Source organism: Rana temporaria, chromosome 6, assembly GCF_905171775.1.
Source record: "Rana temporaria chromosome 6, aRanTem1.1, whole genome shotgun sequence".
Classification (NCBI taxonomy): Eukaryota; Metazoa; Chordata; class Amphibia; order Anura; family Ranidae; genus Rana; species Rana temporaria.
Window position 1 is genome coordinate 175016228 of NC_053494.1, and position 144179 is coordinate 175160406.

At 42.0% G+C, this 144179-nt stretch overlaps 1 protein-coding gene across 3 annotated transcripts; it reads left to right on the top strand.

Moving 5' to 3' along the window:
* Positions 1-10000: 10000 nt before the first annotated feature.
* Positions 10001-107662, top strand: GRB14 (growth factor receptor bound protein 14). Of its 3 annotated transcripts, XM_040357849.1 has the most exons (13): positions 10003-10218; positions 41959-42115; positions 44127-44248; positions 45268-45342; positions 58414-58551; positions 79066-79176; positions 79358-79453; positions 84686-84763; positions 87866-87982; positions 92202-92271; positions 94534-94621; positions 98956-99049; positions 106597-107662. In XM_040357849.1, exons 1-13 carry the CDS (start codon positions 10156-10158, stop codon positions 106741-106743), a joined length of 1356 nt encoding a protein of 451 aa, XP_040213783.1. In that variant the 5' UTR covers positions 10003-10155; the 3' UTR covers positions 106744-107662. The 3 variants fall into 3 exon arrangements, with proteins under 3 accessions (XP_040213785.1, XP_040213784.1, XP_040213783.1); XM_040357851.1 differs by lacking the exon at positions 98956-99049 and having other exon boundaries at positions 10001-10218; positions 106597-106682; XM_040357850.1 differs by lacking the exon at positions 84686-84763 and having other exon boundaries at positions 10002-10218.
* Positions 107663-144179: the final 36517 nt, after the last annotated feature.

The window sequence follows — 144179 nt, forward strand, 5'->3', positions numbered from 1 at the left end:
AAATTTGACTGCCCTTTATTTGGGGCATAATACGAGACAAAGGAATAGAGTTGGTCGTCAATAAGCCCCTTTACCAGCAACAATCTGCCCTCCGGGTCCTTAAATTCAGAAACCAGGGAGAACCAAGTTTTGTGAGAGAAAAACAAGCCCACTCCTTTGGTCTTGTTGTCTGAGTTTGCTAGGTAAAAACTGGGGAATTTTGCGTGAATAAAGGAAGGAGAATAGGACTTAGGGAAGTGCGTTTCCTGCAGGAAGAGTATATCTATTTGTAGGTCATGGTAATGTTGTAAAATTTTCCGGCGTTTCACCGGGGAGTTGAGGCCTTGTACGTTGTGAGATACAATGCGAAGAGCGGGTCTATGTGTGGAGGGATCAGCCATGGAGCAGAGCTGAGGTAAACGCCGGCGACACCCGACCACCTACCTTCATAGCCGCAGTCAGTTCCAGGGCTCGAGCTGCAAAAAGGATTACTGTGACATCCAACCGGATCCTACAAAGGAGCGAAACCACATCCGTCACTGAAAGAAAAATTAGAGAGGTGAAATATAGGAAAGAAAGAAAGGACAGTGAAAAGAAATGGTAGAAGGGGTGAGGAGGAATCAGATCCGCCTCAGTCGGAGAAACAATCATGGTGTCCCCCATCAAGTGGGGGAGTTCCGAACTGGGAGCGGAAAAAACGAAACGGTTAAGGGCTCAGAGTACGGAAGGAGGTGCATTGGACCCGCTCCGTCCTCCGCACCCCTAAATTATAACTTCAAAGAAATTTAAAAGCATAAACAATCCGTAAAAACTGCCCCGTAAAAACTCAAACAGATAATTCAGAAACCAAAGGCAAATCAGGGTGTGAGCAAGGAATTTGTGGTGTGCGAGAGGAAAAGTAACATATAACATGTGACTGTGATCTGTGAAGCTGGTTGCGAACCATCAATGGGAAACCGGGTGGGAAAATCGAACAGAAAACAGGGGAAGGGGATGAGGGAAGCCCAAAGGGTAGTTACTGTTCTGCACTAATACGTGCATTGATGAGATGGGGCTATGAAAGTTCCCTCCAGGTGCTCGGTGACAGGGTCCTGGGTCAAAAAATAAATAAAAAATTATAAAAAAATATATATATATGGGGGAAAGTCAGTCTGAAGACATGTTCCTCCGGCTTAGCTGAAGTTCACTTCGTATGATATACTGGAAACACCCTGTCGGTTTAACCTGGGTTACATGTAGGGAGCCCAGGGCTCCTCCGGATGTGTCATGGCCAGAGAAAGGAGGGTCTTCATGAAATCTGCGAAAGTCAAGATGAACATTAACATGGTGGAGAAAGCTATAGAGGAGAGGGGCCCGGGTAGCCGAAGAGGCAATAAGGCTTTAAAGCAAACCAGTGTAAAAATCCAGTAGGGCATTAAATGTCTGGGAGTCAAGGTGGGACCCTACTCAGAGAAAAGTGTGTTTAGAAAGAGGGAAGGGAGCTCCTCTAAATCATGGGGGTAGTCCTTCCTTAGCTTTCTTGGTCTTGGGCTTCATCCAGAGGGAGGTAAGGGGGCTAGATGGTGGCAGACGTTTGGTCAGGCTGGACGTAGAGGTCTGCATTGGAGAGAGTGGGTCCTTGTGAAGTAATCCCATTTTCTGCAGAAATTGTTCCCCTTCCTGAAAAGTGGAGAATCTAAAGGGCTTGCCCTGGTATTCAAACTTCAGGCTGAAGGGGAAAAGCCACCAATATTTAACACTCTTCTGTGTCAAAACCGTCAAAAGGGGTTTACGTGCCCGCCTTTTCTGAATGGTGAGGGGAGAAATGTCCGCATACATTTGGATTGAATGCCCCATAAGTTGCATGTGTGGGGTGGCTTTTCTCATTACCTCTTTCTTGACATCATAATAGTGTGGTTTGACCACAATGTCACGCGGGAGGCCATCCTGGCGGGGAGGTCCCAGGGCACTATGAGCTCGGTCAAGCTCTAATTTGTAAGCACGGATGTCAGGAAGGAGGTTCTTGATAAGTGAGTGTACTGCTTCAGGGACATCCGTGACAGACTCAGGCAGTCCTCTTATTCTAAAATGAAGTCTCCTGGACCTATTTTCAAGGTCATCGATTTTTGCCATGGCTCCCTCTAGTTGTTCGTGCAATTCTTGAAAACGATCGGTATTTTGGTTCACTCGATCGATCGTGGCATCCACTTTATGTTCAATGCTTTCAATGCGAGAGCCAATAAGTTGTAAGTCTGCTTTAATGTCAGAGGTGGTTGGCTGCGGTCAGTGTTAAGCCCCTGTCCAGCATCTCAGCAAATTTTGAGAAAAGCACAGTAATGTCCTGGGGCTCTGAGGAGATCTGATCTGCCCCCTGAAAGTATGGGACCTGTTAGTAGGTGCTCCTGAGGAGGGCAGGAGCCCATGTATATCATCTAGTGTTTGGTCCAAGAGTGACACGGTGGTGGCAAACGGTCGGATTATACGACAACATCCTGCCATCACACAATTCCTGTCGGAAAATCCAATCGTGTGTACAAGGCTTTAGGCAGTGATGGTGAACCTTGGCACCCCAGATGTTTTGGAACGACATTCTCCATGATGCTCCTGCACTCTGCAGTGTAGCTAAGCATCATGGGAAATGCAGTTCCAAAACATCTGGGATGCCAAGGATTGCCATCACTGCATTGCATATTATTACAAACATACCTATGTCCAACGCAACATTTTTTGGAAGTTTGAAAGGATCTGGAAAAAATATATTAATGCACTGTGTTGTAATTTAAATCCCTGATAAATACTAGGGGTGTGTTATGGTTGTTCCTCCATTTTTTTTTGGAGGAGACCCACAAAAGATGTATAACTTACCTGCCCAGCAGTATTTTTGGCTATCTCTGAACACTTCGGATTATTCCTGAAAGTCTCTGAATATTTTTGATTATAGCTCTTTGAGTTTCTGTGCATATTATGGGAAAACTAGATGTGGTTGTTGAGAATGTTGATTCCACCCTGATTTTTGTTGTTGTTTGTTAATTTGATATAAAACTTTAAAAAATAAAATCTGATTAAAAAAAAAAGATACTCTAAGATACATGTGTCAAACACAAGTCCCACTGGCTGAATCCGGCCCACCAGGCCATTTCATGTGGCCCTTGCACCCAGGGCTTTTGTCAGCCAGAACGTGGTGGAAACCCGGGCCACCACCTCCGGCTCTCACCCTGTGTACCTAGAACCCCTAATTACACAGTCCAGCTGCAGCAGCTTTCAGTTTTTTTGTAGAGTTTTACAGGTTGTGGCGCCTGCACCAAAACACCAGGATTTACCGGGGCTAAAAGAGTTCTAAGGCCCCCTGAAATAGCCATTTAATCTTAATTAAGTTATTTTCTCTATTGAATAAATATTGTTTCATTATGGGCAGTAGTAAAATACCACATTATGGCCAATAGATGAAGCTGAGGAGCTAAAGAAATACATACAGTACATCTTTTTAACAAGAGATGCAATGCAACAATTCAATTGAACGCTGGAGGGATTAAGCAAATAAATGTAGCAAATTAAACGCTATAGTGAATTAGCAAATAAATGTAACCAATGGTTAACTCCTACAAACGTTCTCTAAATTTGTTATCTCTTGCCACAAGGATGTATCTATTTCATATACTCTTCTATTGGACATAATGAGGCATTTTACTACTCATAATAGACCAACATTTATTCAGAAGAGAGTATAGCTTAAAGAACAATTGTTTTTTTCAGATTCACACATGAGTACATACAGAATGGCTGAACGAATGCCCATGCAATTTTTTTTTTATAATTGAAGTCCTTAGTAAGCTGTAAGTGTAACTTTGCATCCTCAATTTCTCATGAGAAATCTACATGGAAACTTTCCAGTGAAATGCGCAAATAAGAAAAATGTCAACACATTTACTCAGTAGATAAGTTAGAACATTTGTAGGCTGTGCTTGTTCATTTTCATATTGACCATTTGCATTTGCATTGTGCTAATTATGTATATTTATGTATATTATACTGAATTTCTGTCTTTAAAAAAAAGGTGCATTATTGAATATAAGACAGCAGTGATAAAACATGTCATTTCAATAATTGTCTTTTTCTCTCATAAATATCATGATTAAAGATTAATAAAACTTGTCCCCAAAGTGTTTGTAAAAAATTGGAAATTTCATAAAAATGTCTCCATTTTGGTAAAATGCATCAGAATAAAAAAATTAAGGTAATTTTTGTTGCTTTTTAAAGCTGAACTCCAGACAGGGATACATATACTAAGCTATAATATTAGCTATACTAGCTCTGTAATTATAAATACTTCATAAAATATGTTTTTGTTTTAAATGCAAGCAGTATAAGCATCTGGTCATTTATGGGGGAGACTCCAATATAGCCTTTCATTCGGGAATTGATAAAACTCGTCCGGTAAAGACCGTATTCGTCCTACCAGGCAGAGTCTTAATGTGGCTAGACAACTTTACCACCACGGGCTGGTAGATATCTGGAGGGAAATGAATCCAAAAGCGAGGGACTAGACGCATTACTCCAACCCCCATGATACTTTTTCCAGAATAGATTATTTCTTTATGATGCAAAAACATATACCGTTGGTGCATGGGTCTGCCATTAGAGATTCGGCCTTGTCGGACCATTCCCTTCTCCTTTTGACACTTAACAAGAGGTCAATACAGCATTCAGGATTTAACTGGAGACTTAATGCCTCCATCTTCAGCAACCCAACTCATGTGAGCGAAATCAAAAGAGATATTCAGGAATATTTGTGGACTGCATCTCCCCGTCCACCTTGTGGGCAGCACATAAAGCAGCAATCAGGGGTAAACTAATCCAAATTTCTTCTAGGCTACACAAAGCTCGCAAGATAGACATTGACAGGCTACAGAAGGAATTTTCTTCCTTGAGCAAAATACATAAACACAAACCTTCCTCGAATTCTGCTGCAAGACTGGATTCGGCATGCCCCGGCCCTAAACTTGGCTCTTATTGCCATAGCGGAGAAAAGCCTTAGATGGGACGGCGAACGGTTCTATCACCAAAAAGACAAACTAGGGACTCTGTTGGCACAGAGATTAACCCCTAAAACTAGATCCTACACTTTACCCAAAATAAAACTGAACAATGGCCTACTCACACAGAACCCCAAAAAGATCATGGAAGCCTTTCATGACTTTTATTGCAAACTGTACGGCAAGGAAGGGAAGGAACCCTCCCCTGACTTCATTGACACCTTCTTAGGATCAGTGAACATTCCTAAGATCAGTGCACAGCACAGGAATGAATTAGAGGCACCAATCTCAACAGAGGAAGTAGCGCAGGTCATTAAAAACCTTAAACCTAACTCAGCCCCGGGCCCTGACGGCTTCTTTGTACCGTATTATAAGCATTTCTCCACAATACTCTCTCCATACTTGGCCTGATTCTTTAATCATCTCCGATCTGGAGGCCCCCTCGATAAGGCATTGAACACGGCATTTATAACAGTACTCCCCAAACCAGGAAAAGACCCCAGTTGCAGATCCAATTACTGTCCCATTTCTTTGATCAACAATGATCTCAAAATCCTCACTAAAATATTAGCTGACAGGATTTCCAACTTTATTAGTCTTTACATCCACAAGGATCAAGTGGGTTTTATACCAGGGCCGCAGGGCCCAGATCAGATCAGGAGAGCAATCAACGTGGTTTTGCTCTTGCGCTCTGGATGGGACAGGGGTCCCAAGCAACAGGGGTTCCTGCTCTCACTAGATTTCACAAAGGCGTTTGATTCCGTCTCCTGGTTTTTTATGGTATCTGCATTACAAAACTGGGGTTTTGGACAGTTTTTCATGAACATAATAGGTGCTCTTTATTCCACTCCAGAAGCTAAAATTAAAATGCAGGGCTTTCAATCGAATTCCTTCCCGATTCTACGGGATACAAGACAGGGATGTCCCTTGTCCCCCCTGATCTTTGCCATAGTCTTTGAGACTCTAGCCATCTCTATCAGAGATAACCCTGATATACAGGGGGTGAAATGTGGACCACAGACTCACAAATGTGCTCAGTTCGCTGATGATCTCTTGCTCTTTGTCTCCTCTCCAGTTACTTCCTTACCTAATATTTGCAGGGTACTCGATGACTTTGGCAGAGCTTCGGGATTACGGGTTAACTACGCAAAATCCTTGTCCCTTAATGTTAATTTACCAGCACACACGATTTCACAACTTAAAAACAACTTTAGGTTTGGGTGGAACGAAACTGCTATCCCATTCTTGGGGATTAATCTGACTGCCAATATAGACAAATTGTACTCTGCTAAATACCCATTGATCTTTTGCAAACTGGAGAAAGATCTCTTATCGTGGGGCAAACTGGGCCTCTCGTGGCTGGGCAGGGTGAATTCTGTGAAAATGACCCTTTTACCTCGCATTCTTTATCTTTTCCAATCACTACCTATCCCCATCCCCAGGGACCATCTCAGGAACTTCCAATCAAAGATTATAAAGTTTATATGGGGATCAAAGGGGCACAGAATTGCCAAAGGGACACTGTATCGCAGTAAAGATCAGGGCGGAGTGGGTGTCCCCAAGGCCAGACCGGCTATCATGGCTCCCACACTTTCCCACTCCTTAACATTATGGGACTCCGTCAAAAATACTCCACACTTGGTTTCTTACTGGTGCCCGCTCTCCCACATTTTCAGAAATCCATTTTTACCTCCTGGTCTGGACATCACAGCCTTCCAGTGGTGGCTAGATAAAGGACTATACAGGATTGGACACTTTGTCACCCCGGCAGGCCCTCTCACCTTGGCTCACTGTACCAACAAACTGGATTTGCCAAGGGCGGAAAGGTTTAGATTTCAGCAAATCTCCCATTTCATTCGCTCTCTAGGGCCCTCCAAACACTCTCCTCGTTCTATCACGGACTATGAATGGTGGTGTGGTCAGGTCATGGAGCAGAGGGGGAGGATAACAGTGATTTACAGAGCACTGGCTAGGGCGGACTCCAAAACACTCTTTATGCTAGCATGGGAGACTGACCTACAACAAATTTGGAGTTTAGCAGAGTGGCATAATGTTGCTGAAGCTGCCTCCAAAGGCGTTCTCAACATAGCACTGGTGGAAGCCAATATGAAAATCCTAATGAGATGGTATATGGTCCCCATTGAGAATATCTAAAATTTACCCAAACGCATCCCCCTTGTGCTTTCGCAATTGCGGTCATATTGGCTCCATTTTGCACATTTGGTGGGATTGCCCCAAAATCAGGGGCCTATGGAACAAAATCTTCCATATTATTAGGAAAATTACAGGTTTACCCATCCCAAAAACACCTCAGTATGCTCTACTAAACTTCTCTATCCCTAGTATTCTGAAATTGGCCCACAACCTTATCAAGTACATACTTCTAGGAACCAAATTAACGATCGCCCGTGCTTGGAAACAGTCCACGGTCTCATTTTGGTTAGTTAAAAGAAAGATCTCTTGGATTATGGCACAGGAGAAAACAGTCAGCATTCTCTTGGACACTGTTGACAGAACCAATGCTGTCTGGGAACCCTGGGCCAAATACATATCCTGTTCCTTGGCCCTTGCAGACTCCTCTGGTTGATTGTGAAGGAGCGAGCGCCACACCTTCACCCAATGCTTTGTTATCGTCTTTCTTTCTCTTCCTCTTTTTCTTCTTATAATCTTTCCTATCTTCTCTATCTTTCTATTGGCTACATTGGATCTACAGGTACAGCCATAGACTTAGCTTAGCCACAAGCTTTAGGAGCTATAGAGCTCCGAAAAAGACACCCTGAGGTTTGGCCTTCCCTACGCTACCGCTTCTTGCTGGCCAACCAGAACTCAAATGTTTTAGAAACTATCTACTATGGGAGGGGTGGCGTCCCTCATTTCCTAGCACAGTTTGATCCCATTAGGGGAGCTGGGATTGAGGAGACCTCACCTCCCTCTGATACTGGCAAAGGTCGCTATGCTATCAATCATATTCCTCAGGATTCTGTAAGCTGTATATGTGTTACTCATGTTGCATGTAATGTCGTTTCAACAGAGTTGTAAACATTTGTTCATGCTGCACCTGTTATACTGTTTCCATATATACCTCAATAAAAATCTATTGAAAAGAAAAAAACATGTAGCTTTGTGTTTGTTGGACGACAATTCTTTGCCTTTTGTATGCAATAAAAGTTCACGGCCAACACCCTTTGGACAAAAGTCCTACGCTTTGTCCAACGGAAATCTGATCATGTGTACGATGCTTTAGAGTATCTAATCTGCCCCTGGACACACAGGGGGGGTGGATTTACTAAAGGCAAATAGATTGTGCACTTTGCAAGTGCAGTTGCACTAATTTTCCCCAAAGCCTAAAAGGGGTTGTAAAGGTTTGTTTTTTTATTTTCTAAATAGGTTCCTTTAAGCGAGTGCATTGTTGGTTCACTTACCTTTTCCTTCGATTTCCCTTCTAAATGTTTTTTTTTCTTTGTTTTCTTCGTCTGAATTTCTCACTTTCTGTTTTTCCTCAGTAAGCTGTTCAGTAAGCTCGGATGATGGTGTGAAATTTACTGAGGAAAAAAAGGAAGTGAGAAATTCAAACAAAGAAAATAAACATTTAGGGGCAGATTCACAGAGCAAGTACGCCAGTAGATACGCCGGTGTACTTTCAAATTTCCCACGTCGTATCTTTAGTTTGAATCCTCAAACCAAGATACAACGGCATTTGGGTAAGATCCGACAGGCGTACGGCTTCGTACGCCTTCAGATCTTAGATGCAATACTTTGGTGCCCGCTGGGTGGAGTTTGCGTTGTTTTCAGCGTCAAGTATGCAAATGAGCTTTTTCCGACGATCCACAAACGTACACGCGGTCGTCGCATTCTCTAGTCGGCTTTTTCCAGCGTAACGTTAAAGCTGCTATTTTGTGGCGTATAGATAGACTTGCCATGTTAAAGTATGGCCGTCGTTCCCGTGTCGAAATTTGATTTTTTTTTTTGCGTAAGTCGTCCGTGAATAGGGATGGACGTAAGTCACGTCGACGTTCAAAAAGTGACGTCGTTGCGACATAATTTCGCGCAAAGCACGGCGGGAAATTTCGATACGGAGCATGCGCAGTTCAATCGGCGTGGGGACGCGCTTCATTTAAAAGAATCACGCCCCCTGCCCGCCGATTTGAATTACGCGCCGAGAGAGACACTACGCCGCCATAACTTACGGCGCAAAATCTTCCTGGATTAGAGCCAGGTAAGATACTGTGGCGTAGCGTATCTCTGATACGCTGCGCCTGGGCATTTCTATGTAAATCTGGCCCTTAGAAGGGAAATCAAAGGAAAAGGTAAGTGAACCAACAATGCACTAGCTTAAAGGAACCTATTTAGAAAATAAAAAACAAACCTTTACAACCCCTTTAATAAATAGAGTGAAGCTAATTTCCATCATCCAATCATGTGCAAGCAAGTATGCTGTTTTTTTTTTTTTAATTTTCCCTGCACCTGATTGGGCATTCTTTGCAAATTTAAGCTTTACCACCTTCACTAAGCTCTGAGGAAAATGATGCAACTGCACTTGCAAAGTACACAGTCTATTTAGTAAATCAACCCCACATAATTGTATTTTTGCTAAATGCAGCTAAACTGAATGCAGGTAAATGTTCAGTGAACATTTTTTATGCTTTTAGAAATGTCCTATAAATCCATATAAATTGATATAATAGCAGGTTTGTTAATGGCAGAGTACGAGGCCTCGTAAATGAGGCCCGAGATCCTCCCTCACTTAGCTCCTTGCTGAATTTCCCCAAATCAGCAAAAAGTTGAATTCCTTCGAAAAAGTTAAACATTCACGAACGTGTCTAAGCCTTCTTCAGTTGCCTAAACACAGCACGCTCTGTGTTAATCTGACAATAGTGGCTTTGAAATTAAAGATTTTTTTTTTTTCAGTGAACGTTGTCTGCTTTTCTTAAGTATTAAAAACAAATGTATCAGAATGTGCTTCCAAGGACAAAAGGGAAGCCTTGAAAAACCTGTGATTGGCTGCGTGTTTGTGCTCTCCCACGGTTAGTTTTAATTGGCTTTGAGTGAAGTTAGGATCACATTTTTTTTCCCTCAGTCTGTGCTGTACAACTCGGCACTATCTGACGTGACGGCATATCCTGGACTATTATTCCCCGTGTAAACTGCTGTATGCAGCGCAAACATGAGCCTGTATGCGAGGAGAGTGACCCTGCCTGCTATCACCCCACTGCTGCTACAGAAAAGGGTAGGGCACTGCGTGTGATTTGTTCTGTTAATGACTGTGAGCCAGAATAGAATGCAGGAACTGAAAAGCTTGTATGAAGAGCTGCATGACAGTATGTGTGTGTGCTATACTGTATGCTTGTAACATTGAAACAACTCTTTACGATAGCTACTGGTATTTTTATTTATTTTTTGTTAAGTTTGCAGAGCTATCCGAATAGATTAGATAGTTTGATATCGTTTTCGGATCTGATCACCAAGTTATTGGGCTTGATTTACTAAAAGGACAGAGTATTATCTTAGCAAAGTGAAGCTTCAACGAGTTAAGTAAAATAGATGAAGCTGAGTTCACTTCAATTAACCAATCATGTGCTAACAAAAATTCTGCCTTTTCTTTTAAACATGATTGGGTAAATGAACATACTTAAAACCTCTTTTATTTTTTTATGCAAACAACGTTAAAACAATACAAACAAATTATCCAAACAAAATTACATAAACCTCTTTTACTTGGCTAGGTAAACAGTTGGTAATGAGTTAGTCAATCCCAAAGGAGTTGATTTGCTAATTGCAAGTAGGCTATTCATTTTGCAAGGGAATTCTCCCTAAGCTTAGAGAAAAAAGTGGAACTTCACTTTGCAAAGAATTCCTAATCCGAGCAAGGGAGGTAAAAAATGTTAACTGTATTTATGCTTGCACATGATTGGATGATGGAAGTCAGCAAAGCTTCATCATATTCACTAAGCTCAGAGAAAATTCCCCTGCAAAGCAAACAGCTTATTTGCATTTAGTAATTCATCCCCAATGTATTATTTTTTTTTTGTTTAGAAAAAAAGGACATTTTAATATTATACATGTAAAGTAATTATAATCTTTAAATATTCAAAATGAGCATGCAGAAAAAAGTGACAGTGTACCTTGCTTGACTGATATCTAAAGTAGGCATCTCAGAGAGACACCTTTATGGCCCATACACACAATCTGAAAACCGTACGAAAAATACCAGATTCACTTCAAATACCCTCTTTCTTACCTACTGGTTTGGGCTTAACCCATTTATTTGATGTTCATTATCAGTTGCTTGAAACCTACAGCCTCCTTGACTTTGGGCACTGGTAGCCCCTAGGCAGGCAAACTGGTGTACCTTTTCTTCAATTATGTATAATCAGAGTGTACTATATGTATTTTATCTACACTTTTTAAAAAATGCTCCAACCATGTTGTATAATTTACTGTAATGTTGAAACCTAGTAAAGATTTTAATTTCAATATTATCCAACTACTTCTATTTATCCAGAACATCATGCCGCTAAAAAACCCCACTGGGGGACCTTCCCATTTTTGTTTATGCATTTTCGGGGTGCGCGGTCCATGGACACCACATATGCGTTTTTCCCTGTTTCAACTGGTGTACCTGTTACCTTTATCCAACTGAATGTTGCAATAAATTGAATGTATACAGCTATGCTTGATTTAGGTTTATTTACTAAAGGTTTATTTACTAAAGGCAAATCCACTTTCCACTACAAGTGCAAACTACAAGTGCAAAGTGCACTTGAAATTGCACAAAAAACTCCACTTGGAAATGCAGTCGCTGTAGATCTGAGGGGGACATGCAAGGACAATAAAAAACAGCATTTTAGCTTGCACACGATTGGATAATAAAATCAGCAGAGCTTCTCCTCGTTTCAGATCTACCGTTCAGATTTACAGCGACTGCACTTCCAAGTGCACTTTCAGTGCAATTTTAAGTGCACTTTGCACTTGTAGCTTGCACTTGTAGTGCAAAGTGGATTTGCCTTTTCGTAAATAACCCCCTGTATGTTAAAAAAAAACGTTTTTAATAAATCTTGTTTGGAAAAATACCACTTTCGAAGCGATCGTACTATAATCTGACGGTTAGTACACAGCTTTCAATAGCCAATCATAACAGTTCATCCAATATTATCCAATGGGACACGCAAGAAAAAAAATTCGTACCAAATTGTACAATTTTCGGATAATCAGTACAGTTGTTGTCCGAAAATACAAGACAAATACACTACAACACATTACATCACTTCTACATTTTTATTCTGTCGTACAAGAACTTTCGTAACTTTAGTAACCTCTTCAATTTCTACTTGCGACTAGCAAGTGAAAAAAAGTCGGAAGATCTGACGTCTGATTTTCGGATTGTGTGTACAGGGCATTAGTCTAATCATGGGGCAATAATTGCAATAAGCCAGTACAATTTAATTTTACCCTTTGACTCTTCCATATGACTAGAGCTACCATAGGACAGAAAGATGGAACTCCAGGATACATAATATTATTACTATTATTATTTAGGATTTATTTAGTGTCAATAATTTGTGCAGCTCTTTACAAAATGGAGGGTGACAGTACAGTTACAATACAATTCAATACAAGAGGAATCAGAGAGCCCTGCTCATTAGAGCTTAAAATCTAAAAGGAAGGGTCAAGTGTTTCAAAGGTAAGGCTCCATTCACACCTGAGCATAGTGCAGCATTTTTTTTTAGCTTTTTTGTGTTTTTTAGTGGAGTGTTTTTAAAGATTCATTTGAATGGGACTCCCTCTACCCCAAAAATGCTCCAAAGAAGCTCATGTAGTGAATCTTGGCACAGAGCCAGGAGCGTTTGGTGTTGCGATTTTTGTCCCTCGCAAAATCAATCAATCGCACCATGTTTGGGGTGCCATTAAGAAATGATGGCATCGCAAACGCGTCCCGCATTTTGCCATGATTCTGGAATCGTGGGCAGAATTGTGGTGAATTGTGGCTACCAAGCACAGCTGTGCCCGATTTTTCACTCTCCAGTTTTAGTAAAATCAACCCCATCATTTTGTTATTACTTGGCACCATAGCATGCATATTTTTAAGGGAAGATCACATTTTTGGAGAGATCAAATTGTTCCTGTTTATCCAACAAAAGCATGAACTACTGTTCACACGTCAGGCTATCATCATTGCATTGTAGATAGTCAGGCACTCAGAATACATAGCCGTTGGTGAATTTAGAGGAGATTATGCAGTCAGGTTTGTGTGACCATTTAGGACACTAATATTTACGGCCAAGTTTTTGTCTAAAGGTAGCCCAAAATCATCTAGGGGCGTTATATTGCTGCACAAAAGATGTACTAAAGAACGTATAAAAATCTTACCAAGCAATAACTAACTAAAACCAGCAATTATACCTAAATATAAAGACAACCATACCCAGTTATTTCAATATGATTTTGTAGGTCATGAGCACACACAGAGGTAACATACATCAAGTAAGGAGATGTATTTGCTAAGTGTTGACATCTTAAGCTGTCACTAGCTGTGGAGCTGAGGCTAATAGGGCTCACCGCAGCTTATAGAAATGCACTAACCACTATAGAAGAGAACAATGAATAAGCTGACTTTACTGTGAGATGCCAGCACAATCACACTATTTTATTTAATAAGCCTGTTACTGGTCTTTACATGATCCACTTGTCAAAGGCAACATTATGGGAACTGTATTTCTGTAATGTAACATTTGCAGAGGTATACAATGTTAACATTGTCGATCTTGACATTGAAATACTATGCAGTGGAGCTGATTTACTAAAGCAGTACAGGATGTTCACTTAGAAAAATGTATGTTCATTCAGCTTAGTATATATAAGACGAAGACGTGTTCAGTTAAAATACCAAATTACGTGCAAAGGTAAATAAAAACACACATAGTGCATATGATTTGGAAGGTTGTAGTGAACATGGTTTCTTTTGCTAAGCTTTACCTCATTATACAAACGTTCTCTATTCCTTTAGTAACAGAGTGGATTCACTAGGGCCTCTAGCACGCAAATGGAAAAAAATATGCTGTATTTGTAGCCGTGTAGTGTTTTTTTAAGCATCTGAACACAGGTGCATTGTTGTGTATGGTACAATGCACACAGCTGTGGAATGCCTTGTACACACGATCGGAATTTCCGATGAAAAAAGTCAGACGGAATTTTTTTATCGGATTTTCCGACCGTGTTTCGGACCCATCACACTTTTTTCCGTCGGAGTTTAGAAATAGAACATGTTTTATTTTTTTCCGATGGAAAAAAATCCTATCCGAAATTCTGATCGTCTGTGTGGAACTCCGACGGAGAAAAAAATCATGCATGCTCAGAATCAAGTCAACGCATGCTCGGAAGCATTGAACTTCATTTTTCTCGGCTCTTCGTAGTGTTTTACGTCACCGCATTTTGGGCGGTTGGAATTTGGTCTGACAATGTGTATGCAAGACAGCTTGAACGGAATTGTGACGGAAAATGCCATCGGATTTTATCCCATCGGAAATTCAGATTGTGTGTACAGGGCATAAGGAACCATAATGCAGCGGTGCATTCAAAGCCATAAAAAAAAAAAAAAAGAGACAATTTAACATTTGAATGCAGTAATTTGCAATCATCTGCATTTATACACACGTATATACAAATGCATTTGTGTAAATTGCAACACTGGTAGCGAGAAAAAGATGAAGAATTTTACGTGTGTATACGCTAATGCACGCTTACGCATCTGTACGGGCATATGACTAGAAAATGTGATTTCAAAATTTGTGTTGTATATAAAGATGTGATTATTTAGTGTTCATGTAAAGAAAGATGTGTCCATGGCTTATGCAATCTACTGTATATGTATTTGACGAAAAGAATGGATAGCTTTGTCTGTATACAACTGATTGTGATATAATCACATGCAAACACACACATACAAAATTGAGTCTGTGCCTCTTTGGTACACTACACAAACTCCTTCAAACTTCTTTCATAAACTATATATAGGGCCGAAGCATACTTCAGTAATTTATTTAATAATAAAAAAAGAAAGTCTATTTCGATACTCGGATTGCAGGTCTACAGTCATGGCCCATAATATTGTCACACCTACTGACAATGTGTCAAATTTGGCTTTTTGTCTCTCTACTTTTTTGTGTCATACCAATACAAACAAAACAAATAAACACGAGAATGCCTAAACATTTGTAATTGCAACAATTTTCTGGGCAAAGTGGTGCATTATCTGATTAAAATGCAGGGTGCTAATATTCTTGGCCATGACTGTATGTACTGTAGTTTAACCTACTTGCTAGAAAATGGCATTGGGATGTATATCCTTATTTAGAGACTAGATATCTTTTTAAGAACTTAGATCTACACTGAATACTCTTGATGCGGTTAAATTGTGTGCTTAAGTGAAGCTTGAAACATTAGCATGGAATACATACAGTGCATGCCAAGGTTCATTTTTCATTCTGGCAATGCTTGAGTACACTGGGCCTCACTATTGTGTAAAGCCCTTTGGTTGCTGGTTAGAGTTAGGCCCAACACCCCCCAGTTCGGTTCACACTAGGACTCTGGGACATGTAAAAAGTTCGGACCCGAGACACAAACTCTATTAAAGTATATGGGACCCAAACGTGAAACATTTGAAAGGCTTATATGCAAATTATTGGCCATAAAAAGGGTATGGGGGCCTGGGTACTGCCCTGGGGGACATTTTCCAATGAATTTTTTTCTTAAAAAAATATCATTTTAGATGAGTATTGATTTATGATGCATAAAGTGAAACAATAAAAACTGCTTTAAATATAGTGCCTGGGGGTCCCCTAATGCCGCGTACACATGATCAGTCCATCCGATGAGAACGGACCGATGGACCGTTTTCATCGGTTAACCGATGAAGCTGACTGATGATCCGTCACGCCTACACACCATTGGTTAAAAAAACGATCATGTCAGAACGCGGTGACGTAAAACACAACGACGTGCTGAAAAAAACGAAGTTCAATGCTTCCAAGCATGCGTCGACTTGATTCTGAGCATGCATGGATTTTTAACCGATGGTTGTGCCTACTAACGATCGGTTTTGACCTATTGGTTAGGAATCAACAGGTTAAACATTAAAGCAATTTTCTTTTTTTAAACCGATGGTTAAATAACCGATGGCGCCCACACACGATCGGTTTTGACCGACGAAAACGGTCCATCAGACCATTCTCATCGGTTTAACCTATCGTGTGTACGAGGCATAAGTCTGTCTGTAAAGTGGTGCATCTGTACTGTGTATAGAAGCTGCTGCAGCAAAACTGACATATATAAAGAAAAAAAAATGAAATTTACCCTCCCTGGCAGTATGATTGTTTTGCATGGAAATTTGGTGTTTTATATTGTAGGTCTGTAATTCTTAGGAATAACTGACCTAAATCTGTCCAAACAAGAGTCTAGTAGACATCCCGGGTATGATAACGTTTGAAACACAAAATCATAAATTATAATATAATAAATAACTATAAATAATTATAAAAAATAATAATATAATACATTTTATTCAATAATGTAATCAAATAAAAAAAACACTGATATTTGCTCAGTCGCAGAATCGTTGATGACGTTACTTTCAGTGTCTTAAGTTGAATTTCCCCACGAATCACTATCGCTCAATTCTGCAAGTGATTCTAATTCACTATTGCTGATTTCTAGCTAATCTAAAACCGCTTTTCAAGTTTCCAGGCCGAAAGAACAGTATATATAATATAAAAGTGCAGGCAGGGCACTGGACAAAGCATAATGCCGCGTACACACCATCACTTTATGTGATGGAAAAAAACGACATTTTCTGTGAAGTAAAAAACAACGTTTTTGAAACTTACATTTTCAAAAACGACATTGCCTTCTCACCATCATTTTTTCACAATGCTCTAGCAAAGCGAGGTTACGTTCTCTACTTTTTTCCATTGAAGCTCGCTCCATAACTAGCTTCTGGGCATGCGCGGGTTTAAAAACATTGTTTTAAACGTTGTTTTTACTACACACGGTCAATTTTTGTGAAACAAAAAACAACGTTTTGAAAAACGACACAAAAAATTGAAGCATGCTTCAATTTTTTTTTGTTGTTTTTCACAAGACATAAAACAACGTTTTCCTCCACACACGGTCATTTAAATTGACGTTTTTAAAAATGTCGTTTTTTTTCATCACATAAAGTGATGGTGTGTACGCGGCATTAGGGACAAAAGGGAGTGAAATGATTTGATACAGTAATGTAATCTTACAGATTACAGGGTATTGTATGTGTATCGTGACGCTCGCAGGGAACGGAACCCGGGACATTGATGAATTGGGTGGAGGATCTGGTGGAGGACGCAGTGGGGGGGACGTCACAGGATCCTGGGGACAAGGTAAGTAACCTTTACCAGGATACTGCAGTGTAATCCCGAGTGTGGTCCCCCCCCCCTCTTTCCATACCAGCGGTCAGATGCATTGCTTCAGCCAATCAGGGCTTATTATGCACTGTGCAGCACACAGTGAATTGTGGGGCACACTGCAGGGGCGGCAAACATCCCACTGAGCGCCCCTCAAATTGGGGAGTTTGCCGATTGGGCGATGTTCAGGCTAAATTTATGCTTGGTCAAGAACCGCTTGCCCAACACTATTGCTGGTATCTTGGAATTCATGAATAACTTTGAGCTTGTGATTCTCCAACCCAAAGATTTCATGCTGCACCATTCACATTTTCTTTGTAGTCCAATTATACAATCCTCTGTTGTGGTCTCAGTATGCACAGCATTAATATCTTGAAAAATATACATTCATGTTCATCTACCCCTCAATCTATAGGAACCATTGCATCAGAGGAAGGTAGGTTGTAGAACTAGTACGAAGCAGCAGTACAGTGCAAAGGCCTTCTGAGAGCCCTGCTAATCCTGGCAACTTGAAAAATGATAACCCCAAAACTATAGTAGTCTTTCTGATTTGTGCATATGGTATCCTGTGATAGCATGACATTGCATGATCCTACTTACTCTTTGAAATTGCTGTTTAAAAATAGACCGGCATACATTTCATTACACTATCCATGTTTCTACAGGTGTTTTCTTTCCTAATAAAATCTATTGTATGATGGAAGCTAAAAATAACTATGTGGTTTGTTTATAGTGATTGAATTGAGGCCAGGCAGATCAGGTTGAGAGTTCCCTGCGCTGCATTGTGCCCGTATTATTGTACTCATTAAACAAACAGAGCTAAATTTTGATTGCACATGTCAGCACCGGTGTTTGTTGTCTAATACTCACATAATGACATTTGATGTAATATGTCACAGAGACATGGAAGTTTATGGATGGAAAAATACCTAATCTATAAATATTATAGAATGTATAAATGTGTACCAATGTATTTTATAATTCTTTTTATGTATTTTTTACATTTGTGGTATTCTTACCCTTAAAGTGGTTGTAAAGCCTAAATATTTTTAACCTTAACGTATAACTAAAGGCAATTATTTTTTTATTTTTTTGGATAGAGTGGAGAAGGATTAGAACGCCTGTCAGTTTTTATTACTGTCTGTGCCCCAGTTTTGGAGATACACTTTCTCTATTATTCCTGTTCACCATTATCATAGAAAGATAAAGTAAAAGAAAATCCCAAATTTTGGGTTGTCCCCAGAAAAATAATAGAGGGGAAATCATCCAATGGGGACACTAATTCTGGTGACCTGGGGGTCCCCAATGAATGCAATTAATTTGCAGGCTATGGGACAGGGAGTGAAGGGAAATCTCCAGTGGGACAATGATGGCGATTTTTAAGTTTTAATCCAAAATGAGAAGCAATGCCTATAGTTGCCTTTAGTTCTTCTTTACTGCATTCCTTGCATTAAGGTAAAAAATGTTTAGGTGTCAGCATTCCTCCCTCATCACCCCTGTTACTTACCTGAGCCCTTGTTCGATCCAGCGCTGTGCACGTCTGTGGCTCTTCTCTCCCCTCACTTATGGGTCTTGCTGGCTTTGCTGAGGCACCAGAAGCCATTGACTCCCATTGCTGTCAATCAAAGCCAGTGACAAGGGAGTGGGGGGTTGGGCCGAGTCCCGCTGTCTGTGTCAATAGGCGTAGCAGCGAGGATAGAGGGGAGGGACCAGGAGCGCCGGCGGGAGACTCGAAAGGGAATAGGTTCGCACCCGCTTTGTGTGATTCTATTGCACAGAGCAGGTAAATATAGACGTGTTTGTTATTTCTTTTTTATTTACCTTTACAATCTCTTTAAGTAATTGATACCTCCAGGTATATTTCTTAGTGTCTCTGTTTACTGTAGAAATTAAAGATGATTTCATGTCTATGAGTGAATGTTGGTGCACTGAATCAACCGATGGTGTCTTACTTTCTCTTGGGGACATAATCAGCTCTGCTTGCCTTTGCATCTATACCCATGGTGTCACAAGACTCCTGCCTGCTCCTATAATGTCCATAATTATACCCTCAAAAATAGTAAATGATACCCTTCCGTCGAGGCCCGTGTCATTTTGTTGAAACTAGGAATTCTGTTGCAGGAATCTGCTGAGTTTCCAGAGAAATTTCACCATCCAGTAAATTATTTTTGAATTGTGACATTTCAGAGTCGGTACAGGCTCTGAAATGATCCTGCCCATGTGGTCAGGATCCGCCTGAATACCCAGATCAACAGCTGGCTCAGGGTCTCAGACCCTGAGCCAGACTCTCTCACCCCCTCCACAGCTCAGCACTCCAGTGAGCGCTCGAGGGGCAGAGCAGAGAGCTGGTGACTGACAGTCACAGGCTGCCAGCTCACTGAAGACTGAGAACTGAGTGATCAGCAGCATTTGATCATTTGGTTCCCAGTCTTAGCCAGCGGGGGACAGATGCAGCATCGGATTGATGCTACATCCGCCTAGATGAGTATAAATGTTTGTTTTTTTAACAAGCCCATACTTCTTTTTTTAAAGAGTATGTAAACCCAACATTTCAAATTGTTGATATGTGCCTGCTGAACCATGTACTTGTAGGAACAAGTCTTCTGTTCTCTATATAGTTACTTCCATTATGGGAAATCCCTGGTGATTCTGACAGTCCTGCTGCTTTCCTATTAAAAACTGATCACATTAAGCATAGGAGCACAGCGTGGTCAGTTGCCCCCCCCCCCCCCCCTGCACAGCCTTTCACTGGGAAGATCAATGTTCTGCTGTTTCTCCTCCCCCCAGCTCTTATGCAGCTGAAAACACTTATAAAAAGGGAAACAAGGGATTTATAATGTTTTTTAAGAATATGAAAATATATATATATATTTTTCATTATCAACAAGACGGTCTGCCAAAACAGTTTGTTCTCTATTTCCATCCTAATCCAAACATTTTAGCTCCACTATTTAGACTTTACATAAAACACATCAGAAAATATATATTTTGAAGGTAAAAGAAAACTTGCTTTACAAAAAAGTGCCATATCTGCACTCTGTACAATACTTTTGACCCCTGCACTTGGTATGTTACACACCTCTGACCCCTACCCTCTTTACGGTGTTATACCAATTGGACATGTACATTGGGTGCACACATCGGGCTTTGGTACAACAAATGGGTATGTACATCACAGAGGAGGGGGTGCACTTTTGGCATCTTTGCCCCAGGCACTGGATGACCTTGTCCCAGCACAGCCCACTGCATGTGTGGCAGGTTTTAACATGCTAGTCTTGTACAGGCAGTCCCCGAGTTACCGACACCCGAGTTACGAATGACTCCTACTTACGAACGGCCTCAAATGCCAGCCACTTGTGCCCCACGCTGGTCCTGGATACCTCCGAGCATCTCCGGACACACCCCACACTGCAGTACTACATGTATTGCATGGCCAGAAGAGCCCCAGCTAACATAACAAGTGCCTGGAACATCCCACATTCATGCACAGGCTGACGTTACACTTACAAATGCAGTGTTCCGACCGGAAGTTACACTTACAAATGCAGTGTTACGATTTACGAACAACTTCGACTTACGAACAAACCTACAGTCCTTATTGTGTTAGTAACTCGGGGGCTCCCTGTAGTGCAGACTTAAAGTGGTTCTAAAGATTCCTTATCCACTATATGCATAAAGGTAAAAAACCTTCTGTGTGCAGCAGCCCCACTGCCCTCCCCCACAAATATTTTCCTGAGCCCCATTGCAATCCAGCGATGTGCACAACAGCCCTGGCTCTCTGGGAACTCTCCCTCCTCATTGGCTGAGACAGCAGTGAAAGCCAATGAGAAGAGAGAGGGGGTGGGGGCGATCTGCGTCTCTGTATCTGAATGGACACGCAGACCAGCGGCTCTGCTCGGGTGCCACTACAGCAAGCTGTTTGCTCTTGGAGTGCTCGGCAGGAGGGAGGGGACAGGAGCAAGAGAAGATGAGGATCAGGGCTGCTCTATGCAAAACCATTGCAAAAAGCAGGTAAGTATGACATGTTTGTTAAACAAAGAAAGTGGGTATCTAAAGCGCTAGCCAACAGTGAAAATGATAAGTGACCAGTGAAAAAAAATCAAAATGCTGCTCAAATCTAAATTGTGCTAACAACAAATAAAATGTATAAAGTGGGAGTGATGAGCACAAACTGAAAATCTAAAAGTGAATATAAAGACAGTCAACAGACTGATAACATCTATAGGTGAACTAAAAAAATGGCAAAAACTGTGAACCATAAATTAAAGTCCAAAACATAAAACAAATGCAACTAATGCATCAAAACATGTGAATAAAGTCCAAAGTGTATAAATCAAATGAATCAACTTGTGTAAAAGCTTCTGCCCTTGGACATCAATGTAGACAATCTAGATGAGACTTCACAATGATTGAGCTCACAGAGCGCTTACCTCCAGTTAGAGGATAATGCGTGTCAACGAAATCCTCCAAATGCTGGGATGGTATCCAGGAACGTTCCCTCCAGTCAATGGATAATGCGTGTCCACGAAATCCTCCTAGTGCTGGAGTGGAATCCAGGGGCGTTCTCTGTGTACAATAGCAGTGCAGGGACAGGCACAGTGGAGTCAGCTCACAAGCGGCCACAAATGTTACCAGGAACAAAAATGAAGATAAAAAACTCTCATCGTGAAGTATGTAAGCACTTTAAGAAATTTAATGAAGATAAAATGTGCTTACATCAAAGAAACGATTAAAAACGCCAAACAGCGGCACTTCCGGTGGACGGTCAGGGTATCGCGTCACTTCCGGTCACGTCTACCTTACGCGTTGCGTCATGTCACGTGACTTCATCAGAGGTTCTCTGAGGAACCTCTGATGAAGTCACGTGATGTGACGAAACGCGGTGACGTCATCGCATACGACGAGCATGCGCTCGTCACATTCGATGCCGTCGCTGCCATCTTGCTTCATCCTACCTATGACGCGGAAGCTACCACGCATGCGTCAAAGTCATTTCGAGCATGCGCGGGTTTCCATGGCAACAGGTAAGTATACCTGTCGTCGGGAAACAGGCCGACAAGAATCTTGACGAGAAAAAAGAGAGCAGGTTTTTTTTTTTTCTCGTCGAGATTCTGGCCAGATTTCCTGACAAGAAACCTGAATGCCTCGTACACACGAACGGTAATCTTGGCAAGAAGCAGTTCTCTTGCTGGTTTTTGCCGAGAAAAACGGTCGTGTGTACGAGGCTTTACACTTCTACACTGGTGGTTTTTGATGAACCTTGGAAAAACAGTGGAACTTTTACTGTGCACATCATTTGTGGAGGTGCCCAATTTACTTAGGGAAAGGCGATAACACAAATACAATGGCATTGTGATGCAGCTCTTACTATAATCCCAGATGGATTAAATATTCTTCTGTGCTCAAAGTAACTTGCATTTGGTTCTCACAAATAGGAAACCAAATAATAGGGATAATAATTCTGCCCAATTTACTAGGCTACATCAATCATTATTTGACATACTGTAATTATTATTTTCAGCAATGGGAGCCAATAGGAGCTGGAAATAACAATCACATGGATGAAAATAAGGATCAGTATGGCAAATAATACATGTCTTATAATTTAGTCATCTGAGCCTATTGCCTAAAGCAGTGGTCATCAACCCTATCCTCAGGGCCCACTAACAGGCCAGATTTTATGTATTACCTTGGGGAGTTGCAGACAACAATACTGCAATCACTGACCAGCAAATTATATCACCTGTGATGTATTTCAGTTAGCTTTCAAACCTGGCCTGTTAGCTGGCTCTGAGGACAGGGTTCATGACCACTGGCCTAAAGTGTTACTAAACCCACAACAGTAAAATCAGTCTGTATATGCAGTAAAGCATGCTTGTTATGCTCACTGTGGAATGGGGTTAATCACCTGCATTTTGTAGAAAGGCTGTGTGTTCCTGCATCTCTGATTCTCCTTTTCTTTAACTGACTCCAACCCATCTACTGGTAGAACAAAGCCCTAGGAGTCAGGCTGCACATGCTCAGTTTGGTGTGTATTGCTAGAAAATTTGTTTTTTTTCTTGGGAGAGTGCATGTGATCAGCACAGGGCCAATCGGCACTGTCCAGACAGAGGATCAGGGGAGAATGAAAACTCCTCCTACAAGCTTTAATCAATTACTGAAAAAAGTCACAAGACTGCTCTAACTGCCGATGAAAAAAGGTATTTTGCAGTTTATATTTTCTAAAACTATTGCAGTCCCACGTTCTGTGTACTGTGGGAGACCAGATATAGTGAATGCAGGGTCCTGGGTTTAGTAAAATTGTAATATCAGAAAGAAAGATCATTTCAACAAGTTAGCTTGTGCTAAGGCCATGACACTGGCTACAAATAACTCTTTTTGTGACAGCGTATACAGTACACTTGCCCTAAAGTACAGCAGTTGGTGGTTAAATAGTTAATTAGACTTTTCATTTTCTAATTCATGATCTCGGCTGATGTATATTAAAGTAGAGATTAACTGTATTTGGCAGGGATAAAATAAACCTGATCAAAGGGCAGAAATGACTGAAATGTCCTTTAATTTTTGCACACGCACACCAAAGCATAAATCCAGCCGTTCTTGGTGGTACACAATAATGGTGCAGAGTCAAGACATGGGAATTTAATGAGGACTTGTATAACAGTGTTCAAAACAGAGGTCAACATTTTTATAATTACTAGCATTAACATTTTGAATTTAAATTGGCCAGTACAATGATTTAAACATAACTTTTTCTGCATTTGTTGTTTGTGTGTTGCATTAGGCTCTTAAAGGGAATCTGACATAATCCATAAAAGATCACAGAACAGTAATGTGAAATAAACAATGTGGAATTTAGTTTTACTGTTTCAAGAGGGAATCATTTTTTTATTTATTATGCAGAGCTTTATATACTGTACAATCACATCAGTCCCTGCCATTAGGGAGCTTACAATCTAAGTTCCCTATCTCACATGCACATACTAAGACCAATATTAGACAGGAGCCAATTAACCTACCAACATGCCTTTGTAGTGTAGGAGGAAAGCAGAGTACCTGGAGAAAATCCACATAAGCATAGGGAGAACTTGCAAACTCCATGGATATAGCGTCCTGGCTGGGATTTGAACCAGGGGCCTCAGTGCTGCAAGGCAAATGTGTTACTATTCTTCACAATATGTTTCTATTTTCCATATTTGCCACCCTAGATCCATTCAAAGGGTATATCCAGGTGTGGCCCAAATATTCACCCTAAATCTTCCTCTCTCTAGAGCATGTCCCAGCATTGTTTTTTTCTTTCACATTGTTCCACTCAGGACAGGTTCCACTCAGAATAGGCCACATCATGATTGACCAAAGAAGTTCAGTGCACGTGCTCAGCGTCATATCCAGAGGTTGTCTTTGGGAAATAGACATATGAGTGCTGACAGCATTGCTGCAGAGGTTGAAGGGGTGGGGTGTCAGCCTGTCAGTGCTCAGACCATACACTGCACGCTGCATCAAATGGGTCTGCATGACTGTCATCCCAGAAGGAAGCCACTTATAAAAATGATGCACAAGAAAGCCTGCAAACGGTTTGCTGAAAACAAGCAGACTAAGGACACGTATTACTGGAACCATGTCCTGTGGTCTGCTGAGACCAAGATAAACTCATTTAGTTCAGATGGTGTCCAGCGTGTGTGGCAACAACCAGGTTGAGGAGTACAAAGACAAGTGTGTCTTGCCTACATTCAAGCATGGTGGTGGGAGTGTCACAGTCTGGGACTGTGTGAGTGCTTCCAGACCCATGAATGCCAACATGTACTGTGACATACTGAAGCAGAGCATGATCAACAAAAGAAGGAAAAGCGGCGCCTTCTAAGCGTTGCAGATGAAAATGTATTTTAAATAGCAATGATTTAAAAAAGACATACTCACAAAACGAGTATTAAATAAGGCATGAAGACATAAAGGTTGTCATCCGCGGAAGTCCCGGTAGGAGCAGTCGTCACTCATGCTGAAATGTAGCTGTATCCTTGCCACAAGCGGCAGTGGCGGCGGGGACCGAACACTCTCGGAACCAAAGAGAAGGGAGCTGGTTTCCACGGTGTGCTGCAGTTCTGACGTCACTTCCGCGCGAGGGAGGAATGCGCGCGTTCAAGACATGCGTGTCTCTTCATCAGGCATTGTCGTGGCCATTTTGGTGAAGGGCAATATAGCCACTGATCGGCCCGCCCATTACACTCCTATTGGCAGGATCATTGTAATGGAAAAACGAATGCCACCCACAGCAAATACATAAAGTAATGACCCAAAATAATTAGATCCCATAAGCGGCCAGACTAATAGTAAGGAAAAAACAAATATTTACATAAACTCATGGTAAGGGGTAAAGATTATCCTGGCAAACATAGATGGGAACACACAATATCGCTCAATACAAGGCGCGCATGGACAGAGCCACAGGCGCATATACAGATGTCATATTGTTGCAAATCTGCAACACAAACCTCATACATAATTATGACATGATACAGATAATATAGTTTGTATTCATAACTAGCCTGTGGCTCTGTCCATGCGTGCCTCGTATTGAGCGATATTGTGTGTTCCCATCTATGTTTGCCAGGATAATCTTTACCCCTTACCATGGGTTTATGTAAATATTTGTTTTTTCCTTACTATTAGTCTGGCCGCTTATGGGATCTAATTATTTTGGGTCATTACTTTATGTATTTGCTGTGGGTGGCATTCGTTTTTCCATTACAATGATCCTGCCAATAGGAGTGTAATGGGCGGGCCGATCAGTGGCTATATTGCCCTTCACCAAAATGGCCACGACAATGCCTGATGAAGAGACACGCATGTCTTGAACGCGCGCATCCTCCCGCGCCCGGAAGTGACGTAAGAACTGCAGCACACCGTGGAAACCAGCTCCCTTCTCTTTGGTTCCGAGAGTGTTCGGTCCCCGCTGTCGCTGCCACTTGTGGCAAGGATACAGCTACGTTTCAGCACGAGTGACGACTGCTCCTACCGGGACTTCCGCAGATGACAACCTTTATGTCTTCATGCCTTATTTAATACTCGTTTTGTGAGTATGTCTTTTTTAAATCATTGCTATTTAAAATAAATTTTCATCTGCTACGCTTAGAAGGCGCCGCTTTTCCTTCTTTTTTTTGCTATACAGACCACTTCTCACAGCTGGCTGCCATCTAGCAAAGTTTTACCATCACAGTGTTATGGACTAATGTACATCCATCAACCTTTTTCCTGGACTCTAGTCATTTCATTTTCACTCCTCCTCCCCCCCCCAGTATTTATCATGTATAGGTACACATTGGGAGTGCGCTCAATTATTTTGTTTTTTTAAGCAGAGCATGATCCCCTCCCTTCGGAGACTGAGCCGCAGGGCAGTATTCCAATATGATAGCGACCCCAAACACACCTCCAAGATGACCACTGCCTTGCTAAAGAAGCTGAGGGTAAAGGTGATGGACTGACCAAGCATGTCTCCAAACGGAAGGTGGAGGAGCGCAAGGTCTCCAACATCTACCAGTTCCATGATGTCATCATGGAGGAGTGGAAGAGGACTCCAGTGGCAACCTGTGAAGCTCTAGTGAACTTCATGTCCAAGAGGGTTAAGGCAGTGCTGGAAAATAATGGTAACCACAGAAAATATTGTCACTTTGGGCCCTGAATATTTTCACTTAGGGGTGTACTTACTTTTGTTGCCAGTGGTTTAGACATAAATGGCTGCGTGTTGCGTTATTTTGAGGGGACAGCAAACTGACACTGTTATACAAGCTGTACACTCACTACTTTACACTGTAGCACAGTGTAATTTCTTCAGCGTTGTTACATGAAAATATATAATAAATCATACAGATCTGACTGTGACTTCTGGACCGACCCGGTGGACCCCTCCCCACTACTTCTTCTTTACTCTTCTTCACTTTTCTTCACTTTTCTTTTCTACTCTGTCTCTCCTTATACCTTATAATTTTGAAGTTCCATAGTTTACGAATATAGTATCAGTTTTGAAAGGAAATCCATTGACCCAAGTTTGCTCAGGAAATCTTTATTCAGTTTCTCATAGCTATTAGAATCATTTACTGTTTGGATTTTTACATCTCCTTAGGGTGAACACATAATTCGAGATTTTCCTAGCTTGTGACGGAAAATATTGATTATATGAAGACAGGAGGCGAGTATCTTATGCATTATCTTTCTTTAATAATGCCCATAGCAGAAATACAGTAAACATTTATTGTAACTTAAAAAATTCAAAGAACTACCCTTCCCAGCAGTCCCTGGGCCAGTGTAGCCCCTCCCAGACAGTAGCCTATATAAGGGACTGTCTGAGGTAACCTATTCCTCTTTCTTCATGCGAATTAGTGTAAACAGGAACCGAAAGTCCAATTAGACATCTCCGCGGCTGCTGGGAACCTTCCGACCGGAACACAACATCCGAATCTGGAGGAAACGAAAGGACAAGGCCAACACGGACCAACTTCATCCGGACCAACTTCATCCCAACGGGGACTATAGGAAACCCAAACCATTCGGAGCCGACCGGTCAGTTGTCCTCAGGAACATGGACCAACGGATTCAGTCAACGGCATCCCGACTCCGGATCTGGAACGCAGTAGGAACCTCCATCTGCGGTGAACTAAACCCATGGATCGAAACGGACAGCAATCCCAACGGGGATAGTGAAAACGAACTCCCGGGGCGTACCAGCCTCCGACTTGCAGGGTGCGTGGTTCATCAGTCTAGAACGAGAGAGAGACAACCTCGTGACAGGGTTGGGTCGGGAGGGAAGATACTCGCCTCCTGTCTTCATATAATCAATATTTTCCGTCACAAGCTAGGAAAATCTCGAATTATACCTCAGACAGGAGGCTCATATCTTATGCAAGTTCAAAGCTATAACAATGCATATGACCAATAACAATCAAAATAATCCACAACACTGACATAGATATGTGTACCTCCTGTTCAAAGCGGGATTGGCGGAAAAGCGGTCGCTGACAACAGTCCGCCGCTATAGTAAGTCACAGAGGAAACCGGGAAGAGAGGATTAACGTAGGAAACGAGGAGTTGAAAGACTTGCGAAGATCGCAGCGAGGCTGTCAAGGACATATAAGTCTGTAGACAGCGGACCACATACAGTTGTGGATGTGTTGGGAAGAACGGGTAGAAAACCGATCGAAGTACCGTCTGGTCCAACACACGACGGAAAAAGACTTGAGTCTCTGAGGCGAGGAATGACGCCTGGATATGTCCAAAGCCTTGTGTCTGACCCACGATGATGGAAATCAGACACAAAAAGACAGTAAGCTCGAAAGACAGTAACCTCAAAACAGAGTGTCAACGTCCCCCAGCCCGAGAACATGATCATGACCTTGGAAAAATCCCAAGTGTGCTTGTACATTGGGCGATTTAAACTTAACGCCTTCAAAATTGACACACCAACGGATCCAAAGAGTCTGCCAGATAATTGGCTATTACAGACCCTGGCGCTTGAACGGGGTCGACCCGTCGTTGATCACACCAAGTAACCCAGAGTCCCCAGGTAGATCGAGATGCCGATCTAGTCCCGGGGCCCAGTCCAAGGCAGGGAATCCCTAGCTGTTCCAGAAAGGTGGTAGTCTGCGACCGGAACCCCGATACTAACCATGTGAGGAGAGGTAGGATGTGCTTCGTGAGTAGAGGGTGCAGATCCCCGTTCGGACCAGCGAGGAGGTGGGGGGAATGAGGAAACAACCTGGGGAGTTCCACCGTCATCCTCAGAAGGAGGGGAAACCATGGCTGCGTCGGCCACCACGGAGTGAACCGCACGACTGATGCCCTCCGGCTCGCTAAGTGAAGGAGGACCCTGAGGGTCACCGGGAACAGGGGAACGCGTAATGTGTCCCCTGTGACCACGTTTGGTGGAGGGCGTCCACATGGTGCGCCTCCGGATCCGGCCTCCGGTTGTAAGAGCGCGGAAACTGGTGGTTGATATGGGAAACGAACAGGTCCATAGAGAAGGATCCGCGAAGTGAGCGAGGATCAGGGACCCTGACCGGTGCGGTCGCCAATCGTTGGAATTGGTCAGGTAACGAGAATCCAATCTGCCACCCTATAGGGATAGTCTGTGGCATATCCCGCAATCGGGACGATGTTGCATTCCAGGCAGAAGTGCCCGAAGTCTTACTAGATCCGCTAGGATTCAGGATCAGGGGCCCACCAAGCGATCGACGTACCGGACTGCGGGTACGTTGTCCGAACGCAATAGCACACAGCAGATGGACGTGCGTGGCAACAGACTTCCGATGGCAAAAAAGGCCGTCAGGGGTGTACGTGTTGATGTGCAGCCGAGGGTTTTCTGCGGACCACGTCCTACCGGAGGACGAGGGACTGCACTGAGCACCCCAGCCGAGGCGGCTGGTATCCGACCCTATGACAAAATCCGGTGAGGAGTTGAAAATGTCTCGCCGTTCCGTTTGACGGCATGACGTAACCACTACCGTAGGTCCACCATGGCTTCACTTAGTTTGTATAGCGAAGCCCCTAGCGAAGATGTAGAGTCTCGAGTCTCTGGAGGGTTTGACAGTGAAGAGGGGCTGGAGAGTGGCCTGGATTGACACCGGGAACAGGCCGACTAAGCGAGTCAGTCCGCGTAAGGACACCCGCTGCTGCCCAGCATGATACTGATGTCTTTGCGGATGGCGGCTAATTGGGTATGGGTAGCCGAAGGATCGCTCGGTTGGTGTCCACCAAGAACCCCAAAAACTCTATCTCCTGAAATGGAGAGATAATAGGTGTTCGTGATCTATGAGGAGTCCCAGATCGCGAAGCGATCCGACCATCCAGGAGGCGTGTTCGCTCGCTAGGCGAGGGGAACCAGCCATTAGAAGTAGGTCGTTCAAGTAGATGTTCAACCTCACCCTTGTTCCACAGGGCAGTAAGTTGGTGAGATTTCTCAAGCTCCCACCGGACGAAAAACCGCCTTTCTTCTTCCTGATCGGGAAGATGTTGTTGAGGAAGTTCAAAGAGAGCGGGTCCATCTCTACTATCGGCTGTTTGGTCCAAGGTCTAGCAACCTGTTGTCCATTAGGACGGTGTTTAGGTTTGAAAAACCGAATGGGATGGTGAACCAGGTATACGCCTGGTAATATAACTCCATTTGTCCTACCGTCTTAAAGATATCATCAATTAGCGTGATCCCATTGTGCTAGGTCAACCGGCTTACAGAGGCGGTAGCCTGCTCACTAAGGCGTAGGGTTAGGTGATAGGTCCAGAGATCTAAGACCCAGTACTGTGAGGTCCCAAAGGCCCTCTCTATTCCCTTCCTGGAATACTGAATGATTATGGGATCCACCTCTGGAGTGAGCACCACCGTATTTGGTAATGGAAGGGTGAGTATTCCACCCTCAACTTGTCCGGTTAGCGTACCGATCGATCTCCGGGTCCAGCATTCGATCTATTGGATCACCTCAGGTAGAGGTGCCCAGTCACCGGAGTGTGGGTGGCCAATCACCTCCTGATCGAAAAATGGTACTCCACAAGAGTCCAATAAGGTTTTACCCTGGGACCTAGGGTTGGCGTCGTCATGGAGCGCCATGTGCCCACTGCTCACATAATCATCATCATTATCATCATCATTTTCATCCTCAGACTTAAAGGTGTTAGCCGCCTCGTACTCCGCGGACGACTCTGGAAGAGTCCACGAGGAGTCTGGCTCAGTCCGTCTAGCGGATCGCTGCCTCTGCATGTGCATCTCCCCGAGGCTCGGGGGTCGATTGGAGTCTGGGAAGGCAGTGGGTCGGCAGGCCCGGGAGGGTACTGCCTGGGGCATGTTATTTACTTCCCCTGCCGGGGAGTCCGTGGGTCGGCAGTCCTGGGAAGGTACTGCCTGGGGCATGTTATGTACTTCCCCTGCCGGGGAGTCAATGGGTCGGCAGTCCTGGGAGGGTACTGCCTGGGGCATGTTAATTACTTCCCCTGCCGGGGAGACGGAGGCCACATTAATGTGACGGCGCATACGGGACGCCATGCCCTACTCAGGGGCGTTATATCCTTGCCGGGAGATCCGGACATAGGGGTGCATGTGGGTTGGAGCAACCGATGCCCTGGTAGTCTGGACGGACCTACCGACCAGCTCAGGAACCAGTGCAGCCCTGAGGTAGGTAGGGCCTTCCAGGGCTGCGTCCACCACTTCAGTGGCACCAGTAGGGAGTAAAGGATCTGTCGCCAGCCACAGGAGAGGAGTCAGCTGTCTGCGGACAGCACGGCCGTGCAGCCCAGGAAGATACGGAAGTTATGTACTATAACTTGTATAGTAAATTTCTATAATTCATTCAATTATTGTTATAATTTGTTTATTTATTTATATATATATATATATATATATATATATATATATATATATATATATATATATATATATATGTATTTATTTATTCAATTATATATAAAGTATAGTTTAATAGTTTATATTTAAAATTTGTTTATTATATATATTTATATATTTATTTATTTATTCAATCATATAGATTGTATAAATTATTTATTTATAGACATTTATGTTCATTGATTTATTTATATTTATTTAATAAGTCAATAATTTATTCATTCGTATAATTATTTAAATTTATTATTTATTTACATCTATTAATATATTCATTATATGTAGAATAGACTACAGGGGAATAAATTCCCAGAACAAGAACTGATGTTTAATGTGACTGAAGGTGAAGGAGTGACAGAAGCAGGGGAGGGGAGGAATTCCCCACCAGCTAGGTGTGAGTGACAGAAGTTAGATGAGGGGAGATATTCCCCACCACAAGGGGAGCTAGACGTGAGGCTCGGGACCGTAGTCTCGCGAGACTACGGCCTAACGTGATTCGCATAGATCAGTGAGATCTACACAGAGTTCCAACCATACAGCCGCCCGCACCCTGGCCTGGCGGCGATGGGGAGAGACGGCCTAGCACACGGAGGATGGGGTCCCCAGGACAGGTCCGCAGCAATGGCGCCGTCGATTCGCGACAATAGCGCGATTGGTGCAGGGAGATCCTCACCGCCACGCCCCCCTCAGAGATGAGACGCTCTGAGGAGAAGAAGGGAGGTAGGAAAAAAGGCGCCGAGATGTTAAAATGGCTCCGTCCTACCTCCAGTCAGAAAACGAGCAGTGTGCAGAGCGCACCGGGGGGAAACAAAAGAAGCAAAGCAGCGGTATATTGTAAAATAAACAAATAAAGAAGCCCAATGACTGTAAGATGTACACATAAGAGGAAACCGCGTTCTCTACAAAACGGGTGGCACAGATAGCAAAGTGGGAAAAACATACAGCAAAAACTAAACGTTTATCATATTTAGAAATATCAGTTGTGCTTCATAAGACAGAAGGTTGATAGAACAACACACAGATGAAGGTCTGAGGGGATCAGAGGGTATATACAGATACAGGTGGAAGTTGAAGGGAATAGCGGAGGAGGGAAAAACCTCCGTAGCTGTAATAAAATCCGGGGTGGGAGGGGGGGGGATCCCCAGCACCCTGTGGAAAGACGATGTGACATTAGGATCTACACAAATTAAAAAAAAAAGGCTGCTGATAACCAAATAACAAGCAAGCCTACATAAAAATTATAAACATAGAGTAATGTACTTATCTGAGTTCTGGCTATGAGCAGAAAGAAAGAGGAATAGGTTACCTCAGACAGTCCCTTATATAGGCTACGGTCTGGGAGGGGCTACACTGGCCCAGGGACTGCTGGGAAGGGTAGTTCTTTGAATTTTTTAAGTTACAATAAATGTTTACTGTATTTCTGCTATGGGCATTATTAAAGAAAGATAATGCATAAGATATGAGCCTCCTGTCTGAGGTATAATTATGAATTAATTGCTTTAACTTTTAACACTTCCTTATATCCTAATCAACACATAGGGCCAGATTCACATAGAGATACGACGGTGTATCTCCTGATACACCGTCGTATCTCTGAGTTGTGCCGGTCGTATCTATGCGACTGATTCATAGAATCAGGTTACGCATAGATATCCCTAAGATCCGACAGGTGTAACTGTGTTACACCGTCGGATCTTAGGCTGAAATTCCAGGCCGGCCGCTAGGTGGCGCTTCCCTATCTTTTACGCAATGATTATGCAAATGAGCACTTACGCCGATTCCGAAACGAACGACCGCCCGGCGCTTTTTTTTTTACGTCGTTTGTGTTCGGCTTTTTCCGGCGTATAGTTACCCCTGGGTCTATGAGGCGCAGCCAATGTTAAGTATGGCCGTCGTTCCCGCGTCAAATTTTGAAATTTTACGTCGTTTGCGTAAGTCGATTCACAAAAGGGCTGGACGCAAGTTACGCTCACGCCGAAACCAATGACGTCCTAGCGACGTCATTGGGAGCAATGCACGCTGGGAAAATTCGCGGATGGCGCATGCGCAGTTAAATCGGCGCGGGGACGCGCCTGATTTAAATACTACACTCCCCCAGCCGCGGAATTTGAATTCCGCCAGGGGATTTACGATACGCCGCCGCAAGTTTTGAGGTAAGTGCTTTGTGAATTAACCACTTGCCTCAAAAACTTGCGGCGGTGGATCTTAAATCACATAGGTTACGCAGATCTAAAGATCCGCTAACCTATGTGAATCTGGCCCTATATTTCTAACCACATATGAATATTATATAATAATTCTGAATTGTATAATGTACAGTACTTAATTTATTGTATTTAACTTATTGTATTTAATAAAATATTTTTGACAAGGAAAAGATATCATAAAATAGTTAAAATAAATGTGAGGGGTGTACTTACTTTTGTGAGATATTGTATTTATAGAAAATTAAAGTGTATGTAAACCCCAACAATGAATTACAATTATGTGGCTCATATTGGTCTGGTGAATATACCATTAAGGGTATTTTGTTATGTTGGTTTGATGAGCGTAAGGGCCCTTTCCCACGTATGGATCCTGTGAGGATCCGTACCGTTCTTATGCGCTTGCTCAGCGGGGATCGCTCCGTTGATCCCCGCTAAGCCGGCAGATGACAGGGCGGTCCCTGCACACTGTGCAGGGACCGCCCTGTCAGATCTCCGCTCTCCCCTATGGGGGGATCGGATGAACACGGACCGTCTGTCCATGTTCACCCGATCCACTCTGCAGACGGATGGGAAAATAGGATTTTCCTCCGTCTACAGAATCAGACGATAGCAGGAACCGATGACATCGGGTGTCATCCGCTGACACCCGTTATCCCATAGGGATACATCCAAAAACGGATGGATGAAATACGGACATACTGTCCGTACGTGTGAAAGGCCATTAAGGTCCTCATTTATCCTGCCCAAAATTTCTATGCTTGAAAAAAGAAAATCAAAAGCAGCCACCACATTGTAGGACTGGTAATTTGCAGTATATTTTACATTTTTGCTCTTAGTCAAACCCTTCACAGGAATTCATTGACTAAGCTAAGGTAGATAGGCAGAGAGAATTCAGGAGCAGGTTTTTTTATATCTTATAAAGGGGGTCATATTGGAGAGTCCGGCACCAGTTGACTCATAGATCTACACTCAGACTAAGGTTGGTATCCAGGGGCGGACTGACAACTCATGGGGCTCCCTGGGCAATAGAAGATTATGGGGCCCCTGGGCTTACAGATGGCCACCACGCCAGGAGGCAGTGCAGTGGCGGGGCAGCTAAAATCTCGTGATTTTCACATCAAAAGCATGTCGGTTTCGGACATATCACGGACAGATGTAAAAAAAAACATAGATTTTTACATACTATCCCTGGTTTTACTGAGCCTGGCAACCCTGATGGGGCCCCCTAGTGGCATGGGGCCCTTGGGGGGTGCCCGAGTGACTCAATGGTCAGTCCGCCCCTGTTGGTATCTGATAAAAGGCTGTTTTTTTCCTTTTGTATAGTTGACAACCCTGATCTAACCTAGTGACAATTCCAAGGCCCCTTTTTTTTCTTTTAGGAAACCCATTTAACAGCTTAGGCTACACTGGCCATATTGTCTCTCCTGGGAGGACCCTATTTATTATTTTAATGTGCCTTCCACTTTAGTTTAATGCGTGTATTATACAGTACTTATGGTCCAGTTTTTATATGTGTTTACCTAGCTTAGCTGACATATCTATCTAGTATTTCCATCTTATGATGTAGGGCTTACATTACTTTACTTAGTAAAACTAGGAAAAACAAACAGAAAGACTAACAAAACAGTTTTATACAGATTTCTAATCAGTAAAATTAAACAAGGTGAGACAAGGAAAGAAAAGATTGATCTGGAAGGGTGGGGGGAGCCTAGCAATAAAAAGCTTATATTGTGTTTGGATATGACTAAATTCCCTGCTTGACACATGTCACCCGGAACTAGGACAAAGCAAGTACTGTATTGTGGTGCTCTGAGAAGATATCTGGCAATGACAGGGGTAGAGTAATGAGAACGTCAAGGTCAGAAGAAAAAAAATAATGAAAACTGAACACATATTTGAACCAAATAAATAATCTGCTTTGTTGGGACTTGAGGGAATGAAAAGTTATCTGGGGCTTATGAACAACACCTGTGCAAGTCCATGAGTTAGTTCAGTATGAGATGCCTTTTTATGCTTATTGCTAGCAAAAATACACAGTTCATGTTACAATATGCCTGGAAGAACCATTGTTTTTCATGCAGCACTCACTTGTGTACTTAGCGCTCTTGTATATCAGGTTCAAAGCCCAATGCAGGGAATCAATAGCTCCGAAGGATAACACGGTCAGTACTCTTTGACACTCTTCTGATAACTGTTCTTGGACATTTATATAATCATATAATCATAAATGATTTATGTAATCATTAATGGAAGATGTTCAGGTGAGTTATCAAAGCTTGATTTACTCTCATGCAGGAGAATTTGACTTTAATAGTCTACCGCCAGGTAGAATGACAATCTAATGGACATTGTATCTGAAAATCTCCTCCCCATGAGCACCCAGGGCCCGTGCTACCATTAGGCAAACTAGGCAGCCTCCTAGGGCGTACTGCTGCCTAGGGCGCCCGGCCACCGGTGTTTCTACTCTCTTCTCTCTGCTGCAAGCAACTAAGTTGCTTGCCACCTCTCCGTTGGCACATAGTGTCAGAGGCGCAGCGGCCGTGGAGGACTGTGTTGGTCCCGACTCCCAAATGAATGAAAGCAAGCAAGCAAACCTTCATTGATGGGCGCTGGTAGGCTGCATTGATGGGCGCTGGTAGTCTGCATTGATGGGCACTGGTAGGCTGTATTCGATGGGCGCTGGTAGGCTGCATTTGAAGGGCGCTGGTGAGGCTGCATTTGATGGGTGCTTCATTAAAAAGGTGTGGTATACATGGGCAGGGCAAAGGGGGTATGGCCAAGGGGGGCAGTAAAATGAGGTTTCGCCAAGGGTGTCAAAAATCCTTGCACCAGCCCTGTAAGCACCTATGAAATAAAAAGGGTCGATGGAAGCTGACTGACCTTGCAAGCCTCCCGACACCTCTGACACCCTTGGTTCTGACATAATTCAAAGATAGAGTACACTTCAAAAAGACACCAATAGATGGGTATTTTACTAGATGTTCTTGAGTCAAACAAAAAAAGAAGAATGTAAATGTAAATATTCCTCAAATTGCAAACTTTAGCTTTAAACAGAAATACAGAGAATATACAATAAAAAATGGCAGTCACAATGAATCAGAAAGCAATGACCAACAGGCTCTAAGGCCTCGTACAAACGATAGGCTAGCCAGAGGACAACAGTCTGAAGGACCGTTGTCTTAGGTTAACCGATGAAGCTGACTGATGGTCCGTCACGCCTACACACCATAGATTAAATAACCAATCATGTCAGAACGCGGTGACGTAAAACACAACGACGTGCTGAAAAAAACGAAGTTCAATGCTTCCAACCATGCGTCGACTTGATTCTGAGCATGCGCAGGTTTTTAACCGATGCTTTTGCATACTAATGATCGGTTTTGACCTATCGTTTAGGCGTCCATCGGTTACATTTTAAAGCAAGTTCCTATTTTTTTTAACGGAAGGTTAAATACATCGTTTTTGACCGATGAAAACGGTCCTTCAGACCGTTGTCCTCTGGCTATCCTATCGTGTGTACGAGGCCTAAGAGAACATATGACCCCAGGTATAACAGGGAGAACATGAGGACATTGCCACACTCCACCACAACAGAAATCTCTCGGTCACCCGTTTGCAGTAATTTGTTGTATCTGGGTGGGGTCTGGCTTGTATTTTTTAATGTTGTTTAGTTTTATGTAATAAATAATTTTATGATACTATATGTGTCAATATCTATATTCTCAGTACTGAGATAGTCCAATCAATTCCCCTCCCAGGTGACCACATATGGGTTTAGGCAGCATCAGCACATGCCACCATGGGCCTACTTGGTTCAATCGTTTACATTCAACCTGGATGATGGTACGTTTTTTGCTTAAGTATTATTGAGTGCTACATGAGGCTATACTCAAATTTTGCTATAAGAGAGAGAATATAGACATTTTGTCAAACAGCTCCCTCCAAACCCTGATGCCACAGGAAAAACTGAGTAGAAGGCACAATATATGACAACACAATATGTGAAAATGCAATTAGCGAAACCTGAACAAGAGTTCCCCTTTAATGTAAGGTGTCTAAAATCTTCAGCTAGCTATGAAGAGGCCCAAGATGTTGCTGTGAAATGGCGACCAGCAACAGTGGATGTATGCAAGCTGTCTCTCAGGGAAGGCCTTGGGTGGAGGAAGAAAAGGTTAACGGTATCTGCATGCAGTCTCTCTGAGTATAATGTTAATGATGGGCTTCTGCCCGTTCACCACTCCTGAAGATATCGACGCTCTTGGATAAAGGACTCACAGAACAGGCTCTTGTAAGACCTGCAGTCAGATGAGAAATACCTGACTGGTCACCAGATAACCCAAGGATTCAGCGGTGTCTGTGTCAGTGTAGATGAAAATGGCCCCAGATAGCTACACTGCCGATGGGATCTTGGTCATTGAAAGTCTGTCTCCAGGAATAGGACTCACTCATAGAAATCACTCTATGTCATTAAGGCCGTGGTGCCCGGTCACATCCACCGCAGAGGCCTGGTCCTTGCTCTGCAGCTACAGGCCTAGGTCACAAAAGAGCGAGCCTCTCCCCGAACTTGGATAAAGGACTGATAGACCAGGCTCTTGTAAGACCTGCAGCCAAATGAGAAATGCCTGCATAAAATAGGGGAGATTTTAAAATATTCGCTATATGAAATGATGACACACGTTACGTCCAATACGGACTTCGTCAGTGGTGGGTCCCACCGATGACGAAGTCCGTATTGGATGTGACGTGTGTACGGGGGAGGAGCTACTGTTCGTGGACTTCACCCACAGTCCATCCATTTGTCGTATGCGGCTTTCACATCGCTGTTTTTATATACAAGGCTTTTGTGCCTACTTACGGCTTTTAACTGTTTTTAAGCCATCTTTCTTTTGGAATTAAAATTATCTTTTACAGGCTACACTTAGATTGTTTTCATTATTTCTTTACTTCAACATATACCTATACGATCATATTCTGTCTGCCACTCTGCTGGACTGAATCATTGTCTTCACCCCATGTGTGGGTAATAAGCAATATTGACCATCTGCTCATTCAGTGGTCCATCACACCCAGTAAGAAAACTAGCATTGGGACTTTAAATGAGGCATATGAAAAACGTACGCCTCCATCCCTGTTGGATACAAAAAAGAGGGGAGATTTTGTGACTTTAGATGAGATGCGTTTTTAAGCAAACAGTAAGTATAAATAAAGTTGTAAACGTTTTTAATCAGGCTCACACTTACCACCCAAACAGCAAGCCAAATTCAACTGTCTAACTGTGTACGTTAAAAGCAGAGGATTGGTTGCACGCATTTGGAAGTACATGATTAAGCTGCAGAGCCATCGCCAAGGCTCTCTGCGTTCTGCAGTCCTAACTAAACTTTTAAAGTCTTCTCAATAGAGGCACATAAATACTGATGGGTAGATAGAGGGAAGGTGACTAGGGGTGTGTCCCCGCCTCCACCTATGCTTGGTATGGTAGTAAGGAGCACAGAAAAAAAAACGCATAAATGTATAAGGGTATAAAACGCATCTCCATCCCTGTATGGTATAATGAAAACTAGCATTGGGACTTTAAATGAGGCATATGAAAAACATACGCCTCCATCACTGTTGGATACAAAAAAGAGGGGAGATTTTGGGACTTTAGATGAGATGCATTTTTAAGCAAACAGTAAGTATAAATAAAGTTGTAAATGTTTTTGATCAGGCTCACACTTACCACCCAAACAGCAAGCCAAATTCAACTGTCTAACTGTGTACGTTAAAAGCAGAGGATTGGTTGCACGCATTTGCAAGTACATGATTAAGCTGCAGAGCCATCGCCAAGGCTCTCTGCGTTCTGCAGTCCTAACTAAACTTTTAAAGTCTCCTCAATAGAGGCATATAAATACTGATGGGTAGATAGAGGGCAGGTGACTAGGGGTGTGTCCCCGCCTCACGGCGGCACTCTGTTACATTCAAGCTCGCATCATAACTTGCTTCTGAGCATGCGCGGGTTTAAAAACGTCGTTTTAAACGTTGTTTTAGCCTACACACGGTCATTTTTTATGACACAAAAAGCGACGTTTTAAAAAAACGACATAAAAAATTGAAGCATGCTTGAATTTTTTTTGGGTCGTTTTTCAGAAGACATAAAACGACGTTTTCCCCACAAACGGTAATTTTAAATGATGTTTTTAAAAATGTCGTTTTTTTTCATCACAAAAAAACGACCGTGTGTACGCGGCATCAATTAGGGGTAGGACATATAAAATGTATCTACAAGAACCATCTAATGCCATACCCCTTTGCACATCTCTACACCCCCCAGAATGCCTCCGTACCCGTCAGCATGCCTCTATACCCCTGCACATCTATTTACCCCAAAATAACCCCTATTCCCCTAGCACACCTCCACACCCAGCACACTTTTGTACCCCTTTGCACATTGCTGCACCTCCTACAAATACCTGTGCAACTCTGCAACCCCTGCAACTCCCAGCATCCCTCTGCACCCCCACATACCTCTGCACCTCCTAGAATCGTCTTTATCCCTCAGTATGCCTCCATTAGCCCAGCAAGCCTTTGTAACCCCCAGCACACCACCGAACCCCCCAACCCCCCCCCCCCACACACACATGTACACCTTTGCATTCTTCAGCACACCTCAACATCCCTCAGCACATATATGCACCCTGCTGCACATTTCTGCACCCACCCCCCCACACATACATCTGTACCTCTGTATCCTACCAGCACACCATTGTACACCACAGCAAGTGAACTTTGCACCCTGCACACTCTTGAGGCCCCTTTCCCATGGAAAAGACCTTTCACTTGCTTAGTGGGGGATCCCTCTGCAGATTACTGCTTAACAAACGTATATGTCCGTGTCCACTTCGCTGATGCAGGGCGGACATGGACACAGTCCTCTGTTCTCTATGGTGCTGTTGGATGGCAACAGATCGCTTGTGCATTTCCATCTGACTGTCATCCAATCCGATCCACCAGATGGATGGGGAATAGATCTCCCATCTGTTTGTTTTTAGCGGATTGGATGGTGACATCCATTGCTCTGTAGAGAGCAATAGATGGTACGATCAGGTCTGCCTGAATAACGGACAGTCTACTAGTGTGATAGGGGCCTAACACATCTGTGCTCTGTACCCACTCCACCTCCAATCCCCAGCACATCTCTGTACCCCATTTACTTTTACCCCATGGACACTCACTTCAATGTTGATTACAGTCTGTGGTGCCCGCAGCATCTCCCCCTGCACCTCTGGCTGTCAGTTTACTATGCAGTGGGGAAGGTGAGAGGTGGTGATAGGCAACTCGATGGTGCCCGTGGGCCAGGGATCTCCCTGGGGCTAGTAGTTTACTTCTAGAGTGTATACAGTGGAGAAGGGAGAGGCCCTAAACTTCCTTTGCCACAGTCATGCCAAGCCTTTCACGTGTTTTACTGAAAATCCAATATGAGTAGTGCATAAAACTTTGCAATGCATGTTATGGTCAGTGATATTTGTGGTGTATATATCCAAGGTCCTATAGATCCATTATCTGTATATATTCATCTTTTATGGAGTTATAATAAATGTAAACTTACAGTATTTAGGAGTATGTATGGAGTTGCGGACTGTTTTCCATCCAGATCCGTTAATATGCCAGCCATTTTGGGTAGACTGTAAGCAAAGCAACATAGTCACAAAAATCTAATCCTAGCTACAAAATGCAATCAGATCAAATTATATTTGAAACTTAAACTTAAATATGGCATAGGCAGATGGCAAGCTTCAAAGACTGCAAACACACAAAGGGTAAGCAAGATAAATAATTGAATGTTTGAATGAGAACTCTGTCGTATGAATCCAGACTTCTAGGCTTGAACCCACAAACTCCCTGTGCAAATATCTAGTTGGAACTAACAATCAAATAATTTTATGTCTTTATATATTCAAAACATTTTATTATTGCAGGTGATTAAAGTTTTCAATGAAGATGGTACTAGCAGGGCTTTGGAAGTGCCAAATGATATGACAGCCCTGAATGTATGTCAACTGCTCATCCAAAAGAACCATTACATCGATGACCAGAACTGGACGATGTTCGAACAGCTCTCTTCGCTTTGTCTAGGTTTGATTGTCTCAAACTTTTTCCACTTATATCTACTGTATAAGTATAATAACAAAAAGATAATAAATAGGCAGATACCTTTTTTTGTGGTATCCTAGGAAATAACATCTTATATGCTTCTGTATTTTAAGGAAATTGATAATGGCATGGACTCATTTTTATTCAATTATTTATTTTAAAGGATTATATACATTTTTAAACTAAAATAATTTTTTTATACAAAACGTCTGATATGTACATAATCATATAATATACAGTGGGCCAGATCCACATACATTTGAATCGGCGCAGCGTATCAGAGATACACTACGCCGCCGTACCTTACCTGGCGTATATTCGAATCCTCAGCGAGTTCGCGCCGTAAGTTACGGCGGCGTAGTGTATTTCTGGTGGCGGATTTAAATTGGGCGGGTTGGGGGCGGGTTTCATTCCCGCGCCGAATGAACTGCGCATGCGTCGTCCAGAAATTTCCCGCTGTGCTTTGCGCGAAATGATGTCGCAACGACGTCATATTTTTAACTTAGACGTGAGTTACATCCATCCCTATTCACGGACGACTTACGCAAAAAAAAAAAATCTAATTTCGACGCGTGAACGACGGCCATACTTAACATGGCAAGTCTATCTATACGTTGCAAAATACCAGCTTTAACTATACGCCGGAAAAAGCCGACTACAGACGATGTTAGAAAATGCGACGGCCGCGCGTACGTTCGTGGATCGTCATAAATCGCTAATTTGCATACCCGACACGGAAAACGACGTGAACGCCACCCAGCGGACGTCGAAGTATTGCATCTTAGATCCGAAGGCGTACGAAGACGTACACCTGTCGGATCTAACCCAGAAGCCGTCGTATCTTGTTTTGAGGATTCAAAACAACGATACGACGCGGGAAATGTGAAAGTACGCCGGCGAAATCAGTAGATATTTCATTACTAATTAGGGCTTTTCTCATTTCCTTCCTATAATCTTCTTTCTTCAAATTAACTATCTCCCCTCCTTTATTAGCCGGACATGCTATGTCTCTGTTTAAAACACAACAGCATTACTGCTTTTACAAATAAGAGACTCACTTTGGGGTTTATTTTTATAAAACTGGAGAGTGCAAAATCTGGTGCAGCTGTGCATGGTAGTTAATCAGCTTCTAATGCCACGTACACAAGAAATGTCTGATGTGAGCTTTTGGACGGAAATTCCGACAGTGTGTATGCTCCATCTGACTTTTGGGGTTGGAATTTCCGCCAACAAAAGATTGAGAGCAGGTTCTCTATTTTTCAGACGGAAAAAAATCCTATCGGAAATTCCGATCGTCCGTTTGCAATTTTGACGCGCAAAAAAACGCACATGCTCAGAATCAAGCAGAAGAGCCAAACTGCCTATTGAACTTCATTGATCTCGGCTCGTCGTACGTCTTGTACGTCACCACACTCTTGACGTTTGGAATTTCCGACAAGATTGTGTGTATGCAACACAAGTTTGAGCCAACATTTAGTCGAAACAAAAACACGGGGAACATGATTGACGTCCGGCTATGGCGCGTCACACGTTCCGAAAATAGCCGAAATAGTACTCGGATATATACGGCGCCTGCGCAGTCAGCTCCTAGTCTGTGCACAGGCGCCGTATAGCGCCGTGAAGAGCCGAGTCCTACTCTGGCTATTTTCAGAACGTGTGACGCGCCATAGCCGGACGTCAATCATGTTCCCCTCTTCATAGGAACGCCTACTAAAACTGAAGGACTAAACGGTAAGTACAGCGCAAAAAAAAAAAAAAAAGGCATACTGTAGCTGACGCTAGTATGCTGGATGGGATGGTACATAGATGTTTCTTAGGGTGAACCTCCGCTTTAAGCTTTGACAAAAAACAAAAAAACAAAAAGCTGATTATTTTCTTATTATTTTGCACACTCAAGTTTTAGCTAATCAACCCCTATTGCCTAAACAAGCAAAGACATATTTATAAAACACCAGCTAGAACAGTAAATGTGAGAAGATGTTTTATTTTACAGAAAGAATCATAGAAGATCATGAGATGGTCATTGAAGTGCAGTCAAAGTGGGACATGGAAGAGGACTGCAGGTTCTGTGTCAGAAAATATTATGCAAAATATGAATTCTTCAAAAATCCTGAGGTAGGTTCCATACTATAAATAAAAAGAGTACATGTGAATAAGCACTTGAGTTCACCCTTATGCCCCATACAGACGGTCGTTTTTTGTGATGAAAAAAAAATGACGTTTGAAGTGATGAAAAAAAACGACATTTTTGAAACTTCATTTTCAAAAACGATGGAGCATACACACCATCGTTTTGAAAAATGATGAACAAAGTGACGGCACTCTAAAGGGGAAGTTCTATTCGCCTTGAGGCTGCTTTTAGCTGGTTACTTGTTAGTAAAAGATGATTCGTGCTTTTTTGTCTGTTAAAGCGTGATGAATGTGCTTACTCCATTATGAATGGTAGTTTTACCTCCCGTCTCAAAACTTGCTTCTGGGCATGTGCGGGTTTAAAAACGTCGTTTTGCCCACACACTATCATTTTCATTGACACAAAAAATGACATTTTGAAAAACGACACAAAAAATTCGAGCATGTTCGAATTTTTTTTTGGTCGTTTTTCTGAAGACATAAAACGACATTTTCCCCACACACTATCATTTTAAATGACGTTTTCAAAAACGTCATTTTTTTTCATCACAAAAAACGATCGTCTGTATGGGGCATTAGCTTACCTTCACACATATGCAGTGATGCAGTGTTTGCGATCTGCTGCGGGTGTCAATACGAAGTTAATGACGCCCCCAAAGGATTGCAAACACAGTGTGGTTTGCCTGCACCGGATCACATGTTACAAGACGACCATGTGATCCTGTTGCAGTGCGGCTCCAAAAAAGGTGCCTGTACTTCTGTGGTGCAATGCAAATTCAAAATGAATAGGCTCGAATTGCACCACACTAAATTGCATGGATTGCAGGATTTCACAGCAGTGTGGTTCCTGTGAAATTCCTGTGCAATTCACATGCAGGTTCGGTTCTGGCCAGTCACGTGACCTCCGGCCGCTCTCCTTAGTTGGTGAACCAATAAACGTGACTATTTTTATTTTACAGTAGATGACATGGCTTTCTTTGTGTTTAATGATTTCATGTTAACAGATCTATTTTCCAGATGTAATGCTGTCCTATTCCAGTGAAATGAATGGCACAACAAGGCCTGTGGATGTTCTAAAGGTAAAGATTAGACTGAAGCATAGTTTCCACATGCAAGGTTATATCTAAGATGACTTCCAATGTTTGAAATGATGCTTGCACAATACCAGGGAAGACTGACTGTCCTGGGGCGGGGAAGGCAAGCGGAAGAGAGATCCGAGTGGCAAAGAATTCTGGAAAAGTATAGAAGTAGTAGCCATGATGGGCATTAGCAAATGTACACAATATTGTCAAAAGTATTGGGACACTTGCCTTTACATGACCTTTAATGGTATCCCAGTCTTAGTCCTTAGGATTTAATATTGAGTTGGCCCACCCTTTGCAGCTATAACAGCTTCTACTCTTCTGGGAAGTCTATCCACAAGGTTTAGGAGTGTGTCTATGGGAATGTTTGACCATTCTTCCAGAAGGACATTTGTAAGGTCAGCCACTGTTGGGCGAGAAAGCCTGGCTTACAGACTCTGTGCAGGACAGTCAAGTTCCTCCACCCTAAACTCGCTTATCCATGTCTTTATGGACTTTGCTTTGTGCACTGGTCCAAATCATCAAAATCATTTAGAGGAGGGACGATTATGGTGTGGAGTTGTTTTTCAGGGGTTGGGCTTGGCCCCTTAGTTCCAGTGAAAGGAACTCCTAAGGCATCAGCATACCAAGACATTTTGGACAATTTCATGCTCCCAACTTTGTAAGAAAAGTTTGGGGATGGTCCCTTCCTGTTCCAACATGACTGCACACCAGTGCACAAAGCAAGGTCCATAAAGACATTGATGAGCGCGTTTGGAGTGAAGGAACTTGACTGGCCTACACAAAGTCCTGACCTCAACACAATAGGACACCTTTAGAATGAATTAGCGCGGAGACTGCGAGCCAGGCCTTCTCATCTAACATTAGTAAAAATAAAGAAGAAATTCCGCGCTGGAAAATACACAAAAAACTATAAAAAATGCAAGCCAGCACTGGAGGATAAATTCAAATAGAAATCCCAATAATGATCAATAGCAATAAAGTGCAGCGCAAAACATATAAAATTAAGTAATAACACAATTGATAATCAGATATAAATTATATATAAAAATATATATATATATAACTCTAATATTAACACAAAAAGAAATCCATAAAAGTGCATCAGTGAAAAAAGTCCAGAAGTGCTCCAAATAATGAAGTGACTGATTGTGATTGAATCTCAAAAAGCTGTGATCGACAGGAAGGTTCCTTCACCAATAGCTAAAAGATGGCCCCTCACCTCAGCCATTCGACCATGGCTAGGTCACAAAACTTTTGAAAAACCTCCAAGGTAAATGTAAGGACACGTCCAAGCTTTAAAGGTTACCAGCAGGCAGCAGACAGCTCAATACTCCCAACGACCACAGAGAAATATATGAAACAAAAAGGGAACAGACTAGTGCTCTCTGTCTCAAACTGGATTTAATAAGTAAAAAAAGGCCAAAGTAAACTCACATTTTGCAACACTCAGAGCCGAGTGTGAAGCGTATCAGCATAAACGGAGCTCCAAGGCTTCCGAGTCTTTACACAGCTCACACATCAGCGTTGGGTCGGCGAGCGCGGGTGACGTCACGAAGCTCCTCCCCCTCGTACGCGTTACGTTCCTATGGGCGGAACTTCCTCAGCGTGGGGTCAGAGAGGCTAACGTGAACGTCCCGCAACGTCATAAATAGTGTGTGGTTGCCATCGCAACACACCACACTAATTCCCTGCTCACCTGCGCCATCTAGTGCCCAATAGACAAAAGGCAACTAAAAAGCTATAACTTTTTTAATGCACAGGATAAACGGTCCACCTAATTAAAGAAGGACCAGCAAGTACTTTAAAGATAAATAAATCATTATAAACGTGACGTCAGCCACGATCGCCTCGCCATTAATAAACAGAAAATACCACTAAAATTAGCGGATAAGTCCAGTATAATTAACAGTATATTAAGAAAACATTAAAAATATAAAAATATATTAACAGTATATTCTAGGCAAGATAACATGCCTTAACATTTCAATACCTTTAAATACAGAAATGAGTATGCAAAATTAATTACATTACAATATTATGTACAAAAACCTAGTCATATGAAATGTAAAAGGTAAAAATACATGTTAATACATACTTAAAATTATTAAAATAAATAAAATTAATAAAAATACTAATACTAAAATTCCCCAAATACTGAAAAATTGAAAAATACAAATTATCGATTAGAGATAAAACAATTGAGATCGAACTCAACATTGAGGCCTAATGGAGCCGAAACCTTGGTTTCATAGATCCAAAAAGATTCACGACGGCTCAACTGTCGTATGTAATGCCCTCCTCTCCAATGTTTGGTGACCTTTTCTATGCCCCAAAATTTCAGGCCTTTAGGATCTCTACCATGGCATTCCCTAAAATGCTTAGAAACACTATGAGTCCTAATGCCACGTCGGATGTTGCTAATATGTTCTCCAACCCTCACATGTAATTCACGTGAGGTACGCCCGACATATTGCAATCCACACTGGCATTCAAGCATGTACACCACGCCAGTGGTCGAGCAGGTAATTAGTTGTTTGATTGGATATTCCATTCCGGTAATATTAGAAACAAAGGACTTCCGTTTCTTGATATTATGTTTGGCATGTTTACAGGTTGCGCATCTGCCACAGGCATAAAAACCTGATAGGAAATTGAAAAGTTTGGGTCTCGGGATGACAGGTGGATCTATCACCCCTGGAGCCAACCGATCCCTAAGCGAAGGGGCCTTCCTATACACAAATTGTGGACGTTCTGGAAGAACCGGACCTAGCACCACATCTCCCTTTAAGACCGGCCAATGTTTGGCCACAATCTTTTCAAACTTCTTATGTTGGATGTTATAATCCAACAGCATTTTGTAATTGGATCTATCCACTTCAGCCATAGGTGGTTTATCCATAATAATCAGATTCCTGTCCAGGTTTTTAACCTTTTCTATCTCCTGCTTCACAGAAGACATAGGATAACCTTTAGACACAAATCTAGTGGCCAATTCCTCAGACTGTACCGCATAATCGGAATCCAAGGCACAATTCCTACGGAGTCTGACGAACTGGCCACGAGGAATATTGCATAGCCACAATCTATGATGGCAGCTAGTTAAAGGGATATACCCATTTCGATCTACAGCCTTAAAGTGATTCCTGGTAGCCAACATGGATCCAGATTTAAAAATCTCAAGATCCAAAAACGTCACCTGGTCAGGGGAAACAGTCCAAGTTAGGACAATGCCCTTATCATTGGAATTTAATTTAGCCATAAAAGTCTCCAACGAGGGCATATCGCCCTCCCAGACCATCACCAGATCGTCTATATATCTGCGGTAGCAGAGAAGCTGAGGGGGTGTGTCGTGGAAGACTACATCCTGCTCCCAGTGGGCCATGAAAAGATTAGCCACACTGGGAGCAAAACGAGCTCCCATCGCAACTCCTCGCTGCTGTAGGAAAAATTCCTTATTGAACCAAAAATAGTTCTTCAATAGACAGAATCTCAAACTGTCCAGAAGAAAACCAGTATGTTCAGGACTCAAATCAGTGGACTCTAATGCCCATGCCACTGATGCCAAGGCTGCATCATGCCCAATTATGGTATACAAAGAGCCTACATCGGCAGTTACCAATATAGTACTATCTGTACAGGGAATAGAGTTCAGGATTTGAATAATTTGCTTAGTATCCCGAAGGTAAGCAGGTAATCTATGAACCAAAGGCTGCAAAAAGACGTCTAAGTATTGTCCCAAACGGGACGTAACGGAATCAATTCCATTTACAATTGGACGGCCAGGAGGTCGTTCTGCGTCTTTATGTAATTTAGGAAGAAAATAAATTATCGGGGTCCGACAATGGAAAGGGTCTAAATAGGCCGCTTCCTTTTTATTCAATATGCCCGAGTCCTTACCTCCTTTTATCAAAAGGTGAAGCTCATTTTTGTATTTCACCATTGGATCACTTCGTAACAAGAGATAAGTATCCTGGTCACCCAGCAACCTACCCATCTCCTCATAATAGTAGGCCTTGCTGAGGACCACCAGACCACCCCCCTTGTCCGCGGGGCGGATTACAATGTTATTACGTTGTTCCAGCGAAACAATACCTCGCTGAATACACTGAGAGTCTCTCACTTTTTTGATCCTAAGATTATCAAGATCTTTGCACACCAAATTCCGAAAAACTTCCAGATGTTTGGTGTCAGCATTATGGGGATTAAAAACAGACTTATTTCTCAGACTCGAATGCTTAGAAGCCATAGAGAGAGTCCTTTCTATAGGATTAGAGAGAAAGTATTTTTTCAAATTTAAATTCCTCACATATTTCTGGACATTCACATATGTCTCGAATTTATTTAAATTACGTATTGGTGCGAATTTTAGACCTTTGTCCAAAACCCTCATCTCATCTCCAGTAAGGGTCACTCCACTAAGATTAAAAATCCCAGTACCAATCAAGATCTTGGCCTTTTGGATTCGTCTCCCCCCTCTAACTCCTCTTGGTTTTTTCGTTTTGGTCGAGATTGTCCCGTTGCAGGGGGTACATAAACCAGAGGAGGAGGGTAAGGGAGGGGCGGTGGTGCCATCCACTCGCCAGTCCATGCCGGTGGGCCGGGCGGAGGTCCCCTCCAAGGGGTCCTCCCCTGCCCTAAAAAATGCTGTTGAGTAGTGGGGGGTGGGGGTCCCTCCCAATAATTTTGTAGGGGTGCATAGTAATTGTATGTAGGTAATGAAGATGGTTTAGGGTAAGTCACAGATGGAAAGCCCCCTCTCCCCCTAGACTGACCCCTCCCTCTGTTGGACACAGTCTTCCAGGGGGGGGTTTCACGAGAAGCGGAGGTATGAACAGACTTCCCTACTTGGTGACTTCCTCTACCTTTACCTCTACCATTCCTATTTTTTCCCCTTCCCCTAGAATTACCAGACCCTCTCCCTGGACTGGGTGTAACTGATCCAACAGGGGTCCTATTATGAGTGGTATTAGTAACCCAAAAACTCTGTGGTTCTTGTACTCCAGGAGTAGATACCGGTTCTAAGGTATCCATAGGCAAAGATTGAACTTGGTCAGAAGTCCGAGAGTTCAATAGCTGCCATTTATAAACATTAGGTGCTCCAAAATCATCTACGTCCCGTAGGAATTTCTTACGCTTTTTCTCCTGAATTTCCTTGTCCCATTTAACAAGTTTAATTTTCAATTCTCCGGAAAGACGTAGGAATTCTGGATCATCCTTATGTTGCTCAACCTGGTCAGAGATAACCTTAATCTGGCTTTCAAGCCATTTCTTTTTCCGCTGCTTGCGGGTCAATAGAAATTTAATTAACTCAAAACCTTTAGCTGTAAAAAAATTGAACCATTCTAGATTAGACTCATCATCCACCAGACCATCATTTGGCGGCAAATCCCACCTTAGTCTTCTGGGGATAATTTTTGTTACTAAGTATTGTTCAAAAGTCACAATGTCCCACCAGGTTTTTATCTTTTTTTCAAAAAGATGACCTAACTTCTTAAAAGAAAGAATCAGGTCTCCTGAATCTGAGGTGGTACTAGTTTTGGAAAATACATCGGTGAGAACAATCTCCCGGTTCTCCAAATAGGTAAAAACATCCATTCCTGCAGCGTGAATATAAATGAATTAAAAGTGATACCAAAAATAAAGAAGAAATTCCGCGCTGGAAAATACACAAAAAACTATAAAAAATGCAAGCCAGCACTGGAGGATAAATTCAAATAGAAATCCCAATAATGATCAATAGCAATAAAGTGCAGCGCAAAACATATAAAATTAAGTAATAACACAATTGATAATCAGATATAAATTATATATAAAAATATATATATACGTATATATATACGTATATATATATCGCGCTCGCCGACCCAACGCTGATGTGTGAGCTGTGTAAAGACTCGGAAGCCTTGGAGCTCCGTTTATGCTGATACGCTTCACACTCGGCTCTGAGTGTTGCAAAATGTGAGTTTACTTTGGCCTTTTTTTACTTATTAAATCCAGTTTGAGACAGAGAGCACTAGTCTGTTCCCTTTTTGTTTCATATATTTCTCTGTGGTCGTTGGGAGTATTGAGCTGTCTGCTGCCTGCTGGTAACCTTTAAAGCTTGGACGTGTCCTTACATTTACCTTGGAGGTTTTTCAAAAGTTTTGTGACCTAGCCATGGTCGAATGGCTGAGGTGAGGGGCCATCTTTTAGCTATTGGTGAAGGAACCTTCCTGTCGATCACAGCTTTTTGAGATTCAATCACAATCAGTCACTTCATTATTTGGAGCACTTCTGGACTTTTTTCACTGATGCACTTTTATGGATTTCTTTTTGTGTTAATATTAGAGTTATATATATATATATTTTTATATATAATTTATATCTGATTATCAATTGTGTTATTACTTAATTTTATATGTTTTGCGCTGCACTTTATTGCTATTGATCATTATTGGGATTTCTATTTGAATTTATCCTCCAGTGCTGGCTTGCATTTTTTATAGTTTTTTGTGTATTTTCCAGCGCGGAATTTCTTCTTTATTTTTGGTATCACTTTTAATTCATTTATATTCACGCTGCAGGAATGGATGTTTTTACCTATTTGGAGAACCGGGAGATTGTTCTCACCGATGTATTTTCCAAAACTAGTACCACCTCAGATTCAGGAGACCTGATTCTTTCTTTTAAGAAGTTAGGTCATCTTTTTGAAAAAAAGATAAAAACCTGGTGGGACATTGTGACTTTTGAACAATACTTAGTAACAAAAATTATCCCCAGAAGACTAAGGTGGGATTTGCCGCCAAATGATGGTCTGGTGGATGATGAGTCTAATCTAGAATGGTTCAATTTTTTTACAGCTAAAGGTTTTGAGTTAATTAAATTTCTATTGACCCGCAAGCAGCGGAAAAAGAAATGGCTTGAAAGCCAGATTAAGGTTATCTCTGACCAGGTTGAGCAACATAAGGATGATCCAGAATTCCTACGTCTTTCCGGAGAATTGAAAATTAAACTTGTTAAATGGGACAAGGAAATTCAGGAGAAAAAGCGTAAGAAATTCCTACGGGACGTAGATGATTTTGGAGCACCTAATGTTTATAAATGGCAGCTATTGAACTCTCGGACTTCTGACCAAGTTCAATCTTTGCCTATGGATACCTTAGAACCGGTATCTACTCCTGGAGTACAAGAACCACAGAGTTTTTGGGTTACTAATACCACTCATAATAGGACCCCTGTTGGATCAGTTACACCCACAGGGAGAGGGTCTGGTAATTCTAGGGGAAGGGGAAAAAATAGGAATGGTAGAGGTAAAGGTAGAGGAAGTCACCAAGTAGGGAAGTCTGTTCATACCTCCGCTTCTCGTGAAACCCCCCCCTGGAAGACTGTGTCCAACAGAGGGAGGGGTCAGTCTAGGGGGAGAGGGGGCTTTCCATCTGTGACTTACCCTAAACCATCTTCATTACCTACATACAATTACTATGCACCCCTACAAAATTATTGGGAGGGACCCCCACCCCCCACTACTCAACAGCATTTTTTAGGGCAGGGGAGGACCCCTTGGAGGGGACCTCCGCCCGGCCCACCGGCATGGACTGGCGAGTGGATGGCACCACCGCCCCTCCCTTACCCTCCTCCTCTGGTTTATGTACCCCCTGCAACGGGACAATCTCGACCAAAACGAAAAAACCAAGAGGAGTTAGAGGGGGGAGACGAATCCAAAAGGCCAAGATCTTGATTGGTACTGGGATTTTTAATCTTAGTGGAGTGACCCTTACTGGAGATGAGATGAGGGTTTTGGACAAAGGTCTAAAATTCGCACCAATACGTAATTTAAATAAATTCGAGACATATGTGAATGTCCAGAAATATGTGAGGAATTTAAATTTGAAAAAATACTTTCTCTCTAATCCTATAGAAAGGACTCTCTCTATGGCTTCTAAGCATTCGAGTCTGAGAAATAAGTCTGTTTTTAATCCCCATAATGCTGACACCAAACATCTGGAAGTTTTTCGGAATTTGGTGTGCAAAGATCTTGATAATCTTAGGATCAAAAAAGTGAGAGACTCTCAGTGTATTCAGCGAGGTATTGTTTCGCTGGAACAACGTAATAACATTGTAATCCGCCCCGCGGACAAGGGGGGTGGTCTGGTGGTCCTCAGCAAGGCCTACTATTATGAGGAGATGGGTAGGTTGCTGGGTGACCAGGATACTTATCTCTTGTTACGAAGTGATCCAATGGTGAAATACAAAAATGAGCTTCACCTTTTGATAAAAGGAGGTAAGGACTCGGGCATATTGAATAAAAAGGAAGCGGCCTATTTAGACCCTTTCCATTGTCGGACCCCGATAATTTATTTTCTTCCTAAATTACATAAAGACGCAGAACGACCTCCTGGCCGTCCAATTGTAAATGGAATTGATTCCGTTACGTCCCGTTTGGGACAATACTTAGACGTCTTTTTGCAGCCTTTGGTTCATAGATTACCTGCTTACCTTCGGGATACTAAGCAAATTATTCAAATCCTGAACTCTATTCCCTGTACAGATAGTACTATATTGGTAACTGCCGATGTAGGCTCTTTGTATACCATAATTGGGCATGATGCAGCCTTGGCATCAGTGGCATGGGCATTAGAGTCCACTGATTTGAGTCCTGAACATACTGGTTTTCTTCTGGACAGTTTGAGATTCTGTCTATTGAAGAACTATTTTTGGTTCAATAAGGAATTTTTCCTACAGCAGCGAGGAGTTGCGATGGGAGCTCGTTTTGCTCCCAGTGTGGCTAATCTTTTCATGGCCCACTGGGAGCAGGATGTAGTCTTCCACGACACACCCCCTCAGCTTCTCTGCTACCGCAGATATATAGACGATCTGGTGATGGTCTGGGAGGGCGATATGCCCTCGTTGGAGACTTTTATGGCTAAATTAAATTCCAATGATAAGGGCATTGTCCTAACTTGGACTGTTTCCCCTGACCAGGTGACGTTTTTGGATCTTGAGATTTTTAAATCTGGATCCATGTTGGCTACCAGGAATCACTTTAAGGCTGTAGATCGAAATGGGTATATCCCTTTAACTAGCTGCCATCATAGATTGTGGCTATGCAATATTCCTCGTGGCCAGTTCGTCAGACTCCGTAGGAATTGTGCCTTGGATTCCGATTATGCGGTACAGTCTGAGGAATTGGCCACTAGATTTGTGTCTAAAGGTTATCCTATGTCTTCTGTGAAGCAGGAGATAGAAAAGGTTAAAAACCTGGACAGGAATCTGATTATTATGGATAAACCACCTATGGCTGAAGTGGATAGATCCAATTACAAAATGCTGTTGGATTATAACATCCAACATAAGAAGTTTGAAAAGATTGTGGCCAAACATTGGCCGGTCTTAAAGGGAGATGTGGTGCTAGGTCCGGTTCTTCCAGAACGTCCACAATTTGTGTATAGGAAGGCCCCTTCGCTTAGGGATCGGTTGGCTCCAGGGGTGATAGATCCACCTGTCATCCCGAGACCCAAACTTTTCAATTTCCTATCAGGTTTTTATGCCTGTGGCAGATGCGCAACCTGTAAACATGCCAAACATAATATCAAGAAACGGAAGTCCTTTGTTTCTAATATTACCGGAATGGAATATCCAATCAAACAACTAATTACCTGCTCGACCACTGGCGTGGTGTACATGCTTGAATGCCAGTGTGGATTGCAATATGTCGGGCGTACCTCACGTGAATTACATGTGAGGGTTGGAGAACATATTAGCAACATCCGACGTGGCATTAGGACTCATAGTGTTTCTAAGCATTTTAGGGAATGCCATGGTAGAGATCCTAAAGGCCTGAAATTTTGGGGCATAGAAAAGGTCACCAAACATTGGAGAGGAGGGCATTACATACGACAGTTGAGCCGTCGTGAATCTTTTTGGATCTATGAAACCAAGGTTTCGGCTCCATTAGGCCTCAATGTTGAGTTCGATCTCAATTGTTTTATCTCTAATCGATAATTTGTATTTTTCAATTTTTCAGTATTTGGGGAATTTTAGTATTAGTATTTTTATTAATTTTATTTATTTTAATAATTTTAAGTATGTATTAACATGTATTTTTACCTTTTACATTTCATATGACTAGGTTTTTGTACATAATATTGTAATGTAATTAATTTTGCATACTCATTTCTGTATTTAAAGGTATTGAAATGTTAAGGCATGTTATCTTGCCTAGAATATACTGTTAATATATTTTTATATTTTTAATGTTTTCTTAATATACTGTTAATTATACTGGACTTATCCGCTAATTTTAGTGGTATTTTCTGTTTATTAATGGCGAGGCGATCGTGGCTGACGTCACGTTTATAATGATTTATTTATCTTTAAAGTACTTGCTGGTCCTTCTTTAATTAGGTGGACCGTTTATCCTGTGCATTAAAAAAGTTATAGCTTTTTAGTTGCCTTTTGTCTATTGGGCACTAGATGGCGCAGGTGAGCAGGGAATTAGTGTGGTGTGTTGCGATGGCAACCACACACTATTTATGACGTTGCGGGACGTTCACGTTAGCCTCTCTGACCCCACGCTGAGGAAGTTCCGCCCATAGGAACGTAACGCGTACGAGGGGGAGGAGCTTCGTGACGTCACCCGCGCTCGCCGACCCAACGCTGATGTGTGAGCTGTGTAAAGACTCGGAAGCCTTGGAGCTCCGTTTATGCTGATACGCTTCACACTCGGCTCTGAGTGTTGCAAAATGTGAGTTTACTTTGGCCTTTTTTTACTTATTAAATCCAGTTTGAGACAGAGAGCACTAGTCTGTTCCCTTTTTGTTTCATATATTTCTCTGTGGTCGTTGGGAGTATTGAGCTGTCTGCTGCCTGCTGGTAACCTTTAAAGCTTGGACGTGTCCTTACATTTACCTTGGAGGTTTTTCAAAAGTTTTGTGACCTAGCCATGGTCGAATGGCTGAGGTGAGGGGCCATCTTTTAGCTATTGGTGAAGGAACCTTCCTGTCGATCACAGCTTTTTGAGATTCAATCACAATCAGTCACTTCATTATTTGGAGCACTTCTGGACTTTTTTCACTGATGCACTTTTATGGATTTCTTTTTGTGTTAATATTAGAGTTATATATATATATATATATTTTTATATATAATTTATATCTGATTATCAATTGTGTTATTACTTAATTTTATATGTTTTGCGCTGCACTTTATTGCTATTCATCTAACATTAGTGCCTGACCTCACAAATGCGCTTCTGGAAGAATGGTCAAATATTCCCATAGACACATTCCTAAACCTTGTGGACAGCCTTCCCAGAAGAGTTGAAGCTGTTATAGCTGCAAAGGGTGGGCCAACTCAATATTGAACCCTAAGGACCAAGAGTGGGATGCCATTAAAATTCATGTGCATGTTAAGTCAGGTGTCCCAATACTTTTGGTAATATAGTGTATCCTCCTATGAGATAGTCAAGGCTGTGTCTTTTTCATGTTCAGAAAATCTGTAATTTTTTATTTAAATCTAGTCACTATAAGTTTAAAAGCTTTAATTGTATAAGTTGTTTTCTGAAACTCTAAATCTGCATATTCTAAATAAATAATTCCTGCTATGGAGGTTCTTGTTGCTGTTATAGGGTGACACGTGTCTCTCAGTTATGCTTCTGTGCTGTCACCATGAAACATACATCCAGGGCCGGTGCAAGGATTTTTGTCGCCCCCCCCCCCCCCCAGCACGCATAGCGCCGCAAAAACGTCAGTAAAGTGCCGCTAAAATACGCCAATTACACACTCACGCACCGCTCTCTCTCGCTCCCCAGGCTGGAACTTTACTTGTACTGTGGGTGGAGATAACTCTGTCCAAAATACAGTCTCTCTTTCAGTGCTGGTTGCTGGAAGATATGGCACACTCCAGCACCTGGCATCCCGCTGCCACTCTGCTTTCTAGATGGTGCACAACAGCCCACTGACCACATGCAGCCTACAGACCACCAAATTTGTCACTGCCGTGCTGTAAACACAGCATAATTTCCCATACGGCCAATCACCACAGAGGCACAGCGCCTCCCACTCCACCGCCCGCCAATCGGGCACAAACGAGCCTAGAAAAAAAAAACGTTTCCCCGCCGGGTGGGCGGGGAATTCTTTTTTCTAGGCTCGTTTGTGCGCGATTGGCGGGCGGCGGAGTGGGAGGTGCTGTGCCTCTGTGATGATTGGCCGTATGGGAAATTATGCTGTGTTTACAGCACGGCAGCGCCAAGTAGAGAGGCCGGGAGACAGACCACCAGGCAGAAAAAAACATAATGGCGCAGGAGCCCTAGTGAAGTGCCGTGCCGCCGGGGCTATAGTGCGGGAGGCGGCCGTAGGATGGGTTTTAATTTTTCCCGAGCAGGGAGCTTTTTTTTAGCGCCCCCCCAGGCCTGGCGCTGGCGCCATAGGGCAAGTGCCCATGTTGCCTTGCGCTAGCGCCGGCCCTGCATACATCCCTGGTAGAGAATACATATCATTGTGCTAATTGTGCAGGAGTCACTATCAGGAAGCTGTTTCAGAGCAATGATATGCAACTGATACTGGAACAAATGCATATTGACAGGAAGTTACTGAAAGAGGCTAAAGAAGATCACAAGCACTGAGATGTAAAAGAGGATGAAAATAAAGATAGAACAATAATATCAGAAAAGTCAAACATGGCAATTGTTATATGAATATGTAGAATTTTCAAAATTGTATCTAATAACAACTAACTCTCAAGCCCCGTACAAACAATCGGAATTTCCGATGGAAAAAGTCTGACTGACTTTTTCCATCAGAAATTCCGACCATGTGTAAGCCCCATCGGAGTAATTCCATTGGAAATTCCAATGAATTCCATTGGAGTTTAGATAAAGAACATGTTCTCTTTTACTCCGATAGAATTCAGTCGGAATTCCGATGTGATTTTGGTCGGACAAAGGTCCAATCGTGTGTACGTGGCTTTAGTGTCAGTCCTTATTTGACAACCCTTACCTTTTCCTTGCCAGCCATCCTTAAAAGCACACACAAAAATACTTTTTTCAACAATAAGTATAATCATACATGTTTTTATTTATTTTTTTAGACGTTTTTGAGTACAAGCACATATCCTGAAATCCACAGTTACTTATTTATGGCAGAAAAAGGAAAAAGATCTTGGAAGAAACTATATTTCATTCTGCGACGCTCAGGATTGTACTTTTCCACAAAGGGAACTTCAAAGGTATCATGAATTCTTAAAAAACAAAAGATAAGATAAAAATTAATACTAAATGTGTAAGTGAATATAAAACAGTGTGCATATGTAATATGTACAATGTACATATAATTATATATATTATATATATATATATATATATATATATATATATATATATACACACACACACACACAAGGGTTTATTTACTAAAGGCAAACCCACTTTGCACTACAAGTGCACTTGGAAGTAGCGGTCGCTGTAGATCTGAGGGGGACATGCAAGGAAATAAAAAAAACTGAATTTTTGCTTGTACGTGATTAGATGATAAAACCAGCAGAGCTTCCCCTCATTTCAGATCTTCCTTCACTTGTAGTGAAGAGTGGATTTTCCTTTAGTAAATCAACCCCATAGTGTTGTTAGGTCTATTTTTTTCTTCTCAGTAGTGAAAATAGTAAATATTACTTATCAATATTTCATATTTACATTGTGTAGGTGGCAAGAGGGAATCTGTCTTCTGAAGAGTTCAATACATGCACTTTTATTAAATTGGTGATGTAAATCAAAATAATTCAGGTTAAGTTGATTCTAATAGGCATTTTTGGCTGTATAAATGGGAGCATCGTTAATGCAGAGATCACTCGTGACTCAAGGAAGTGGGATGGGGAGGACGGGGACGACTGATTGCGAGGACTGAGCTTTAAAATTGCCCAGTTCTCAACCTTCCTACTTTGCTAGTAAATGTGGAATAAGGCATGGTCGCCTATTCTTGCCACCACTCAAATTTTCAGTTGAATCCAGAGAAATTAATATTTGCAAAACTTCTGACATTACAGGAGTTAAAACAGAAATAAGAGGTGTGGCACTCATGTTTTGCATGAAGGGGGTAGTATACTGATGTTGCTAAACTGCATTGGAAACATGTCGCAAACATTACCTTCCAGCTGTCTTGCCCTTGTAGCTTGGTCTTGGCGCATGTCTTCCCTGAATTCCTGATAATACCACAAAGGGAAACTAATCCAGAGGCACTTGTAGGTTTCATTTTTTTTTTTAGCAACAGTTGCAAGATAAAATTTTAAAATTTAAATTCAAGTTTGCTAACAATAAATTTAAAGCAAATCTATTTATTGCTGACCTATTCTGAAACAAACAATTACTGAAAATCTTTAGTTCTACCACAGGACTCCCTCTGAACATAGACAAATCTGAATATCCCCCAATGTTTCACAAGAAAGCATAGATAATACGTTAAATTTTCATTCCATAAACAGCTCTACCTCTTATCTTTGGTATTAAGCGTACCTCATTGTATAAACACGACACTATCCCTCTCTGTAAATAACTTTCGGAAGATATGAAGACGTAAAATTGTTCCTCTGTTGGATGTCTTGGATGGATACAATACAAGTAATTAAGATGCCATTTCTTTCTTGAATTCTTTAGATTGAGTGAGTTCTCCCAATTCCTATACAGTGGATTGACTAAATCAGTCTTCAGCATCAGATATCTTGTTTCATTTGGCTTGGTAAGAGACTAAGAAAAAGACTAGTAGGGCTCTCTCCATTTCACACTTTCCTCAACAAACTTCTATTCCATCTGCCAATGTTGAAAGCCAGTCTCCTTTATGGACCTTCCTAGAGGTAGACCTTCTCTTCCCCTGCTCTCTCCAAGTGCTAAGTTGGTTTACACCAGGGGTGCCCAACCTTTTGAAGCACACGGGCCACTTAAGCAACTTGGTAACCGGTCGCGGTTCACAAAGAGCAGAGCGGGCGGATGGCAGGTCCGTGTCCGCTCTGCATATGCAGAGTGGATACCGACACAACCCACTATACTCTTTTTTTCTGATGCAGTGTGGTTTACTCGCACCGCGGGTGCAACACAGTGTACCTTTGGCTTTCCTGCACTTTGTAATAGACTTCTATTGTATTCTGCAGGTTTGGTGCACTTTCAGAAAGCTCACCAAACTCGCAGGTAATAACAGAAGTCTATGTCTCAGTTGAGGTAACTCGCAGGTGCACTTCTCCGCAGTCCGCAACTGTAAGTCAGTTTGAAAGCAGCCCAGTAACCACTGCAGAACAGATATTCCCATGTATACACTGTGATTTTAGTAATAAACTGACCTTTAATAACAGTATTTTATTCTATTCCATCCCAGAGCAGGAGGTCGCGGGCCACATCAGAGGGCTCCGCGGGCCACATGTGGCCCCCGGGCCACTGGTTGGGCACCCCTGGTTTACACATTCTCTTCTACCAGAGATTGTAGATTTATCCCCAATTTTCTATTAAATTCCAAATACCTGAAAAGGGGGAGATTTCACTATAAATGTTGTGTTTCTGTGCCTTACCCATGCAGGAAAAAACAAAAAATCCACTTAACTACTACCTTTCCCTGTTGCACATACGTACCTTACTTTTGCATCCCAGCCAATCTGTTTTGCCATGGGAATCAAAAGGTGTAAGTTCCAAGTTATTACCTTAAAATTACAAAGGGTTAAGGATTCTCTGAATACCCCATGTGACAGCACTGGGTGTCCGAGCAGCCAGCTGTCAGTCATAATATGCTTCCTACTTGCATAGCAGCTAGGCAATGCATGATCAAAGCAGAGATCTACGTTACCACTTCCCGTCGGGACTATAGCACAATGAAGGCCAGGCAGGACTTTGTCGCTCTGGGTGGACGTCATATGACATCCTTCTGTAACTCGCCTTGTGCACGTCTGTGGAGCCAATCTGTGGGTGCAAGCTGTCACCGGCGGTGTCCGGCATATCATATCATATCATACCGGCATATCACTGTACCGGCCTGCTGCTGGTACCATGTGATTGCTATGACAAATCACAGGAGATTACATGACAGTTGTAAACAATGGATGGCTTCCTTCCATGCCATCCATTGTGTACAATTGTATTGCTAGCTGTGATTGGTCACAGTGATCACATGGTACAGAAAGGGCCAATCACAGACCATCTGTATCATATCATACCGGCATATCACTGTACCGGCCTGCTGCTGGTACCATGTGATTGCTATGACAAATCACAGGAGATTACATGACAGTTGTAAACAATGGAGATTACATGACAGTTGTAAACAATGGATGGCTTCCTTCCATTCCATCCATTGTGTACAATTGTATTGCTAGCTGTGATTGGTCACAGTGATCACATGGTACAGAAAGGGCCAATCACAGACCATCTGTATCATGTGATTCGCTGTGGCTAATCACAATTCACAACAATACTCCCTGAATAATTCAGTTTAATTCAGTAAAAATGGTTGCTTATACCAGTGAAATTCCTTGGTATAAGTAATGATCATTTGTAAAAAAATAAATCTTGATCATTTCACTATGGTAACACTGTATTGCTCTGGTCACAGTGTGTTAAAAAAAATCTTAACCACTTCAAGCCCAGGCCAATTCTGACACTTCGCTCCTACATGTAAAAATCTATTTTTTTTGCTATTTTTTGCAAGAAAATTACGTAGAACCCCCAAACACTACACATGTTTTTTTAGCAGAGACCCTAGAGAATACAATGGCGGTCATTGCAACTTTTTATCTCGCGTGATTTGCTCGGAAATTTTTCAAACTTGTTTTAAAAAAAAAAAAACAATAAAGGTAGCCCAATTATTTGCATAATGTGAAAGATGAATTACGCCGAGTAAATAGATACCTAACATGTCATGCTTCAAAATTGCACACACTCGTGGAATGGCGCCAAACTTCGGCACTTAAAAATCCCCACAGGCGACGCTTTCATTTATTTTTTACTGGTTACATGTTTTGAGTTACAGAGGAGGTCTAGGGCTAAAACTATTGCTCTCGCTCTAACATTTGCAGTGACATGTGTGGGTTGAACACCGTTTTCATATGCGGGACTTCTGTATGTGTTCGTTTCTGTGTGCGAACACACAGGGACAGGGGCACTTTAAAAAAAAAATTGTATTGTTAATTTTATTTTTTATTTTGCCACTTGATACAAGGAATCTAAACATCCCTTGTAATATGAATATGGCATGACAGGACCTCTTTACAGTGAGATATGGGGTCAATAAGACCCCACATCTCACCACTAGGCTGGGAAGCCTAAAAAAAACAATCACCGCTTCCCAGCCGAGGTGGCGCCGTTTTTTTTGAGTGCATAGGCTGGGTGTGACGTCATTACATTGCGCCTGGTCTCCGACGATCATAGAGACTCCGGCGACCATCTGATCCACCGGAAATCTCTATGATCAGCATCCGGGGCCGGCGTAGGAGCGATCAAGCGACAGAACAGCCGATATGATCGTTTCTATGGTATTGGGAATCACCGGCTGAAAATGCCGATATCTGAATGATGCCTGTAGCTGCAGGCATCATTCAGATATCGCCCCACAAAGCCCAGGATGTCATATAACGTCCTCTGGGCCTCAAGTGGTTAAAAAAGAAAACAATTAATAAAATAAATTGTAATATTATTATTTTTTTTACATACTGTCCCCAGTCAGTTTCCCTGATCACTGCCACACCAGTTATATTATAATGCTGTACTGCACTGGTAAAGGTATGTACAAAAATAAATTGTGAAAAACATTTTTTTTTTTTATTTCTCAACTGTCCAAAGAATTGTGACAGAAAATTATAACTTTAAAAAACTCGCCATGCCTTTTTTACTAATTAGCATAGACTGTCTACTGTACAAAAATGTACCATATGTACCATAGATTGTAAATAATATATATTGTAAATATACATAGCATAACTTTTTAACTAAGAAAAACTTGTTTTTATTTTCAAGACTTTCCATCTTTTTTTTTTTATTGAGCAAAGAATAAAAAAAAACAGTGGTGATTAAATACCACCAAAAGAAAGCTCTATTTGTGTGAAATGAATGTAACATTTTTTTAAATGGGCAGAGTATTGCATGATCGCGCAATTGTCATTCAAAATGCGACAGTGCTGAAAGCTAAAAATTATCCGGGGCAGGAAAGTGCCTGGAAATGAAGTGGTTAACATTCAAACAACCCAATCACCTCCAACCAATCTCTCCTGTAGTCTTGCTTTGCCCCTGGCATGAAAAAAAAAATGATTTCCAATGGTAGTTTAATAACAACCTAACAATTTACTGTAGTTTAATAATAACAATACTTCATCACTTCTCAGAGGGTGAAAAAAGTGTTATTTGCCATCCTAAATTCCTTTCTAAACACATTTCTCCACTTAATAAACAATACTACATGCTGCAAGCATTCCACTTCTCCAGGTCACATGAAACCTATTATAAGTTAATACAGCCCTTGCCTCTTGAGATCATGTTGTTACAGTGCCTTGAAAAAGTATTCATACCCCTTGACATTTTCCCCATTTTGTCATGTTACAACCAAAAACCTAAATGTATTTTATTGGGATTTTATGTGCTAGACCAACACAAAGTGGCAAATAATTGTAAAGTAGAAGGGGAATGATAAATGGTACAAATAAATATGTAAAAAGTGTGGCGTGCATTTGTATTCAGCCCCCCTAAAGCCTCGTACACACGACCGAGGAACTCGATGGGCGAAACACATCGTTTTCCTCGTCGAGTTCCTTGTTAGGCTGTCAAAGAACTCGACAAGGCAAGTTTCTCCATTCCCGTCGAGGAAAAAGAAGACATGCTCTCTTTTTGGCTCGTCGAAAAATGTACACTCGACCGGTTTCCTTGGCAAAAAAAAAATCCCAGCAAGTTTCTTGCTGGTTTTTGCTGAGAAACTTGGTCGTGTGTACGAGGCCTTAGGCAATACTTTGTAGAACCACCTTTTTTTTTCCTGCTACAATTACAGCTGCAAGTCTTTTTTTTTGGGATGTCTCTACCAGCTTTGCACATCTAGAGAGTGAAATTGTTGCCCATTCTTCTTTGCAAAATAGCTCAAGCTCTGTCAGATTGGATGAAGAGCGTCTGTAAACAGCAATTTTCAAGTCTTGCCACAGATTCTCAATTTGATTTAGGTCTGGACTTTGACTGGGCCATTCTAACACATGAATATGCTTTGATCTAAACCATCCCATTTTAGCTCTGGCTGTATGTTTAGGGTCGTTGTCCTGCTGGAAGGTGAACCTCTGCCCCAGTCTCAAGTATTTTTCAGACTCTAGCAGGTTGTCTTCTAAGATTGCCTTGTATTTGTCTCCATCCATCTTCCCATCAACTCTCATCAGCTTCCCTGTCCCTGCTGAAAAAAAAACATCTGCACAACATGATGCTGCCACCACCATGTTTCACGGTAGGGATGGTGTGTTCAGAGTGATGTGCAGTGTTAGTTTTCCACTACACATAGCGTTTCGCTTTTAGGTCAAAAAGTTCAAAAAGTCAAAAAGTTAAATTTTGGTCTCATCTGACCAGAGCACCTTCTTCCACATCTTTGCTGTGTCCCCCACATGGCTTCTCGCAAGCGGGACTTCTTATGGCTTTCTTTCAACAATGGCTTTCTTCTTGCCACTCTTCCATAAAGGCCAGATTTGTGGAGTGCACGACCATTACTTTCTCCCACCTGAGCTGTGGATCTCTGCAGCTCCTCCAGAGTTACCATGGACATCTTGGCTGCTTCTCTGATTAATGCTCTCCTTGCCCGACCTGTCAGTTTAGGTGGACGGCCATTTCTTGGTAGGTTTGCAGTTGTGCCATACTCTTTCCATTTTCGGATGATGGATTGAACAGTGCTTCGTGAGATGTTCAAAGCTTAGGATATTTTTTTATAACCTAACCCTGCTTTAAACATCTCCAGAACTTTATTCCTGACCTGTTTGGTGTGTTCCTTGGTTTTCATGATGCTGTTTGTTCACTAATGCCAGGAACATATGGTCGGAATTTCCGACGGACTTAGATAGAGAGCAGGGGAAGGAGGAGGGAGGAGGAGGGGGCCGAACTTGTGATGTACCTGACAGAAGTGGGGACAGTGTACCAGTCACAAACATGTACCCACTCCCCCCTGAATGGTGCCAAGTGTGGCACTGGAGGGGGGGAGGAATCACATAAGCGAAAGTTCCACTTTTGGGTGGAACTCCACTTTAAGGTTAGGGGTTCATTATCTATTTATTATTGCTACTTAGTATTCATTTATTGAATTGATTTAATAATTATTTATGAGGATTTGTATTTATTTGTGTATTTATTTTACATTTATTTGTTAATTTATGTTTTTTATTGTTATTAGTAACACCCTAACAAAATAAATAACCCTAATTACTAACCCTAACCTAAACTAAACTTTAACCCTTTACCCTAACGAGAAAAATAAAAAATAAATGAATAATAATAATAATAATAATAAAAAAATAAAAATAAAAGCTAATGGAATAGCTAAAAAAAAGCAGAAATACCTAGCAACAAATGATGCAACAGATAAAACAGATAAAATATGATGCAACATAAAAATGCCTAAAAAAAGACCCCCCCCCCCCCAAAAAAGCCGGAAAAACACTTAACCACTTCCATACCAGGCACTTACGCACCTTCCTGCCCAAGCCAATTTTCAGCTTTCAGCGCTGTCGCACTTCAAATGACAATTGTGCGGTCATGCTACACTATACCTAAACAATTTTTTTTATAATTTTGTTCCCACAAATAGAGCTTTCTTTTGGTGGTATTTGATCACCTCTGCGGATTTTTCTTTTTTTCTGTTAATTTATTTTGTAAATAAGTAAGTTTTCTTCTTCAATTACGAGCACTGATATGGCAGCAGTGATGGGCACCATTGTGGTGGCACTGATGGGCACCGATGAGGCGGCACTGATAGGCGGCACTGATGGGCACTGAAAGGCGGTGCTGGCCCCTTAAAAGCGGCACTGATGGGCACTCATAGGCGGCACTGATGGGCACTCATGGGCGGCACTTATGGGTACTGATGGGTACTTATGGGTGGCACAGGTGGGCACTGGGCATGGATGGGCACTGAGAGGTGGCACTGATAGACACTGATGGGTGGCACTGATGGACACTGAGGGGTGGCACTGATGGCATTGCTGGGCATCACTTATTTATTTACTAATTTTGACAGTGCCCATGTTGCCAGTCAGTGCCCATTAGTGGCATCTATTGTGCTTTTTTTTATGTGGATTACCATGGGGGATGTACCTGGCCATCCACATGTTTCCCCCTTCCCTGGTGGTCCTGGCGGCTTCCCTGGTGGTCCAGTGTGGGCATCCGAGGGGGGGCTGCACTGATAAACAATCAGCGCGAACCCCCCCTTTCAGGAGAGCCACCGATCGGCTCTCCTCTACTCTCGTCTGTCAGGAAGAGCCGATCAAGGGCTCTTCCTGTTTACATCGTGATCAGCCGTGATTGGACACGGCTGATCACATTGTAAAGAGCCCCCGCCGGAAGCTCTTTATCGGACTGACTGACACCCCGCATCACCGATCGCCGTGCTGCACGCCCCCACGGGCGCGCGCCGGCATTTTATCCTGCTGGACGTCAATAGACGTCCAGTCCGGATTACACAACCACTTGGACCTGGACGTCAATTTACTATTCACTGGGCGGGAAGTGGTTAAAGACGCTACGCTCAGGTGAGAATGCTTCACAGTCATGAAGTAAAATTAAAATGCCAGTCCGAGTCATTTAAAAATAGATAAAAGCCTGCATCCCTTGGTTCCCATCATGTTCAAATCTCCACTTCAATTATTAGAATGCACTGCATATAGCAACTAAAGTAAAATAAGCATCAATAATAATAATATTCCCTTTTAAGGCATACAGTATTTTGAAAGCAAAGCTTCTGTGGCTGCCTTAACTTTTATAACTCTTTTCCTTCATCCCTTTAGAGCAGTGTTTCTCAACTCCAGTCCTCAAGGCGCCCCAACAGGTCACGTTTTCAGGCACTCCATTTTTTTGCACAGGTGATTTGATCAGTTTCACTGCCTTAGTAATTACCACAGCCGTTTTATCTGAGGAAAATCCTGAAAACATGACCTGTTGGGGCGCCTTGAGGACTGAAGTTGGGAAACCCTGCTTTAGAGAGCAGCAACGAGTCATATGCTGACAACAAATGTTGCTAGAGTAGCTTATTTTCAATTTTGGAAAGGTACAAAATTTTTTTATTACAATCAAGTATCTGCTCATATTAACATCATAGTCATGCAATTGCATATCACATTTTTAACTGAATCAGAAACTTTAACCACTTGACCACTGGGCACGAAAACCCCCTTAATCACCAGACCAATTTTCAGCTTTCGGTGCTCTCACAATTTGAATGACAATTACTCAGTCATACAACATTGTACCCATCTGAAATTTTTGTCCTTTTTTTCCCACAAATAGAGCTTTCTTTTGGTGGTATTTGATCACCTCTGCGGTTTTTATTTTTTGCGCTATAAAAGAAAAAAGACTGAAAATTCTGTAAAAAAAAAAAAAAAAATCTAGTTTCTGTCATATTAGCAGGTTATTTCTCACACACAGCATATGCATACTACAAATTACACCCCAAAACACATTCTGCTATTCCTCCCGAGTATAGCGATACCACATGTGTGCGACTTTTACACAGCGTGGCCACATAGAGAGGCCCAACATGCAGGGAGCACCATCAGGCGTTCTGGAGCACCCAGGCCAATTCTGACATTTCTCTCCTACATGTAAAAATCATCATTTATTTGCTAAAAAAATTACATAGAAACCCAAAACATTATATATGCTTTTTTTTCAAAGACCCTAGAGAATACAATGGCGGTTGTTGCAACTTTTTATCTTGCACGGTATTTTCGCAGCAATTTTTTGAACGCGTGTTTTTAAAAAAAAAACAGTTTTGTGCTTAAAAAAAAAAAAAAACAGTAAAGTTAGCCCAATGTTTTTGCATAATATGAAAGATGAAGTTACGCCGAGTAAATAGATACCCAACATGTCACCCTTCAAAATTGCACACGCTCGTGAAATTGCGCCAAACGTTGCTACTTAAAAATCCCCATAGGCGACGTATTGCAAGGTATTGGAGTATTGAGGGTATTGCGGAGTATTGGGGGGTATTGCAGAGTATGGGGGGGTATTGCAGAGTATGGGGGGGGTATTGCAGAGTATGGGGGGGGGTATTGCAGAGTATGGGGGGGTATTGCAGAGTATGGGGGGGGTATTGCAGAGTATGGGGGGGTATTGCAGAGTATGGGGGGGGGTATTGCAGAGTATGGGGGGGGTATTGCAGAGTATGGGGGGGGTATTGCAGAGTATGGGTGGGTATTGCAGAGTATGGGGGGGTGGGTATTGCAGAGTATGGGGGGGGGGTATTGCAGAGTATGGGTGGGTATTGCAGAGTATGGGGGGGTGGGTATTGCAGAGTATGGGTGGGTGGGTATTGCAGAGTATGGGGGGGTGGGTATTGCAGAGTAAAATAAAAAAAATGATGAGTGCAATACTCTGCAATACCCCACCCCATACTCTGCAATACCCCACCCCATACTCTGCAATACCCACCCCCCCAGGGTGGGTATTGCAGAGTATGGGGTGGGGTATTGCAGAGTATGGGGTGGGGTATTGCAGAGTATGGGGTGGGGTATTGCAGAGTATTGCACTCATCATTATTTTTATTTTGCAGAGTATTGCGCAGGGATGGCTGGATCTGTGACTGCAATTGTCACAGATCCAGCCCACAGTGCGGCGGCTGCTGCTGCCGCCCGATCCCCCCCCCCTCCCTCTCCTCTCACACTGTACCGAACGGTACAGAGAGGAGAGGGAGGAACCGGCGTCATTACATGACGCCGGTTTGTTTACAAGTGATCGCGCCGTCATTGGACGGCGCGATCACGTGGTAAGGAGCCGCTTCCATTGGCTCCTTACCGCGATCCGTGTTGCTGCGGGTCCCGTGGACCCGCCGAGCGCCGGTGATCGCGTGTGCGCGCCCGCTCGGGCGCGCAATTGTGACTCTCTGGGAGGACGTATATTGACGCCCTCCTAGAGTTAGGTAACCGCCTTGTAGCCGTATTTCGGCTATAGGGCGGTTACCAAGTAGTTAAACTATTTGTAAAAATCCAATACCATTTAATCCCTGTATATTCCACCCTATATTCTTTTTTACATTGCCAGCTTCCAGATGCAGTATAGAAAGTTGTAGAACATTGATCTGTTGTTTGCAATCACAACCTTTGCTTAGAAGGGTGAAAGTTGAATCAAACTTAACTGCAAACTTTATAAGTAAAACTTTAACATGAATACATAATACTGTGAGAGATGTGTTGCTATACAACAATCCACAGTTGGCGGAAAACAATGCTTATTGCCTGTTTAATAATCCATGGCGCCTGGGTTATTCAGCAGTCAGCTGGCAATGATTCCTCCATGACTGACTTACATTCTTAGGAGCATATTCTTACAAAAGTTGCAGCCAGATGATAGTACTTATAATGATCAATGTCTTTACCGCTATATAGTTTTTGTTTTCCTATTGTTTTCTTTATTATCTGTGATGGCATTAGGTTCATCAGTTTCAGATATCAGGTTTTCAGCTTTTACCCCCTGATATTTTTCATTAGAGGACTTAATCTGATTGGCTACCAGGCAGCAAGACGGGCACCTATCCAAAAGAGCACCACATAGTAATTTGCTTGTTGTTTCTCCCGTAAACTAAAGCCCTGTACACGCGGCCCAGATTCTTGTCAGGAAAAAAACGTTGCTTTTCCTGACGAGATTCCTGGCAAGAATCTCTTGCTGGCCGAGTGTACAGACACCATTCAAAAGAACCACCGTTCTTTTGAATGGCAAGAACGCAGTGATGTAATTGACTACGACGATCGTGCGCTCGTCACATTCAATGCCGTTGCCGCATCTTGCTTCACCCTACCTATGCCTTATTAGCTACCGCGCATGCGTCAAAGTCATTTCGAGCATGCGCAGGTTTCCATGAAGAGGTAAGTATACACACGCTCGGGTTTTTTGGCAGGAAAGCACTGCCGAGAATCTCACGACGAGAAAATAGAGAACAGGTTCTCTATTTTTCTCGTCTAGATTCTGGGCAGTTTTCTTGACAAAAAAACTCAAAGCCTCATAAACATGCACAGTTTACTCGGCAAGAAAGCTTTGCCAGCAGTTTTCTTGCTGGTGCGTGTGTACGAGGCTTAACCTTCAGAATAGGCTTACCAACTTTTGTTTCTCAAATTTACAAATGGATCAACTGAATTTTGGAGTAATAAGAAAAAATTACAGGCTAGTTCTTGAACATGTAGTGATGTACAGCCGTCGCCAAAAGTTTTGAGAATGACACAAACATTAATTTTCACAAAGTGTGCTGCTTTAGTGTTTTTAGATCTTTTCGTCAGATGTTACTATGGTATACTAAAGTATAATTACCCACTTCACCCCCAGAAGATTTTACCCCCTGACCAGATAACTGACAATTGCGCTGTCATGCAATGCTGTACCCAAACGAAATTTGTGTCCTTTTTCTCCCACAAATAGAGCTTTCTTTTGGTGGTATTTTATCACCGCTGTGGTTTTTATTTTTTGCGTTATAAACAAAAAAAGAGCGAAATTTAGAAAAAGATTATATTTAAACATTTTTGCTATAGTAAATATCCCCAAAAATTTTTTTTTTAAATGTCTTCATCAGTTTATATATTCTTCTACATATTTTTGGTAAAATAAATTTGCAATAAGCATATATTGATTGGTTTGCACAAAAGTTATAATGTCTACAAACCATGGGAAAGATTTATGGCATTTTTATGGCATTTTTGTTATTTATTTATTTTTTAATAGTAATGGCACACAAATCCCCATGCTAGCACTCGTGCACGCCCTTGTGTGTGTCTGGCGGCGATCGTGCTTACTGGCCACGCACATCGGGTCCCCTGCCGTGCAGCAGGTGCACGCCTTCTGGTGGCCACTAAAGGGAAGGACATACCCATACAAGTTTTCGCCCAGGGGAGCCATTCTGCCGCAGTAAATCTGCGTGAGCCAGTCGGGAACCGGTTACAAGTACAATTGAAACTCTCTCTTTGAAGTTCTTGATGATCCATCCGGGGGTGACCTCTATGAAAATATATGATAGAAATAAGTGTAGCGCTCACCCCTGAAGGAGCCGCTGATAATTAATGGGATGGCAGATTTACCTCATGGCCTCCCTCTGAATGTCTAGGGATGAATGATGCACACAACAGCAGCAAAGGAATGTCCACAAAGAAATGTATTTTTATGTGCTCTTTATTACCCAGTCGGGTATAGAGGGATAGAGATGGGAAAAAGGAGAACAGCAGATTCAGGCGTAGTATTTGGAACAGTCCTGCTCCTATGCGTAACACTTTTCTTACCACTCCTATTTAAGTGGGCTTAGCGTACGCGGATAGGCCTCTCTCATCGACCTAGCAGTCGGAGCATCGCTCGAACCTCTTCAGGACAAAGTCTCTGCCACAGACCCTCCCGGATGAATGTCAGGGAGACACATCTGCCACAGGCCCTCTCTGGTTACAGATACGGAGGTAACCCTTCTAGGTAAAGTTATACCTAAATTTTCTTCTTAACGTCGCCCAGGTACTGACTGAAAGAGGAGTCAATCCTTCTGTATCAGGTCACCTCGATCCCCGGTGGTTCGTCGGAATCCTATTGGACCGCCAGCCTCTCATTGGCGCTCCTCAGATGGACTCCCCACCGAACAGCTACACTCGCTTGGGATCTTCAAAAGTGGGAACCCAGTCGACCACTGGGTCCCCGTCCTGCTTAAATGCTCCGGACCAACTTAGGCCCGAAACCAGGAACACTGCATAGCACGCTCACTCCGGCCAGGTAGGCCCTGAAGGTGGGTGCCACACCGGAAGACCAGGCCAAAATGGCGTCTGTTCCATAAGTACCCTATTCCAGCATGCCCAGCAAGGCCCAAGCCTCCTGATTGGCCGCTGGGAGAGAACACACAAACCTCAACTTCCCTCTGCCACCTACCGCACCGGGGGGAGAAAACACCCCAGTACAACAGAATGAGCCCACAGCAAGCCAAGCTGAAACAGAGACCCTAATTAAATGATTGTAATTGGAATCAGAGTCTTTAAGCTCTGATTATCCTTTAAATTTCAACAGTACCGGTTACCTTGAAAGTAACCCGGGGCTACACAAGGCTTCAGCTTTAGATAGCTACCTCAAAATATAGGATGCTTAAAATCAATATAATTTCATATAATGTCTGTGGAATGAATGCCCCCATCAAAAATGCAAATATAATACGGGAATTCATTTTTTTAAAAGCTGATGTGTTTTTTTTTACAGGAAACACATTTTGGTACAGGTGCTAATAGTAGAATTGTCTCAAAGGAGTTCCCCCTGTGGTTTTATGCGGACTCTCCCATTTTTCGTGCCAAAGGTGTGGCCATAGGGTTTGCTAGAGAAGTCAGATTCACATTATAAGAAATGAAGTCGGACCCAGAGGGGCGCTTTTTATTCTTAAGGGGGAACCTGAATGGTTTTGGGATCTCATTGGCGAACATCTATGGGCCAAACAAAAAGTCTGTTCAATACTTGGTGGGAATCATGGATGAGTTTATAGAATTTAAGACCGGGGGGGACTTTAATTTGTGTTCAGATCCAAAATTGGATAGTACGTCGCATGCACAGGGCACTGGAATGGGTCAGAGGAACAAATTAAAAAAGAAGATGCACCAACACCAATTAGTAGATGTGTGGAGATCACAACACATAAGACAGAGAGATTATACATTCCACTCCCCTGTGCAGGGGGCGTATACAAGAAATGATTGTATTTTGGTAGAACATTGGTTACTGGACTTAGTGGAAGATACAAAGATTGGAATCACTACATTCTCCAATCATGCACCAATTACACTTCAATTGAAAATAGGAGAGACATAAAATAGGAAAAGTAATTGGAGGCTGAACGAAGAACTTCTACTAGATAAAGAGATAGAAAAGAGAGTAAAGAAAGAACTAGAACCGTTTTTTATGGAGAATAGTACAGAAGGAATGTCTGAGGCGATATTATGGGAAACCCATAAGGCTTTTATCAGGGGCATCATGATCAAGGCGGGAGCTGAAAAAAAGAAAAGAAATAAAGAGAAAAAAATAAGTCTAACTAAAGACATTTTTGAACTAGAACAACTACATAAAGAAACTAGAGAGAGAGAACTCTTATTGAATCTTAGTATTAAAATAGAGGAGATGAGGGGAGTAATCGAACAGGAATCCCGAAATTGCTCTGAGCCTGGTTAAGAAAGAAAGAAATCAATGGGGTAACAAAGCGGGGAAATACTTGGCAAATTTATTAAAAAAGAAAAAAACAGCTAATTATATAGAGAGAATACAGAGAAATACGGGGGAAATAAGATATAAGACATCAGAGATTGTTAAAAATTTTCAAGAATTTTATGGGAAACTCTATGCAATTAATAAAAATAACACCAAAGAAGAGGTAAAACAAAAAGAGGAGAAAATCAAAATATATTTGAAGGAGTTGGACTTAAATAAAATTCCAGAAGGTAAACTTAATAATCTCGAAACCCCCATAACAGAAGAAGAAATATTTAAAATTATTCAAGAACTCCCAAATGGGAAAAGCCCCGGACCAGGCGGTCTTACTATACGGTATTATAAAAAATTCTCAGATATATTAATTCCGAAACTATGTTCCTATTTTAATGGGATTGGAGAGAAGTGGGGGATGAGGAAAGAGGCCCTAGAAGCTTTAATAACTGTAATCCCTAAAGAGGGTAAGGATAACTCCGTATGCTCTAGTTATTGACCAATTTCTCTCCTTAATACTGATTTAAAGTTATATTCAAAAATTCTCGCCAACAGGATGAAAAAAATAATGAAGGATGTGGTCCATACGGACCAAGTAGGATTTATTACAGGAAGGGAAGGAAGGGATAACGGAATTAGATCCCTCCTGGTCATAAAGGGAAATTAGAAAAAGTGGAGCCCCGGGTCTACTCTTGTCAATCGATGCTGAAAAAGCTTTTGACAGGGTAGACTGGGGCTTCATGCAAGATACTCTAGAGGCGATAGAATTGGGACCCAGAATGAGAGGCTGGATTAAATCTCTATATAATAGACCTACAGCAAGAATTAAAATTAATGGGACTATCTCAGAACCCTTTGAAATGAAAAATGACACAGACAGAGGTGCCCTTTGTCACCGTTGTTGTTCACTTTCGCACTAGAACCCCTGCTAAGGGGAATAAGGTGAAACGTGGATATTAAGGGAATAACAATTGGAGGGGAAGAGCATAAACTTGCCGCCTATGCGGACGATATTTTGTTCTTTGTAACAAACCCTAGGATAACCTTGCCTAATTTAATGAAGACGATTGGAGAGTATGGCAGTATGTCCAATTTCAAGGTTAATCCAGCCAAGTTGGAAATACTGAGTATAAATATTCCTAAAATAGAAAGGAGCGCTTTGCAAGAGGATTTCTCACTTGGTTGGAAAAAAGAACTAAGATATCTAGGAATTAGGCTGGAGACCTTATATAAAATTAACTTCATTCCACTGTTAAATGAGGTCAAAGCAGAACTTAATAGAATAGCACCAGGGCAACTTTCATGGAGCGCCAGAATAGTCCCACCAATGGTAATATTACCTAAAATAGTTTATAAAATGCAGATGCTCCCAATTCCAATACCACAAGCATATTTTAAACAATTACAGTCAATGGTCCTAAAATTTATTTGGAGAGGGAAATAAACACGTATTAAAGTAACACTACTGACTAAAGATAAGGCACAAGGGGGGTTAGGGGCACCCGATGTAAGAATTTACTATCACGCGATTGTAACATCACAAATAATTGATTGGGTTTAAAACAACACAGAAAAAAGGTGGGTCACCCGAAGATGGAGGGATTCTAGACCTCCCTCCATAGCAGGATGGCTTAATAGGACTCAGGAGATAGAGGCAATGGAGGACTTAGTCCTCTCGGCCCAAAACAGGAGGAAACAATATAATGAAACTTGGATAGGATGGAAAGCATTTATTAACTCAGAGGAAGGGAAGAGAATGTTGGAAGAGAGATAAGAGGAGAAATGTAAACTCTTCTGAAATTGGATATCTGCATACTGGTATAAAGGGACTATATAAGATCGTAAGCCTTACATCTCAAGGGGTAGTGGGAACTGGGGGAGGGTTTTTTGTTGTTGTTTTTTTTGGAGGGGGGGGGGTTGTGTTTTTGGGTGAAGAGGTTAAAGAAAGAAGGAGAGAGGGATATTTAAAGTATAGATTAATTGTCCGATTATGCTGCATAGATGGATAGAATAAGGAAGAATAGGTATGGATATGTCATATCTGTATATCTGTATTACTTGGACGTTGAATTTTATGGAATATGTATTCTGTTTTGTATGTTTTTCTTTTTGATAAAATAAAAATATAAGATATGAAAAAAAAACAAAGTGGGTAAATATAGATATTAAAACACGTAAGACAGCACTAGGGAAATTAATGTGGATTCCGGCACAGTATAGAGAAATTAGCTCAGATGCTCACTACATCACGAGGCACGCATTAGGAATATGGGATCAGATAAATAAGAAAGAAAATTGGGAATACAACTCACCCTTTATACCTTTGACTGATACAAAATTCTTTCTCCCAGGGGAAAAAAAAATGTTTGGTAAATGGATAATTCAAGATAACATCCAATTAAAATATGTGATGGAGCAAAACAACCTGTTTTCAGGATTTAAAAAATAAAAAGGAAATGATTTTGATTGATGAATGGCGGTATGCGCAATTAAAACATTTTTTTGAAAGACTCCCCCAGGGGAGAGGAGGACTGGGATGGGGGTCCACTACATTGCCAGTACAGTATATTGTGTTGGTGAGTGCCAGATATTTCACCCTTCATGCATTATTTAGAATGGAACCCACAGTCAGTGATACATGCTGAAAATTGTAGAGAAAAATCTCAGCCACCCCACACGACACAAGCCAGAGGCGTAACTGGAACCTTCAGGGCCCCGATACAAGAATCAATGAAAGGCCCCCCTGATCTCCCTCTATCCTCCAACCCCAGGGCCCTTCTCATTGATCCTGGGGACCTTTACTCAGAGCCCTTAATTACAGTCCTGATCTCCCTCTATCCTCCAACCCCAGGGCCCTTCTCATTGATCCTGGGGACCTTTACTCAGAGCCCTTAATTACAGTCCCGCGGGCCTTCTTCCTGCCATTTTGAGTAGGGTTGCCACCTTTTCGTCAAGCCAAACCCAAACACTTTAGCGGTGCACAGCAATTTTTTTTAGATCCACTTTGCGTTCCCTCTTTACATCTGAATCTACAGGGTTCCCAAACCCCCCCTTACATCAGAGTTCCCAGCATTTCAGTTTAATTAGGGGTCCCAAAGCACTCCTTACATCAGAGTCCCCAGAGTGGCCCCTACAGCAGAATCTGCAGAGCGGCCCTTACAACAGAGTCTATAGAGAGCCCCTCACAGCAGAGACCTCAGACCCCCCCTTACATTTGAGTCCAAATCACCCGGAGTCCGAAGAGCCTCCCTTACATCAGAATCTGCAGAGCGCCCCTTACATCAGAGTCCACAGAGCCCCCCTACATCAGTGTGTGCAAAACCCCCCTTACATCAGAGTCCACAGAACTTCCACTTATACTATACTATACTATATCTCTCTGGACTTTGGAATGTAAAGGGGAACCCTGATTTAAGGAGAGGTCTAATGTATGGGGGAATGCTATGGATTCTAGTGTAAAGGGGAATTCTCATGGAAGGGAGTCTCTGCTTACCAAAGTCCCCCTTACTTCAGAGTTCACAGAGCACCCCTTACATATGAGTCCCTCTTACATTTGTTATATAGTAAATGGATGTGACCTGACACACACTATAATAAAAGTAGGACACATGGCGGCCTCCATCCCTAAATTTGTTATATAGAAGAGAGGAGTTTGTGGGACTTTAAATGAGGGAGCGCCATGTAAAAAGAAATACGATAAAAAGTAAATTACAGTACATGATTTATTTTTACAATCTTATATACATGTCAAATATTTTGTATCAAATAAATAGGTAGTCACAAGGCTTACTCTAGATATGCTGCTACATAGCATGCAATACAGAAATAAAATCATAGACATGGCAGATATATGTAATAAAATCGGTAAGTATGTGCAATATGAACAGGTGATTGTTGGCATCTGGGGGCACTTTACGCGTTTCCTGGCATTTCAGCCAATCATCAGGAGTGTTTAGGACAGTATACTGGAAATGAGAATAAACAGAAATAAATGTTTATTTGTACTCACTGGGAGGCAGAAGAGAGAAGGGAGGGATGGGGACACTTCACTCACAGTAGATGGATGGAGAGGCAGGCTGCACCTTTCCTCTTCTGGCTGCTGGGCTTCAAACATTTTGCTTCACTTCCTCTTCTCTAAGGCACGTGACTGCCAGGAAGTGAGGGCAGAATCACAGGAGGAGAGGGTGGGGAAGGACAAGCTGATCAGCTCTCTCTCTCCACTCTTGAACGTGCCGACGTATGGGGGGCGTGGAACTGTCAGAGCTGGCTCTGGGCTGTGAGAGAGACACTCAGAGCTCAGTGCCCTGCAGCCACTGGGGAACTACATTCGGGGCTCTTGGCCCCCCACAGTGGAATAACTCCAGGGCCCGGTTGTAAGTGTGACCTTTACAACCCTGGTAGTTCTGCCACTGATATAAGCTGAGCATGTTATAGGTAATAGCAGCCTAACTTCATCCAGGCCACGCCATCTGCATAGTTAAGCCCTGTGGGTGGGGTGAAACATGCTGGGGGCGTGACCTGGATGGAGTTAGGCTGAGGCTGCTATCACCTATTACACCCTGTGCTTGTGTGGTGTACTGTACGGTACGGTGTCTGAGATTTTTACTTGTTCTGTGGATTACATGGAGTCAGGGAGGACTCCTAGCCTGACCCGCACCCCCAGTGGAACACACCAAATAGGGGACATAGATGCTGGAGAAGAGACCCTAGAGTCGGTTTAGGTTCACATGATGAGCATTATTGAGTTATCAATCTGCGATCACAGCGCCTAGTAAAGGGAAATATGCTCTGAGATATCCTGTGATTGAATGCCAAGAGCCACAAAGAAAGCTGATACTGGAAATTTTTAAAAAGTGTGTGACCATATTCTTTAGTAACACCCACCTTTCACTATGCCTACCAATCAAGATACACCATGGGGTTGATTTACTAAAAGCAAATAGATTGTGCAATTTGCAAGTGCAGTTGTACGCATTTATCTTAGTAAATGTAAGGCGGTACAATTTCAATTCATAAAGAATACCCGATCAGATACAAGGAAAATAAAAAAGCAATTGGATGATGGAAATCAACAGAACTTACCGCATTTACTAAGCTTGGGGGAAACTGCACTTGCAAGTGCATAGTCACAGGCTCACGTTGCAAGGTACAATTTCCTTCCACAAAAAGTTCCTACGATGAAATGACTAGCTGATTGTTCTTGTCCTCCAGGCCAAAGGCTACAAGTTCTCCAACCCTTTCACACTCTATCCCAAACGAAAACTCTAGACACCTGAGATACACTTTAAAATGGTTTGACATACTTCAGAGCCTGTAATTTGCAAATACTTTCAAAATGAGTATATCTTTTTTTTCCCTAGGACCCCAGACACCTACAATTCTTCTGTGACTTTCTTGAGAGTAACGTATATATGTTGCTGTCTGCAAAGAAAAGCTATGGGGCTCCTACAGACTTTGGATTCTGCCTCAAGGTACGCCCATTGTTTTATCACTGTGACACTTCGCAATTTACAGCAGTAATTAATTGTAGAGCATGTGTGGTAAACTGTAATCATGTTTTGGCTGTTTAAGTAGGAGTATTTTAGTGAATTTTATTTCAACAGGTATTTCCTGCAAGGCATGCATTAATCAAAATGTGCTGTGGCCTTCTAGCCTAACAAGACAGGAGGAACCAAAGAAATGAAACTACTGTGTGCAGAGACTGAAGAGAGTAAGATCTGCTGGCTGACAGCAATTAGGTTATACAAGGTATACACACTCTTTTTATTTCTCTTATACATACCCTGTCTATCTTTTTAGTTGGCAAGAATTATCCATTAAGTTTAGTTTGAACACTGAAAGTGCTTTTTCACATGGCTTATTCTGGACACAGCAGGACCATCTATTCTCTACCTAGGTATTAGTCAAAAGGAAGAGGAAGGCTGTTATATCTGAACTACAGGTAGCACAGTGGCTTAGTGGTTAACACTTCTTAAAAGGTAAGCTGCGCTGCATGTGTAGAAAAAAAATTGTGAACAAAATTGCATAACCAACCAATCTGTGAAATATAAGCTAGTCCATAGACATAATTCCAAAATTGGTATAATCAATGTGCATAATGGATATAAGAAAAAGTGCAAAACAAAAATAGTGAATATAATAGTCCAGATAATCGTGACATTCACAGCTGAGACTCTTGTGGATATCCCATATGAATCGCAGATACACCAATTGAGTGTCAAAGAAAATCCAGGAAGCAGTGTCAGATAGCAGAAGAAAAGGCACCTCCACCTCTAATAATAAGTCTGCTTACCGACTCCCATGGATCTCTATAATTGAGATCATATGCGCATGTGGCTCATAAGCCAAGCTGATTCTCGCTGCTTCTCTGAAGTACTCCTCCCCAAATGGTTTCACTTTACAGCGACCTACAGGTCTCCCCGTATAGATCGAACCCGGGAGTAAAACAAAATTGCCAACATAGAGCAGTATTGTAAGGTAAAAACGATTTATTGACATATAAAAGATGCACTCACATGTCCATTAAAAATATAGTAGCATTGTGTAATAGTTTAAAGCCGGCCAGCTTAGATAATCCGCCCGTCCTTCCGGATGGTCGTTGGTGAACAGTGGTGACGTCAGCACGCCGCTCCTCCCTATGCCGTTTCGTCAAAGAGATGACTTCTTCCAGGGGCACGAGCGGCGTGCTGACTCGCCACTAGTTATTCAATTACAACGTCAATGCGACCGCCCAGCCCTGACGTCTGGGGATCATAGACGCAGATCCGCCATCTTTAAGTGGGGATCCTAGCCCAAACTATGTTTAACTGCAAATTAAAAAAGTTTTATGTTACTAATACTTGATGCTGGCTAAAAATTCAATGAAAGAAAACGTCAGCACCTAGCAACAGGGCTGAAAATGAGAGGGCTGCGTTTCTATGGTGCCATACGAATGGCGCCAAGAAACGCACATTTGAAAAATAATGACTCACAACTTGACTAAAACGTCACGCAAACATGTGCTGAGCACGCAGTGGTCAATGTGAGTGTGTGTCCTAAAGAAGATTAGAAAAATAAAATATAATTGTATTGTGCTCAGCACATGTTTGCATGACGTTTTAGTCAAGTTGTGAGTCATTACTATTCGAATGTGCGTTTCTTGGCGCCATTCGTATTGTTGTATGTCCTATTACATAATATGAGGAAGGTGTTCTGCAGTACGGACGGATCATTGGTATTTATGCCCGTCTGTCAGTTTTATATTCTGCAGCCCTCTCATTTTCAGCCCTGTTGCTAGGTTCTGATGTTTCCTTTAATCTAATTTTTAGCCAGCATCAAGTATTAGTAACATAAAACTTTTTTAATTTGCAGTTAAACATAGTTTGGGCTAGGATCCCCACTTAAATATGGCGGATCCGCGTCTATGATGCCCGGACGTCAGGGCTGGGCGCATTGACGTTGTAATTGAATAACTAGTGGCGAGTCAGCACACCGCTTGTGCCCCTGGAAGAAGTCATCTCTTTGACGAAACAGCGTAGGGAGGAGCGGCGTGCTGACGTCACCACTGTTCACCAACGACCATCCGGAAGGACGGGCGGATTATCTAAGCCAGCCGGCTTTAAACTATTACACAACGCTACTATATTTTCAATGGACATGTGAGTGCATCTTTTATATGTCAATAAATCGTTTTTACCTTTCAATACTGCTCTATGTTGGCAATTTTGTTTTACTCCCAGGTTCGATCTATGCGGGGAGACCTGTAGGTCGCTGTCAAGTGAGACCATTTGGGGAGGAGTACTTCAGAGAAGCAGCGAGAATCAGCTTGGCTTATGAGCCACATGCGCATATGATCTCAATTATAGAGATCCATGGGAGTCGGTAAGCAGACTTATTATTAGAGGTGGAGGTGCCTTTTCTTCTGCTATCTGACACTGCTTCCTGGATTTTCTTTGACACTCAATTGGTGTATCTGCGATTCATATGGGATATCCACAAGAGTCTCAGCTGTGAATGTCACGATTATCTGGACTATTATATTCACTATTTTTGTTTTGCACTTTTTCTTATATCCATTATGCACATTGATTATACCAATTTTAGAATTATGTCTATGGACTAGCTTATATTTCACAGATTGGTTGGTTATGCAATTTTGTTCACAATTTTTTTTCTACACATGCAGCGCAGCTTACCTTTTAAGTTATTTCATTTGTGTTTATCTGACATATTTTTGCTGCAGCAGCTATTTCACACTTTTTTTTATAATTTTTGATATCATATCACTATTATTAGTCTAGTTAGACCTGCGCAGTATTCCTTTCACATAGGTTAACACATAGGTTTCTGTTGTGAATCCTGGTTAGGACACTATCTGCATCAAGGTCTTCCCGCCTGCGCTATTGCCGAAAGACGGCTACAGTGCAAGCCTTATTTGCCAGGAGGGCGTCCAAAGACGTCCTCCCGAGAATGCTCTGTCAGCACGTCCCTGCAGGCCAAGCGCTCCACGCTCTGTGATCAGCGAGTCCATGAGACTCGGCTGATCATGGATTAGAGTAAGGGGCCGATCCCAGCCCCTTACAATGTGACACTTGATGTAAACAGAAGATCGGTATTCTATATTTTTTAAGAAAAAAAAAGCTTATTGATGACTTCTGTCAGAGGGACATTGGTCCCTCACACAGAGAGCTACGGCTGCCACATCTGTGCCCACCAGTGCCACCTGCCAGTGCCCACCAATTCCACCTATCAGTGCCCACCAGTACCACCTACCAGTGCCCACCAGTGCCATATAGCAGTGCCCACAGTGCCACCTACCTTTGCCCACCAGTGCTACCCATCAATGCACACCAGTACTGCCAATCAATGCCCATCGGTGCCTCATCATCAGTGCCACCGATCAGTGCTGCCTATCAGTGTCACCTACCAGTGCCTATCAGTACCCATCAGTGCCACCCATCAATGCCACCTATCAGTGCCCCTCAGTGCCACCTTTTCAGTGCCCTTTAGTGCTGCCCATCAGTGGCAACCATCAGTGCCCATCAGTGACAACCATCAGTGCCCATCAGTGCCACCTCTGAGTGCCACCTATCAGTGCCCATCAGTGCCACCTCATCAGTGCCGCCTTATCAGTGCCCAGCAGTGCCACCTTATTAGTGCCTATCAGTGCAGCCTATCAGTGCCCATCAGTGCAGCATATCAGTTCAGCCTATCAGTGTCCATCAGTGCAGCCTATCAGTGCCGCCTCATCAGCGTACATCACTGAAGGAGAAAAACGACCTGTTTTCAAAAAATTATAACTATAACTATGTATTTTTTGCAAAATTTGGGGTATTTAAAAAAAAAAAAACAGCAGTGATTAAATAAAAAAGCTTTATTTGTGGGAAAAAATTATAAAAATTTCATCTCGGTGCACCATTGTGTTACCGCGCAATTGTCATTCAAAGTGTGACAGCGCTGAAAGCTGAACATTGGTCTGGGCAGAAAAGGGGTTTACCTGCCCAGTAAGTCAAGTGGTTAAGTTTGCATGTTCTCCCTGTACTTGCCTGGGTTTGCCCCATATACTGTACTCTGGTTTCTCTCACACTCCAAAGACATGCTGATGGGTTAAATGGCCCCTGTCCATATTTGCTCTACTATGTGTATATTTATAAAGGAGATAATGACCTTTAAAGTACTATAAGTACCTTGAGGGTAGGGGCTAATATGAATGTAAAAGTGCTATATAAACTGGTGGCGCTACATAAATAAATACTTGAAGAAATAAAAAACACCAATAAATACAGGTATGCATTTATTGCAGAATAATTAAAGCCTACGTTTACCTAGAACCATAAAAAAAATAAAAAATCAGCACAAGGGAAATTACTTACTTTTAGTGAGCTATGTCTCCTTTCATTGAAATCACCCTCTTCTGATGCCCCTGCCCCTCTCCCTGCCACTGTAAGCTTCCAGTGCAGCTAAGGGGCTGTAGGGAAAGGATAGGGATCATCCTTCCTGGAGACTTCCCCATTTGGGTATGGACCAATCAGGCCGCATTCCACCCCTTAAGACATCTAAGACTTTCTCTGCTACACATTGCTGCTATCTTCTGTGAGTGTTCCTGGTCAGCCGCCTTTCTGACAGGCTTGTTGTGAATTATTGAACTCTGAGATTAATACAATTTCTGTTCTCTGCAAGTGCATTCTGAGTGTTTACTGCTGCTGCACCACGCTACACTTCCCCATACCCTGTAAAATAGCAATGTTTGCCAGGAGTTCAGCTTTAATTGGACAAGTTTTACTTCTGACGTAGAAAACATGCCTGGTCCCAATGCTATAGAGCAAGGGTTTCCAAATGTTTCAAACAAAGGACCAGTTCGTCTTCAGACTTTAGGAGGCCAGATTGTGGCCAGTGGTGGTAAAAAATGCCCCTTGCCCAGCATCAGTGAGAATAAATATGGCTGCGGGGCTGGTGGTCAGCAAGGGGAGTAGTGCCCCATAATTGGTATTAGTGGGAGGAATAGTACACCGTCATTGGTAATAGTGGAACAAATAGTGGCCCAAGGGCCAGATAAAGGCTAGCAAAAGGCCACACCTGGCCCATGGGCCACAGTTTGGAGACCACTGCTATAGAGCATGGCAGATGTCTTGCAGCCTGTTTTTGGGAGACATTTGCCCATCTATGGCCACCCGGTCTTTTTGAATTCATCAGTAAGAAAAAACAAACAAACTGAGGTACGTAGGCATGCCTACGTACCTCCTCTTTCTGTTTATCATCTTACAAATCAGACATGCCTGCTACAAGTCTTATTTAGCATTTCACACATTAGGTGGTAAAATAGATTTCAAGTTGATGCAGTAGATGGAGTGATAAACAATCTCTTGCTATTTTTTTAATGAGTGTGGAACAGAACTAGAAGATTATTCATATATTTAGAATTCTTTGCCTAAAAACATTGTTGTTCGCTGTATAATAAGGAGCAAAACATATTTCTAATGCTACGTCTGTATTTATTTTCAGAATGGAAAACAGATTTATCAAAATTATTTAAGACCACAGCAAAAAATTGATGCAAGCAGTCAGAATCTTGCAGCTACGGTACATATTATTGTTTAAATATAATAATAGATGTAAGACCAATCGGTCTTGGATAGAAACCAACAGGTTGAATTACCCATTGGCCTTTTATATCAGTCTCTGAGATTCTGGTGGTGATATCCTGATCCTCTTCCTCTTCATGGCAACAAGGTGATCATACAGTTTTTGATCACTGTAAACCCTTACAGGCTGGAGAATTAATTGACAAAATAAGACTTGAGATGGCACTCTAGCTTGAAGGTTTAATATTGTAATTGTCAGATATTATTACAGTATAGAACAGGGTAAACAAATAAATACATGTAGAAATATATATATATATACATATATAAACAGTATACAGCGACTCTAAATTAAAATAAACAAGAACATGAGTTTTATTAAAAAAAATAAACATTATATCTTTAACCACTTCATTACTGGGCACTTAAACCCCCTTTGTGCCCAGACCAATTTTCAGCTTTCAGCGCTGACGCATTTTGAATGACAATTGCGCGGTCATACAACACTGTACCCAAATGATATTTTTATCATTTTTTTCCCCACAAATAGAGCTTTCTTTTGGTGGTATTTGATCATCTCTGCGATTTTTTTTTTTTGTGCTATAAACAAAAAAAGAAGGAACATTTTGAAAAAAAAACCACAATATTTTTTACTTTGTGTTATAATAATATCCCAATTTTTTTCCCCTCAGTTCAGGCCGATACGTATTCTTCTACATATTTTTGTTAAAGAAAATCGCAATAAGCGTATATTGATTGGTTTTGCGCAAAAGTTATAGCGCCTACATAATAGGGGATAGATTTATGATTTATTTTTTATTTTTTACTAGTAATGGCGGCGATCTGCGATTTTTTTGTCAGGCCTGCGATATTGCGGCGGACATATCGGACACTTTTGACACAATTTTGGGACCATTCACATTTATACAGCGATCAGTGCTATAAAAATGCACTAATTACTGTATAAATGTGACTGGCAGGGAAGGGGTTAACACTAGGGGGTGAGGAAGGGGTTAAATGTATTCCCTGGGTGTGTTCTAACTGTGCGTGGAGGGGGACTGACTGGGGGAGGTGACACACAGAGCTCCACGTCCCTGCTGACACCGCCGGTCGCAGGTACCTGGCGGACATCGCGGCCGCCAGGCACGCGCATCGGCTTTCCAGCGATGTGCCGGGCACAGTGTTTCCCTGCTGCGCGCCTCCCAGCGGTGCGCGCGGGGAATGTAAATAGCAGGACGTCCAGGGACGTCCACCCGGCACTTGAGAGCCGCGCTGTGGACGTCTTTCGTCTATAGCGCGGCCCTCTAGTGGTTAAAAAGTGTAAATATATTTGCCTAACTTTTATTTTATTGATGGGGATAGGTAGTATGGAGAATGAGAATAAACTGGGCCGCCATTAGGGGGGTACAGGCATTACACTTGTAAGGGGCCCAATGGTCCCCCCCGTTTTTTTTCTCGTCTGACCCCCCTTTAGCAGATCATGGCAAGGGCCCACCCCCTCCCATTTTACGACTGACTTTAGCAACTCACGGCAGGAGAGAGAAGAGAAGAGATGACACTTTTGTTACCACCCCGTGACAGGAGAGAGGAGGATCCCCCCCCTCCATTCTCTGCTTCAGGGGGGCCCTGCCTAAAGCTGTGTAAGGGGCCCCAAAATGTTGGCTGCCCTGAGAATGATACAATGTAAGGTGGTTCAGATGCACAATGAACTTGCATTTTTTTCTTTCAAATTAGGCCCCTTTCACACATGCGGACTGTATGTCCATATTTCATCCATCCGTTTTCGGATGAAATACGGACATGCATGTATCCCTATGGGTTAGCGGGTGTCAGCAGATGAACATCCGCTGACACCCAATCTCGTCGGTCCCCGCTATGGTCCGATTCTGCAGACGGACGAAAATCCTATTTTTCCATCAGTCTGCGGATCGGGTGGTGAACACGGACAGACGGTCCGTGTTCATCCGATCCCTCCATAGAGGAGAGAAGAGATCTGACAGGACAGTCCCTGCACAGTGTGTCATCTGCCGGCTCAGCGGGAATCAACGGAGCGATCCCCGCTGAGCAAGCGCATGAGAAAGGTACGGATCCTCACGGGATCCTAGTGCAACCACATACTGAATAAAAAAAAAAGCCCTCAATCATAAGATCAAAAAAAAAAGAAGTCAGCTTGACTTCCCAAAGAGCTAAAGTATGGTTTCCTAACTGACCCTAATGTCTCTCTATATGCAGATTGTCAGCTTGCCCAATGCTTTTGCTGCATCAGCTTCCGGAAGCTGATTCGCTGCCATGCATAGCTGCACTAGATTTTGCACACTCCAGCTTTAGTAAATCAACCCCTATGAATGCTTTGTCCTCTACCCTCACTTTTATAAGGATGGGGGTAGCTTAACCAAAAGCCCCCTTATTGCTCTTCTAAGGCCTTGTACACGCGGTCGGACAAAACCGATGAGAATGGTCCGACGGATGGTTCACCGCTGAAGTGGCCTGATGGTCTGATGGGCGTACACACCATCAGTTCAAAATCCGATCGGGTCAGAAGGCGGTGATGTAAAACACACGACATGCTGAAAAAAACTAAGTTCAATGCTTCCAAGCATGTGTCGACTTGATTCTGAGCATGCGCGGGTTTTGAACCGATGCTTTTCTGTACTAACCATCGGTTTGGACGGATCGGGCAGCGGTCCATCGGTTCGGTTTTGAAGCATGTTTTAAAAATTTGGACCGAAGGAAAACAGACCGATGGGCTATACACACGGTCGGTTTGGACCGATGAAACTGAACCTCGGTCCATTCTCATCGGTTTTGTCCGACTGTGTGTACGGGGCCTAAGCCTGCTGGTTCGAAGGTTATGTAGTACATTATGGTTTAAAAAAAATCTCCTGAGCAAATCTGCACATAAATTTGCTGGAACCACAAATCATGACTGTGAAGGATTAGCCTCAAACCCATGGAAGTGACGAACCCTAGCCTCATCCCTACTCATGAGATATGTTCATGACATTTGAAACAGTACATGTACTTTGAATCTATCCCTTACTAAATAATATACATATGATATAGTCAATTAAGTTTTGTTTGTATATGTTCTAAATTTTAGAGAAGCATATCGGAAAACTCTCTTGTGGCGATGGATTTTTCTGGTCATAAAAGCAGAGTCATAGAGAATCCCACAGAAGCATTGTCCATTGCACTTCAGGAGGGGCTGTTATGGCGGGTATGTGTGATTTCTGCATTGCCATTTGTATTGAAAAACATGTTTTTTTCATGCATGTATTGTTGTGTATGGAGTGTTAACAAAATGGTCAGTATCTTTTTTCATAAATACGAGTACTGTACCGAAAGTAGTGCAAATGTTGGGCATAACTTTTTTATTAACTTACATAGGCCAGTCAAATTTCACATGTTAGTATAGTTAGGCAGATCATACACAATTCTAATCTCGGCCGGTTCAGCAGGAACTGGCGGAGATCCAAACTGTATATGGGCAGGCTGAATGTACCAAGTTGATCAATCCATCAACTTGGGTACAACCAGCATGCTGGGTTTTACCTGTGATTATCACTAGCGGTCTATAGCCACTAGCAATAATCACTGTCTTCTCCTGGTGGGGACGGCCTCCCCCCACCGGGAGAAGACAATGGCCCGGTAGGAGGGATTCTTGCATCAGCACTGTCTGTGTTGATGGGGGATTTGAGCTCTTGATGAAGGAGGGGTACAGGGTGTCCCACATCCATAGAACGCTACACAATGTTTACAGAGATGACACCATGGACAAAAACAATGCCCTTAAATGCCCTTCATTGGTGACTCTTGCCCTGCACCCCTCCTTCATCAATAACTCAATAACTCAATGTTTTCTGTGTGAAATCCAATGTTTACCATTATTTATCATTTTTATTATTTATACTGTAATTATTTTTATTTATGATATTTAGGTAAGCAGCTGAATTTATAGCCACACCTATGATCCAGCTTCCCTTATCAGGCAGTCCTGACACATTTTTCACCTCAGCTGCAGAAGCTTCACAGTTTAGTCTTGAACTCTGGGCCATTCACATCCCCAGCCTGCTGCTTTTTTTGTTAGATTTATGTTTTTTTTTTTGTGTAGTGCAAGGGTCTCCCTAAATGCATACAAATTGAAAGAGAAATGTCTGCTATCCCATATCCGTTTTTTATTTGCCAATGGATGGAGGGACAACGGACATGTGAAACACCTGTGTGAAAGGACCCTTATACTCAGGCCCCATACACACCATAGAATCTATCCGCAGATAAATCCCATCAAATGGGTTTCTGCGGATAGATCCTATGGTGTGTACACGCCAACGGATATTTATCCGCAGATAAATCTCCCCTGGAATGGATTTCCAGCAGATAAATATTTGTCGACATGCACAGAATATCTATCTGCTGGAATCCATTCCAACGGATGGATCCGCTCGTCTGTACAGACTTACCAGATCCATCCGTCCAAAGGGATTCCCCGCACGCGCCGTAATGAATAGACGCATGCGTGGAATTCCTTATATGACAGCGTCGCGCCCGTCGCCGCGTCATAATAGCGGCGACGGCGCGACACGTCATCGGCAGAGGATTTCAGCGCGGATTTCAATGCGATGGTGTGTACACGCCATCGCATAGAAATCCTCTGAAATCTTAGAGAGGATTTATCCGCGGATACGGTCCGCTGAACCGTATCTGCGGATAAATTCTATCGTGTGTATGGGGCCTCACCCTAAAGTTGGCCATACATGAGTCGAATTTCAAACAAATTTTATTTTCGGAAATTGTAACTAAGAAATTTCATTTGAATTTCACACCATTAGTGTGCTGCAGCAACGGCCAATTTTTGCGCAGCCCATAAATATTGAGTGATCGGGAATGCTGGAAATTTTTGGAAATAGGAACACATTTCTAATCAATGATGGGATAATCGTAAAGAAAAATAATCGAAAAAGAAATGCGCATGAGCTATGGCCTGGAAAGAAATGAAAATAATTTCCTGTAGCAACATGAGGGGGAAATTGAAGGCTTGGTTGGTTGAATTTTGAAATCAATGGTGGCACCATTGGATCACAAATCACACAAAATTTCTGATTTCTGAAAGAAAATATGATTAGAATTCGACCCATGTATGGCCTGCATTCCTTTGAGTGATACAGTGTGGGGAATTTCAGCGACTGATGCCATGGCAAATTCAGCCACCTCTATTTAAAATTAAACAGACAACAAATGTCCCTGCATAGTGTAGTAAAGGATATTTTTTTCAATAAAAGAAGTAAGTAAGTAAAAGAAAAGTAATGCACTAACATACTGTATATGTTAAGAAGAAAAGGCCATAAATGTAGGAAGCAGGAGTAGCTTGCAGTGTCTACCACCTGTGGCCTGCAATAGGAAGTCAACTCTGGCACTGGAACAAGGTGGCATGATCCACTGTCAGATGAGTGTTCTAGACTCCACCCACTTTTAAGTTGTCTATCAAGAATAGAGTCTTTATGCATTGAATGACATCTTGGCTCTACAAGATTTTGTCACTTTTGCTCTAAGGCCTCATTCACACGAGTCCACCAGCTCAGTGGGAGATCGCTTTGTTGATCTCCGCTGAGCCAGCAGATGATAGGTCTGTCTTTGCTCACTGAGCAGGGAGGGGCCTATCAGAGCTCCGCTGATTTCTATAGAGAGATCGGATGAAAATGGACAGCCTGTCCATTTTTATCAGATCTCATCCAATGCAATCCGCCAAGATGGATGGCGAACGTATCACCATATGTCTGATTTTAGCAGATTGGATGGCAGACAGGTGTCAACGGACACATCTCCGCTGACATCCGTCTCCCCATAGGAGTCAATGGATGGCCTCCTTGGATCTGCCTAAAAAACGGACAGGCAGATCCAAATGGGCTTTTCAGATCGTGGGCAGAATCGCAGCAAATCTGCCCAACGATTCAAAACGTTAAGTGGAGAAAAGAAAGCTTATCGCTATTTTTTTTTCACTTTGCAGATGGCATTGGTATTGTTGCATTTTGTTTGCTCTTTTGTTGTAAAGCTCTTATATATTCAGTTTGTATGTCTTGTTTTTTAAGGCAAAACTCGAGGACATAGACAGGGTGGCTAGGGAGCCTTCTGGTTGTGACAGCTTGTAAATGTATGTTCTTATTAGATTCTTATGTGTGTTCCATTTTTTTTTTATAAATAAATAACTGCTTTAATTAGTTTAAAATTTTATTTTCATGAGCTCGGAGTTCAGCTTTAAAGATAAAACACAGCAAAAACATTGTATCTTTGCTCATTATGATATTCAGTTTTCAATCATATTTTCAAAGATGGCATTTAGGCTACAACTGAACAAGCATGAACAAACATACTCTAATGAGATAAGAACTTGAGAGCAAAATACAAAATATCCTGTGGCAAATCTGTACAGATTTAAAGCTTTTTGCTCATATTTGTTAAAAAATATATTTATAAGATTTTTCCTTCATATCAGGGCAACTGATGAGGGAATAGGAAACCCCACAATAATAAGGTAAAATAAAATTAAAAGTCAATAAAAAATAAAAAAGTAAATAGTATGAAGCACACAGGAGCAGCAATCCACCAGTTATAGTACTGGGAGATTTTTAAGTTTTACTTTTAACTCCTGCCTTTACACACACATGAACTTTAATGGCATCCCAGTCTTAGTCCGTAGGGTTCAATATTGAGTTGGCCCACACTTTGCAGCTATAGCAGCTTCAATTCTTCTGGGAAGGCTGTCCACAAGGTTTAGGAGTGTGTCTATGGGACTATTTGACCATGTTTTCAGAAGTGCATTTGTGAGGCTCGCAGTCTCTGCTCCAATTCATCCCAAAGGTGTTCTATCGGGTTGAAGTCATGACTGTGCAGTCCAGTCAAGTTCCTCCACCCCAAACTTACTCATCCATGTCTTTAAGGACCTTGCTTCGTGCACTGGTCCAAATCATTTATTGGGGGGAGGATTATGGTGTGGGGTTGTTTTTTTAGGGGTTGGGCTTGGCCCCTTAATTCCAGTGAAGGGAACTCTAAGTACACACCAAGACCATGGACCTTGTTTGTGCACTGGTGCTCAGTCATGTTGGAACATGAATGGGCCAACCTGTTCCCAGAAAGTTGGGAGCATGAAATTGTCCAAAATGTCTTGGTATGCTGACACCTAAGAGTTCACTTCACTGGAACTAAGGGGCCAAACCCAACCCCTGAAAAACAACCCCACACCATAATCCCCCCCCTACACCAAATGATGGGTCGAGTACACAAAGCAAAGTCCATAAAGACATGGATGAGCACGTTTGGGGTGGAGGAACTTGACTGGCCTGCACAGAGCCCTGACCTCAACCCGATAGAACACCTTATATAGTAAAAAATGTTAGCACTTATCAATTAATTTTATTACAGTAACATTTTTCTTCACACAGAGGAAAAGCAGTGGTAGGATCAATTTACATGGAATCAATACGAGTTCTCAGAATTCTGCAATGAACTTAGGTAAGCATATTAAGTTAAAATCCAGCACTAAAAAGTATTTTTTTACGTTTTAGTTAGCGTGGGGAATGGTAGAACCTATATTACCGTAGTTTTTTACTGTTGACTGTGTCACCCCTGGGTATACTTTCTCTGTTTTTAATTTATTTTTTTGTCACCATGACTTTCCAATGAACATATGGACAGCAATACAAATTTTACATATGGACAGCAATGAAAAGCTTGATAGAGGCAGGACTTTGCTTCCTAATGTCAGTACCTCCAAAAAGAAGAGTGAGCAGTACAGTAATGACATCACAAGATGTTTCATAACACATTACAAATCTTTACCTTTTGGTTTCAGGTGCACGTTAATGCTTAAAGTGTTTAATTTACTTCATTTAGCATGTTCTGCAAAAAGTGGCCTTTTTCCACTATAATGCAACAGTAACATTATAGTGGTAAAAGGCCACTTTTTGCAGACCACACTGTCAGCAATCTTTTAACAGCTTTTATCAATAAATAAATAAATATAAAGGTTATCACTCCTTAAAGTAGAACTACTGTATAGGCAAAACTTTTTTTTTTTTTCATTTTGGATAGTTTGGATAACACTAGTTTCAGGTTGATGATACTGTATATATTTAATAGCACAATTTTTGCCAGAAATAGAAAACTTGCTCACTTACTTAACCACTTAACCCCCGGACCATATTGCTTCCCAAAGACCAGAGCACTTTTTGCGATTCGGCACTGCGTCGCTTTAACTGACAATTGCGCGGTCGTGCGACGTGGCTCCCAAACAAAATTGGCGTCCTTTTTTTCCCCACAAATAGAGCTTTCTTTTAGTGGTATTTGATCACCTCTGCGGTTTTTAGTTTTTGCACTATAAACAAAAATAGAGTGACAATTTTGTAAAAAAAAATAATATTTTTTACATTTTGCTATAGTAAATATTCCCCAAAAATATATAAAAAAAACGTTTTTTTCCCTCAGTTTAGGCCGATACGTATTCTACATATTTTTCATAAAAAATCGCAATAAGCGTTTATTGATTGGTTTGCGCAAAAGTTATAGCGTTTACAAAATAGGGGGTATTTTTATGGCATTTTTATTAATATTTTTTTTTTACTAGTAATGGCGGCGATCATCGATTTTTTTTCGGTACTGCGACATTATGGTGGACACTTCGGACACTTTTGACAAATTTTTGGGACCATTGGCATTTTTATAGCGATCAGTGCTATAAAAATGCATTGGATTACTATAAAAATGCCACTGGCAGCTAAGGGGTTAACACTAAGGGGCGGGGAAGGGGTTAAGTATGTCCCTGGGTGTGTTCTAACTCTAGGGGGGGTGGCCTCACTAGGGGAAATCACTGATCTTCTGTTCATACATTGTATGAACAGAGGATCAGCATTTCCCCCCCCTGACAGGACCGGGAGCTGCTCTGTAACAAGCGATCGCGTGTGCCCGGCGGCGATTGCGCCTGCCGGGCATGCGCACGGGAGTCTGGGGCGAGCGTGTGGCGCGTGTGCGCCCCCGGCGGCGCGTGCCCCTAGTGGCCTGCAAGAGAGCCGATGTTATACTACGGGCTCTCGCTCAGGGGAGCCGACCTGCCGCCGTAAAACGACGGCGGCTGGTCGGCAAGTAGTTAAATTCCAACCTAATTCTACATTTGTTTAATCAATCAAAAAATGGCAGAAATGTATTAATGATATTAATTTTTTATATAATGTGCTTATTTTTCCTGTTATAATCTGGATTATTTCATTAGCATTTTAAAGAAAAAAAAGCTGTATAGGAAAGGACCAACCAGATGTTAGTAAACTGGATTGACATTACCTAAGAGATGCTTTCTGATAAGTTTACGTGGATTAAACAACATAGGCAGCTTAGTTGCCATTTGGGTCACATTAGAAAGGACAGGTATATATGTTTCCTACAGCAACAAATTGACTGCCTTCTTGCCTCCGGGCTCCTCAGCTTTATTGCATTAAAATGTTCTGAATGAGCTCATATCTCAGGTGACTTTTTTTGAAGTGGGGTCTTCTAAACTAACCTTTTTTACATAAAAAAATATACTGGATATAAAAAAAAATTAAATTCTACACTATGTTATTCTGATTTCCTTCCTTTCCCTGCCTTTTGAAGACTTTATATAAGTCTGATTTTGTTTCCTTGTGCGGTAGAATGTTGGATGCTACTACAGTATTGGTCCTTTATTTAGTTCAATTTTGTACATATTTTTTAATGACTGAATTACAAAATTGTTCAAATATTCAGCAATCCACATGTCACAACCCTGGTTCCACCATAAAATATCAAGAGATGAAGCTCAAAAACTGATACGCCACCAAGGACTTGTAAATGGGTAAGTTCAGTCTCATAGCTGATATTAATTAATAATCATAATTAATTCATTAAGTAATATATATATTAGGTATTTACATAAAAAAACAAGAACATTCAGTAAATACCTTATAAAATTGCATTAAAGTCAATTCACTAAAGGAAATACATAATTAAATGCATACGGTTATTAAGTAGTGGTCCAGGCATGAAGTATTTATGGAATGTAAACATATAATAGCCAATTTGGAGTAGTCTGTACCTTTTTGGATCAGTTTCGCAACAGAAACCTAAATATGGAAAAACACAGAATTATTGGGGCTGATTTACTTATAACTAAAGGCAAAACGTTTTGGATGGGGTGGAGAGGGATTAGAACCCCTGACAGTTTTTATTGCTGTCTGTGCCCCCTTATGCCGCGTACACACGATCGGATTTTCCAATGAAAAAAGTCTGATGGACTTGCTTCATCGGAAATTCCGATCGTGTGTGGGCCCCATCGGAATAAAAAAATAGAACATGTTTTAAATTCTTCCGATGGAAAAGAATCTGATGGGAAATTGCGATCGTCTGTGTGGAATTTCTGTCTGAGAAAAATCCATGCTTGCTCAGAATCAAGTCGACGCATGCTCGGAAGCATTGAACTTTATTTTTCTCGGCTCGTCGTAGTGTTTTACGTCACCGCATTTTGGATGGTCGGAATTTAGTCTGAGGCCTCGTACACACGACCGAGTTTCTCGGCAAAAAACAGCAAGAAACTTGCTGGGAGATATTTTTTTGCCGAGGAAACCGGTCGTGTGTACATTTTCGTTGAGGAAACTCGACGAGCCAAAAAGAGAGCATGTTCTCTATTTCCTTGACGGGAATGGAGAAAATTGGCTTGTCGAGTTTCTCGATGGCTTCACAAGGAACTTGACGAGCAAAACGATGTGTTTCGCCCGTCGAGTTTCTCGGTCGTGTGTACGAGGCCTGACAGTGTGTATGCAAGACATCTTGAACGGAATTTCCGATGAAAAAAATCCATTGGATTTTAGACCGTCGTATACATATTTCTACGGTTTAAACCATTTTTCCTCTTTATTAGCAATAAAAACTAGCAGGGGTTTTACACCTTCTCCACTGTATCCATTCTACTAAATATCATGTCATGAGATACTATAAAATTCCAAATAGTTTCATGAGATAAATACCTCACGTCCTAACTCATGCTTTATTTAAGTAGCATTTATTCTGTTTAGGAATAGAAGCTGCATGGAAAACACAGCATCCTTAAAGCGAAACTTTAGTAATTTTTCATCTTTTCATCTATTACATTTTCTGCCCTCATTGTTTTAACTTTGGATAGTAAAACATTTTTTGCCCAGTAAATACCTTATACAGCCCACTTCTTGTTTCTTGTCTGGTAAAAAGCCTAGGCTTATGACTTAATGCACAGCTCACTCTCATGAGAGTTTGACAGGAAGGGAGCGGGGATGAGTCATACGGGGGCCAATGAGAGCTGCAGAGCTGGAGGTGTGCCTCTGTGTGTCTGTTTAAATCCAGAAAGTGAACAGGCAGAAGCTTCAGCTGCCCACAGTTAAAATGGCTGCAGCCAGATTCATTGGAAGGAGATTTGTGCAGCATATTTGGCAAGTACAGAATCACAGTATATATAAAATAATATGCAAAGTGGTTGGAGGGAAGCCCCAGAATGGCAAAGAAGTTTTTATTACAAATTATGTGAGCAGACTGCAGTTCCTCTTTAATAATACATAACAGGCAATTGTATCCTCTCCTAAAGCCTCGTACATACACGACCGAGTTTCTCTGCAAAAACCAGCAAGAAACTTGCTGTTTTTTTTTTCCCGAAGAAACCGGTCGTGTGTACATTTTTCGACGAGGAAACTGTCGAGGAACTCGACGAGCCAAAAAGAGAGCATGTTCTCTTTTTCCTCGATGGGAATGGAGAAAATTGGCTTGTCGAGTTCCTCGACAGCCTGACAAGAAACTCGACGAGGAAAACGATGTGTTTCGCCCGTCGAGTTCCTCGGTCGTGCGTACGAGGCTTAACACTTATTAACTCAGGAGACCCCTTTGTGCGCAGGTGACAAGAAAATAGAAATACATTTCAATTATCAGATCCAATGATCTTGGTGGATAGCAATAGAAGGAGAAAATGTTAAAGTTTATATTTACACACTTGCTTAATGTTTCTCAATTTATTAAAGAACTTTTAAATGTATACTTGTTCTTTAAATTCCTGCCATATTTCCAAAGACATTATTTTTAAGACTTTTATAAGTAGATAATATACTGTAAAGAAAGTTTCTGAGTTAATGTTTTTATTTCTGGATCAGAGACGTTTTGAAGTTCAGCTGTTATGTAGTCTATGCCAGCTGGTGGACTACACAAACTTGACAGCTTGGACCTATAGGGATGAATCAATACTCAAGCCATTGAAGTTTCTTTGAAAGCATAATCACATGCTTCAGCATTATCTCCTTCCACTTCTAACCCAGAGATCTATTTTTAAATCCTATCTGATATTCTGAACGCTTTCTAAATTTTTTACAGTGCTATTCAGACAGTAAATTGTGCAGAAGAGCACATACAAGAACAAAAAAGCATACATACTGATTTGTTAGTTGCAAATAAACATTCAATATTCCCTAAGGATGGGTTCATATGGCTCAATAAAAGTGACTGATGAGACAAGAATTCTATGCAATAATTAGTCAATCAGGGGATAACAGCAATACAATTAATCCTTGTTCACACTGAACAATGCTTTGAAATCGTGCAAGTTCATGCACAGAAGTCGCCTAAAGTAGTGCAGGAACTACCGTATATACTCGAGTATAAGCCGACTTTTTCAGCACACTTTTTGATGCTGAAAAAGCCCCCCTCGGCTATTACTCGAGTATCCCTCTGTCATGCTGCAGTCAGCGGCCGTCCATTGTAACAAAGCCCCACCTCCTCCTAGTTCCGTGATAGAAGGAACACTGAACACTGATACAATGCTGGGACCAGTGTTCAGTGTTCCGACTATCACGGACGAGGAGGAAGAGGGGCTTTGTTACAATGGACAGCCGCTGACTGCAGCATGACACAGCGGGAGATCAAAGGTAAATGAGTGAGGGCACAATGAGGCTGCAGATGGACACAGTAAGGCACAGTGAGGCTGCAAATGGGCACAGTGAGAATGCAAATGGGCACAGTGAAACTGCAAATGGGCACAGTGAGGCTGCAGATGGACACAGTGAGCCACAGTTAGGCTGAAGATGGGCACAGTGAAGCTGGAAAAGGGCACAGTTAGGCTTCAGATGGACACATTGAGCCACAGTGAGGCTAAACATGGGCACAGTGAACCTGCAAATGGGCACAGCGAGGCTGCAGATAGACACAGTGAGGCACAGTGAGTAGGGTTGCCACCTGTCCAGAATTCACCCGGACAGTTTGGGTTTGGGATCTTGTGTCCAGGGCTGTGGCTCCCCAAGTAAGTGAGGTAGTCACACAAAAATCTGTTGCCATTCGGGAGATGCGGGCCGCTGTCTGGGTGCAGGTTTGGCATCACTGAGGGGGAGCCACGATGTCAGCAAGAGCAGTTTGGCCACACCCACTGCTTGCCGCATTACCACTGTCCTTGAGGCACCCAAAGGTGCCCCAGGTCTTTTATTATCCTATTGTGTATACTACGAAAAAAAAAGTGACTTGTGCCGCTAAAGTGTTCGGGTTTGGCTTGAAGAATAGGTGGCAACCCTAACAGTGAGGCTGAAAATGGGCACAGTGAAGCTGCAAATGGGCACAGTGAGGCTGCAGATGGGCACAGTGAGGCTGCAGATGGGCACAGTGAGGCTACAATTGTGCATTGTTGACCCGCTTTTCCACTTATAGTAGCTTTTCCCACCCTAGGCTTATACTCAAGTCAATATGTTTTCCTAGATTTGTGTGGTAAAATTTAGGTGCCTCGGCTTATATTCGGGTCGGCTTATACTCGAGTATATACTGTACTTTTACAAATCGTTGCGGAGCCGCAAAGTCGGCGTCCTACCGATTGGGATGCTCCTATTGCCGGTAATAGGCTTGGATTTGACATGCGATTTGACCTGTTAATTTGCAGGTAAAATCGTACTGATGTGAACATAGGCTAAGTGCTATTGGAGATTATTATTATTTTCAGTATTATACAGGATTTATATAGCGCCAACAGTTTGCGCAGCACTTAACAAAATGAAGGCAGACATTACAGATACATTACAATTTGGTACAAGAGGAATCAGAGGGCCCTGCTCATTAGAGCTTACAATCTAAAATTTTTGCAATCAATCTGATGTCATTGAGATTATTTTGTATCTTTAATTTTTTTATTTTTTCTAGCGTATTTTTGCTCCGTGACAGTCAAAGTGCACCAAAATCATTTGTTCTTTCCATGTGTCATGGGCAGAAGATAAAGCATTTTCAGATTTCACCAGTAAGTTTTTATTTGTAGTATAATGTATACTTGTATGAAAAACAAGCAGGATTAAGGCCCCCGGGGAAGACAATGAAAATGTGTAAAGTGTATACGATAGCAACGAATCAAATTTTAGATTGTTTGCTGAGGGTTTGAATACTGTAGTAGCATGAAGAAAGCATGAAAAAAGCAACAAGCAGTCTCCTGATACTCAGTCTTTTATGTTAAAGTCAGACTATAGCCTCCTATTAAAGAAAAAAAAAGGTATATAAATATGTTGTTTACGCCAAATTCTGACCCTCCTATCCGAATGTCACAGCTGAAATCGAGACTTATCAGACCAAGTAATATTTTTCCAACCTTCTATTGTCCAATTTTGATGAGCCTGTGTGAATTGTTGCTTCAGTTTCCTGTTCTTAGCTGACAGGAGTTGCACCCGGTGTGGTCTTCTGCTGCTTTAGCCCATCTGCTTCAAGGTTTGATGTGTTGTGCACTCAAGGATGGTATTCTGCATACACTGGTTGTAACAAGAGGTTATTTGAGTTACTGTTTGCTTTCTATCATCTCAAACCAGTCTGCCCATTTTCCTCTGACTTCTGACATCAACAAGGCAACCGTTGTCCACACAACGGCCGATCACTGGATATTTTCTATTTTTCGGACCATTCTCTGTAAACCCTAGAGATGGTCGTGTGTGAAAATCCCAGTAGGTCAGCAGTTTTTGAAATAATCAGACCAGCCCATCTGGCATCAACAACCATGCCACATTCAAAGTCACTTAAATCCCCTTTCTTCCCCATTCTGATGCTAAGTTTGAAGTTTAGCAAGTTTCACCATGTCTAGATGCCTAAATGCATTGAGTTGCTGCCAAGTGATTGACTGATTAGCAATTTGTGTTACCCAGCAATTGAACAACTGTACCCAATAAAGTGTCCGGTGAGTGTATATATATATATATACTGTGGCACTTAATTTTAAGGGCATCTGCACTTATGCCGCGTACACACCATCACTGTGATGAAAAAAAACAACGTTTTTAAAAACGTCACTTTAAATGACCGTGTGTGGGGGAAATCGTCGTTTTTTATGTCTTGTGAAAAATGACAAAAAAAATTGAAGCATGCTTCAATTTTATGTGTTGTTTTTCAAAACGTCATTTTTTACTTCACAGAAATTGACCGTGTGTAGCAAAAAACAACGTTTTTACACCCGCGCATGCCCAGAAGCTAGTTATGAAGCGAGCTTCAATGGAAAAACGTGGTGAACGTAACCTCGCTTTGCTAGAGCATTGTGAGAAAAACGATGGTGTGTAGGCAACTTCGTCTTTGAAAATTGAAGTTTCAAAAACGTCGTTTTTTACTTCACAGAAAATGTCGTTTTTTTCATCACATAAAGTGATGGTGTGTATGTGGCATTACAGTTTCCTCTGCAAAGTCCCACAAACACATTGTTACCCTGCTAGTGATGCTCATCTAATGTGGCTTCATGTGATGGTGTGGCAACAATGCTGAACTGCTCTTGAATTCAGAGCAGAGTTGCCACTTTATGTAGACTGTTCCTGCTTGCAGTACAGTGGGAGAAAAAAAATGGTGTGGCTACTAGCAGCATTGTCACTGCTGATTTACAAGCCTGTACTTCACACCTAGTCCTGACCACGCTTTCTGGGTTGTCAGTAATACCTCTATCAACTTTGTATTTTCCCACAAACTAAACATAACAGTTTGATCTGTATCATACTCAGTTTTTGCACATCATAATGTACGACTTGATCACACATATTGTTCATGTTACACTATTCTGTGACGTGTGGACATGTGTCTACATTACTGTCAGCTTTGGTTCACATTGATGCTACTTTGAAATTGTGCCACTAAAACCACTTCCATACCGGGCCAATTCTGGCCCTCCTCTCCTATGTAAAAATCATAATTTTTTGCTAAACTACTCAGAACCCCCAACATTATATATGTTTTTATATTAGAGACCCTAGGGAATAAAATGGCGATTGTTGTAACTTTTTATGTCACACAGTATTTCATGAATTAAAAAAAACAAAGCACTAAAGTTATCCTAATTTTTTGGTATAATGTGAAAGATGATGTTATGCCGAATAAATAAATAACGAACATGTCATGCTTTAAAATCGTGCACACTTGTGGAATGGTGCCAAACTTTGGTACTTAAAAATTTCCATAGGCGATCATTTTTACAGGTTACTTGTTTAGAGTTACAGAGGAGATCTTAGGTTAGAATTGTTGCTCTGGCTTTATTGTTCGTGGCGATACCTTACATGTGTGGTTTGACCGTCGTTTACGTATGTGGGCACAACATACGAATGCATTTGCTTTTGCATGCAAGCATGCGGGGGCGGGACAGTTTAAATATATATATTTTTTTAATTATTGTTTATTTTATTTTTTATTTTTTACACTTTCCCTTTTATTCCTATTACAAGGCATGTAAACATTGTTTGTAATATAAATAGAGCATGACAGGTCATCTTTACAGAGAGATCTGGGGTCTATATAGCCTGGAAAGACTAGGAAAAAAAGAAGAAGCAATCTCAGCCTTTCCTATGAAAAAAACAGCAGTGTTCACATCTGCCGAGGCCAGACTTGATGTCATACCGTCGCGCCCGGCCTCCAAAGATCATAGAGACTGCTGGGTATTCTCTATGGTAAACTTCTGCCACCGCCCAATGTATTCTCTGACTCGCCGATTGCATAGACGAGCCGGTAGAAGCACCTGAGCCACTATAATTGTTTTTGCAGTGCAGGAAAAATGGCCAGCAGGCATCATTCAGATGTCCCCACTCAAAGTCCAGGACTTCATATGACATACAATAGGCGGGAAGTGGTTAAAGTAGCATGATTTCAAAGTAGCCGGTCTGGGTGATTTCAGGTGCTATTTGTCTGACATCTGTGCCACTTCATGCACAGATGTCTATGCAAGTTGCACCTGAAATCGCAAAAAATTGTGTTGCACCAATTTGAATGGTTCTTTTGCTGACAATAGGGAGCAACTTGTCATACGATTTGGAACTGTTAAATCACATGACAAGTCGCACCAGTGTGGGTGGGTGCTAAAAATTGAATTTTTTTTTTTTAAGTACTTTTTTTAAGATGGACATATAAAGAGGATATTGCTAAGTTGGGGATAATAAAAAAAATATATATTATTTTGTTAATTTATGTATGGCATCACAGCAACTCAATTTGAGATTTGTTTAGACTGTCATATAGGAACCTTTAGTTGTATAACAAAGTAGAAGTGGCCACTGGTCCTCAAAAATATGTGATAATGTTGGATGATAGGGGCTTTATTGTACTGATAATGTTGGTGATAAGGGCTTTATTGTACTGATAATGTTGGTGATAGGGGCTTTATCATATGTGATAATGTTGGGGATAGGGTCTTTATTGTACTGATAATGTTGGTGATAGGGGCTTTATCATATGTGATAATGTTGGGGATAGGGGCTTTATCATATGTGATAATGTTGGCGATAGGGGCTTTTTTGTACTGATAATGTTGGTGATAGGGGCTGTATCATATGTGATAATGTTGGGGATAGGGGCTTTATCATACGGGATAATGTTGGCGATAGGAGCTTTATTGTACTGATAATGTTGGTGATAGGGACTTTATCATATGTGATAATGTTGGCGATAGGGACTTTATCATATGTGATAATGTTGGTGATAGAGGCTTTATCATATGTGATAATGTTGGTGATAGGGGCTTTATCACATGTGATAATGTTGGTGATAGGGGCTTTATCATATGTGATAATGTTGGTGATAGGGGCTTTATCATATGTGATAATGTTGGCGATAAGGACTTTATTGGACCAGTGTAATAGTATATCTCCAAGGTAAAAGAGCTTTATGTTTCGTATTACCAGTGACATAATTTTAATTGTTTCTCTTTGCCTGGAATTTAAATGGACTCAGCTTTGCCACTGACAAAATGGGTTAATAAGTAGGGAAATGAATCTATGAAGTGCTGCACTCTCTTGAGTTCATACACTTGAGTGCATAGTTGATTTAGTAGACTTCTCTCTTTCGTGCTTTCACCATGGTTTGGTTTCTGTGACTCACATATCTAGGAATGTAAAAAGAAAAGTGCTACACTATTAACTGGTCCAGGAAAAGTTTATTGTTTGTAGTGTCCATTCAAAAGCCAGCATGTTTCAGGGGTTTTAAGGGCTTGAACAATGTTGAAACTGGAAGAATCTGGAGGGATGTAAGTCAAGAATTTTGTTAAAAGCAGTGCTCTGTGGTTGAATGAAAAGAGCCTGCTTCACTTTTGGCAAAAATAGACACTCCAAAAAATAAAATTTTTCTGGTCCATCCAATACTTAAAAAACAATGAGTTCATAGTATGTTATTTTAATTTGAGATTTTAATTTACAAAAACAGATCCGGTAGTACTTGTAATCAGCTATTTGGTGAAATTAGGAAACATGATTTCAAATCTTGGTTTGATGGCAGCTATATAACAGAAGGGAAGCCTCTTACATTCTACAGAAGTCTAAAGCCTTGTACACACGCACTGTTTTCTTGGCAAGAAAACTGCTGGCAGAACTTTCTTGCCGAGTAAACCGTGCGTGTGTACGAGGCTTTGAGGTTTCTTGTCAAAAAAACTGCCCAGAATCTCGACGAGAAAAATAGAGAACCCGCTCTCTATTTTCTCGTAAGATTCTCGGCAGCGTTTTCCTGCCGAGAAACCAGAGAGTGTGCCAGATTCACGTAGAATCGCGGCGGCGTAACGTATCGTATATACGTTACACCGCCGCAAGTTTTCATTGCAAGTGCCTGATTCACCAAGCACTTGTGTGAAAACTTACGCTGGCGGCCTCCGGCGTAAGCCCGCGTAATTCAAAGGGGCGTGTGCCATTTAAATTAGGCGCGCTCCCGCGCGGGACCTACTGTGCATGCTCCGTTTTGAAATTCCCGCCGTGCTTTGCGCGAAGTGACGTAATTTTTTCGAACGGCGACGTGCGTAGCGTACTTTCGTATTCAAAAATTTGAAATTCGATACGGGAACGACGGCCATACTTTAACATGGGCTGTGTAAAGCTAGGGCAGGTAAAACCACGACTAACTTTGCGATGGGAAACTAGACTAGCAACGACATAATGAACACGAAAAACCGTTGTGGATCACCGTAAAACCTCATTTGCATACCCGACGCTGGAATACGACGCGAACTCCATCCAGCGGCGGCCGAGGTACTGCATCCTAAGATCCGATGGTGTAAGACAATTACACCTGTCGGATCTCAGGGCTATCTATGCGTAACTGATTCTATGAATCAGTCGCATAGATACTCTGAGAGATACGACAGCGTTTCAGAGAAACGCCATCATATCTCTTCTGTGAATCTGGCCCAGTGTGTATACTTACCTCTCCATGGAAACTCGTGCATGTTCGAAATGACTTAGACGCATGCGCGGAAACATTTTGAGTATGGGTCCAAAGTGAAAGCTGATATATAAACATTACTTCTTGTTGCTTTTGCAGGATAGGAAGCATAGCTCCTTCTTGTGTTGAACAGAAATGAATGTTCAGATCAACAAAAAAACATTAACAACACTTTATTTCCCATCAGGATACATTGGGAAGCCATTCAGTGCAATTGAGTCCTTGCTGAGTTATCATTTCAGGCATTTTTTTTATCAGCAAAAAATCTTATATCAGTTATTGTTATTATTATTATTAGTGGTGACTTCCTAACTTTCAAATATGGGGGATGAACTATTATGTTTAATTATACACTATATTACCAAAAGTATTGGGGCGCAGTTCATAGGGTTCAATATTGAGTTGGCCCACCCTTTGCAGCTTTAACAGCTTCAACTCTTCTAGGAAGGCTGTTCACAACATGGTTTAGGAGTGTGTCTATGGGAATGTTTGATCATTTTTCCAGAAGTGCATTTGTTTGGTCAGGCACTGATGTTGAACGAGAAGGCCTGGCTCGCAGTCTCCGCCTCTGCCTCTGCCTCCGCCTTCAGTCTCCAGTCTCCGTCAAGTTTCTCCACCCCAAACTCGCTCATCCATGTCTTTATGGATCTTGCTTTGTGCAATGCTCATGTTAGAATAGGAAGGGGTCATCCCCAAACTGTTCCCACAAAGTTGGGAGCATGACATTGTCCAAAATGTCTTGGTATGCTGGCGCCTTAGGGCCCCGTACACACGGTCGGTTTGGTCCGATGAGAATGAACCGAAGTTCATTTTCATCGGACCAAACCGACCGTGTGTATAGGCTATCGGTCTGTTTTCCTTCGGTCCAAAATTGTAAAACATGCTTCAAAACCGAACCGATGGACCGCTGCCCCATCGGACCAAACCGATGGTTAGTACAGAAAAGCATTGGTTCAAAACCCACGCATGCTCAGAATCAAGTCGACGCATGCTTGGAAGCATTGAACTTCGTTTTATTCAGCACGTCGTGTGTTTGACGTCACCGCGTTCTGACCCGATTGGATTTTGGACTGACGGTGTGTACACATATCAGGCCGTACGGCCACTTCAGGGGTGAACCGATGAAAACGGTCCGTTGGACCATTCTCATCGGTTTTGTCCGACCGTGTGTACGGGGCCTAAGAGTTACCTTCACTGGAACTAAGGGGCCAAGCTCAACCCCACACCATAAATCCCTCTCCACCAAATGATTTGGAGGGGTGCCCAATACTATTGGCATTATAGTGTGGATGAGAGATTTTAGGGCGAAGGAACTTGACTGGCTTCAACCCGATAGAACACCTTTGCGATAAATTAGAGAGGAGACTGTGAGCCAGGCCTGCTTGTCCAACATCAGTGCCTGACCTCACATGTGCTTCTGGAAGAATGGTCAAACATTCCCATAGACACACTCCTAAACATTGTAGACAGCCTTGCCAGAAGAGTTGAAGCTGTTATAGCTGTAAAGTATGGGCCAACTTAATATTGAACCCTACGGACTAAGACTGGGATGCTATCAAAGTTCATGTGCGTGTAAAGGCAGGCGTCAAAATACTTTTGACAATATAGTGTATGTGCCATCCCCTTTAAGAGAAGAACATATTTGAAGGCACCAAAAAATATGAAAACAGCTGCAATTCCTAAACAGTTACTGTATGGGGAATTGGCAGTAGAACTGTGGGCATCCTTTTCCCCCTCATGTGTCTTCCCTGTATAATAGTGTGTTGCAAGCTTCCAACTTCTGATTAGCAGCCAGCATAGGAGAATTGAAAGCCAGGGGCTGGCTGCACAGTTCTTGCATGTAAGGTGCTAATCAGCCCATATGAAATGGTTCATGACCAGGTGCACACCCCCATGTAGCCTGTTGAGAAGGTGGAGAGGTTTTTCTCATTTAAAATTTAGCATGTGGGGACGCTATAGGTATAAACATGGCGTTTTACATTATATTGCAATGTTTATGAACTTATTATTTGCAGCAGGGTCTTATTTGTATTTATTTGTTGTGACCATTTTTTTTTATTATTATTTTTACTATTTTAATTTTAATTTTTTTACAGTTAATTCAGTGTGCATTTCTGATTTTTTTTTGTCTTTGACCAGATAGCAGATGGAGGAGAGCTGTACTACACATTGGATGAAGGACACACAAGATTTACAGATTTGACACAACTTGTTGAATTTCATCAGTTGAATAAGGGAATATTGCCATGTACACTAAAGCACTACTGTACCCGTGTTACAGTCTAATGTTAATATGTTTAAACTACTGTAAATATTTTTCACCAAATCATGACATGATTGAAAATGTACAGTGACAGAAAGAGACTTATTTAGGCAACAATGCAATGAGCGTGGGCAAAATGCATTAGCATCGAGGATGAAAAAGTTCCGTACCCACTGCAACCAGAAATCTTTTCTATACTAAATAGACTGCAGTAAATTGAGCTCTGATTGGTAGTGTTTACTGCAATTTTCACATTCCCTTCTGACGTTCTAATTTTAATGGTTAGGCTTGGATGAGATTATACTGCGTAGAAATATTCCTTGCAATTACAGTAAAACAAAAAACAAACAAACAAAAAAAAAACAAGTTTAATAAGGCAGATAAAGGTTTAAAATGCATAAAAAACAATACAAATCTTTTTTTCACTTACAACGTACTGTACAAGTTGTTGCACATTGCAAATTATCATAGACACTCAAATTCAGGAAAAAACAGCAGGTTTGCTTTCACCCTCCACCCATCCCCAACACCGTATATGGTGACCTTAATTCTCTCCCCTGCTGATGCTTTTAGTGCCAAGAACAAAAAGGAAATGCCTGATACTACTGGATATGGAGGAACATGTTACCCCAAGTGCCAGAGCTGGCCTAATCAACATTGCCACAGGGTAGTCCTTAGTCCTGTGTGAGCGTAGACTTTGACAACTATACAGGACCTTCCATTGCTTCTGGCAGCAGAGAAGAGCAGCATGAGAACAAAGTGGTGAGGGAGCAAAAGGAAGATATAAGTATATGTGGATAGGGGCACATTTAAAATTAAGTTGTTCTATTACCCCATGTGGGTTCACTTTAAAGGATAATCCCAATTCCGTGGGGGAAAAAAAATTGCAAATAAAGAAAAAATAATATAGTGTATACAATTGTGATATTGTAATTGAATGTTAATAAAAAAAAATACCTTTCCTTTTCAATCTGCAGCTGCTGTAATTTTCTAAAAATACAATACAACATGGCTAAAAAATCAAAGTGTCATGCTATAATGTGTGACCAATGTACATTTTGTGTGTTAGTGCCAAAAAAATATATACAAACATTACCAGTGTTTCATAATATAACATCCAAATATGTAGTGCAATATATTATTATTAATGCAATGCAATTTATTGTGCTAACATCATGAACAATATATGAAAAGTGTTGTTACACATTTAAAACCTCTTGAATTAATACATATTCCAGTCCCATATGTGCACTAAAGGTGCTCAATGATTTAAATCCATCAATAAATATATCCTACAATGTCCTGTCCCCTCCCCAACGCGTGTCGACACAAGGGTCATGTGTCTTCCTCAGGGAAATTGCGATCCCCTGAGGAAGACAAGTGATCCCTGTGTCGACACGCGTTGAGGCAGGGACAGAACTGTGTAGATACTAGCAGCATTGCGAGGACGATCAGCTGTGGCAATATGAACGAACCTATGGCTTCTCACTGGGTTATATACAGATTTGCTTGAATAGATTGGTGCGCTTCAAGCATCTAAAGTGTGTGAGTACCCTAAATGGAATTGGTTTTAAATAAATGTGGTTTTAAATGATAAGGCACTATGTAGCTTGTCTCTTTGCATTGAGGATTCACTCATAAAATGGCTCAGGAACCTGCAAAGCCTTTACATCACAGAACCCAGGGGTGGTTCAACAAGCTGTATCTGACCAAACTTAACTGTGCGGTTACACGCTCTGAGTATTGGCAACTTTCAATTAAGTTTGGAGCACTATCACATAGATCTGCTGAAATCATTTACCTTTAAGGATCTATATTGATAGACTTAAATCATTGAGCACCTTTAGTGCACATATGGGATTGAGATATTTATTAATTCAAGATTTAAATGTGTAACAACACGTTTTCATATATTGTTCATGGTGTTAGCACAACAACACTTTTATTGCATTCATAATAGTATATTGCTCTACATATTTGGATGTTATATTATGAAACAATGGTAATGTTTGTATATGTTTTTTTTTTTGGGACTAATTTACAGGATGCACATTGGTCACACATTATAGCGCAAAACTTAGATTTTTTATTATATATTTAGTAAACCTTTATGAGACTGAGAACAGTGTCAGCAGCTGATAATCATCACACTGACCGATTTTCTCTGGTAGCTCACAAGATCCTCTTTTTTATTGCAATGCTATATGGCTACCTGGAGGTGTTCTGTAGAAAGAATGTGTACAGAATGCCTCCCCAGAAACATAATTTCCTGCTTGCGTGATTGGCTTGCTGATTTTCCAAGAAGTCTGTACTAAGATACAAGTCAGATTTCAGGCATCCCCTGCAACATAAATTTCATTTTTGGTGAGATGCTTCCAATAGGAAATCAAGTCTAAAGGGATACAGGCCCAGCAGCTTTCCTCATTAGTGCCCTGCAGGTGCACAGCTGATTGATAATTATGAAACCACTTCCATTAGATTCACTTTCCCACATGGACACAGACAAACACACAAGGATTACTTCAGAATAACAAAAGGTAGGAATCTGCAGCAAAGTTTGTTAAAATCCTTGTAATGTACATGGATCACCCAGAGGGGAATGTTTTCTTTCAGCAAAAGTGGAGTTACACTTTAAATCCCAATTGAAGTCACGGTACAGATATGCAGTAAGATAGGGAAAGCCCCACATAGGCTTGAGAGTGGCACATGTGCTCAGTGGTCTGCATTGTGGCCAGCAATCCATGTGTTTATGTAGATTTGTTGTCCCACTTTCTTCTCACAGCCCTAAAACACTATGTCAACTATCTTCTCCTCAGGTCGGAATGAGTATAACAGGGATTTTAGATTGTAAACTTATTAAAGGGCAGAGATTTATTTGCTTGGCTGAAGGCCTGAAAATTAAGCACCCTATTTATTTATTTAGCCCTGACTTGAACTGTTTCATTTTTTGCCTTAATATTATTTAAGGTAATAGTGAGAGGCTTAACATTGTACAACATTGCAAAAGAAAATCACCCTTGTTGCTAAAGGCTCTGTACAATCAAACTGCTGCTATGTCATTTATTTGGGTTCAGGGTTCATTTACAGTCCATGGGTCTTCAAACTATGGCCCTCCAGTTGTTCAGGAACTACAATTCCCATCATGCCTAGTCATGTCTGTGAATGTCAGTGTGTTACAATGCCTCATGGGATGTGTAGTTCTACAACAGCTGGAGGGCCGTCGTTTGAGGATCCCTGATTCACACTGTTGTACGCCACTGCATATTGCTTTGCATTGCCTTCTTATGCTGTGTATGGGCCCTCAATGCACATACATGAACCACAAAATGGACCTACCTTTTATTTTACAGAGTAGTGCATGGCAACACAAGTGTTTTCTGTATATACACTATATTGCCAAAATTATTGAGACACCTGCCTTTACAGGCGCATGACTGTTCCCTTGTGGGAACAGTTTGGGATGGCCCTTTTCCATTCCAACATGACTGTGCACCAGTGCACAAAAAAAGGTAAATAAAAACATGGATGAGCAAGTTTGGGGTGGAGGAACTTGACTGGCCTGTACAGAGTCCTGACCTCAACATGATAGAACACCTTTGGGATGAATTTGAGTGGAGACTGCGAGGCAGGCCTTTTTATCCGCCTATTAGTTCTTGACACCACTTTTCTTGAGGAATGGTCAAACGTTCCCATAGACACACGCCTAAACCTTGTGGACAGCCTTCTCTCCATTTCTTCTGAAACAAGCACTTTTGAGAATGTCAGTCTCTTGTGTCTCCTGTAGTGCTCACTGGTTTCTCACCTACAATGTCTATAGTTCATAGAAAATTATGGTGTTACAAAATGTAGAAGTAGACATATTGGGGCAGATCCACAAAGAAAGTACGCCGGCGTATCTACTGATACGCCGGCGTAATTTCAAATTTCCCACGTCGTATCTTTGTTTTGAATCCTCAAAACAAGATACGACGGCATCTGGGTTAGATCCGACAGGCGTACGTCTTCGGATCTTAGATGCAATTCTTCAGCGTCCGCTGGGTGGCGTTCCCGTCGTATTCCGCGTTGAGTATGCAAATTAGCTATTTCCGACGATCCACGAACGTACGAGCGTCCGTCGCATTCTTTTACGTTGTTTCCGTTCGGCTTTTTTCGGCGTATAGTTAAAGCTGCTATCTGGTGGCGTACGCAATGTTAAGTATGGCTGTCGTTCCCGCGTCAAATTAATTTTATTTTATTTTGTTTGCGTAAGTCGTCCGTGAATGGGGCTGGACGCCATTTAGGTTCACATCAAAACCAATGACGTCCTTGCGACATTATTTAGCGCAATGGACGGCGACGCGCTTCATTTAAATGAAACACGCCCCCTACTCGCCGCATTTAAATTCCGCGCCGATACGCCGCGAGAGATACACTACGCCGCCATAACTTACGGCGCAAATTCTTTCTGGATTCGAACCAAAGCCAGGTAAGTTACGGCGGCGTAGCGTATCTCAGATACGCTGCGCCGGTGCAGATCTATGTGGATCTGCCCCATTGGTCGAAAAAAAAAAAGAAGGTAAAAAAAACAGGTAAATTAAAAAAAAAAACACTATGATGAAGCAGGGTCAATGCAAATAATGGATTATGCCTTTCTCTAAACTAGCTTAAATTACTGGCTAAAATATGCTTGCAAATATTCAATAAATGTACAGGTGAGGTTTGTGAAAACTATATTCTGTTAAAAATAAAGCAAAAAAAATACAGCCCAACCAAATATTTACAATTTACTTGCATATGAAATAATATTGGAAGACACATTATGCCTCTTCAGCCATGATTAGCATTACCATTGGAACGGAAATTACCAATATAGGCCCGGATTCACGTAGCACTTACACCGTCGTATCTCTAGATACGCCGCGTAAGTGCACATATGCGCCGTCGTATCTATGCGCCTGACTCTGAAAGCAAGATACGCCCGTAAATAGGCTTCATCCGACCGTCGTAAGTTTCCCACGCCGTCGTATCGTGGGCGCATATTTATGCTGGCCGCAAGGGGCGCTCCCATTGATTTACGATTCGAATATGCAAATGAGTGAGATACGCAGATTCACGAACGTACTTGTGCGCATTAATATACGCCGTTTGCGTAAGTCGTACGTCCGGCGTAAAGTTACGACTCATAAAGCAGGTGTAAGTCAGCAGCATCAATGCAAATGGCTGCACCAGGGAACACAGCCGTCGTTTTTTACGTCGTTTACGTAGTACGTGAATAGGGCTAGTCGTAGGTTACTTTCAAGTCGTAGGCAGTGATTGGACGTAACTTAGGCAGTTGTTTCGACGTGATTCTGAGCATGCGCACTGGGAACCGTCCATGGGACGGCGCATGCGCCGTTCATTATTCGTATCTTGATGGCGCTCGCCCCTTCATTTACATGGGGTCATGCCTCATTAGCATGGCTCACGCCCACTGCCATTTACGACGAGTTACGCCGAGGGAACCCAGCGTAGATTAGGGAGCAAGTGCTTTGTGAATACTGTGCTCGCCGCTCTGCGCTACGTCGGCGTAGCGTATATTCAATACGCTACGCCGGCATAACTATGCACCAAGGTATGTGAATCCGGGCCATAGTATATAGTGAAATGAAGATTTGCATTTTTAAATGACATACAGTACCTTCCATTAAAACATGCTGATGGAGACATCTTTCTCAGTGTTCCTTATTAAATGCACACCCCTGCCTGTTACTGTAAATCTTCTATAGCTAAAGATCTGAAATTCATTTCCACTGAAATAATTTAGTTTAATTTTAACTTTGTATATTGTTATCCTTGATCTGTTATACCGTTCAAGCTCAAGATTTTGGTGAACAATCATGGAGATTAGAAAGCGCCCTAGAAGTGAGTCTAGGATAATTTACATTCGAACCCATGGAGGAGAGTTGGCTGTGTCTGCTCTGCATAAGCAGAAGAAATAGCGACCTGTCATCAGCCTGCTCAGTGGGGATCAGCGGAGAGATCCTCTGTTGAGCAAGCGGATCACAGCTGGAGTCCGCCCCATCTGAAAGGGGCCATAGGGGTTGACTTACTAGAACTGGAGCGTGCAAAATCTGGTGCAACTCTGCATAGAAATCAATCGGCTTCCAGTTTTTTTTTTTGTCAAAACGTAATTGAACTAGCTGAAGTTCGAGAAAGATTGTCTATCATGCACAGTTGTATTAGATTTTGCACTCGCCAGTTTTAGTAAGTCAACCCCTACGGCCCCTTCCCGGTCGGGGCGGACTCCGGCTGTGATCTGCTTGCTCAGCAAAGGATCTCACCACTGATCCCCGCCGAGCAGACGGATGACAGGTCACTGTTTCCTCTGCTTATGCAGAGCAGGCACAGACACGGCCCACTTTCCTCTATGGGAGGTTGGATGTAAACAGACTGCCTGCTGGATGGAAGGGGGAATGGATACCCATCTGTCTATTCTTGACACATGTCCATTTGCACCCGCTGCTCCATAGATAAAAATGGAGGTTTTGATTGGGTCGCCTGAAAAATAGACACGGCGGACCCAATTGAAATGTTTGGGTGAAAGGGACCTATCAGTTTTCAGAAAGACAGTACAAAAAATTGTGGAGATGTGCTTGAAAAGCACCTAAAGCCTCATTAGGGTTTATATATATGCTTGTGAAAAGATCACCTAAATATAATTTATCTCTATTTTAAAAAACCTTGTCTCTAAGTATAGTTTGTTAAAGGGTCACTAAAGGAAAAAAATGTTTTAGCTGAAATGACTGTTTACAGGGTATAGAGACATAATAGTTAACTGATTCCTTTTAAAAATGATTAAAAATAGATAAAAAACAATCATATAATGTGCCTGCAGTTTAGTTTCGTTTTTGTTGTTGTTTGCTGGTTCTCTGATGTACAGAGTCAGAGAGCCAATAGAGGGCATTCAGCCAATAGAGAGCAGTGATACTTTGTCTAAAACTCCTCAGCACCAATCCAGTTTCGTTTTACACACAGTAATCACACCTCCTTGATTAGTCACCACAGTGAGAAATCTCCCAGTACTGTGGTGATCAGGAAACAGACAACCAGGAAGTGTCCAGAACAGAGAGGATTTACAGCAACATCAAAGCAAAAACAAATAATGAGGACATGAAACCAGGACTGCAGTAAGGTAAAGGAAGCTATTTAGCTAAAAAAAAAAATCCTTTAGTGACCGTTTAAATATATGTAAACTTTGGGCAGCCAAATTTGCTCATTACAGGAGCAAGCTACTTCCTGATTAACAAAGTTCTCTAAGGGTCCTTTTACACTGGCGTGTCTGTTATACGGGTTCCGCTTGCTCAGCGGGGGATTTGTCCGTTGATCCTTGCTGAGCAGGCAGATGACAGGTCCTGTCCGCTCACTGTGCAGAGAAGGACCTGTCAGATCCCGCTCTCCTCTATGGAAGATCGGATAAAAACAGACCGCCTGTGCATTTTCAACAGATCCGATCCTCCAGATGGATGGAAAATAAGATCACTATTTGTCTGGATTTCACAGACAGGATCGGATTGGATATTGGCGGATGTCAGCTGACATCTGCTGCTCCATACAAGTGAATAGAGCATCCGATCAGGTCAGCCTGAAAAACTGACAGGCGGACCTGATCAGGGCGCCTGTGTGAAAGGGGCCATATTGTTAAAGCTGTAGATATAACAGATGGAAAATACTGCAACTCTGTAACCATTATTACATCATTACATTAAATGTCCACTCTAACCCACGCAGTAAAATGCAGCATTTAACTGAGAGGGCAGCTGTCAGGCCCCTTTCACATTGGGGCCATGGCCGCATTAGCGCTAAAGCACCGCTCGGTTTAGCGGCACTGTTTAAGCTGTGCTTTTCTAAGAAAAAGGGGTTTAAACGCCTGTGTTGTGGCACTTCCGAAGTGCTTTTCAGGCGCTTTGGAAGCTCTGTCCATTTATTTCAATGGGCAGGACGGTTTGTAAATACAGCTTGCAGAACTTTTCCTAACGTCCTGCAATCACACCGCACCAGTGTGAAAAGACACACTGAAATGAATGGTAGGCGGTTTTCAGGCACTATTTAGAGGCTATTTCTAGATCTAAAATGTCTGAAAACCACCTCAGTATGAGACCTGGCAGGGGGCACTTTTTATTTTTTTATTTTAGGTGTCACATAGAGACATTTTATTCAGGTCTTCGCACAGCAGTGCAGTGATATGAGGTATGACACCACTGTGCTGTGAAAAAAATTGTAAAAAAAAGTATCTCTGAATTTTTCAGCAATGCACCACACTGCAGAACACAACAGCATTGTGATGTGAACGGAGCGTGGTGACTGGTATTCCTCCAGTGCTGAAAAATGAAAGCAACTATTCTCTATTTGTACTAGTGACCACTGTCACCAGAACAAAAACTCATAGGAAATCCAGAATTTTGAGTTTTGAGTAGATTTACCCTAAGGCCCCTTTCAACAAATGTTAGTTTGTTTAATCAGTTCGATCCCTTTTTTTCAAAGAAAAAACGTATGAAGTTCACATCAGTTTGTCATCAGTTTTCCATCTGTTTTTTTTTTTTACATCTGCCAGCCAGAGTCCTTAACACTTGAGTCCCAGAGCTATTCTTTCATGCAAAAATGGAGCAATTGTCTGTTTACATCCATTTTTCATCCGATCTGTTTTTTTTTGACAGAAGAAAAATAGGGCTTTGATCTGTTCCAGAAAGTGGATGTAAACCAGTGGCTCTCAACCTGGGGTCGGGACCCCCTCGGGGGTCGAATGACGATTTGCCAGGGGTCACCAAATCCTGGGTGGTTCCTGAAGCCCACACCGCTCTCTCCCAGCCTTTTCGTGGCTGCCCAGCTGGGCTGTCCCTGGAGCTCACTCAGCCTCTTTGCAGCCACCCATTCAGTTCACGGCATGGCTGTGGGGCAGAGACTAGAGGTCAGCTGACTGGTGAGGAATGTGAAGTGGGAGGGGCTGAAGGAGATCCTATCTCCTGATTTCGGCATAGGTGTCACTGCTGTGAAACACCACAAAGTCGTAGACACAATGAAGCCAGAGACACTACCTGTGATTAGAGTTGCCATTAAAAGTCCCCCTACAGTTCTCAGATCAGCATCAAGAGCACCTAAGTTGGCTGATCAGAACTCCCCCCAGCACTGCCACTGACCCCACCCCCCACCAGCACTGCCACTCATCCCATTTCCCCCACCCCCCCCACCAAGGAATAAGAGAAAGAAAAAAAAATGAGAATACATGGAAGGTTGAGGAAAAGAGAAACAAAGAAAAGGGAGAGAAAGAATAAGATAAAGAACAAGAAAAAGATGGCTAGAGAGAGGGATGGGGGAAAAAAAACAAGAAATTAGGATAGAGAAAGATAAAAGGGAAATGAATGAGAACAAAGAGAAAGAGTGGTAGATCCTAAAATGTAGCATAAGGGGTTTTAATACTGTACGAATGGAAGGGACTCCGTGAGCGCTAATATCCGTGGGTTAGGGGCGCACATTACTTGTTTTGCCGGGGGAGCTGACAACCCAGGCTACAAAAATAATTTTACTGTTAGGGGTCCCCACAACTTGGGACATTTTATCAAGGGGTCACGGCACTAGAAAGGTTGAGAACCTCTGATATAAACGGATGTAAATGGATGATCATCCATTTACATCTGTTTTTCCATTGAGATGCATTGATGTCCGTTTTTATCCGTCAACGGATGGATGAAAAACAGACAAACGGTCCGCATGTGTGAAAGGGGCCTTACATTTTAGGAATTTACCTCTCACTTCCTTTTGTGTCTAAGTAGTAAAGGGAAATCCCTCTAGTGGGACACAGATGGCAAAAAAAAAACAATAAAGCAAAACAATAAAAACTGGCAAAAACTTATCTATCCAGAACTAAAAATGAAAGTTTTGATTTTAGATATACTGTACTTTAAATGCTTCTCTATTTTTAAAAATCAATTCAGATGAATTAGCCACTGGCCAAGTCATGCATTCTTGATATCTGAATAATTTTATAACAAAATAAAACAATTGGTATGAAATTATGTGTAGATCTAGATTCTCTGTACATAACTTTAGGACCGAACACTGCCACAAATGACACAAGGAACAAAAGTCCTTTCCACACCTCCAGCATTCATCGGTACAATAAATAAAGACAGTTGAAATGTGCCAAAAATAGTGATTGGTGGTCAGATTTGAAACTGGATTGCCATAATGGTATTTTAATCAGTCATTAATTGTGATTATTCTTTGTTCTTGTTTTGATCTGTTTACAAAAATGCCATCATTTTTTTCATCACATCGCATTATGCATCTTCTGTTTATCAAACCGGTCAATTGCTTAACAATATAATTTATATAGTTCCATGTCTTCAAAGACCCAAAATCAAGAACACAGCCATACAGCTGTAAACACATGCCAATGCATTCAATTCTTAATCAAACCAAATTGATAATTAATTAAGCTTGAATTAAAATGTAATCATGGAAATTCAGCTTGAATTAAACTTGTATAGCCTGTATCAGACAAATATAAAATGCTGAAAAATATGTAAAATATTGTTGCTGTTTGAGGTAAATACAGTAATAAAATCTTATAACCTTAAATTAACATATTTTTATAAATTTCTTCTTGTATTTGTGGAGATTTTTTTTTCTTTTCTTTGTACTAAGATTGCCTGCCCAAGTAGTATTATTGTGCAACAATTTTTATGCTGGTTAATCCCACTCTATTGTTTTAAACAGAAAATAAAATCATATTTCACCTCTTTTTTTCCTTATTAAAAATGCAGACTGCAACTGCATAAAAACCCAATAAATGTTACATTCCATAATTTTGGGTTATTTTTTAATTTTTAATGAGGTCCTGGATCATTTGTAAATAAAATAATTTGGCCATATTTCGGATTGGCCTCTGGATGTCAGCAGCACACCATAAAGTATCTGTGTGTACTCAGTTCAACGGCCAGTCTCCAATCATTAAACATATGGTCCTTGCGCACCTTTTAAACAGCCGTGCTTTTTTGTAATTGTATAAATTATTTACTTATTCTGTACCAATTAGTTCTACCAATTGCTAGGTTTGTTATCAAGTTAGGCTTTAAGATAAAAAACCTGGACTTGAACGATGATTAAAAATTCATCAGCCGAGCGGATTAAATATGCACATATTCGGTGTGTGAAGCTTGTTCTTAGAACCATTATGTTAACTTTTTATTCTAATGATTTCTATAATTAATATAAAGGAGCCTGAAAAGACTTTTGAAAGCATAATGAGACTTTTCAAAAGGGGTGAGATGCAAATTAGGTAGCAAAGTTATTGCAAAGAAACCCCATTTAAATTGAAGTCGACACAGCTGACCACCCTCTCCTCCTTTACATACTTTATCCTGCTGGACTTATGACATTTCTCTCGGCCTCAGTTTTCTTCCAATTCAAATTTTCGATCTTTAATACTAAACTGTGTAATGTGTTCACTCCACTTAATGAGATGGCTCTGAAGTGGACTGGAGACCTGTTTCTCAATGCTCGAGGGAATTGAATTCCCAAACCTGGAGAGAAGGGACCATCCACATATTAACTGTACCAATCCATTAATTTGTAAGTATTTTTTTCTAATCACGGAAGGGGTTACTAAGATAACTATTTAATTAGTATCTGTTTCTCATTTTCATCTATCTCCTAGTCATGTTTCATTCACAGATTTGTGTTAGAAATTTTCCTGAACGTTTGAATTGAATCTTGGTTGTGCTACATCAGATTCTTTAGAGCAAAATGTCATCTTTGCTTTAGCAGAATTTATATATATCTATATATACACACAGGGGATTGAATCGGGCACTTATAATATGTTTAATAAGTGTATGTAAATAATAAACTACGATAGCTGCTTTAATTTGTGTATTTTATATCTGCCTAGAGTTAAAGCAGAACTAAAGTTGCTCAATCAGAAGTAACAACTAGGGTTTACTCTTGGTAAATAGATTTGAAGGTACATTATATTGACTTGCCTTAAAGGGGTTGTAAAGGTTTGTTTTTTATTTTCTAAATAGGTTCCTTTAAGCTAGTGCATTGTTGGTTCACTTACAGTACCTTTTCCTTCGATTTCCATTCTAAATGTTTTTTTTTTCTTTGTCTGATTTTCTCACTTCCTGTTTCTCCTCAGTAAGCTTGCCCCCATCATCCGAGTCATTCTGGCTGGGGGTTAGTCAGCCAGAACAGTTTACTGAGGAGGAACAGGAAGTGAGAAATTCAGACAAAGAAAAAAAACATTTAGAATGGAAATCGAAGGAAAAGGTAAGTGAACCAACAATGCACTAGCTTAAAGGAACGTACCATATTTATCGGCGTATAACACGCACCCCAATTTTAAGAGGGGAGTTTAAGGAAAAATTTTTTTCACAGCCCTCTTTACAGTACACAGCCCACCTCCCTAGTACACAGCCCCCCCATACATTATATGCCCCCCCCATCCAGTACACCCCCCCATCCATTATACAGCCCCCTCCCCAGTATACAGCTCCCGTCCATTATACATTCCGCCATGCAGTACTCATCCCCCTATCCAGTACTCAGCCCCCCATCCGTTATACAGCCCCCCCTCCCCAGTACACAGCCCCCCATCCATAATACATCCCCCATCCATTATACAGCCCCCCTCCCCAGTACACAGCCCCCCATCCATTATACATCCCCATCCATTATACAGCCCCCCCTCCCCAGTACACAGCCCCCCATCCATTATACATCCCCCATCCATTATACATCCCCCATCCATTATACAGCCCCCCTCCCCAGTACACAGCCCCCCATCTATTATACATCCCCCATCCAGTACACCCCCCCATCCATTATACAGCCCCCCTCCCCATTATACAGCTCCCGTCCATTATACATTCCCCCATGAAGTACACATCCTCCTATCCAGTACTCAGCCCCCCATCCATTATACATCCCCCCATCTAGTACACAACCCCCCATCCATTATACATCCCCCATCAATTATACAGCCCCCCCTCCCCAGTACACAGCCCCCCATCTATTATACATCCCCCTATCCATTATACAGCCCCCCTCCCCAGTATACAGCCCCCATGCATTATACATCCTCTATCCATTATACATCCCCACCATCCATTATACATCCCTTCCATCCAGTACACAGCCCCCTGCACTCCCAGAAGACCCCCAGTCTCCTGGGACAGTGCTGCCAGCATTCTCTACATTTAAGTAAAAAAAAACTGTCAGCCCCTTCCACACTGCTCCTCATGTGTCATGCTTCCATATACCTCCAAAGCTCCATTTTTTTCACTGACCTGGTCACATGACTGCTCTCCTCTGATGTTACACAGATGGTCATGTGACCGCTATCCTCCTCCAATCAAAGCTACACTCAGAGGAGGAGGAGAGCAGCCAGAAAAAACTGAGCTATAGAGATATTTACAAGCTTCGTTTTACAATGACACTGACACAGGAGGAGCGGTGTAGAAGGGGCTGGCAAGTGACTTTTTTTCTCAACTTTAGACTATGCAGGGAGCATTGTTCCAGGGCCATGGGGAGCGGACCGTCTGATCCCCGCCCCCTATTGGTAAAACATGATATTGGCGTATAACACACACTGTTTACCCTCTGTTTTCAGAGGAAAAAAGTGTGTGTTATACGCCGATAAATACGGTATTTAGAAAATAAAAAACAAACCTTTACAACCCCTTTAAAGGCTAAGTTCACTTTTTTTTCTAAATTCCCCTATGTACCAATATACCATTAATGTACCTCTGTTGCATAAAAAGAAAAGCTTTCTTTGATTTTTAGAAGAAAGCCTTACCATAGACCCTGGTGCATTTCATAGAAAAGTTCAGGAATTTCTGGTATGCAGATTCAGGCCTGATTCGCACTTTTGTAGTTTGCATATTGCAGGTGCATTTTGCGTTTTTCAATGCACATCTTTAAACCATTGAAGTCTATGAAAACAAAAACCAGATTAAAAACCCTGGCCCTTTCCATAAAATGCACAGATATGAACTACATCCATAGGAAACCATGGATGTGCACCCGTGATTGCTCCTAACAGAGTGAGAATGGGGATTTGTGTGTGCAAACACACAAATCCACATTCTGTCAAGGGTGAGGAGACTAATCTATTGGTCCTAGTATATAGGAACAAAGATCGGTCTCCTCCCCAAGTCAGTCACCCCCCCCTACAGTTAGAACACACTGAGGAAACACATTTAACCCCTTGATCGCCCCTAGTGTTAACCCCTTCCCTGCCAGTGACATTTATACAGTATTCAGTGCATTTTTATAGCACTGATTGCTGTATAAATGTCAATGGTCTCAAAAATGTGTCAAAGGTGTCCGATCTGTCTACTGCAATATCGCAGTCCTGTTTAAAATCGCAGATCGCCGCTATTACTAGTAAAAAATAAAAAAATGGTATAAATCTATCCCCTATTTTGTAGACGCTATAACTTTTGCGCAAACAAATCAATATACGCTTATTGCATTTTTTTTTACCAAAACAATGTAGAAGAATATATATCGGCCTAAACTATTGAAGAAATTATAATTTTTTTTTAAAAGTGGGATATTTATTATAGCAAAAAGTAAAAAATATTGGGCTAGATTCAGATAGCCCGCTGTAAGTTTGTGCGGGAGTAGCGCATCTCAGATACGCTACGCCGCCGTAACTTAGTGAGGCTGGGGCTGGATTCACAAAGAATCTGCACCATAAGTTATGGCGACGTAGCGTAAATCTGCCGGCGTAAGCGCACCAAATTCAAATTGAGAAGGGGTGGGCGTGTTTTATGCAAATAAAACATGACCCCAAGTAAATGACGTCTCTAACGAACGGCGCATGCGCCGTCCGTGAACGTATCCCAGTGCGCATTCTCCTAATCACGTCACAAATAGTCAATGGTTTCGACGTGAATGTAATTTACGCAAAGCCCTATTCGCGAACAACTTACGCAAACCACGTAAACTACGCAAAATTCGACGCTGTCCCGACGTCCATACTTAACATTGGTTACTCCTCATATAGCAGGAGTAACCTTACGCCGGAAAAAGCCTTACGTAAACTACGTAAAAAAATCCGCCGGGCGCACGTACGTTTCTGAATCGGCGTATGTAGCTCATTTGCATATTCTACGCCGAAATCAACGGAAGCGCCACCTAGCGGCCAGCGTAAATATGCACCCTAAGATACGACGGCGTAAGAGACTTACGTCGGTCGTATCTTAGCCTAATTTAAGCGTATCTGGTTTCCAGAATATGCTTAAATTTACGACGGCGTAGATTCGGAGTTACGACGGCGTATCTACTGATACGCCGGCGTAACTCTCTCTGAATCTAGCCCCCTGTGTTTTCTTCAAAATTGTCGCTCTACTTTTGTTTATAGCACAAAAAGTAAAAACCGCAGAGGTGAAAAAATAACACCAAAAGAAAGCTCTATTTTGTGGGAAGTTTAGGGCATACATTTTGTTTGGGTACAATGTTGCATGAATGCGCAATTGTTAGTTAAAGCGACACAGTGCCGTATCGCAAAATATGGCTTGGTTAGGAAGGGGGCTGAAGTGGTTAAAGAGACTCTGTCCCCATACTATTATTATCAGCAACATCTTCCCCTAAGATTACTGCAAACGTTAAATTACAATTTATTTCCCTGTAAATATTAATGATATTGTGACATTAAACAGGTCTGAGACAACTGCTGGGAGATGCCAACTTGGGTGTGACATCAGCAAAGCCATCACTCAAATAACGCTCACTAGTATTCCCATTCTATCATTTATTTATATTTTAGGCTCACTGAACAGGTTTTCATTTATCTGATAGTAGGACATACTGGCTGATAGTAGGAGCTTGCACACGGCAAGACACTCAGTAATGCCAGCAGTGGCACCCCTACTCTGCACATATTGCAATCTGCTTCTGTATTGCTTACATTCTTAGTGCACTATTGACTCAGCTCCGACTGGCACTTCATTTTGATTATTGGGTGGACAGATAATAAATAGCTGATCTTACCTAAAATCCTAATTTTTGCTAACAAGCAACTTTGAAGGTTCCTGCTGTTTACCTATATAGCAGTAGGGGAAGGGGCAGAAGTAGGGGATGGCACAGAAGTGGTCAGATACCTACTAAAGTTACACAGATCACAACATACAAAACAAGGGCTTATTAATATTTACTGCTATAAGGTTATCAGCTAAAAAAAGAGGTCTGGTGACAGGGTCGCTTTAACCACATGTCTACCAGGGCAATTGAACTCAGAGGCCCTGGAGAATAAAATGGTGGTAGTTGCAATTTGTTATGTCACACAATATTTGCGCAGGTTTTTATCAAATGAAGATATTCTTGAAAAAATACCCAAAAATGTATTTTAGTGCAAACAAACACAATATAATAAAAAAATGTTGGTAAAGTATAACAGATGGGGTTGTGTTGAGTAAATAGATACTAAACATTTAAAGTCTTAAAACTGCACACGACCATGGAATGGAAAAATACAACGGTACTCCAAATTTTCCATAGGTGACGGTTTAAAAGCCTTTACAGAACAGGTTACCTGTTTAGATGAACAATGAAAGTGGCCCCAAAATTATTGATCACACTCTGATGTCCACAATTAGAGTTGGGCTGAACACCCCCTGGTTCGGTTCGTGTCAGAACTCTCAAACATTACAAAAGTTGGGGCCTGAACTCTATTAAAGTATATTGGACCCGAACGTGATAAATCAAAAGTGCCCATTTTGAATGTTTATATTCAAGTTATTGGCCATAAAAATAGTATGGGGGTACGGGTACTGCCCTGGGGGACATGTATCAATACAATTTTTTTTTAAGTACCGCATCAGTACCGTGTATACAACCTGCTGCAGCAAAACTGACATTTAAAAAAAAATTGCCATATACATTTCCGGCAATACAGTGCATAGTGCATTGTTGGGTGCTCGATGGGCAAACATCCCGCGAGTGCCCCGCAAATGTTCAGGCCAAGCTTTTGCCCGACTCAAACTGTTTGCCCAACGCTGTTCACAATGATAACCTCACATGTGCGGCACGATTGATGGTTACATACGTATGCTCATCCTGCACTGCTCTTTTTATATAGGGTGTGTGCGGGCGTGACGGGGTGCTTTAAAACATTTTTTTTCAAATGTATCTTATGTCATTTTTTTCCACCCTTTTTTTATTTTTTATTTTTTTTACTTTAGACCCCTTTCACACTGAAGCGTTTTACAGCGTTTTAGCGTTAAAAATAGTGCTATTAAAACACTCATAAAATTCTCTCCATGCATCTCAATGGACCCTTTCACATTGAGTCCTGCAAGCAGCATCTTTGGAGCAGCTTTTGGGCACTGAAATAAATGCTCCAAAAACGCCCCTCTCCATTGAACTGAATTGAAAGCGCTGTAAAAACGCCTTACCCTTTCACACTGAGGCGTTGCACTGGAGGGGCGTTGAGAAAAGTCCTGCAAGCAGCATCTTTGGAGCAGCTTTTGGGCACTGAAAAAAATGCTCCAAAAACGCCCCTCTCCATTGAAATGAATTGAAAGCGCTGTAAAAACGCCTTACCCTTTCACACTGAGGCACTGCAAAAACGCCCTAAAACATTAGGGTCTTAGCGGTGCTTTACCAGCACATTGGGATTGCAGATGAGGCTTTGCTCGATTAACGCTCGAAAAACGCTCGAACAACGCTCGAAAAACACCCCAGCGTGAAAGGGGCCTTATTGTTATAACAAGGGGACTATTAACAATCTCACTATGTGGTAAAATTGTCAGGTGACAGGTACACTTTATAGAGACATTAGGGGTCTATTAGACCCCCCCCCCCCCAATGTCTCCCCTGCCCTCCAATGTAACTATTCAAATCCAGATAATGTTTGAACAGTTGCATCCTCGGCTACACTAGGCAAGGAATGACAGCTGTGAGTGATGTAATACGTGTCGCTTCCAGGGTCATTAGTCACATAAAGGATTGGATGCAGTTACCCACAGTTTTGGGCTCCCCAGTGGAATGGGAGAGCCCAGGAACCACAGTGGGTGCCTCTGTTGCTGCCAGCAAAAGGGATGCCTCTTTATGAGCCCCATAAATGTGATCTGGTGGTCTCATTGCTGATTTTTTCAGTGGGGATTTGTAATCCCTACTTTGATATTTATTGATCTCCTGCAGAGTAAAACTAAATCAGAAGTGCAAATGTGATAAGGCAAATTGCCATGGACAGCCTGGGTTTCCTGGAGAAGTAATATATCATATAACGACATCACTGGGACTTGCCTCCCGTTATGTTGTTATCTTGTTATTGTGTGCGCTAATATTGATTTTAATATACTTTTATTGAAAATATAGTTAAATAAACTTTTATGCACCTGTCGTGGGATGTACGAAATGAGTATCACCATTTAAGAATTCTACAGGTGGAAAAATTGCAAAAAAAGTAAATAATAGCAAAAATGGTCCAGCCATATGAGGGGAAAAATAGGAGTCTTGGCTGTATTTATGTACCTGGTAGCAGAGCCTGAAATGATGAGGAAGGCCTCACTTATACCTCTGACCTGGGGCCCCCGATAGTGTAGGCAGAAGGCGCAAGAATACAGAGTGTCACAAGTGCCTGTAGGTCTTGCTAGCAGCAGGACAGGTGTCCACGCTGGCAGGTAAAGTCATCAGATGGCTTCAGTAAGCAGGCAAGCCTGCAGGCCCATTGGTACTGGTGACAGCGGACAGAGTACCAGAGACTTGCAGTCCAGGTCATTCACAGACGGGATAGATCGGGGACAGGGCACAGGCAGGAGCGTGGTTAGGAAACAAGTCGGGTCTGGAACCGATCATTGCAGGAGCCAAAAGAGCAGACAGAAGCGGAGGTCAGGAGACAAGCCGAGATCGATGCAGGTGGAATTCAGAGAATGGTCAAGACAAGCCGGGTCAGCAACTGGAAGCAGGGTACAGATTCACAGGTTACACAGGAGGCTGAAAACAAAGCAACACTGCTCCTTAGCACTAGCTGGTTTAACCATTTCATCCACTGAAGAATTGGCTGCTCAATGACCGGGGCATTTTTTGCGATTCCGCACTGCGTTGCTTTAACTGACAATTGCGTGCGACGCTGTACCCATACAACTTTTTTCCCCACAAATAGAGCTCTCTTTTGGTATTTGATCATCTCTGCGATTTTAATTTTTTGTGCTATAAACAAAAAGTGAGCGTCAATTTTGAAAATAAATAAATAAATATTTTGTAGTTTTTGCTATAATTAATATCCCCAATTTTTTTTAGGCCGATATGTATCTACATATCTTTGGTAATAAAAATTGAAATAATCGCATATTGATGGGTTTGAGTAAAAGTTATAGCATCTATAAAATAGGTTTATAGCATTTTTATTCCTATTTTTTTTTTTTACTAGTAATGGCGGCGATCTGCGTTTTTTTTTTTTCGGGACTGTGACATTATGGTGGACACATCAGACATAATGTGAAATTATGTAACTCTTGCACATATACATTGAAGTGCACTGATTCCAGCACTGAGGTGTGCCAAGAATGTACAGTTACCATAGCATGTCTCCTCTGCAATAAAGAGACTGTCTACTTTTTCCATTTTACATTTTTTTCCAGTTTAATTTCCCTTTATCTTAAACGTAACCCATAATGCTAACCAAAACTCAAAATGATACTATAATGGCAATAAATACTATAGGTTATATTTTTAAAAACAATTACTGTAAAAACGTTACAACTTGTGACGTGTCGTTGCAAATAATCTCCGCAATGTGTGTAATATGTTTATTTCCTATGATCATCACTCCATCTAGTGGCCAAAATGCAGTATTTCCCTGAAATACCTCAATCAAGAAAATACTTTTATTATGGCCACTAGCTGGGGCTGACGATCAAAGGAAATAAACATATTAAACACATTGGGGCAGATCCACAAAAGAATTTTAAATTTCCCGCGTTGTATCTTTGTTTTGTATCCACAAAACAAGATACGACGGCATCTCGGGTCGATCCGACAGGCGTACGTCTTAGTACGCCGTCGGATCTAAGATGCAATTTTTCGGCGGCCGATAGGTGGCGTTTCCGTTGAATTCTGCGTCGAGTGTGCAAATTAGCTAGTTACGGCGATCCACGAAGTACTTTCCGGCCGGCGCATTTTTTTACGTCGTTTGCGTTCGGCTTTTTCCGGCATATATATTTAAAGCTACTGTTATGAGGCATACTCAATGTGAAGTATGGCCGTCGTTCCCGCGTAGAAATTTGAAATTTTTACGTCGTTTGCGTAAGTTGTTCGCGAATAGGGATTTGCGTAGAATGACGTCAACGTCGTGAGCATTGGCTTGTTACGGGTTAATTTCGAGCATGCGCACTGGGATACCCCCACGGACGGCGCATGCGCAGTTAAAAAAATACATAGTTTACGTCGGGTCACAACGTATTTACATAAAACATGCCCCCATCACAGAGATTTGAATGCCGCGCCATTAGGCCGCCAAAGATACACTACGCTGCCGTAACTTACGGCGCAAATTCTTTGAGGATTAAAAAAAAAAAGGTAAGTTACGGCGGCGTAGTGTATCTTAGATACGCTACGCCCGACGCAAACTTACGACGATGTACGTGGATCTACCCCATTATGGGTATTATTCACGATGGCTTTACAAATGCTATAACATTTGTACAGCAGATTTCTTTTATAAATGACCCCTAGGCTACCATGATGGCAATGCTAACAGTGGAAATGTTATTGTACTGAAAATGCCTTTAGATGTTATTTATAAAGTACTATATGATAAGATATGAAATTCGTTTTTAGAGTTTGTGTACATGAATGCATTTTGCATTTGTAAAGCATTTTTGAAGGATCTAAAAGTCAATGTTTAAATTGGATTTTAAGAATTGAAAATTAACTTGTCTTTGCTGATGCGTTTGCTATGTGTTCATTTTTTTTTCGTATTCTCCTGTTTTTTAACCGGTTTGGTTCTTTTAAACAAACCATAGGGAGTCAGTGTGAATGGCAACACATAATAAATGCATGTATAGTAAAAGCAATGTAAACATCTCAAAAGCAATGCATTTTTGATGGAAATCTTCTAAAAGTTTGCTTTCTTATGGCCACATTGGACTTGCTTGTGTCTAATGCATGTGTACACAAGCTTTTATAGGTCTGAGGTGCTGAATGATATCAAAGCATGTTACACCTATCTCTTTTATTATGGGTTAACATGCTGACTCTGCCATGGTAACCGAAAAATCGCTTAAAGGTCGCAGGATTAGAGTAGGGTTTAAACATGACACTCCCATAATACACGGACTGCTGTAAACTGGAAGAACCAAATGCTGATTCTACCTCCACTACCTTCAAAAAAATTTAAAGCATCATATTTATTATAACAGTACAGGTGCTTTTTAACATAAAAATGACTTTGAGATTTCCCTACATGCATTGCTTCCCTTCTGAAGGTGCTGGGGCCATAAAAATCACGTTAGGGCGATCTCCAGCAGCCATTTTTTTCTGTACGGATACGGCCTCCTGGTGACTAATGATCACCCCTGGCATAAAGGATAATCTGAAAAAAATTGGTGGGGCCAGGAGGACACCGCAATGTGAAGAATCATGAAAAGAAGAAAGAAAGACGATTAAATATAATTATGTAGAAGGTTGCATAGCAAATATGCTACAAGGAGAAAAAATAAAAAGAAGAAAAGTTGAATGTGGGCATTAAAGGGCAAAGAAGGGAAGTAGATCACTTATTCTACAATGCTTCAGTATATAACCATAGAAATTTATTAGTGGCAGACAGAGGGGAGCTGGCTATGCAGCATGTAACAATAAATCATCTTACACCTTCAAATCCAAGCAGAAAAACAGCATATTTCATGCAAAATAGATATATGGAAGTACCTAGGAGCGTTCTGAGGCTCGATGCCACCTAGGAAAACACCAGCTCAGGTTCTGTACTGCTTCTTCAATGGAGAAAGCAGCTTTTAGCTATAAAGCATGGTGAGAATATTATCTTACACCTCCGCAAGGGGCACCACCTAAGGCCAAATTCTCCTCTGGCCTCATTATAGGAGCTGAATGGTTTAAAGCCCAATCGAATCAAGCAAAAAGCAAATACATTCACTCAGCAGAGTGCAAAAAGGTTAAATGTACGTTTTTTTTTTAGTGCTTACTGAGCTTGCTTAGTAGTTAAAGCGGAGGTTCACCCTAAAACAATTATATACCATTACATCCAGCATACTTCCGACATCTACAGTATGCTGTTTCTTTTTTTTTTACCGTACATACCGTTTTATTGTTATTTTCCCCCCTGGCTTCCGGGTTCTGGCTCCCGCGGGAGTGGGCGTTCCTATTCAGAGGTTAGATGATTGACGTCTGGTGAAAAACTTCCCCCCGGCGCATAAGGCGCGTCACCAGTTTCCCGTAACTAGCCGACCTGCGAGTCGGCTCTATACGGCGCTATACAGCGCCTGCGCCCGCCGTGTAGAGCTGACGGTGCAGGCGCCATATAGAGCCGACTCGCAGGTCGGCTAGTTACGGAAAACTGGTGACGCGCCTTAGGCGCCAGGGGAAGTTTTTCACCAGAAGTCAATCATCTAACCCATGGGTGCCAAACCAGTGGCCCGCGGAGCCCTCTGGTGTGGCCCGTGACCTCGTGCTCTTGGATTGAATAGAATACTTTTATTAAAGGTCAGTTTATTACTAAAATCACAGTGTATATATGGGCATATCTGTTCTGCAGTGGTTACTGGGCTGCTTCCAAACTGATCCGCAGGTGCAGAACAGTGCTCCTGTGGGTTACCTGCACTGAGCCATAGACTTCTGTTATTACCTGCGAGTTCGGTGAGCTTTCTGAAAGTGCAACAAACCTGCAGAATATAATAGAAGTCTATTGCAAAGTGCAGAAAAGCCAAAGGTACAATGTGTTGCACGCGCTGTACGGGTAAACCTCAGCACATCAGTGTGAAAGCAGCCCGACCCAATTGGACCGTTCATTCATCGCTAAGGAGTGGCATATAGAAACTGACTTGTGTCCTACGTCCAATCCGATCCGGCTGTGTCCGTGTCTGCTCTGCAAAAGGTTGGGCACCCCAAAAGGTTGGGCACCCCTGTCCAAAATGTTGGGCACCCCTGATCTAACCTCTGAATAGGAACGCTCACTCCCGTGTGAGCCAGAACCTGTAAGCCAGGGGGAAAATAATAATAAAGAGGTATGTACGGCAAAAAAAACAAAAAAAAAACAGCATACTGTAGATGTCGAAAGTATGCTGGATGTAATGGTATATAGATGTTTTTTAGAGTGAACCTCCGCTTTAAGGCCTACGTTTAGTTAAAATGTTCTATTTTCAAATCAGCACGAGGGATAGTGCGTACATTCAACCCCTTGTGCTGGTGGCTGTTGTCTTAGTTGAAATCCTCCATCCTCTGCCCCCCGGGCATATTAACCCTTTCTGCTGCAGGGAATAATTCTGCCACTGGACCTGTCATAGGTACTCTGCCCCCCTCCTCCCCTTTCCCTGTAGTCCTACAGCAGTAACCCTCTGGTGTCTAATACCATCGCTGACCTTGTCATATGCGCTCAGCAACAGTGCCAACCATGCCTCACTCTCCTTGATTTATAGTAGTTGTAATATAGCTTTCATCAATGAAACGCACTCTATGAATAGAGGAGGAGGACCTTTAATTTATTCACCCCTCCTCCATTCATAGATAACACTTCATGGAACCTATTAGTACAGCTTCAAAGGAAGGAGGTGGAGAGTAGAAAGTGTGGTCAGAGTTGGCCTAAGACAGGTTCTGTGGCTGTATTAACCCCTGCAGTAACTGAAGATTACCACTGGAAAGGGAGGGGGGAGCAGAGGATGAACAATTTCAACTAAGGCAGCAACCACCTGATTATGGACTATAAATATTATTATTATACAGGGTTAATATACACCAACAGTTTACGCAGCGCTTTACAACATGGGGGCAAACAGTACAGTTACAATACAGGAGGGATCAGAGGGCCCTGCTTGTTAGAGCTTACAGTCTAGACGCCGTCCCTTGTGCTGATTTAAGATTTTTTTTCTGTGATTGCTATAAACAAACATGTAAACAAATGCTGCAATGCTGCAGTTTTTGGAGTCTCCTCTCACTGCCGATCCACTGTGAGAGGAGAAAAAGTGTGTAGTACAGTGCTATGGCACAATCAAGAAATAGGAAAAACAAATAATTGTATTGTACTGCTCTAGTTAGTGATCAGAGAAAGGGGAGCCGTCACAAATTTTACCACAGAACCGGGGGGGCCTCCTCTCTCCTGCCGCAAGATAATAAGCAGGGGGGGGGGAGGGGTTCGTTTGTGGAAGAACAAAAGAAAGTCAAGTCAAGTCTTCTCTTATCTCTTTCTCTCTCCTGCCGCCAGTTGCTAAAGGTGGGGGGGGTCAGACAAAAGAAAAAAATGGGGGGGGGGCAGTACAATGTCATAGTGACACCGCACTGCTCTGGTGACAGTGATATTTTAGTTTTTAGGGCTCATTTACAATCGTGGTGCTTTCTGAAGAGCGATCCACATTCACATTGCTTTTTAGAGATCATTTAACAGGCAGTGAGGAGGCATTTTATTGCTGCCTCCCTGCCTGCTTTAACCCCGTAAATGCTGGACTACCACTCTGCAACCGCATGCTTTGTGCATGGCCCCATTCACTTGAATGAGTTTCAATTGGCAGGCGGTAGTACCCACCAATTCTGTGCCACCATAAGGCCTCATTTACACATGGCGCATAAATGCATCCCCTATGGGAGGGCCAGGTTTACCTGCACGGGGATGCACATGTTTTCAGTGCATTACTATGCAGGCAGCCCCCTTTTATGTCTATCAATCCCAATCTGACATCTGTGCAGGCACAAGGTCCAAACACAGACAGTGTGAGTTTAGAGACACGCAACCGCACAGATGTCACATTGGAAACAGCATGTCCAATGACATGGGACTGCTTGCATAGGGATGCACAGAACACCTCTGCATTCCCATATGGGTAAACAGGGCCCTTGCATGGCGTATGCATTGATACACCCTGTGTAAATGAGGCTTCAATAATCAAGTTGATGGCTGCTCCCAATCTGACATCCATGCTGGTGCGATGCAACATCCCGAATGCAGACAGTTTGACCAGCCAGGGACAATGTCACCAGACCAGTGCGGCCAACAACAATATTTCTGTTCACTAGCCACACCAGTGCCACTGTGCAGTGCAGTCATCAACAGTGCCCCTGAATTCTGCTTTATCAGTACAGTATCACTAGTGCCAGTGCATATAGGCACCTTTCAGGGGTCATGTTCCCTGGGGCAAGACCCAGGTTCTCAAACCCGTTTTACGACAATAACTTGCATATTAGGCTTTAAAATGAGCACTTTGAATTCGAACGTTCGAGTCCCATAGACTTCAATGGGGTTCTAAATATTCGTAGTCCGTTAGAAGGTTCTGGTGCGAACTGAATGGGGGGTTTTCGGCTCATCCCTAGCCTTGAGAGGTGGATGTGAGTCTGTAGGTGTGGGAGTTCCACAGGCTTCATTTGACTGACCGCTTTTGGTAATGCCCACATGAGGCTGAGCCTCCATGATTGAAACTAAAATCCGGTGAATGAAAGGAGAGGGCTGGGAACAATCAGGCTGGAGTAGAAAGAGGTAGATGATTCAGGATGTTCCCCAGCCAGGAGACGAGGCAGAATCTGTCTTATTTGATGCAGTTTCTAATACACACTGTGAAAAGCTCAGTGTACAGTAAAGTCAGAACAAGCAATATCAGTACAGGAGAGCTGCCTATACAAATATCCAATGCTAACGATAAGACTGGAGCTTTTAAGCAATCACAATCCTTTAAAGTTTACTGAATATAGTTCCCATACGTTCTTGTAATATGGGGCCTGGTCTTGTTTTATCCCTTTATATGATATTCGGTGTATATTGTTCATCTACTTGAGCTGCGCACATATTTCTCAAGATAATATAATTACTTACCGCTATGAAAATGACATGCCTCTCCCAGGAAGACAGACCGTTTTCATATCGCCAGAATCGTTTTCTACGCACTCTTTGCAATAGAAAATGCCGGAGGGAACATTACAATTAGGACAGACCTTGTGTTGATTACATTGTACTATTAAGCCTGAACATGCAATCACTATATAACAGCTATCATTACATTTAATACTTGGCAATATGGCTTTCATAAAACTTCAGTCTTAATTACTGTTGCAAAGCTCCGGCATGATTTCTCTTTCCCATAACAGATTAATTTAGAAATGCAATATAAATAAAAGGAAAAATAAACATTATTGTTGCTCTTAAAAGGTTTTATATAAGACGGCAAAAATGAAGAGTCCAGAATACTTTCCTAGTGTGCTCTTGGGCATGTATACAGCCTTACATTTTAATGTACACTAAGGCAGAACTATTTTGGGCTTTTAACCCTTACCTTGTTTTCTTTAATTCTCATTGCACAATAGATTGGGTAATAGAAACCTGAACAGAATCAATCTATCATTTTCCAATCCATAATTCAAGTGTGTCAACATAAAGAGCTCTAGTGCTCTTAATTCATATAATATACATCCTCTCGTGGTGCTCTCTAATTATAATAGTGTCAAAGAACAGGAACCCAGAAAAATCCTTGTACAGATATATGTGGATTCAGATAGACTTAGGCTGGCATATCAGTAGATACGCCAGCCTAAGTCTGAATCTGCGCAGACGCAAATTTAAGCGTATTCTGGTAACCAGATACGCTTAAATTAGGCTCAGATACGAGTGGCGTAAGTGTCTTACACCGTTGTATCCTAAAGTGTACTTTTTAGGCTGACCACTAGGTGGCGCTTCCATTGCGGTCAGCCTAGAATATGTAAATGAGTAGATACGCCGATTCACGAACATACGCTTGCCCGACGCAGTAAAGATACGCCGTTTACGTAACGCACTTTCAGGCTAAAGTTATTCCATCAAATAGCTGGAATAGTAATGTTAAGTATGGCCGTTCCCGCGTTGAAATTTGAAAATTTTACGTTGTTTGCGTAAGTCGTCCGTGAATAGGGCTGGACGTAATTTACGTCCACGTTGAAACCAATAGGACCGTGCGGCGTACTTTGCCGCAATGCACACTGGGATATGTACACGGACGGCGCATGCGCCATTCGGAAAGTAAGTCAATCACGTCAGGTCACCCCCCATTAGCATAAAAACACGCCCCTCAGACAAATTTGAATTATGCACGCTTACGCCCGCCCGATTTACGCTACTCCGCTGTAACTTAGCAGGCAAGTACTTTGTGAATCATGTACTTGCCTCGCTAACTTACGGCGGCGTAGTGTAAATTCCATACACTACGCCGCCGCAACTATGCGCCCGCCTACCTGAATCCACCTAATAGACTGTTGAATCTTCTAAAAAAGTGCATTGTGCAATCCAGCGCATATCCATAATATTGCTAAAAAACATGCAACTAGTTTCCAACAACAATGTCTTCCAACAACGAGCAAGTAGTTTACAACAGTGTCCTCCAACACAATCAATGATAAACGAAAATTAGTATGCGCCTTAGTGATATCAGGCAATCAGTATCTCTGAAACAGGGTCCAAAATTAAGTCCAACTGTGTAGAAACAAAGGGAGTGCACAAAGGGCATTTGAGAGTAGAAGCTCACTCTAGGTATGGCTAGGAACAACAAGAAAAAGGACAAGCACCTCTGAGTGTAGTATCTTTGGTACATTTATTAAAAGGCAAAAAAAAAAAAATCCACTCACATGGTGTAGAATGATTGCAGGCATATCGGATATACAGAGGATGACCGCAGGGTTAGCATCCACTGAGATGTCCCCGCAAACTCGGTCTGCCCTACAGAAAAGTTGGGGAGGCTAGTATTTAATCTGGAGACAGCGATGGGATTTAGAAGCTGTGCAGGGCTGTCGAGCCATGGAGCGCAGTGCAATGAGGATGATTCTCAACAGGAAGTTTGCAACGTGTTTCGGAGAATGCACGGAACACCAGGAAACGTGTAAGCGTGCTTCTTTATCAAGCTATTGGATAGGGCAAAAGAAGGCTGGTTTATACAACAGGCCATTACAGGATGAACGCTTAAGAGGCCTAAACGATGGTGCATAAGATATCTACATACATACAAAAGTGTAATATTGGCTAAAATCTAAGTAAAGTTGAAATATACTACACTCATAAATTAAAAGCAGATAACATTGATACCATCATTTTCTTATGAAACATGGTTATAAATAATAATAATAAAAAATATATATATAAAATGATGGTCATCTACATAAAGAAAATCAATGTTGTGTAATCATCCTACACTCAATGCTGTATCTTGGCCTAGGCCTGGGCAGCACTTTGCAGAAGGGCAGCATGAAAAGAGTCCCCGCCGGCTTGCGCTACACTTTTAGTGTAGTGCCAGTCTTATGAGGTGGACTGGGCCGCAAGACAAATCGATCTGGCGCCCCCATAAAGTGGCCGCACTGCTGCCAGTATGATGGGGATGGCGCAGACACAAGGGACACTGATATGATCACCTATACCTGTCAGGTAGGTAGTAGGACTCTCCTGCAATCCTTTGCTTGTGTCAGTTGTACATATTAAGGAATCTTAATTTTATTTCTGTTGATTGCTGATGACAAAACTAAACATATGGATTTATTTGTTCCTGACCCCAATCCTTTCTTTGCTCTCTGCCTGGACCACATACCTCCATCACTGTGCTACATGTTTTCTGCTGCACCACTGGCATGGTTATATCCTCTTAGTCCTCCATAAATTTAACAGAAATGTTTCCTAAAGTAGAACTATAGAAATACTTTTTTTTCCAATTTGGATAGAGTGAGGCCCCATACACACGAGAGGATTTATCCGCAGATACGGTCCAGCGGACCATATCCGCGGATAAATCCTCTCGAGGATTTCAGAAGATTTCTATGCGATGGCGTGTACACACCATCGCATTGAAATCCCCGCTGAAATCCTCTGCCGATGACGTGTCGCGCCGTCGCCGCTATTATGACGCGGCGACGGGCGCGACGCTGTCATATAAGGAATTCCACGCATGCGTCAAATCATTACGACGCGTGCAGGGAATCCCTTTGGACGGATGGATCCGGTAAGTCTGTACAGACGAGCGGATCCATCCGTTGGAATGGATTCCAGCAGATGGATTTGTTGAGCATGTCAGCAAATATCCATCTGCTGGAAATCCATCCCAGGGGAGATTTATCTGCGGATAAATATCCGACGGAGTGTACACACCATAGAATCTATCCGCAGAAACCCATTTGATGGGATTTATCTGCGGATAGATTCTATGGTGTGTATGGGGCCTAAGGGATGGTTATAGCTCCTGTTAATTTCCCTTAATTTCCTGCCCCATAGTCAAACAGGAAGTGAGAGGGACCCCCACCCCTCCAATGACCTCAGAACTAGTGTCCCCACTGGAAAATTTCAGAGCAGGTATTAAACAGGAATGGGTGTGATCTTGACAGGAAGGGGTTGATCATATTTAAATTAGGGGTTGCCCGAGTTTAGTCAGGCCAAGGGCAGCACAAAACCTAAATACACCACTGCCTACACTATGTGGATAATTTCTCGGCCTTTTAATAAATGTTCCAAATATATTACACTCAGAGACTCTTGTCCTTTTCTTGTTGTTCCTCCAACTCAACCCATGTTCAAATTTTCCTTTTGCCTGCATTACATTTTCTTCCGAGTGTAAGGAAATTTCTCTGGACTGCCAAACCCCTTAAATTAATAACTGAGTCAAATGCGGTTGTTTGCATGGCAGAAATGGAGAGCATCTCATCGCTCAGGTGCAAACAAGGTGTCAAGGGTAGGGTTGTATTGGAAACTGTTGGAGTCCATGTTAATCTACATATTAGGGAACACAATATTTATTACACCCTATTAGCACCTGAGGGATGGGATGCTCTCCATTTCTGTATTCATATGATTTAAAGTGTATCCAAAGCTACAACTTTTTTTTCCCGTTTTGGAGTGGTGAGGGTTTAGAACAACTGCCAGGTTCTTGTTGTGGTCAGTGTCCCTGCTAGTGAAATTAACCCTCTCTACAGTATTTAACTTGCCCATTATATCACCAGGACAGAAAGCAAAGTCAAATACGAAATTTTGAGTTGTCACTAGAACAGGATTAGGATTGACAATCTTCAAATGGGAACACTGGTTGCAGCTGTCTGAAAGGACAATTCCTTTATGTTGGAGATATTTTCACCCACTTTTACAGGACAGGAAGTTAAGAGAAAGCTTCCAAAAGGGACAAAGGCGGCAAAGAAACTGGTAAGGGTTTGATCCATCCCCTACTCTATGCAGATATTTTCTTTACGTTTTGGTGGACCTTAACATCGTGTGCTGTATATATGTGTTGTTGTTGGCGTACACCCCTAGAACAGTGACAAAGATTTCACTGACAGTTCACATTCAACTACCGACGAATGGGAGCTGGTAGGACAGGCTCCCAATGACATCATCACTTGGTTATAAAAACCCACTTAAAGGGCCAGTTTCTGCTAATGTTAAAGTAAACTGAACCTTACAGCCTCTTTCAAAATATACACACAAATTAATTCCTGACATGCCCAATATACAGCAACATGATATATTTTATATAATTTTTAAATGCATTACCCTTTATCTTTAAAAAGAAGCCTCTGAGGTCCAGTCCAGTGACTTATTTTAGGCTGAGATGATATCATCAATCTGCTGAAGGCAGGAGAAATAATTTCTTCATTCTTCTCCCCTCTAGTGATCACATTACAACATTGCTATGCATAAATGCCAACATTCTCAAAAAGTTTTTAGGGACACTTTTTTTCTGTGGGCGGAATATTATTTTAATTGGGGGGTGCATTCATTTGTGGGCGTGGTCTACCAGGAGTGAAAAAAACTGGCATGGATTAAATTACGCTAAATATTAGGTGTGGCTTTAAGGGGATGGGGTTAAATAAAGTCTGAGATGACTTACGTAGTGGTGGAGAATGTAGTAATGATAATTAGGGAATGTAGGCAGGGCAGTGTAGAGAGTTCAGTAGTATGTAGGACAGTGTACATGGGTCAGTAGTATGTAGGGCAGTGTACAGAGGTCAGTAGTATGTAGGGCAATGTACACAGGTAAGTAGGATCTAGAGCAGTGTACAGAAGTCAGTAGTATGTAGGGCAGTGTACTGAGGTCAGTAGTATGTAGGGCAGTGTACAGGGGTCAGTATTATGTAGGGCAGTGTACAGAGGTCAGAAGGGTGTAGAGCAGTTGTCACGTACCTGGTTGGAGGCCAAAATGTCGAGAGGGCTCCCCTTGCGGCTGAGTGCAGTACACCTCTGAGGTTGGGTACAGAGGGTGTAGTGCCCAGAGAAGCACAAGTTGCCAGATGGATCTAGGAGAGAAGAGCTGGTGGGTGCCTGAAGAATACTGGAGAATACAGGAAAAACTGCTGGGCTGCAGTCTCTTGGAGTGCTCGGTGACACTTGGCAATGTGTGCACAGGGAGCAACAGTGGAAGCCGGCTGGGGATAAAACACTGTGGATCCAGGCAGGAGATGCAGGTTGCAGGAACGGAGACAAGCCAAAGGTCTGGTGTTGGAAAACAGGCAGGAACAGATAACTGAAGTAAAGTCTGTGAAACAACCCGGGAACTGGTGCTGGAGAAGGTAACAAGTCAGTAAAGCAAGCCAGGGGGTCAAACCAGGAGAGCAGATCAGACAGATCAGGAACAAGCCGGGTCACAACAGGAAATCCAAACAGCAGTAGTACAGAGACTCAGGAACTCAGGAAGGCTGACAACAATCCAGCAATTTGGATCAAACAGTGGCAGTCTTTTATAGGCCAGCAGGATCTACCTGTCACATGATGAACCTATGGCTCCCATTTCTTCTACTGGCAAGATTGCCAGTACTTCTTCTATGGCCATTTCCCTGACAGAAGTATACAGAGGTCAGTAGTATGTAGGGCGGTGTACAGGGGTCTGTAGTATATAGGGCAGTGTATACGAGGTCAGTATTTTGTAGGGAAGTGTGCGGAGCTTAGTAGTATGTAGGGTAGTCTACATTGGTCAGTACTATTTAGGGCAGTGTACATTGGTCAGTATATGTAGGGCAATATACAGGGGTTAGTGGTATGTAGGGCAGTATATGGAGATCCGTGGTATGTAGGGAAGCTTCCAGAGGTACGTAGTATGTAGGGAACCCCAGCCATTAATTCTCATAGGATACACATAACCCACCACTGCAACCCCCCCAAAAAAAGAGACTACAGACCCCCAACCACAAAGACCCTCCCCAGATCACATGAGCATGTGGAGCAGTCATTTAAATTACCTGACTTGGCGATAGATAATGATAGATGATGCTGGCTGCGGCTCTATCTGGCTGGGTCAGTTGGTTCTTTTGACCTCTCTACTCCGTCCGGGTGGCTGGTTTGCCTCTGGCCTCCACAGTCCTCTGCTCCACTTCATGAAACCCCCAATTTAATAAAGACTCAGGCCTCTGGCTGCCCTGCTCGCTCTGTGTCTCTATACTCCTACAGGTTAGCTCAGTTTTCATCACTGCCCCTCCATGATCCCCCTCTACTGGCTGTGCCCCATCTCAGCACTGACCAATCTGGACAGACAGCACCTGACTTCCTGGAGGTGGGCAGGAGATAGGGGAGGAATGACCGTGTTTAGTTTCCCGAGCAGCCCGGGACAGAGGTCAATGTTCGTATTCTTCCTGGAATAGTTACAAACTGGGACATGGGTCGGATTTTCAGGATTGTCCTGGGCAATTTGGCACTGTTGGCTTCTATGGCTACAGTTGTGTAAGTCAAAAAGTGAGGGGCTGCAGCTGGGACTGTTTTATATCATTATTTGTGAACAGATACGAATTGCAAAGACATCAAATCTACATGATTGGGTATCCTTTGAATCATCATCTTAGCACAGGAAATAGATGCTGACCATGGATGATGTTAACAAAGATGGTGCTATCCTTATGAAGAGGGAAGCAGAAGAAGGCATTATCAGGACATTTCTATGTTTTCTGTGAGAGGCAATAATAGGAGTTATATTTAAAAAACATTGATTGGACAAATATCACACCCTTTCATGCATGCTGCATGAATTCTGTCCGTAATTTCTCTAATAGGGTATTCCCTATGATCATCAGCTTCAACTAGTGGCCAAAATGTGGTATAGTTTTCTGAAATCCCTTAATGAGAAAATATACAACATTTTGATATAAATTTGATACTGAATCAACTTTAAATTATCATAGTTGTCTGTCTTTATTTCTGTAAATACAATTAAAGCAGTCCCTAGTAAAAAATAATTAATGGCAGCTTAGTTTGTCATGGTCTCCACATGGTTGAACCTGTAGTTAACCACAGACTAAAGCCCACTTTCTGTAACATGTATTTCATAGATATTTATTGTATACTTTATAATATCTATACATAAGCCATGAATTTCTTCTCATAAACAAATTTAAAATTTAAATGTGAATTTGGAGACAACTGTAACCTGTAATAATATTAATTACACAATAAAGATTTTCTATTGTCCTTCTTGAATCATTTAGCTTGGTACCGACTGTTTGATGAGAAAGTAGAAAGAAAAAACATGCCTGACTTTGCTTGACATAGCTTGACATCTTTAACCTTATGGAAATGTTTATTAAGTTATTTATTTATAGCAAGCACAAATATATCTTATCCGAGACAGGATGTCTTGCGAGGTCTTGGTCACACTATAATAAAATACAGGGGCACAATAAATTATGGACACAATATATCACAAAACCAAAGTAGTTGTAAGTGTAGTTAAAAAGTAAGAGAACCTCAGGAGCCAAGGAAAATATTGCTCTGATGTCGTCCTTTACTTTCTTGAGTGCTTACTGTGGAAATCTATTCTAAGGTTTCTTTCATAAATAAACTGTGCATTACACAAAATGGTTTTACATTGTTGGAAACTTTTGTTTAGGTAGATGTAGACCCTTTATGACCCTGTGAGTAATGTGAACTGCCATTTTTTTTAAGGAAATATTTGTTTTCACCTTTTTTCCTTCCTTTGTTGCATCTCAGCGCTGCTGATCTCCTGCAGCTCATTTGCAACCGTTCTTCCGGTGTCATGTTTTGCAGCAATGACTGCATGCTGTTTCACAGGGTGAACCATGCTTGCGTAATATGTGCTGAAAGGACCCTTTACAGTCTTATTAAGAGACAGTGCAGGAGAAGAATTGTGAGGCAGAAACAAAGCATTAATAACTGTGTAAATTGCCACGCTAAAATGTGATAATGTACAAGGTGACTCAATTAAATTGAAATGTAACATATAAAATATAAAAGAAATACATGTACATATATAAGTGAAAACAGTCCAGATTAGGTCTTCCAAAACATCGCAGGGACACTTTGCAGAAAGGGAATGTTCAATCCATTTTGACAATAACCAAGTGACCCTTCACCAACCACAAGCAACTGACTTTTACCAGAACATGAGGACTCTAATACAGAGTAAAATCAGCATAAATCAAACAGAGATCCGGTTCATAATGTTTGGCTGGAGTTTAGCAGTATATTGCCTGAATCCAATCAATGGTAACATCAATGGCAACCATAAATGCACACAATTCCACATACAATCCAAATGGAAGGATCCACTTAGTGTAAAACTGTCCAAAAGATTTTTTATTGCACTTCAAAGTATGAATACTACTCACATGAATACAAACAATACGCTCTTTGTATGCATAACAATCCCAAGATGCATGATAGAGGTTCCAAACAATGCTTCATAAAAAATGACCAGTCCTAGTAGGCGTGGCAACGTCACGTGAGTCCGCTCCGCCCAATGTGTTTAGTCATATGTGACATCATCGGTAGCATAGACCCCAGGAACAGAGCATTATCACCCTGTAAAAGGCATTACCTAAATGGACCTTGGTGGCATAATCTCTTTATTTGTAATAAAAACTACATTAAAATATTCTAATATTTATTCTGAAAATACAATGACCTGTTTAGTTGGAAGTTCATCCTAGATATACTCTATGTACATTAGGTAGCCATATAACACACATACCTTGATAAATGCATGGCACCATGTTTAACATTTGCTCTGGTTGTCCACTAACTCATGATGTTGCTAAGCCAGGGCCATCTTTAATATCGATTGGACCATGGGCAAACTTTTTCTTGCCAAATCTCCCTCCATACTAGGTAGTTCCCAATGGCTCAGTCTATAGCTGTGATAGCAAGTAGCATCCACAAAGCCTGACCCAATGACACAGCAGCAGTGATCCCTCCAATCAGTTGTCCACTCACTCTGGGTTGCCTGTGGGAACTCTGGTAGGCAGCACAGCAGGTCCTAATCCTGACAGCAGCTTTGTTCCTCTGCACTCAGGTCACGCTCTGCTGTCTGGTAGTCCCACACATGGAAGTGAGCTTTCGCTGGCACAGACCCTCTCTCAGATGGCATCACCAGCATGGTCCTCTCACACACTCTGCCCATGTAGCCAACTTGAGAAGCAAACTTTGCCTAGGAAAATATGTTTCTCTTCTCCTTATTGCTGCAAAGCTTGGTGGGGCTGTAGTTCATCCTCCATTATTTTCAATGAGCAGCTTGACTCTGTCGACTACATGTCACATGATGCTCCTCTTCTCCCTGCTGATTGGTCCATTCTTGTTGCTATGAGGGAGGGGGAAGAAACAGAGTGGGTGGCGAGCTGGGGATCATTGGAGGCAGCACGCTGCCATTTCAAAGTGTTCTGTTACTCTATCTATAGATAGATAGATAGATAGATAGATAGATAGATAGATAGATAGATAGATAGATAGATAGTCCACACACAGACACACAGTCCACTCTGTGTGTACATCCCAGTTATGGGAAAAATTGTGGGCGGTAAGCAGGGCTTACACAGTGCCTGCTCCTGTGGTTAATCTCCTTGCTGCTGACATAAGTAGGGGGGGCGAGTGGGGAGTTACACTGACAAGCCACAGCTCGCCTCTCCCTTGTCACAGCACAGCTGGCTGCATGAACAGTAAACTAGCGGAGAGGGCAGGCTGATGACTCAGGGACCAGATGCCCAACTACACTGGAAAAACAATTTTTGTAGCTGCTTCAGGCCCCACAACAATGACTGGGCTCGAGGCAGTTGCTCTTTTTTCACTGCATTAAATATGGCCCTGTGCTCAGCCCCCTCCTGCAACCAAATTTTTTAATGCCATCAGGACACAAACAAGTTTCAAAGTCAGGCTTTGCTATTACAAGATGTAGATAGCATGGGTATACAGAGCTCAACACAGGGGCACAGCCTCCTAATCCATGCGTCCCGTCCCAAATCTACATGTAAGCCACCAGACGCATGGATTCCAATGGAGACTTTTCATTAGAAGCACGTGATTAGAGCCAGAGGCTTTAAAAGGGGTTGTAAAGGTTTGTTTTTTTTTCTAAAAAGGTTCTAAATAGGTTCCTTTAAGCTAGTGCATTGTTGGTTCACTAACCTTTACATTCGATTTCCCTTCTAAAAATGTTTTTTCTTTGTTTTCTTTGTCTGAATTTCTCACTTCTGGTTCCTCCTCAGTAAGCTGTTCTGGCTGACTAACCCCCAGCCAGAACGGATCGGATGATGGGGGCAAGCTTACTGAGGAGAAACAGGAAGTGAGAAACTTAGACAAAGAAAAAAAACATTTAGAAGGGAAATCGAAGGAAAAGGTAAGTGAACCAGCAATGCACTAGCTTAAAGGAACCTATTTAGAAAATAAAAACGGAACCTTTACAACCCCTTTAATTGGCTTGAAAAAGGAGTGGGCTTGGGCCGCAGAGCACTGTACCCCAAGCCCAGTCAGTTGTGTGACAATAGCGAATTATTATTCACTATTGTCGTCTTGATTCTCCTACCAGACAATCAGGAAGTGGGTACTGAGACCCAATTGGCCGAGCCTAGAAGTGATTGTATTGGCCACCAAGGAGGAGTAAATGCAAGGGAAGCCACTGTGATTCCAAGGAGGAGGCGACGCAGGGTGAAGCCGACAATATAGAAGTGCTGCCTGTGACCTAGATCTAGTAAGTGTGGGGCTGGTGGGCTGACAATTGAGTAACATGGGGGGTATGGTGCGACCAACTTGGTGGGTGGCTGGAAGGGGTGGCGGGCATTGGAGCACCAGCCACCACTGTTGCACTGCATAAAAATGTAGCATGTCTGCATTATTGTCAAAAAAAGGGGGGGGGGATTTGAATGTGTGTGGACAAGGATTTGGTCTTTCCGACCCTAATGAAGAACAAAATGAACAAAACCTAGTGTCTGAGGGCATGGACGTAAACCCCTAGGGGTCTATTATAGACAGACCAAACCATTGAGCATAAAAAGGTATACATTTATTTTCATTTACATATGACAGTAGTGGAATAATTACATAAAAAAACAGTATCTGGTACCCGTGTACTACAATTTGTAT

What these genes read in the sequence shown, in the direction of transcription:
- GRB14 (XM_040357849.1), top strand. Translation starts at nt 10,156, where the DNA reads ATGAGCCTGTATGCGAGGAGAGTGACCCTGCCTGCTATCACCCCACTG. An exon ending in GGCCTGTGGATGTTCTAAAG is followed by an intron (nt 45,343 to 58,413) that starts GTAAAGATTAGA and finishes TTATTTTTTTAG; the next exon opens with ACGTTTTTGAGTACAAGCAC. An exon ending in AGCATTTTCAGATTTCACCA is followed by an intron (nt 99,050 to 106,596) that starts GTAAGTTTTTAT and finishes GTCTTTGACCAG; the next exon opens with ATAGCAGATGGAGGAGAGCT.